Source organism: Mastacembelus armatus, chromosome 1 (assembly GCF_900324485.2).
Source record: "Mastacembelus armatus chromosome 1, fMasArm1.2, whole genome shotgun sequence".
Taxonomy (NCBI): domain Eukaryota; kingdom Metazoa; phylum Chordata; class Actinopteri; order Synbranchiformes; family Mastacembelidae; genus Mastacembelus; species Mastacembelus armatus.
Window position 1 is genome coordinate 16173072 of NC_046633.1, and position 144179 is coordinate 16317250.

At 40.0% G+C, this 144179-nt stretch overlaps 7 protein-coding genes across 12 annotated transcripts; 4 read left to right on the plus strand and 3 right to left on the minus strand.

Moving 5' to 3' along the window:
* Positions 1-4046: 4046 nt before the first annotated feature.
* Positions 4047-21431, minus strand: cabp2a (calcium binding protein 2a). Its single transcript, XM_026303469.1, has 7 exons — positions 21178-21431; positions 20497-20679; positions 6409-6439; positions 5243-5377; positions 4676-4785; positions 4390-4537; positions 4047-4220 (listed from the first exon to the last, which is right to left on the minus strand). The coding sequence occupies exons 1-7, from the start codon at positions 21235-21237 to the stop codon at positions 4195-4197; spliced, it is 693 nt and encodes a 230-aa protein (XP_026159254.1). The 5' UTR covers positions 21238-21431; the 3' UTR covers positions 4047-4194.
* Positions 21432-22622: 1191 nt separating this feature from the next.
* Positions 22623-24936, plus strand: LOC113128108 (basic proline-rich protein-like). The gene is made up of 3 exons (XM_026303170.1): positions 22623-22712; positions 22799-23426; positions 23564-24936. Exons 1-3 carry the CDS (start codon positions 22623-22625, stop codon positions 24934-24936), a joined length of 2091 nt encoding a protein of 696 aa, XP_026158955.1.
* An 811-nt stretch (positions 24937-25747) lies between these two features.
* On the plus strand, positions 25748-45805 carry vwa11 (von Willebrand factor A domain containing 11). 3 transcript variants are annotated; one of them, XM_026302809.1, is made up of 19 exons: positions 25748-25817; positions 25915-25993; positions 37429-37621; positions 38344-38480; positions 38597-38741; positions 38952-39045; positions 39407-39535; positions 40544-40730; positions 41500-41669; positions 41846-41958; positions 42051-42167; positions 42262-42435; positions 42527-42659; positions 42785-42937; positions 43259-43351; positions 43882-44153; positions 44350-44483; positions 44906-45065; positions 45243-45805. In XM_026302809.1, the coding sequence occupies exons 1-19, from the start codon at positions 25772-25774 to the stop codon at positions 45621-45623; spliced, it is 2910 nt and encodes a 969-aa protein (XP_026158594.1). In that variant the 5' UTR covers positions 25748-25771; the 3' UTR covers positions 45624-45805. The 3 variants fall into 3 exon arrangements, with proteins under 3 accessions (XP_026158594.1, XP_026158595.1, XP_026158596.1); XM_026302810.1 differs by having other exon boundaries at positions 37432-37621; XM_026302811.1 differs by having other exon boundaries at positions 25782-25993; positions 37432-37621.
* LOC113127904 (prostaglandin D2 receptor 2) lies at positions 28727-33043 on the minus strand. 2 transcript variants are annotated; one of them, XM_026302813.2, is made up of 3 exons: positions 32906-33043; positions 32682-32713; positions 28727-30413 (listed from the first exon to the last, which is right to left on the minus strand). In XM_026302813.2, the coding sequence occupies exon 3, from the start codon at positions 30404-30406 to the stop codon at positions 29033-29035; it is 1374 nt and encodes a 457-aa protein (XP_026158598.1). In that variant the 5' UTR covers positions 30407-30413; positions 32682-32713; positions 32906-33043; the 3' UTR covers positions 28727-29032. The 2 variants fall into 2 exon arrangements, with proteins under 2 accessions (XP_026158598.1, XP_026158597.1); XM_026302812.2 differs by having other exon boundaries at positions 32678-32713.
* Positions 45806-47012: 1207 nt separating the features above from the next.
* LOC113128171 (uncharacterized) lies at positions 47013-62278 on the minus strand. The gene is made up of 5 exons (XM_033325170.1): positions 61875-62278; positions 54577-54752; positions 54405-54498; positions 47508-47673; positions 47013-47091 (listed from the first exon to the last, which is right to left on the minus strand). The coding sequence occupies exons 1-5, from the start codon at positions 62137-62139 to the stop codon at positions 47013-47015; spliced, it is 780 nt and encodes a 259-aa protein (XP_033181061.1). The 5' UTR covers positions 62140-62278.
* Positions 62279-62437: 159 nt separating this feature from the next.
* LOC113128215 (zinc finger and SCAN domain-containing protein 2) lies at positions 62438-66330 on the plus strand. Of its 3 annotated transcripts, none has more exons than XM_026303373.2 (4): positions 62438-63311; positions 64436-64566; positions 64821-64926; positions 65139-66330. In XM_026303373.2, exons 1-4 carry the CDS (start codon positions 63056-63058, stop codon positions 66296-66298), a joined length of 1653 nt encoding a protein of 550 aa, XP_026159158.1. In that variant the 5' UTR covers positions 62438-63055; the 3' UTR covers positions 66299-66330. The 3 variants fall into 3 exon arrangements, with proteins under 3 accessions (XP_026159158.1, XP_026159159.1, XP_026159157.1); XM_026303374.1 differs by having other exon boundaries at positions 62438-63287; positions 65133-66330; XM_026303372.2 differs by having other exon boundaries at positions 62439-63311; positions 65133-66330.
* A 2614-nt stretch (positions 66331-68944) lies between these two features.
* Positions 68945-74118, plus strand: LOC113128214 (transcription factor Sp2). Its single transcript, XM_026303371.2, has 5 exons — positions 68945-69256; positions 69465-69786; positions 69882-70021; positions 70162-70267; positions 70996-74118. Exons 2-5 carry the CDS (start codon positions 69498-69500, stop codon positions 72219-72221), a joined length of 1761 nt encoding a protein of 586 aa, XP_026159156.1. The 5' UTR covers positions 68945-69256; positions 69465-69497; the 3' UTR covers positions 72222-74118.
* Positions 74119-144179: the final 70061 nt, after the last annotated feature.

The window sequence follows — 144179 nt, forward strand, 5'->3', positions numbered from 1 at the left end:
TTGTTTTCCTGTTCTCTTCAGTAGGTGTCCAAGACAAGAACCATTTTTTCCACTAGATGGAGACACCCAAAGAAAACAAATAAACCCCTTATTCAGGTGCATTTGCCCAAAAACAGTAGATGTCACAAATGGACTCTGAGTGTGACATAAATAAAGTCCATGTATGATTTGTTGATCTACACTGATTCTAAACTGATAGATCAAATGACTATATAAAATTGACTGGAACGGTACAGAAATAAAAAGCTGCCGGTGAAGACAGGGATGGAAGTGCTGAGGTTTTGGATGGTGCCAAAATGAAACGATGCGGAGATGCATCTTGAAGGAAAAGATAAAATATAAAATATACTGCAAATAACGTGGGAAAGGGTATTTACCATGAATTTCTTGTGCTCATAATCTCTGTTTTCTCATTACCTGGTTGATAGATATTTGTAAAAACCTAATTAAGTTACAACGCTAATGTTGCTAGAAGGATTTGCCTCCCTCACCTACACAGTATGTGAGAGATCCAAAAATAATGGAGAATAACGATGTGGTGCCTTCCTGATCTACTGTCACATCACCATCCCTAAATCTAACAATGCTTTCTAAAAATGGTCATGCTTGAGTATCCTGTCACCTTTATACTGTTTTTATAAGTTTTTTTTGGGGGGGAAACATATTGTTGAGAAAGCAGCTCTGACCTCTATTTATCTCAGCTGCAAGACAGAATCAAAGTTTTACAGAGCTGTGAATCAACGACAGGATAAGCAACTACAACAGTAAAAGAGTATATAGTTTTACAAAGAGGATGAGCTTGTCACATTCTTGCCTGAGTCTCCTCCACCATTTGGTCTGGCACTCTCATAGCCCGAAACCCTGCTCATTTCTATCCAGACCGCCTTCGCATTTGCCGGAGAGTGTGTTCTCATTTTTCTCTTGGTAACTGTAGGTGTTCCTTCCATCACCTTCCTCCTTAGGTCCTTTTGAGTAAACTGAATCAAATATTTCACCAAATGCACACAGTATTATTTTTACACAATAATAATTACCTCCTAAATGAATACAGCACACTGAATGAGCACATCCATTTGATGATTGTACAAGCAGCTTGTAGCAGAGTTGTCTGAAAAGTATCAGCAAAAAAAGGATTTTGTTTACATCTATTCCTACCTGATAAGACCTTTGAAGAACTTGCATTATTGCAGAACTCACTACATTATTTACCAGTATAACGTTTTACTATGGAAAATAATTCTATGCAAAAAAGTCACTTCTTTTAAAATGACATCAGAGGTTTTTTCCAATGGTACTCTCAAGCACAGATTATCATACTGATAAAAAAATCTGCAGACTGTTGCAACAGGCACCACCTAGTGTTAGACCTGCTGTTGTTTAAAGAACAAATGATATTCTGATGAAGGTTCACTTCACTGATTTTATGCAAAATGCTCATTTCACTTATCACAAGGAGTACTACTCAGCCTGGGAAACTACTGTAAAATATATTCTGTAGCTCTGTAAAAGTATTGTAATTATTGTCTAGGCTTTGTCTTGAAACTAAAACTTTTAGCTTTAAGAGAAAGCCAAACAAATGCTGAAACAGGGTTTAAAAGAAGTCAGAATTTCAGAGTTAAATGAAAAGCACAATTGAGCTGGATCAGGGGAAATGTGTGACCCAGTATTAAGCCAAGCTTAACATCGGTTTCTCCCATTTTTCCTAACCTCAACCTCTTGTGAGTTTTTCAACATTATGGAAGAGAAATAATAAATCATTAAACAAGGTTTTGCACAAATAATATAGTTACACTATATACAGTAGCTACAGTATGTTGTTTAATGACCTTTTCAGTTTCAGGGTCCATGAACTCTAAATGCACCAGTGATCTTTAGGCTAATTAATATTTACCTCATTAGCAACACGTTAAAGTTAATTAAATCAACTCCTTTGTCACAAAATCGTAAATGAATGTGTTTATCAGTCTAATTCCTTCTTAGCTATTAGTACTTCATATTTTCTTATGTGTTTATGGCTCCTTGGTGCTTGAGCCCCCTCTGCTGTGTGACTGTATTTCTAGCAGTCATTCTGGAGCTTTGAGGCACGCTGCAGGCGTCCTTTGTAGGAAAACATTTCACAGTCTGCTTTTGCTACCACAGTGTTTTTCGCAGAAAATGCTTTTTACACAGTAGATTTCCAGCATCTTCAACAGTGATTAATTACTGGCCTTAGACTGCATGGATCTCTGGCCATAAATATTGAGATTTATTCTTACAGTATACTAAAACTAATTTTTAGGTTTAAAATCCTTCAAAACTCTCTTTTTCTTTAAATAACAGTGCTGACTCTCATGCTGTCACAGAGGCTAAAGGCTTTTGTTGGATTTAATACACAGTAGCTTTCAGACCTAAAATCCTGAGTTTTGTCTGTTTCCTCCAAACACAGGATTCTTTTTCAATCCTGACATAAATGGCTGATATTAAACTATACAGATATACAGGGCTTTAACGTGTGACTACACAAACTAATGTAATGAAAGTGATGTGTTCCTTGACTTTGAGTTTTATATTTGAAATGAAAAAACAGACATCATCAAAACACCTACACTGAAACTGTAGGTTTCTTAGTATAACAGTACAATACATTCTTTTCATAGACATGAAGAGAATGAAAAACACTTCTGGTTGCCCTTTCAGTGTAAATGTACATTGTGGTCACCTTTTTAGTTCATAAATGGCAATGTGATTTGTCTGAACCGTTTTCTTCTGTGCAATATCTGCTGCTTCACATTGTTAATAGACTTACACTCCTTAAAGTCACGCTGTTTTAAGCATAAAGGTAAACATAGTTTCCCACTGTCCCTGGGCCTTCCTTTGCTGAGTGTGACAGCTGTTCCTACCAAAAAAGTGTCCTTTAACTTTACTTTATTATGTAAACTTAAAAGTAAAGTTCAAGTATATTTCCCAAGTATGCTAATAAGTATACCAACATCAATGTATTAGTACATTTTTAAGTGTACCACTTCACTTTTTAGTTTATAAAAGTATGTTTAGGTATCATTTAGGTATAAAACTATTAAACTCTGAGTGCAGAACTAAGAAGTACACAAGTACACAAAAAGTACTAAATACTGAAAGTCTAAAATATATTAATAAAACTTGAATAAACTCAGGAAGTATATTGGCATATTTTTGCAGCAGGGTAAAAAACTTCTGAAAGGCTGTACAATATAAGACAATATGCCTAATGTGTGGAAACTGCACAAAACCAGGAGCCATAGGAAAAAGTGAAGCCGAATAATCTTATAGAAGCCAATTTCAATTTCCGCATCAAAAGAGAATCCAGTTAATATATGGGAAAAAAAGAAATAAATTCTGGTCTGGTCAATAAAAACTACAGTCGATTGTGGAAGTCTTATTTACTTCTTAATTACAATGCATTTTTAAACATCGGACCTGTTGAACACTTACAAATAAAACATTAAATATAATTATATACTTGCATTTAATAAACTTGGACTGTAGACAGATGTTGCATACAAGTGTGGAAATTATTTGCTGATGTTATTAAATCTCTATCAAAAGGATATTAGACATTAAAAATTACAGAATGTGTAAGAATTTGCCTTCATTAGCTGAAATATGTCAAAAGTGCACAGTAACTTCATGTATTTTCTCTATTTTTAGATATGCTACCATAACTTTACAAAATCACAGTCATAAACACCTAAATTCAACTTTGAATACTGAAGATTTTAGATGTGGCATCACTTCAGGTTCACATCATGTAGTGTAGTAAACTGTATATTTAAAGAGTTAGTTTATTACAAACAAAACTCCACATCTTATAGTATCTGTCCATTCAGATTTTTTGGCTTTTATTTTGACCGCACTGCTTTCAAACAAAGCATTTATATCCAGAGGCAGAGGTAGAAATCTCACAGACGACAACCGAAGGGAGGAACATGAGATAAGTGTTTGGATATAATAACTGCTCAGACCATCTGCTTGCTGCGTTATTACTCTGTTATCTCTGATTTAATCTTACATGTTACAAAATTATTGCATCCATACAACACTAGCACACTGAGGGGATTCTCTTGTACTTGAGACATTAAAGAGGTAACACCACTACATTGTTATACATCAAAAATAAGTAACAGTGTGTAGTCTGTCCCATGTTGATTACTGCAGCAGAGTGAGGTTTGTGGAGAGTCAGCGTGACATCATTCGCACAAACTCTGTGGAGAGTCAAGATGTGTTGTTATTAAGGAAAAACATATTTTCACTTTTAGCGGTTCTCTTTTCAAGAATTTTATTTTCCTTTTCCATATGACAGACACATATTTCTTCATTTCCTCTGTTTTTTCCTCCAGCTTCTGTACTGGAGCTAAAATACTAATAACTCACCTTCAAAGTCCACCTGTCCATCCCCATTTAGGTCTACATCTCGCAGGATTTCGTCGATCTCTCTGTGGTTGAGCTGCTCGCCCATCAGCTTCTTCATGGCTTCTCTCAACTCCCCAAGGCTTATCTGACCATCGCCATCAGAGTCAAACTGGGAAAGAAGATTGATGAGGTAAACAGAATTAAGACAAAATACATTAGAGGTGGAGTTCATATAACAGGGGGGTAATTAATGGACCCCAGAGGGCATTATGTCGATGATCTGTTTGACTAAAAAATCATTACAGACCTCTCTGAAGGCATCTCTCAACTCCTTAACGCCAATCATGTCTGCAGTCTCAGCAAGCATCTTGGGACCCATCAGTTCTACAAAGTCCTCAAAGTCCACTCTGCCCCCACCTATAGGGCAAAAAGCAGTTAGTTCAGTATGTTAAGAACTAAAGTGATCCATGACACCTTTTTCTAACACAAGGTTCTTATATGAAAAAGCTCCATCAGTACCAGATAGAATACAACCAAACTACACAATAGCACAATAGCAGTCAGTGTATTGCGTCCATGTGTGCATGTGTGTTATGTAAAACGCTGAATAATACAGCATACATGAAACATGACAAGTTCCCAGTATGTCAGTAATACAGTACTTTACAGTACTTTGCACTGACTTTCAGAAACACTGGTAAGGTATGCGGAAGGTTGGGTCCTGTTCAATAGACATAGATTTAATTTCTAGTCCCTGTCCACAGTCCCTCTGGGTTTGAAAAAAATGACAATGTTTTTTTTTTGTTTTTTTTGTTTTGGCTGCATGCATGGCTCTCTTTATGTTTGTATGCGTGCTGATGTATGCAGGCCTCACAGATCTGCTGGCTGAGTTCGATCAGTTCCATCTCTGTTGGCATGTATCCCATAGTCCTCATGCACTCGCCAAGGTCCTTACAGCTGATGAAGCCATCCCTGTCTTTGTCAAACTCACTGAAGGCCTCACGCAGCTCTGCAGGGAAGGTGTGTACAGTTTGAGGAAAATTAGTCAATGAGTGACAGACAGAGAGACACACTTGAAAAAATTGTAATTTTACACATTGTGTTATTTACATAATTTGATATTTGTCTATGGTTGTGATTGAGGCAGTTAGTCCCTAATAGACTAGCTGTATCTTGTGTGTCTTATGCAAATCTTTCCTCTTTGTATGTGATATTTCCTAAATTGTTTTATAAGCTCCAAGTAACTGCTTTATTATTTTGTTCAGTGCAAATTTTAACCATAATTTCAGAAAATCAGTAAATGAAAATATGCAAATATTAGACTTCAAGTGATAGAAAACAATGTAGAAATCTGAATTAAAATATGGCATTTACATTTGTTTAATGCATTGATGTGAGAAACTTTACAATATTGCTGGTTTTTGTTAATGTCCTGTAATGTTATAGAGAGCAATGATAGTCAGTGAATTACTCATTTACCTGAATTATTATCAAATAAAAAGGATGGGCATCAGCTGGAACAATGTTTTAAAACCTGGCAACCATAAACGTGCTCTAAGAAATGACTTACAATGTTGGTAAAAAGCATTACTACTCCTAATCCCTTTACAACAGCTGGCTCAAGAGAAAGTACCACCCAATTTCTTTAACCAAGCTGTCAGTATTTGTGTATCTCATGTCTGGGTCAAGCGATTTCTTTATTTTACCAAATGTATTGAATTTCTATTCATTCTTTTTCTTCCATAATCAAATCACAAATTACATTCCTGTGAATGTAGAGTGAAAGTGTGAGTCAGACCTGAGCATTGTCAAGAATGGGAAAGTAGAAGAATAATACTTCCTTTGAAAATTAATCCTTCACTTTGAGCTTACACAGTTCTCCTGGTTTACACTGCTGACATTCAAAGAGGGGGCAGAGTCAGGAAAGTCTTTAAGATACAGTAAAGCACAAGTTTTCACAGTCAGACAGGAAGAAGACAGGAACGACTGACGGAGCGAGAGATGGAGTGAGGATTTGGATTAAGCTTTGGATATCTGTACCTTCCATTTCCTCTGGTCGTAGATCTCTGTCCTGCAGGGATGTGGACAGAAGACAGGGCAGAGAAAGTGACAGCCAGTCAAGCAGGTTATTCACATACTTTCAGTCTCTCTTTTTATGTATCTTGCTGTATTTTACACAGACAATCACAATGGCAAAACATACTGGAAACACTCTGCTGCATTATCTTCGACTGCTGCTCCTTTACTCCTTTCTCTGTGAAGCATCTATGTTCCATGTTCATCCAACAGAGATACTATTACAGGACTGTTTGTTTTGTGAGCTGAGTGACCCTAATAAACTTTTTAGTCATTCTCCTACACAGTCTCATGTCAAATCTCATTCTGATCTTGAAACTCTGCTGAGCATATGCTCCAGAGCAAGCACTTGAAATGTATTAAATGCCATCAAATGGAAACTCCTTTTAGCCTTTCTCTCTATTCCCAAACACACACCCAAGGCACAGACATCTACACACACGTAAGGATTTGTACAGTACAGTATGTTGATTAATTCTGAGAAACCAAAGAAGCCACCACAGCTTAACATGTACTTAAGTAATTTGGTGAAAACTAAAATGTAATGGAGTTTTGCAAATAAAAAAAAAAAAAAAGAAAAACCATTATATTCAAAAATAGATGAAAGAAAATGGGACATAATCAGCACACACATACTAAAAACAGTTTGCAGTTGCTGTTGAATTGGTTTCAGCGTGTGCTGGCTTTGACACAAGGTGATGCCAGGATAGATTTGTTTGCAATGTGTTTCGTGAGGCTGTGACATCGGCAGCAGGAATAATACAGGCTGGGATTAGAGGATGCAGGGGAGAGAAACAGGGAGATTACAGTGGTAAATTGTATTACAAATCACGAATGCTTATCAGTTTTTCATTCCCTATCTGCTGCTGATTTTTTTTTTTTCATCTGTGTCTGTATTGCAGTCTGGCCAGCACTTGATTTAATGAACATTAACAAACCTGCGTGAGGTGAAACACACACATACTATTTCAGCAAACTTTTGTGAGGTGGAGACAAGTTTAGCCACAGAGGCAGCAAATATTTTCCTTGTTTGCATTTTTTGCTTTCATTTCCAAACCACTATCATTGTTCACTTAACAGCAGCACTTCGGCAACAAAGACATGTCGACGCCACAGTTTGCTTCAGGAAAGATTCCAGTAATCCTCTCATGCCGCAAAATTTGCTGTCACCAGGGGACAAGGGAACAAACTAGAACCTCTGCTCCAAAAGAAGCATTCAGTCTAAAACTTATTTATAGTTTGCCATTTTAGGGAACTAAGGGGATTATTTGAGGTCTATACCCAGTACAGACTTTCAGTATTATCCTCTCCATAGATCAGTCTGTGATCTTTGTCAATGATTTCCGTCTATTTCACAGTGATCAATGGTAAAAGTTAACTGTGCATGTTTGATGTATCTTAAGTGTTTTGTGCCATCATGCCACCTGATAATAGTGCAACAGTAGATGCAAAGCAGATGGATTTTGGAGATCACCAAGATTATTACAATGCATTAGAGGGGGACCATGAATGTTTCATGGTAATGCGTCCAAGACTATGTTCACATTACAGATTGATAACAAACTGGATCAATTCCAGTTTGTTATCAATGTCCATCTTTTTGTGTTGGTCTTTCACAATCATATTTGTAAGTGACTGTATGCGGTGTCAGTGTGTACAACATTGAGGTGCCACGCATGTACAGACTGAACTGAAATGTGAGCAGAAAAGACTAGAAACAAGGGGAAGCCACTCCCGGAGCAATGTGGAAATAATACAAATTGCCATCATAGCGTTGTAAAGCTCAGTCATTAACATGTTATATTTCATTTGTTTAATCTGTACAAAAAAGTGTAAAATCTAAATGATGTGGTTTGTGAGGTTTTATGTATTTCGTGACCTGGTACAGTTTACTTCCTGGAATCTTCTTGACACTGTGACATTGCCAGGTTATCCGGAAAGTCGTTGTTCCTGGTAAATCCAGCACACAAACCTTCATCGAGCAAGTTAAGCTGCTCCCCTTATGTTAAGTTAAGATAACACGCTCCTGGCTGCAACTTCATATTTGTCATAGTAAAACAGCATAAAAATTCTATAGCTTGTCTCTTCTAGAGGTCAAACAAAAATATTAATGATAGATAAAATACAAAACACTTCTAAGACCTTTCATTACAATGACTAATTCATCAAAAAGATCAGCTATGAACTAAACAGTTTACAGTAACAGAATGCAGTTGTAGCACTAAATCCTGCATTTCTCCTCAGCCCAAGGTCTTCCACTATCTCAGGAGCCTATAGCTCAGTAAAGCGCAAGTGATCAGTGAGCACATCACCACCCTAATGGCTTTTTTCAATTAGTGCTGCTCGCTGCACAGTCAGGAAATTACTCCATTGATCTTTGCCATTGCCACATAAGGCATATAACTGAAATAAGAGGGGTGCATAAGATCGTCAGTATCATTAGAAGGGTTGGATTTATGATCTAAATTACAGCCTGGACAAACTGTGAGGTCATTATCAGTACAATCTGTTATATTGCTAATTATTTTCTTTTTTATTGCACAGGATTCTATATGATCTACAGTTTAATTTCTTTCTTTAAAACACTGATACACCTAACTATTCAGTAACAGAGGTTCTTGTGCAATTGTGCACTTAAATTGTAATGAGGTGTGGCGATATATATGATTGATGGTTGTTGGAACCCAGGGGGTGAACTTCTCATTAGCGGAGAAACGAGGAGGAGGCTGTGATGATGGTACACTAAATGGATGAATGCCTCCTTCACTTCACCTTCCTTTGGACAGTCAGGGGTTTGTTAAAATGGTTGAATAAAGAGATTCATGGGAGATTTTGGCTGTGATAATGCTGTACAGTGTGTGTGCGGGTGTGTGAATGGCATACATACAAGCTGACTCTGAGCGAAGCCCTGTCTGAGGAAGATACAAGCAGGCCCCACTATGTTGTGCAGCATGTTGCAGTTCTTGACCAGAGCGCACAGGGGCTCATCAAACTCCCGCTCGCTTCCTCGCTCATCCTCGTCCTCTGTGTCCACCTCACCTTCACCACCTAGGCCCCCCAGCATTGCAGCAGCCAATGGGGCACCGCTTCGTTCAACAAGTGACACACCCTTGGAGAAGGTTAACCAACTAGATTAGCAAACAGTTACGACTTCACTACCACTACCTGCAATGATGTAGACTATAGGCAACTTTCTATATGTTGCCAATCATAAGCCAAATTTTAAAATTTAGATTTATTGATGTTGTATATTAGAAACAAAATGCATCACAAAATTGAATGATAACATAAAAGTGGTTTACAAACTTAAATGCTCAAATGTCAGGGTTGTGACTACCTTTCACAAATTCTTTAGATATGGACATTCACAAAATATCTAAGCTGAGTTCAAACTCATTTTGATAAATACATTTTTCTCAAGTAAAAACAACTGATTTAATTCTTACCTTCTTCTTTTTACTGTTTTTTTTAGATGTCTTGTTGATGTTTCCCATCACCCTGACCTCTCCTTCCTGTCCTTCCCCCTCCCTTCCCTCTTTGACCCCACACTTCTGTGCTGCTTATTTTCCTCTTTCTCTTCTCTTCTTCTCAACAGTCACATCAAAGTCAAAGGTCCATTCTATATCCACTACAGCAAGGTGAAGGCAAATGTTTCCACTTGCAGCACTACTAAAGGCAGCAACTCCTCTCAGCACACGTACTACAGTCCCAGATCCTATTGGTCCAATAAGAGACAATTAAGGAAATGATGTCGCATTAAATGCTAAACTCCTATAGGCTGTTGGAGGCTTTCATGATGAGCTTTGAGATGTTTGCTGTGTGATATTATAGACTAGCAGCAGGGATGAAGTGGGAGAGCCGGGTCATATCTGGGCTGAAACAACCTGCTGCTGCCAAACTCTGGCTCTGATTGCATGACTCGACCGTTTTCTCTCTCTATCTCCCTCTGCTTCTCTCTCACACAAACACACATTTTCCCCCTGTTTATCTGTCACCCCCTCTCACCATGAGTTATCCGCTGAATTTCGACCAACTTAATCTAATCCATCCCACCCACCTTCCCCTGTCTGCCTCTCAAACATCATGCTTATGATCTTAAAATGACCAGTCTCTCTCTCTGTGTGTGTGAGTGAATGTGACAGAGACCAAGAGAGAGAGAGAAAGGGGGATGGTAGAATTATGGACGTAGAGTTGGCTGCCTGTTTAATCCGTGGCATTTCAGATTAGAGAGAAAGAGTTACGCTGACAGACCATGGGAGTACAGAGTTGAAATGGGAGGAATAGAAGAAGAATATTTTCATTATTCTTTTAAACAAAAAGAAATAGAAAGAGAAGGATGTGACAACATAACCTCAAGAAAGTACTTGTGTAAATGTTGGAAGACCAAAGTGAGGAGGCATATCGTAAATTATAGCAAGAAAGAAAAGGTTTACCTCAGTTCAGTGTCAGGCCGATCAGTGATTTCTCCAAATTCCCAAGTAGAATCCCATCCAACTAACATTTCGGAATAGCAGAGGAATTCTCATTTATTAATTTATCTGTTTATTACGTTTAATGTAAATATGACTTCGTCTACATCATAATGTGGTGTCAGATATATAATTCTAGTATAAAATACTAAATTATTTTCATTTTAATTAGTTGATTTTAATTGAACAGTTATATTTAGTCTCAATTTCTGAAGCATCAAACTTGAAAGTTTGGGGCTAATTATAAAATTAAGAAAAATTTTACATATTTATAATTTCTGTTAATGAAAAATTTGACCGTTTACATTTTCAAAAAAGATAATCTTGCTTTTGTCTGATGATCTGTTCTGGTAGAAAACACTAAATTGCTTTCATTTTCATTTAATTTTTTATTTTTTTTTGCCTAAAGCAGCTACATTTAGTCTAAAACTTTTATATCAGCCTTAATGGACCAAAATAAAACATCAAAATAAGTATAATGATGCAAATGAAACTGTAAAGTAGTCCTATGACATTATAACCCCCCAGAACTCCCAGACAAAGCACAGAGGACTCAGTGGTACTTTAGCTACGGCTCCTCTGCTTATTGAAGCACCTCTTCAGAAATCTGGTCAAATTCACCAGCCGCCCATATGTAAGTGCACATAAGAGTAAATGACTGTAAATATCACAAAAATAACTAGAAATTGGTTTCTGCTTCTCCTTCACTATAATTCCAGAAAAATTGTTCATACTTCCTAACCCTAACCCTGTTTACTAATTGCTTAAAAAATCAGATAACTCTGGCCATAATTTGTGCAGTCTTCCTTGACAGGTTTTTCTCATACATTTTACTCTTTAATCATTTCCATCCTTTCCCCTTTGCTTCTTTCTACTTCTTTATTCCTTTTTTCCCTTTCTTTTCATCCTGAAACTGCCACAGCTACAGTTATTGGTAAATTTGCACAGTTAATTGGTTTACTTAAATGCTTTAACTGGAAATTTTTAAAAGCATGTTCATGCTGCTCATTCTGTATATACAATACTTTCATGTTGTCTGATGAACCATAACTGTATTTGTTAAATTTAGCCCAACCTCATTAGATATTAAGATTATGATCAGTTGTTTTTTGTGTGCATTTGATTTCTCACATCTCATATACAGTTCATATGTTATATATGATGTACGTGTGTGTCTTCCCGACTGTAGTGCGGTGCTGTATGTGAGACAGAGATTAGTGCAGTATGTGTCAGGCCAGCACTGAGCACCTCCAGCCCTAATCCTTCACAGTCAGTTCAGACGAACTAACAGATTTCTTTCTATCTTTCCATATGTCCCCATATCTGCCTATGGAACTACTCTCTTCCCTTTAGCTGTTCATGAATTTAACCCCATTATACTGTCTGTATAGTTCCTACACCACTGTTTTAGTGCAGTGGTGTAGGTGGTGTAGGTGTGTCCTGCTCTTATTCTATAAATAACTGGGCATTTAGACATTATAAACTAACTTTGTTGTAGGTGGTAATTTTGCATGGATAAAGATTAATTCTGGAGTAGCTGCCCTATACTTTACAGTATCAGTATAACACCAGTAGAGTGCAGCAAAGCTCAACTGCAAATGCAAATATGAATTTGTTCTCTACTGTAAAAAAAAAAAATTGTTCTCAACTGTGATACTTAAAAACCACCACTAGATGTCAGCATATTATCTTACTACTGAAGACACCAGTACATCATTTTAGGTGATCTGTGAAGTGTTTTGCATGTTTTTAAACAGCGTAAAAAGAGGAGAGACATCACTGTGGAATTGTGAGTTAAGAAATACTGACAAACACCAGTGACCTGGTTGCTGAATCCGTACCAGAGACAAGGTTCTCCTTCTGACCCTCCAGCCCATCCCCTCAATGGGGACTGAAAATAAAAAAATCCCACAGAGAATCTATTAAATACAGAGGACAAAGACTGATAAGATGACTTACCACAACAGCTATGCATCCACATATCTTGGTTATATAACAGTATGTGCCCTAGCCCACTGATCCAGCTGGATACCCACCAGATTAGTAAATTGAAGCTGCAGTCCTGTAATGGGTTTTTCCTCTGTGTTGCTTTCTATCATATATTTCACAAACAGGCAGCGAATGCTTCAGATTAACTGGTACATTGGCTTTGGGTGGCATTAAGTGAAGATGTTTTGCATAAATGCAAAAAGATACACCAAAAAGTTGACAAGCACTTACTGAAAATCAAAGTGGGAAAAAACAGAAGCACTGACAACATATCACATTCAGCAGCTTTGTGTGAACACAAGGCTTCTCAGTCAGAGCATAAAGCCCAAAACAGAGCAGTTGGGTGAGAATTCAGGCTCCATCCCTCGACAACAGCAAGCACAACAGATGCCTGAAAGACAAGTATAGAAGACAGGCCAACAGAAAATCCAGTGCTAGTGCAGTAAGCAACATGATGGCCATATTCCAAAAGTCGGGATTTTGCATGCAATACTACACTACAGCTTTTGTCAGATCAGGTCAAACATCCATGTGTATTTGCATGCTTACATATGCACGCTGACACACAAACACAAATTTTTGGTTTTAAATCAGTTTATATGAAGTAAATAGGGTGACCTACAAATTGCACTATGCAGATACTCACTTCAGTCAAACACAGTCTAAAAAAATGAAGGCAGTTTTCAATCCTAAAATGGCCCACTGCAAACTGATAAAGGTTGAAGATTCCACTGTCCTCTGATGGTCAACATCAAAGTTACTGCAGGTGTAAAGCTGCACTAATCACTTTTTTTTAATATCGAAAAATGATGCAGTTTAATGTGGAAAGTGCTGAGAATTATCCCATAAGACTGCAGCCCATTGTTTTAGTTTTCATGGCCTGCAACCTCATCAACCTTGTTTCCAGCAACAGGGAAACATTTATCACAAAATATGCACTAAAAGCCCAGTATACACTACACCTGAGTACTTGTGCATCAAACAAAAGACATGCACCAAAACATAATTATGTAGTTTTTGTGCATGAATCCAGTTATTGTCTCATACTGACACTAGCAGGTTGCACTGTTCTCCAGTGAAAGCAGTATGTCCCACCATGGCTGATGGACATAGTGAATGTGTCAATTTAACACCATTTCAGCAAATATGGGTATATGCAAACTGTATGATCCACAGAAAACAGTGAGAGTACAGACATGACAGGGAGTGGAAGGAAAGAAAAAAATGAAAGCTGTGCTTACATATCATCTATTAATACTTGAACTTACTGTAGAGCAAGAGTTCATACAAGGGAAAGTGTTGGTACGTTCAGCAGAGGATTTCAAATTAACCTGACATCATTTCACAGAATAAAACCACATGTAGCTGTTTGGATTGTCCCTCATTCCCTGCTCTCATTCTCGCTCACTTACCAATTTCCAAATGGAGGATAATGCCTTTTGCACATGTCCAGGTTTTGTTTTTGTATTTTCATGTGACCTAGAAGTTAGATATGAGTTTCCTATGAATCCTGGAGTCTTTCGGATTAGATATTTGTTGCAAAAAATAGGATGAAGGGATAGAAACTCACAGAAGGGCTGGAACTGTGTGTTCTTTATCTGTATCTATGAGTATAGGGCACAACTGTTGCTGCTCAGATTGCCCTGGTGGTAATAGTCCATCAGCTAACCCACTTTTAAATCTGTCTACTAAAGCTGCTCTTGTTTTAGTAACATTGTTCTCATTTCTTGTATCAACTACACATTGTTTGCTGTTTAAATCTGTAATTTGTTATGTGATTACTGCAATACAAACTGGTATAAACTAAACCAATATTTTTTCTAAAAAGTTTTCTTTTTTAAAAAGATGAAGATAATTCTTATTCTTCTACCTCTATGAATGTATACTTAGTAATTAATATGTAATTAAAAAATTATCAAAGATTTCACAAATATCATTAGACAAAAATACATTTTTTTGCCACAATATCCTGTCTGTTTTGAAATATCACAATGTAGATTTTACAATCTATCAAGGTACATTATCAATTTGTTATAAAGAATCTTTCATATAATCTAGTGGTTCTCCACATTTCCAGGATCTTGGCAAATTTTTAAATTGCAAGGAGAAAATGCTAAAAATGTGTGAATGAAACAGTTCAATATTCAAGACCTTTCTTTCTCAGACGTTTGCACGCTTCCTACTGTCACAAAACTAAATGCTTATCTTTAGTAGAGTCAGATAACTCTAGAACAAACGAAAGACTACATCCTAAAATGAAACGGATAATCACTTATCCTGAATCCATTTGACTGTGAACTTAAATTCCTGACAAAATTTATTTATAGTTGAAATGATGATGTTCCACTCCTGAACACGCCTGAACAAAATCTTAAGACCAGGGGAAACATTACAAGTATTTGCATTTTATGCGGGTGGATTGTAACCAGGTTGTAAGTATTACTTCAAAATGCTAAAAGAAGAAAAAGGAGCAGGAGAGGTTATTGGGCTGCAGTCAGCATCAGTAAGGGCCTTAATTTGGGTCGAGGATCCTCCAGCTCAGTGCAGGTGAATTTTTTTTGGGTCTACCACTTGACTTTTTTGTCCCATAACCCTCAGAATCTTTTAAGAAATTTAAAATGACTGTCTTACTGCATCCAACCTCTGCAGCGATAGGGTGTTGTAAGAGGCCTTGATTGTGCAGCTCAACAATCCTGTCATGCCTTGACATGACATGAAAACCAGATTTCTGCGCATATTTTAAGGCAATGGTCTTAAACTTTTGATCAGCTGATTAACAGCCTGTTTGCCTGTTTAAACACAGTTTTCAGTAAATTGCCTACTCTCTATTTTTTGGTTCTTGCTTCTGTTTCTTCTTTTGGCATTTTGAAGCACTATTTACAACTTGGTTGAGATCCACCAGCGTGAAATGCGAATACAATGTTTCCCATAGTCTTAAGATTTTTTTCAGGAGTGTATATCTTTAACAGGGGTGAGAGGAGCTTGTTACACAAGTCTACAAAGAGATTACCACAGCTTTTGATTTCCAAAGCCTTTCTTTGGATCATGAGCTTTCATTGTTTTGAGCTAATACTATTATAGCATACATTTAAGACAGGTATAGCTATTTATGGGACTATTCTCCATGTAACAATAGTGTGAGGCGCTTTAGGTACCAACTGAATGCTGAAAATAACTAACACTAACAACCAAAACTGTGTGGATGACTGTAAATAACATCTTGTGCAACAACAGACTTCAAAGACATAACACTCCTTATTCAGACAGGTTTACAGATATGTATCTAACCAGCCTGTGAAAACTCACAAGCAGCCAAACCATTTATAAGGTCTAGATTTGTAAACTGTCAACTGTCAAATTACTTTAAATACTGTTTTTCTACCTTCTGTGACTCAGGAAGTAGAGCAGGCCAATAATTGAAGGGAAAGTGATTTGATACACAGCATTTTAGTCCACATGATGCAATATCCTTGTGCCAGACCTTCTATTGGTATACCTTTTATTGGTTTGTATATACAGTATCTCACAGAAGTGAGTACACCCCTCACATTTTTGTAAATAATTTATTATATCTTTTCATGTGACAACACTGAAGAAATGGCACTTTTCTACAATGTAAAGTAGTGAGTGTACAGCTTGTATAACAGTGTAAATTTGCTGTCCCCTCAAAATAACTCAACACACAGCCATTAAAAATGAAAATGTCCAAATTGGGCCCAATTAGCCATTTTCCCTCCCCGGTGTCATGTGACTCTCAGGTGTGAATGGGAAGCAGGTGTGTTAAATGTGGTGTTATTGCTCTCAGTCTGTCATACTGGTCGCTGGAAGTTCAACATGGCACCTCATGGCAGAGAACTCTCAGAGGATCTGAAAAAAGAACTGTTGCTCTACATAAAGATGGCCTAGGCTATAAGAAGATTGCCAAGACCCAGAAACTGAGCTGCAGCATGGTGGCCAAGACCATAGAGCGGTTTAACAGGACAGGTTCCACTCAGAACAGGCCTCTCCATGGTCGACCAAAGAAGTTGAGTGCACGTGCTCAGCATCATATCCAGAGGTTGTCTTTGGGAAATAGACGTATGAATGCTGCCAGCATTGCTGCAGAGGTTCAAGGGGTGGGGGGTCAGCCTGTCAGTGCTCAGACCATACGCCACACACTGCATCAAATTGGTCTACATGGCTGTCACCCCAGAAGGAAGCCTCTTCTAAAGATGATGCACAAGAAAGCCCGCAAACAGTTTGCTGAAGACAAGCAGACTAAGGACATGGATTACTGGAACCGTGTCCTGTGGTCTGATGAGACCAAGATAAACTCATTTGGTTCAGATGGTGTCAAGCGTGTCTGGCGGCAACCAGGTGAGGAGTACAAAGGAAAGTGTGTCTTGCCTACAGTCAAGCATGGTGGTGGGAGTGTCATGGTCTGGGGCTGCATGAGTGCTGCCGGCACTGGGGAGCTACAGTTCATTGAGGGAACCATGAATGCCAACATGTACTGTGACATACTGAAGCAGAGCATGATCCCCTCCCTTCGGAGACTGGGCCACAGGGCAGTATTCCAGCATGATAACGACCCCAAACACACCTCCAAGATGACCACTGCCTTGCTAAAGAAGCTGAGGGTAAAGGTGATGGACTGGCCAAGCATGTCTCCAGACCTAAACCCTATTGAGCATCTGTGGGGCATCCTCAAACGGAAGGTGGAGGAGTGCAAGGTCTCTAACATCCACCAGCTCTGTGATGTCATCATGGAGGAGTGGAAGAGGATTCCAGTGGCAACCCGTGAAGCTCTGGTGAACTCCATGCCCAAGAGGGTTATGGCAGTGCTGGAAAATAATGGTGGTCACACAAAATATTGACACTTTGGACCCAATTTGGACGTTTTCACTTAGGGGTGTACTCACTTTTGTTGCCAGCGGTTTAGACATTAATGGCTGTGTGTTGAGTTATTTTGAGGGGACAGCAAATTTACACTGTTATACAAGCTGTACACTCACTACTTTACATTGTAGCAAAGTGTCATTTCTTCAGTGTTGTCACATGAAAAGATATAATAAATTATTTACAAAAATGTGAGGGGTGTACTCACTTCTGTGAGACACTGTATATTGTATATGTATATATATTAACCACGTCCCATATAAATAGATCAGTAGGGCTGTACTACACCTACTGGTGTAGGCAATGAGAGCACGTTCAATGGTGATCAGCAGCATTGACCATATAAAGCAAGCTTAGGAGTAGCTAAAGCCATACCTGTTGTTATGAAATTGATTGATAGCAAATTAATGGCCTGGCCCGTCCATCTCATACATACAGTATACGTCCATCTACTATCTTGACATTTTAAAATATATATAAAAATAACAAAATTATCTATTGTTCATGAAACATTGAAATGAAAACGTTCAACGTTGGCAATATTCTGTAGGCTGCAGTGACCTATGTTAGAAACCATTGTTTACTGGTGTTATTAGGTCATAATAATCAATAGCAAGCTGTGCCTGCCTACTGATATTGATGGACCTGGTTTAGAAATTGGATGGAACGAGGGGTCTGGATAAAGCTAGCCAAGACATTTCAGTACCTAACCCTGACCAAGTAGTTTTCATGTTTTAACACAAAGACATATGTAAATCAGGAACATATCTTCTTCATTACGGTAATCAGGACAATGAAGATCTATGAAATGATAGTGACCTACTAAACCTTCCAGGAGGAGAGCAGGGACCTACTAAGCCATATTTATGGTCTGATGAGAAGCCCAAATGGGCCATTAAATAATGGAAAATATTCCATTTGGGTAATGTGCCATAAAAAGTGCTCATCACACTTAAATATATGTTGATTTGCCCACTCACTCATAATTAAACAGTTTCTGTGAATAAACCAACTTCTGTTCATCTTCTGTTAAACTGACCATATTTTTCATCTGATGGTAAGAAATAGACTTGTGACTTGTGTGATCAAACCTGTATAAAACATGTACTAAGCTGCAGGTCACGGCATGAGTCTCAATTAGATGTACTTGATCTTACAAAATTAAAGTCTTAATTGCATTACATTAATTGCAGTTAAGATCTGACTGATAATATCCTGCGCTTCATGTGTATTATTTCTTCTTTGATGCACTTCTACTCAACTTGAGTCTAGTCCTTCCGCTCGTTAAAGCTTTAATCTCCTTTTATTTTGCAATCTCTGTTTCTTGTTGACATTCAACCATTCATCTCTCACCAGTCCTCATCCCAGCCCTCCCTTCCCTTCAGTGCCCCGTCATTCACTCCATCTGTTGCTGAGTGTATATATAATTCATTTGAACAAAGAGAATGGGATGGTTGGGTCTTATAAGATATTGCAAACACAGTAGATGGAGTCATCAACTTTGGTGATCATCCATATATAATTATTGACTTTATACAAAAGCTTAGTCTTTGAAATAGAAACTTCATAGAGATGGTAGAGTTGCAGACTGCATTAATTTCTGTTCTATCCACTTTGGCCATCCTATTTGTTTCTTACTCTGGTATTTTGAGTATACTAAACCTGTTCCCATAGCCACACATAGCCACTATGTGTGAACTATGAGCTGAAGCTCTGACGATCTGCTCGCAACCTAATAATTATGTGCTGAAATCACACTTTGATCACTCTGACTCATTAAGTTATCATCCCTCCCTCTGCTTTTTATCTTTTTGGCATATATGCTGTATTTCACTGTTTTATTCAGCTTTAGTCTACATGTTTTTCTCTGCTTGAGGCTTGTATTTATTAAGTGACTGCCTATTCTGAGCATCAGAAACAGTTTCAGAAATAGCTAATTATAGTATATATTCATGTTTTAATGTGATCTTGACTTGAAATCAAAAAATAATCCTCCTATATGTACTTATGCTTTTTTCCTTGCATGATCACTCTAGGGTCACAGGACTATTGCTATTGTGTTCACACCCCTCAGTTCTTCATTAATAGTTGCTGGCAGTACCTGTGATCTACAAATTGTAGATTATTGTGCCACTGCTCTTAAGTATGTCACTCTGCATTAATGTGTTAAGGGTGTTAAATAAAATTATGGTGTATTCTCATCTCAGCATAAGCTGCTCTCTATGCATTATAAGGAAGAGGAGCATGTAAGAAATGGGTTAATCAGTGGAATAGTTTGAAACATGAAACATAAATACAGTATGAATATAGTATGTGTGTTGCATACATGGTGTCACATCTGAATGTGCAATCACAAACAAAAAACAAAATGAGAGCTAGACCAGACATCAATGCAATGTTCTATGTCATTACCAGATTAAATCTGACTAATGAGACTTTTGTTCACAAACTATCAAAAGTTCTTATTCCCTTAAATGTGCTGTTTTAACTCATTGTAGTGAGTCGCAATCATCCAAAACAATCTAACCACAGTGATTAAAATGTGTCAGCAGAGCACATGTCATCAATGCCACATAGACACAGACATTCATACATTCATTATCTATACCCGCTTATTTCTATTTTAGGGTCACAGGGATCTGCTGGAGCCTAAGAGACAAAGATGCCATTTTTAGAAGTGCTCTTACACAGAGACACCTAGGCTTTAATGCCCTACCTGTCCAAAGACTGAGTCGACGATGGGTCGCAGCTTCCTCCTGTCTCCCTCTCGCAGCCAGAGATCATCAGGGTCCCCCACAGAGGAGGAAAGACTCAGAGTCTTGGCCTTTGGCTTTGGAGGCCTCTTGATACTAGCTGAACTCCATCGCCTGAATGACTCAATCTTCTTCTTTATGGAACCCTGTTGAAACACACAGGGCAAGGTATGTATGTATTTTAAACATGAAGGATAGAACAAAAATCAAAAATGTGGGAGATCAATATCAATGCAATGATTATGAATGAATGGACAGACAAATTAAGTGAAATGCATTTATCTATTTTTTCAATTTAATGAATCAAAATTTCTACAAAAATGTCAGAAAAACATTGAAGTACAAGAAGTTGTATCCCCACACTCAGTGTACTCACACATACCAGACGTGAAGTTGCCCTGTACTTAACCTGCAATGCACCAGCTCATAGAAATTCGTGCACTGGGAGAATTTAGAATAAAAGTTGACCATCAAATAATGACTGATTTATGGAAACTTTTAGTTTTGCTTCCTGGCACATTCATGGCCAGACAGGCCTCAGATGACAAACCCTGAGTGACCACAGTGTAAGAAGCTGAGTTTGCAAGAGGAACAATGACAGGATGAAGGATATAAGTCATATTTTGGCATGGACATCCACTGACCTTCTTCAGTAACTTTCCCTCTGGCACCTCCACAGATGCTACGCTTTTTGCGTCAGTCATCTTTGCAGCCCAGGTTGCATGCACAGGGATGTCCTCTTCCACTGTCTCTCTGTCCTGTCACGCTCTTGTCCACGCTTCCACTTTATCTGTCTCTCTATCATCTGACACTGGTTGATAATCTGAGGCATATCTCCTACTGTTGTTGCTCCTCCTTCTCTTATCCCTCTCTCTTGATCTCTTTCATCCCTCCTCCTGTATCTACAGCCATCATTTATTTTTTTATTTGTTGGCTCATGTCCATCCCGTCTCGTGGTTTCTCCCACTGTCAAAATCACTGTCATATAAATACTAATTTGCACACACATTTTAGCATAGCATGGTGAAAAGTTTAGTCATTTTATAAAACTCTTTCTTACTTAAAATGTTCATTAACATGTGTTTTGCCAGTTTCTCATCTCAACTCAATTTATATAAAACATTTATTTAAAAAAAAAAAAGATAAAAAAAACAATATTTTGACAAAAAGCCAGTTGTGGACATACATTTTGTCTTTTTTTGTTGTGATATTACTTTTTGTCCATTTATGTGGCATCTCCAATAATCCTGTTTCTATTTCCCCCCTCTCTCTGTCTGATCTCATCTGCTCCGATGCTGATGTAAGCCTGTCCTCAATGCTCTGCACTTTGTAGTACTTTCCATTGTTTATTACATTCACCATATGGGCCTGTGCATGTATGAGCACACACATACACCACGCATCCTACATGTGATTGCCAGTGGTGTATGACACTCCTGCTTGGGGTTGAGGACACAATTGTCAATCCTGTGTCTTTCCGTTTCTATAGAAAAATTTGCAACAGCAAATAAGTTTTGCAAGAAGCTAAATTTTGACTGGATTACATTTTCTGTTGATGAGGACATGTTAAATTACATAACAGGATTCAAACACTGACCCTTCTTGCTGTGAAGCAACAGTGCAAACCACTGTTCCACAGTCTTCTGTAAATGGAAACATTTTGTATTAAATTTTATTAGTTATATATATTGATCTAGTCACTTCAGAAACTATTCAAACATTATGTAAAAGTATTAAGAATCAAAAACTGAAATCTCTAACTTTGCAGTGCAGTACTTTGTAGAAGCCCCTATGGCAGCAGTGTAAAGCCATGTCCTTACTGGGTTGGTACCATCTGTTAACTTATCTTATTGGGTCTGGTATGACCAGTAGTATGTGCTGACTAATACTATGACTCCTCTTTGCTTGCTTCCCCTATTATATCATAATTGACACTTATGGCAACAGCAAAGATGCAGAATAACTCAATCAGGTCTCATTACATAAGCATTAGGTACTAAATGATGCATCACGCTATCCAACTGACAAGGACCTAGCCTGTTTTTTCTTTTTTTTACGCCCTGTCTTACCCACGAAGAGGTTTTTTGCCATGCCCTCCCGACACCATAGTCGAGCCCCAGCCATGGACAGTCTGAGGGTGGGAAGTCTATTCATCAACTCCCCCCTTGCCTCTCCCCAAGTTAGCCGGTCTCGTGCACAAGCCCTTACTGGGGAACCCGCCTGGCTATAAAGCCAGTTAGCAGGATAAAACCTGTCTCGCCACAGAGTCGCCGCCGTCATGGAGGGCGAGCCGGGGAGTCTCGGCGCGCTGACGAAGTCGCCCACGCCGAGTCCTCTTTCACACCCCCACAGTCACGACCGCAGTCTCCTTTGCCCTCTCTGCCTCCACAGCGTCCAGTTTCACAGTATTCAGCACTGTGTGAACCTCCAGTGCTGCCTCGCCAGTCAACGTCTCCAGGGGTACTACCAGTTCCGGAGCCGCCCGAGCCACTGGAATGGCCAGCACCACCAGAGCCACTGAAATGGCCGGCACCACCAGAGCCGCTGGAAGGGCCGGAACCTCCAGAATGGCCTGTACCAGCAGAACCATTAGTACCACCTCTGAAGCCACTGTCACCCCAGGACACTGATCTGCAGCCTCCAGAGTTCCCACAGTCTCCTCCACAGCAATCACCAGAGCCCTCACAGCCGTCTCAGCTGCCAGGGCGACCGGGTTGGCTCAAACCACCGGAGCCTCCAGAGTGGTCAGGTTCACCCCGGCACCCACAGCTCGCACCGGGTTCAGACCTGCCACAACTACCTGAGTTCCCGGGACTGTCAGAGTCTCTATCAGCCGGGCTCACAGAGGTCCACAGTCCGCAGCCACCGGGGTCGGAGCCACAGATGCCCCAGGGTCCACGGAGGCTAGCGGCTGTGCCACCGTGTCCCCTGAGTCCAAGATACCCTGAGCTGTCACACCTTCCAGAGCTGCCACAGAACCTTTAGTGCCGCCAGTGCCGCGTTGCCTGTCACTGCCTTTGGTGCCTTCAGTGCCGCCAGTACCACCCCGTCGGTCATCTCCAGAGCCCCTACGGATATCTCAGCATCTGCAACACCCACAAGGTCCACAGCAGCATCCAGTTCCGCCTCGCTGGTTTGTGCTTTCAGTGCCTTCACCGCCTCCTGCATCATCTTGCCGGTCACCACCTCCAGTGCCACCTCGTGTCCCGAAGCAGTCTGAGCCGCCGGAATGGCCAGAACCGCCACAGTGGCCAGAACCTACAGAACCACTGGAGTGGCCTGAACCACCAGGGCCACCACTGGAGCCACAGCCACCCAAGAACTCCAATCCACAACCTGCAGAGTGTCCACAACCTCGAGATCTGCCAGAGTTTCCAGGCCTGTTCGAGCTTCTCCCTGAGTGGATCGAACCACTATTTCCAGAGCTCCCCGAATTCCCAGGTCGGTCTGAGTCTCTCCAGTTCCCTCAGCTTCCAGGTCCGCCACAGCTTCTAGGTCCGCCACCTCACCTCTCAGACTCACCCGAGCTGCCAGGGCTCCCTCAGCAGTCACCCGAGCCACCTGGGCTCCCTCAGCAGTCTCCAGGTGCGGCACAGCTTCCCGAGCTTCCATTTCCATCTCCACCTTCCGAGTCCCCAGAGCCGCCGCAGCGGCAATCACCACGGTCTCCAGGGCCGACGCAGGGGCAGCCACCTCAATTCCTGGAACCGCCGCTGCAGCGGCAGATACCCGATTGGCCGCCGCGGCCGTCCGGACCACAGCCACCGGAGTCCACAGGGCCAGAGTCCCCAGGGCCGTCCGGATCACAGCAGCAGCTGCCTCCTGAGCGTCCTCAGCTACGATGGCCACCGGAGAACCTGAGCCCTCTCGCCCGGCTTCTCAGAGTTTCTGGGCTGCCTCTGCTTCCAGAGTTTCATGGGCTGCCTCCGCTTCACGAGTTCCCCGAGCGGACCCAGCCTCCCACGTTCCCCAAGCGGGCCCAGCTTCCCGAGTTCCCCGAGCGGGCCCAGCTTCCCGAGTTCCCCGAGTTCCCCGAGCGGGCCCAGCTTCCCGAGTTCCCCGAGCGGGCCCAGCTTCCGCCGCTGGAGCCTCCCGAGCCGCAGAAGCGGATGCCGCTGCCGGAGCCTCCCGAGCAGCAGCAGTGGCTGCCGCCGCGGTGGCCCTGGGGAAACTGGTGGCAGCCAACAGTCTCCACAGCCCCATGCCTGCCGCAGAGGCCACCCACCAGAGCGGTCTCGGAACGACGCCCACCGGAGAGGCCGCCCTCCAGAGTGGTCTCGGACCCTCGCCCGCCGGAGAGGCCGCCCGCCAGAGCAGCCTCGGACCTTCGCCCCCTGGAGAGGTCGCCCGCCAGAACAACCTCGACCTCTGATCCCTGTTCTGCCCACCCTCCCGCCGCCTGAGACCCCCGCTGCCCACCCGGTTGGTCTGCCCACGGACGAGTCTTGGGGGCCGTCAGGTGCCGGCCCCTTGAGGGGGGGGTACTGTCAGGATCCTGCCATGGACTTCCTGTAAGGGACTTTTATTTTGTAGGACTGAGCAGGATCTAGTTTGTGTTTATGCATGTTACCATGTTTTGATTATGATTGTTTCCACCTGTGTCTTGTTTTCTCCCCTCAGTTAAATACCCCTCTGTTTCCCTTAGTTCCTTGTCAGGTTGTCTTGTCTTAGTCATTGTCGTTCCAGTCAGAGACATTCTTAGCCTTTTGTTCCAGCCCTGCCTGTATTTTCCCCTGTTTGGATTTTAGCTTTGGAGCTTCTGTTTGATAAGTAGTCTTTTTCTTTATGTGTCTTTTGAGTTTTCCTCTTCGTGTCTTGTGTTGTGCTTTGTTTCCCTTCGAGTCCGTCTGTATGTTCTGTCTGCCTGTGGTGTCCCCAGTGTGTGCGTTACCCAGGCAGTTCCGAGTTTGCGTGTTGTTAAGTGTTTCCCGTTTGAGTCTGCGTCCCCGTGAGCGTGTGTGACCAGACCGTGTTTTGTGTTCCCCTGAGTTTGTGTTTCGTAGTTTAGTGTTCGAGTCCCAGCTTTCATGTTTCGTCGTCTGTTGTTAACCCCTTGTTCTCCTTTGACCCAAGCCTTTGTTTTGTATTGTGATTTCTGTAAATAAAACCTTGCCTGCCATGAGTACCAGTCTCTGTGAGCGTATTTGGTCCTTTAAAATTAAAATCTCGCGGTTTTACATGTTCACTCCCACTTCCCCTAAATGACAAGTCACAGTAAACAAAATTCCATGTTGCTTCATGCACTGCCACAAAGTACTGTCTTCTGGCCACACAACACACAAAGGTATAATCTTCCCTTCTGGTATTTTATAGTCAAATAGGAAGTAACAGCTAAGGGAGTATCAGCTTCTGAAACTTTTTCTAACTGTCTTCATAATCAGACAGCAAAGGACATCTTTCCAGAATTTCTTCACAAAGTGGAAACCAGAATAAATCCTGTTCCTGCTGTGAAGCCTCAGGGTAAGAACAATTCTGACATTTACAAGAAGTTGTTTTATTACTTTATTTAACTTTTGATACTGTATTATAGTGCATTTACATTACAGATAATATAATGGAGGTTATTTTCTTCCAGGAGTATTTGTATCTTACCACAATACCACTGTTTCAAGATATTCCATGAAAGTTCTGCATTGCAATTCATACTTACATAAAAGTATTTTGTGAGACTTTTTTTTTTTTTTTTTTACTAAAATTTTATTCATCAGACTAACAACTACTGCTGTGCAATCAGTAGTGGAGTAAAAAGTAGGAGATTCATTGGTAAAATATGCAGTAGAATGAAAAAGCAGCAAAAGATGAAAACACTCATTGTACACATAATTGTGCTCAGGACTTTACATACCCCTGGCACAATTTAAGAAATGTTGGCCTTTTTTGGAAAATATATCTGAAGATGCAGTAACTGATTCTGCCTTTTTACAATTATGCAATTTCCCTATCTCATTTCCTTATAAAGAAACATTTTCTGTATGATCATTTATAGCTTTTAAAAATGGTCAGTATTTCTTAAATTGTGTGAGGATAAATTTACACAACTCAAAACTATGCAATACTCAGTTTACTCACCATTTCTGATAAGCAGTAAAGTTTTTTTTTTTTGTCATCAAATATATATGTGTGCATACGAGTGTATTTTAGTACATGACATATGACCCAGCCATAATTCTCTACTCAGCATCTGTCAGCTATAGGTTCTACAGCTGTGCATTAAACTCTGATAAACCAATACATATCACCCCTACCTACTCTCATTCTTTCCTCATATCTCATCTGTGCTAACTGTTCTTCATAGCACTTTATATAATCTCCTATATAGTTCTCCTGCTTTTTCTTATCCTTGTCTTTCTGTCTCCTCTGCAGCTGAGCCCATCTAATCTTTACATGACAATATTCCATTTGATGTGGAGAAATGATCTGAATAACAACAAAAGATAGGGTGCCTCTGTCTTTGCACCCTGGATTTTCTGTCCCTTCCATCCACTCATCCTTGCGTCACCAAGTTCCTATTTGAAAATGTTATTTTCTTTAGATCATGTCTTTAAAAAGTGCAAAATATCAAAATACATTTTTTTTTTGACTTGTCAAGTTTTATGCTGAATGCCCTTCCTGACACAACCCTCTTATTTACTCGGCTTGGGACAGACACTAAGACCACATTGGCTTGTGCAACTTCAGTGGCCTCTAATGGCCACTGATCTTCCAAGGCGGTCTATCAAAATACAGTATTTGAATGGTTCAATTCATTATATCATTATTAACTAAAGGTAACACACTAAAAACAATGTTCTAACCTTTGGTCATCCTCATTATGGCTGTAGTGACTGCTGCCCAGTTTTGAGAACAACTGTTCTCATGAAACTGTAACTTTCATGCAGACCCCACATTAACATTCACATGCAATTTAGAATTTCCAGATTATTGCATAAATAAATTAATAAATCTGCAAACATTATGTTTGAGTGACTATGTTACTTTGCTTACGTTCATGGTACAATTATATTAAATAATTATGGTCTAATTTGATATGACGCATTTTATTTTTTGTCTTTTGTTGTAAAAGTGAGGATGACTGTTCATAGAGGCGATATTTAATCTAATGATATAGATAATCTGGGTTTATCAAAAGTTTGAATTTTTATACAGTCCCTAAAAGGAACCTTACTGTATATACAAACATATTGTTTTTCTGTTAGTTTCACTTTTTTAAGTAATTCAGTGAAATGTACACAGATTGGAATTTAATGTGACAACATATATCCTTCCTTTATTCTACCACATTTCTGCTATTCTTCTTCCTATTTCTGATACTTTAAAATCACTATTACTTCATGAGCTCCTGTGTTTACCCCATCAATTCAAAGAGGAAAAGGCATTGCAGTACAGCCAAAAAAACAGTGTGGGGAGAAATCTTTCAACAGAAAGGATGAGAAAAGTGTAATAGTCTCAGTGGGAGAGAGAAAGATACTTTGCTGGTATTGGATGGCTGAGAGGAAGGTTACAATTACAATTATCTCTGTGGTAATCCCACATTACTATGTCCTACATTACACTTCAGCCTGTGTTTGTGTGTCTGTGTGTGCTGAAATCAGACAACTGATGATGATGAGACAGTCAATCAAAATGAATATCAGATATGATCAAATCCAGTCATTGAAAAAGGTGGCCAGACATTAAACTGCAACTGGATTACAGGACCTGAAAAGCATAATCCTACCATATCAGCTCATGTCTGTTTATATAATCAGTGCTCTACTGACCTCCGGTGGCCAGGTTCTGCATAGCATAAATCCAGATCTACAGCAGTGTTAGGGTTTCTGAAGAAACAGCAAGGGCTAGTGAAAAATCTGTTTCAATAAATATAATTTGGTACAGCAGACATTAATTTTCTTCTTTCCTGTCCCAATATAGTTCCCACACCCTCTCACATTTATACTCTGACCACTTGGGGGTTCAGTAAAATAAATGCAGCTCTCCTGGGAGCACATCTTCTGCTTTTTATGCTTACATACTCTTTATAATTAACTGTTAAGGAAAGTAAGTAAGCAGACTTCAGAAAAGGTTTTTCAGTAAATCACATTTACTGAAAATGGACTGAAATGACTGAAAAACATGACCAATCAAATCTATACAAAATATTTCTCATATAAAGGCCAAAGTGATGCAGATAAACAAACAAAAAAAAAAAAAAACCAAAACTTCTGTGTGTAGCAGTAAGTAAAGCTACTTAATGCTGTGCTATTGTCAAGAAAAAGTCAGGGACTCAGCAGTCTGTAAAGTTTACGCTCTGGGCAACACATGTCTGTACAAAATTCCATAATAATCGTCCAAAAGATTAGTCTGGATCAAAGTGGTTGATCAGCCAAATGAAAGATTTAAGTTTTATGAGTGCTTCCATTGAATTACGCCTGCATGCATAATAAAACGTATGTGACAATAAGTCAAGCATTCTGCTAAATCAAAGTTTAAAATCCATTAGTACCAAAGCCTTGTTCCATCTCATCTTTTTGATTCTTGACTGTTATTCTTCGTGAGATCTTCAGAGGACTGAGGCAGTGGGACAGGGGATTGGATTTCTGGTGATTTAGAGTTTGAAAAAGACCCCTTTGGTGACCCTGGTATTGTAAGGCTAACATCTTTACTGCTCTTCCGTCTAATATGAGCTCTTATACTCTTCACTGCCAGTAACCCCCCTCCTTCCTCTACCAGTCCATCAAATACTGCTCCCACACTCTGCCGTATTCTCACACAGAAGTGCGGGCAACTGAAGGCATAAAGAATGGGGTTCAGCACGGGATTCAAGAATGCAACGGTCGTAGCGAGGGGAAGCCCCACTTCCACTATGTGGACAGTGTTCCAGTACTGAGCTGTCACTTCAATCATGCAGAAGATATGATAAGGGGCCCAGCATATTGCAAATGCTGCAATCACAAATGTCACCATTTTGGTGTAGCTCTGAGAAAGCAGGCCCTGGTTGGTTTGATTAAATGTGGTGGGGGACAAAGTACTTGGTGTCAAGTTTGAAGATGGAGTGGAAGGCAAAGTCTTGAGAAAGATATTAGTAATCTTTGTGGTTGTTGGAGTATTTGTACTTCCCGATGCTTCATGTTTATTTGGCTCAATCAGTGCATCAGTAAGTCTGGCAGAGCTCTGCTTCCTCCTCTTGCTCCGATTCCTCAGACTGAAACCTATTTTGGTGTAACTCCCCGCAATCACCAGCAGGGGAATGAGGAATGCTAGCAGCAACTTGGTGATGGCTGTTGCTGCCTGCCTTATTTTACAATCCCTGTCCAGGTTGGCTTGAGAGGATAAAATCAAGGCAAAATTATGATAGCAAAGATACCTCCCATCTTGTTTCCCAGTAACTGAGCGGAACATGGTGTAAGGTAATGTATTAATTGCTGCCCATAGCCAACCCAATACACACACCTTCCATGCTCCAACCACTGACCGATGATTCTGGCTCCACACTGGCAGGACCACCAGAAGTAAGCGGTCCAGTGAAATGGCTGCCAGCAGGAAGGCTGACACAAACATGTTCAAGAAGAAGATGGAAGCCTGTGTTTTGCAGAGTGGTTGGCCAAGTTCCCAGCTGTGGGAATGGTAGAGGTATAAGGTGAACAAAGGGAGTGTCAAGGTGGCAAGGAAGTCAGACATGGCCAGGTTGAGCACCCAGACAGAGGCCACAGTACGACGCTGCAGGCGGAAGCCAATCACCCAGAGGATCAGGGCATTCTCCAAAATTCCCATGCAGGACACCATACCGTGGATGCAAACCACCACCAAATTGGCCTTGGTGTTGTTGTTCAAGCTGTGCTCCCGCATCTTCTGCAGCAAGGGGCAGAAGAGCTCTTCCCCGGTTGTGTTTGACATTAGTGCTCTGAAAGAAATAAAAACAATAAGGCATTAATCACACGTATTATTTCTCACGAGAGTTTCTGTGTTTAAAAACTACTTTACATGCGTTACCTCCTACAGTAGCTTATGTTTTTCACTGCATGTTCATGTCAGTCTACACTGCAAAGAAATTGCGAGAACAATGTAGTACAATAATGATGGCAAGGAGGATGCTGATAATGGTGTGACTAGATTTTCCCTTGATTATAGGCAGTGGATAAACCATCACTACCATTTCGTTTTACTACAATATAGCTAAATTAAACACCATAATGATGATTAAAATTGTGACAATTACACCACTGACAGGTAAAGTGAATAACACTGATTATCTTGTTACAGTGGCACCTGTCAGTGTGTGGGGTAGGCAGCAGGTGAACATTCAGTCCTCAGAGTTAACGTGTTCAAAGCAGGAAAACTGGACAAGTGTAAGGATTTGAGTGACTTTCTGTGCGTTCCCAGTCTGCAGTCATTAATACTGACCAAAAGATGGTTTTGGCAGATGGTCAAAATGTTGTGGCTGATCGGTGTAAATTAGCAACAATACTGACATGACTGTAGATGATAAATTCTCTTAAATGTTATCATTTAGGCTGTGACTCACATATTGCACAATAGTCTCCTTGGCCAAATTTGGGGATTTTCAACTGTACAACCTGCTTTACAGCTTTTAAAGCTGTGCATGACACACTAACAAAACAACAGGCTATACTTGCCTAATTCTTCATCCAGAATTTTTAGCATAAAACACAACTAATCACTGTAGGTGTGCACCCTAGTCTATCAGTACAATAAAAACAATAGTATGGGTGCACTTCCTTTCATTTTTATCTAAAAAAAAAAAATCTTGTCTTGTTCCTTAGATAAAAACATCATGTTGAGGCCTGTAGCTGTGGTCTGACAACATACCAGCTCTTGGGTAACTACACATTTAGTTAAGCAATGCAGTCTAGGAATGCTTGACGACTCCAGGGTAGACCAGTGTGCTGTTTTCAGAACTGAAGTGTTCACTTACATGAAAATTCATGGCTCTACTTAAGATGCCCATTTTGTACATTTGTATATTATTACATAGCCAAACCTTCTTTACCTAAATGTTGTTTTTTCGACCTTATACTTTAATGTAAGAAGTCTGTTCAGTGCTATATCAGCCAGAGCAAAGCATCCCAAGATGTCTCCAAGGAGGGGTGGATGTAAACAAAGTTTACTTGTCACCAACACGTTAGTGTGTGATACAAGGTTATTTTTTTATTATGTCACCTTTAATTATTATGTGATTGATTTTATTGTGTTTTTATTTATTTTTATGTAGTTTTACTCAAATTTAATTGCACAATGTACAGCGCTTTATAAAGAAAGTGGATTGGATAAACTTTAAACAGAACTAGTGTAGTTGATCAATTTTATGTGCTAACAGTACATTATTCTAATGTCAGCAGAGTTAATGAAGCCTAAATATAAACAGTATATGTACAGTGTAGTATAACGGTTTATACTTTAGTAAATCAGTTACGGTTATATGCGGTAGGCTCTGGATTTAAAAATAGCTGATGTGGAGTATCTAGTTACCACTAAAACTGAATAAACATTTGACTATTCCAATGAAGTATATCCCTTACGTATTTACATACAACAATGCTCACATACGTAGTCCCATTACAGTGACTGTCTAGATGAGGTAAAGACTTTAACGTGTCTGCACATGAACACAGAAAATATGTAAAAGTATCCATGACACGACATTCACACGCAAACTGCATATATGGTTGATGCTTTGGTTGCATATAATTTTGAGTTATTACTGCGTTTGTGTGCGTTTGTGTCGTGCCTGGCCACCTCCACTAGTACATATTTTCAGCAGTGTACTTAATGTCAGATTTGACATTTAAATTGTAGATGGCTCTGCATCATTACTTGTGTTCCTCCATATTAGCTGCTCTTAACACTTAGTATATAGACTCAGTTACCAGTTTTGTCAGAACAGCATAAAATGCAAACTTCATAATGACCATAAATTGAATCATGTCTGTAAAATGGTAAAAAAAGATACAACTCTCAATAATGTTCTGTAGCAGAGCATGATAGGAGCAGATAAGGGATAGTATCTAGTATAAGAACACTTTCTTTCCACAATAAAAAACAAAGTTAAAACACATATAACCTTGGTAGCACCTTTTGAAAGGACCCATGTTTTAAAAAGATAGCTGAACTTTCAATGAAACAAAATAGCAAAGAAAGATAGTGTACCTACTGTGGGAGTATCAGGATAACATGCAGCCAAGTCTGCAACAACAACAAAAACCATTAATGACAATGAAAGCTGTTTAATAATCATAATAATCTAGAATTATTTGAAGTAAACCAAATCAAACATTAATAATACTAAAAAAATGAAGATCAAAACAATAAAAGGTCAGTAGATCATCACAGCTCATCATAATACTGAAATCATATTGAAGTTTTGGTAACACTCACCTATATGTTTGATCACATTCAGATAAAAAGGAAAACAAATCTCGAATAACTTCCAGTTCCGTCTTCCTCTTTGTCTTAGCGTCACAGATACTCATTCTTCCAGTTGTGTCACTTTCTACACCTCTTCTGTTTGGAGACACCCAGTGAATCCACACCATGACATACAATACCTCCCTCTGCTCCACCCTATAAGCTGATAGGATTTCTGGTGGATACTAAAGATGGATACAACTTTAACTCTAATTTTAAAATAGGCAGCATTGTGAAATACAAATGCAAATGCATGCAGTTCACATGAAAAACAGAAATGCACAGAAACTCAAAGAGATTGAAATATGTGTGATATCTCTTTGTCCTATGTACCTAGTTCGTACAAGCCCTGTCAAAGCTGGACTTGTGTGAACTGGTTCCCCATTACACATCAAACTGTGCTGTAGTTTTCATGCTGTCACACTGCATGAACAAAGAAGCCTGTATCATTAGGACAACAATCCTGTTCTACTTCCAACTAGAACATGAAAATCATAATTACTTATTTGGCAGCTCACTCTACGAATTAGAGAAAAGTGTGGGAATATGAAAAGCATGTTAAGATTAGTAGTTAGAAATGTCTCTGTCACCATCTGCTGGTGAACACTATTATCAAAAGGTGTCAACACTAAGTATACTCAAAACGCAAAGAACTGTGAATGTTCCATCCATCCATCCATCCATCATCTATAAAGGCTTATTCCTAACCAGGCTCACAGGGATCAGCTGGAGCCTCTCCCAGCACTCTTTGGGTGAAAGGCAGGGGTACACCCTGGACAGGTCACCAGTCCATCCTCCTCCTCCAACACCTCCTCTCCCATGGTTTCCTGGGCACCAAGAAATAACTGGAGTAGAGGAATGGCCACATCCTCTTCAGCACTTCGGAAAAATAACCCCCCTGAATGGTTACTTACTGTATGTACTGCCACCCGCAGCACCTGTGCAGGCACAGGAGAGTGTCTTATGGAACCCTGCAGAATGGTGGCTGGGAGGGGGCTACCGAGAAAATGGCCACTACTGATTAAACTGTCCATCAGTAGGCCCATCCTACACAGTCGTAATAATTTGGGAGTGTGTACGTAGTGGCATAAAGCCCACTGAGAATAAAAAAAATGACCAATGTTTGATGTTTTTCTCCCCACTGGCGGACCTGGAACCGGGCCTTGAGCAACCTAAATGGAGCCCCTGCTCGGGAAAGGGTTGGTGGAGACAAAGTTGGTGTGTGGAGAAGTTGACCCATTACCGCTGCGAGCCCTCGTGTGGCCAAGCTGCAGTCTGGCGACCAGAAGGTCCAGCTGAGATAAGTGTGGAGTTGAGCACTGGACGTGTGCTGCTTGTACTTGGCATGTCCGCTTACACCAGGCATGACCAGGACCAGGCATGACCAGGACAGCAGTAGGGCTGCCCATTTGTGGATGTTTGCATGTGTCATGGCTGCCTTATGAGCAGAAGGGGTTGGCTGGACTACAGAGGAAAGAAGTGCCCTTCAGGGGGAAGTCAACATCTTTATTAGCAACAGCAACCAAACATCTCTCATTGCACGCCTAAATACACAAAAATTCTGTGCCCAGTCAAAACTTAATTGGAACAACAGCCACGACTGCCTTATGAGCAGCAATGGTTGGATGTACCAGAGAGTAAAAAGTGCCCTGCAGAGGAACTTTAGGATCTATATTGGCATCTTTGTTAGCAACAGCAATAGATCATTACTTAAAACACACAGAAATACATACAAACTCCACATCCCTTACAGCTGTGCCGCTTCTGAGTCCACTCAGGGGCAGAGGTGTTGGTCCTGGGATTAGAGAGCGGTGCAGCCAGATGTTTGTGTGGGCCACTGTCTGCCATGTGATGATGCGGGCTGTACACACAGCAATAGGGGATGAAGAGTCATGATAGCACATGCTGTCTTGTTTACTTTTCCGGTGCAGCCAGGAAGAAGGCCTTGGGGACGGTTGATAGCCTGCCTGCTAGTTTTGCTGCTAACATATGGGGTTGAGTGGTACCACCACCTGGACCACTGGAGGCACTTCGCCCCACATGGTGAAGCTGGGTTCTAGGCTTGGGATGGTGGGAAAACCCATCACCTGGTTAATGGGCAAAAAGGTGGAGGACGGGGCCTTTAGCTTTGCAGGCTCCCAAGTCGCAGAAGGCAGACACCTGGCGGTGATGAGAGAGGCCAGACCAATATGTGGCGTGGCACCTGCTTTGGGCTGTGCTGGCAGAAGTGGACATCTGGAAAGGGTTGGGTCAGGACAGGATAGCCACTGTCTATAAGCAACTATGAAAAACTGGAAGCTGTGGCCTTTAAAGCAGGCGATCTCAGAGGTGGAAAGGAAACAGGGTTTTCAATTGGGTGACCTCAGAGGCAGGCATGGACCACTGGAGCTGCTCAAAAAGATGTCTTGGTCATCAACAGCAGACGAGGACTCAGGCGACAGGGGTGAAGACTCAGATGACAAAAGTGAAAACTGATGGCCGTGGCAAGGCAGGCATTTAAGGCTTTGACCAAGCTGCAGAGATTGTGGCCCGGTTTGTAATGCTATTAAGAAATGGGGAACACATGAGGAAAAGAGTACACACAGGGAAACAACTTACTGACAACAAACAAAAAACAACACTAACCCAACATCAAAGTCCAATGCAGTCCCTGAATACAGAGTCCAAGTAGTACCAGAAGGCAGGAAAACCAAAGTCTAAATAAGTAATCCACACAACAGGAAATTCAGATGGGGAAACAAGCAAGGGAGACTACTGCAGACATAAACAGAAGAAGAGGTAACTGAAGACAAGAAAACTGGGGTATAAATACCTAACACCAGGCAAACTAACACTGGAACCTAAGGACACAATTGAAACTAAAAGTAAAACTACCTACATTGAGGAAAGAAACAGGAAGTGAACATGGATCATAACACCGATTGAATGGGAAGTTACTGCTACTGGGCTGCTACAGTAAGGGATTCAGAAGGCATACAGAAGCACTTAGTCTCCAATCTATCTGCAGTATTATGAAATTGATATTTTTTGTCCTAGAAAACAATGTTCTTCTTATGAACATTCCTCTATGCTGAGACATGATTAAACATAAAAACCATAACCTCACTGTATATTTGTAACTTTATGTCTAGCACCAGGCAAAAACTAGTGTGATTTCAGTGCAAATTAGGTAAAATATTTAAGCATCCATATTTAAACTACTAATTTGTTTACTGCATTTTTAAAGAGGGATTTATGATGACGATAGAACAAACAATTATATATATTTGAAACGTTTATATCACAGTATATGCCAATAAATACGCAAGTTAAATCCTCTGGCAGTAAAGATGTTGACAAATAAACTTTGACCTCAAACAAAGAAAAAAAACTCAGCACAGCTCAAAAGCTCAGAGTCCTTATCGTGGCGTTGGTATGGAGTCCTATACATCCTGGATAAAAGTCAGGCTGATAGCAATGAAATAGAAAATACGTTTAATAAGGAAATACTTTACATGAAATCAAAATTCCTATCCAGCATGTTGATATGGGTGCAGATAAAGACATTTTAAACCACAAAAATGGTTCCCTTGTCATTACTTTCCAGTTTTCCATCTCTAACATAAGAGGTGGAAATATATGTCATATCTTAACTTACTCCACCTTTGTCACGCCCTTTGCAAGCTCTAAGTCTCACAGTAAGACTACTTTTGTGGCAAGGTAATTGAAATTTATTATCGTATGACAGTAAAATGGGTAGATTCCTCAAGGTGTGACTGAAATTTTACGCAACATCTAATGGGTTTATGATTATGCTATCCAGATTTTTATGTGGACAAACTCTTGCAGCTAAATTAGATTACAAGTCTGTATGACTGGAAACAAATGATGAGGACAGATTGGTCTCCACCCACTACTACATACAAAGTATTGCTTGTATTCAGCTGTAGAAGGGTGGTGGGGCTGCAGGTTACGCTTCCTTATGAATCACTGGAGACAACACAGCTAAGATACATTAAGGTATGACTGTATTGCAAAGTTCAATTTTATTAATTTAATTGATAAGGTTTCACATTTTTAAATGTTTCTTCTCAAAGAGAATAAATTAACAAATGACTAAGTGTAGATTAACTATTACAGTGTGTTTTTGTAGGGAATGTAATATCTTAAAGATGATTCTCCACTTAACTAGACAAAGGATTTAGAGTAATTTTAGAGTAGTTTCCTTATATGTATTTTAAATATAAATATTTTACATTTTTAAGATTTATATTTTATTTTAATGTTTGTTGCCTTTTGACTACTTGAACACTTCACTGCAAATACTGCTTTGCAAGAGCTGAACCTCATTGTCCTGATGGCTTTCAATTCTCTAGTTAGAAAATCAATTTTAATGAGATCAGCATAAACAGCAAATAAAGGACAAAGCAAAAAGTTCAGCAAAACTTCTGAACATCTGATATTCCATTTTTTGTCATTTAACCAACCTGATAAAATGAATTATTCTTTTCCAGCAGCTTGATCATGACTTCATTGCTGTGCATTGCCCTGCTGGCTTTGGTCTTATCAGGGCCCACTGTTGCCTTTGTACCCAATGGAGGTGATGCATCTACACATGTCAGCATTACAGGAACAGCTGTATTGCAAAAGGTGACAGAGACATGTCGGGCAGTGGCTGAGGCAGCTGGTCATGAGTTCAAGCCCACGGTAAGATCGAAGAAATTAATGTGCACACAGCACAAACTCAAACACAAACTATATGTGTAAACATGCAGAAATACTTCAAATATCTGCAGGAAGCAGTGAAAACATGTAAAGGCACAATACTCAAACAAATGCTCTGTTTATGAGAAATTTATAAAAATTAAGTTTCCATGGAAGACCAAACGAATGTTTTCGGACTATGTGCCTCTATGTGTCTTGTTTAATTGAACCTAGTTCAAGGAAGAGAACAAATCAAATGTACAATGCATAAATGCTCACTTCGTGATTTGTTCCAGGCCATATTTTAAAAAAATAGTTTGGGAAATTGGCTTATATGTCATGTTGGCTACAGCCAGCAGCCGTAAGATTACTATAAAGGCTGGAAATAGATCTAGTAAAATGTTACTGTAAAACAGAAACAATCTCGATGCTGCCCTTTACTTCCAGTCTTTAGGCTAAGATAGGCCCTTGGTAAGTGGATGCTGGCAGTGGGGTCATTAGGTTGTCTTATTAGTTTTCTCATTCAACTCTTGAGAAAAATAAGTCTGGAGAGTTTTTTTTTTGCAAAGAGCATTGATAATTTATCATAAACTTTGTGACTCAGTTCCTAAGACAAGCAGTGTTTTGTGTTCAACAGTGTTTGGTAAAAATACTGTTAATAATATTTACACTTTTATTGTCCTTTAGTGTAACTCTGACCTTCAGCCTTTTATATCTGCCTCTAGGGTTCCTCTCCTGAGGAACTAGTTAAAGCCTGTCTAGGACCCACAGCAACAGGAGAGGTGTCTGGTGCCAAATTTCATTCTGCACTTCAAGAAATCTACATCCAAAATGGACTGGTAGACCGTGACTTTGTTAATAGGTGAGAGAATTAACAAAAGTAAACCCAACTTTCAATTAAAAAGCAGTAAAAAAATATTGTTTGATTGAAAGCTTTAAATATGATGTTATTACTGTACTTGTTTAAAATGGTTTCAGTGCTCCTCATCACTTCAACTCAGAGGCCTTCCTGGAGGGACGTAGCCTGATCATGGAAGGCATGGTGGGCATTAAGGCTAACATTCGTGAGGATAACTTTAAGGCTGCCAGGGAAACACTGGGCAGAGTACTCCACACCCTACAGGTAAGAGAGTAAATAGGTATGAAGAAGCTGAAAACTAAAAATGGCCAAAATATTGGAGCAACAAATATGTAAGCATGTAAAATTCATGAAATCAGGACTAAAAGCATGAAGAAATTTAAATGGTTACTTAACATTGCAGAAATACAAAACACAAAAACTACCTATATGTATGTATAAAAGCAATAATGTGTGTATTTTATGCACTGACAGGACTTCTACAGCCACAGTAACTGGGTGGAGCTGGGATATACGGAACCATACATCAACCTCATACGCCCAGATCTGCCTCTGGAGAACCTTGCAGGTGAGTGTTTGGGTTATTGATACCCATTATTATCTACATAGGGGGGCTATGTATATATTTCTGTATGCTGAGTAAACATAAAGTAGACAATATTCATATAATTATAGGTTGGGCAAAGCTATTAAAGGAGCATATAATAAACCAAAGTGTGTATAGTGTTCGTCTTTATTCCATGGTCATGCAATTTATTATGACTGGCTCTCATATAACTCATAAAGTCATAAAGTTAAAATACCCCAAATCACTCATATCTTTGAACATATACTATAAAATGGCTGATGTAATGCCATGATATTAACTATTACTTTAAATATAATATTAAAATATCTGCATTACCTTTTTTTGCATTTTGCTCGCACAGATGTAAACACAGCCACCTGCAGAGACTGTGCAAGAGGAACATGTCCCAATGCAATTCTTCCCAACATCCTGAAAGAAAAAATACTCACATCAGGCTACATGGGAATCTTCTCTGCTGCCAAGCCTCAAGGTATTACTGACAGTCCTATCTTGAAATCATGTTGGCCATATATATTACATGCAGTTGTTTTTAATTCTGCAGCCTGTACACAGTGCCCTGTCAAGATCCACAGTATACACCTCTCCATTCATTTATCTATACCACCTTTCTTGCACAAGGGGTTCTGGGGTGGGGCTGGAGCCAATCCTAGCTGACACTGAATTAAAGGCAGAGGTATACCCTGGATAGTCCACCCCAGGGCTATCACATGGAGACAAACACTCACATTCACATCTAGGGACTATTTTAGAGTCACCAATTAACCTAACCCCAACCTGCATGTCTTTAGATTGGCTGGAGTACCCGGCCAAAAACCGAAGATAGACGCGGAAAAAACATGCAAACTCTACACAGAAAGGCCCCAGGTTTGATTGGGATTCAAAATACAGACCTTCTTGCTGTGAAGAAACAGCTAACTCCTGCTCCCCTTGGAGGGATTCAATTTCCAATATGTAAATAACATTCTTTATACCTGGAGAGATAACTTCAGAAATACAGCATGATAGAAAAAAGGCTGACAAAAACACAAGGTATTTCACCTACTACAGTTTCTACTAGTATGCTGATTTATGTAAGAGGTCACATTTAGAATTAAGCTATATATTTTTCAATTGTAGGAAATAAATTTGCTTTCTTGACAAGATTAGAAGTTCTATGCAACTGTCATATTTGTCTGTTTAACATAATGTGAGATTGTGATGCAACTAACTGGGATAGAATGGAAATGAGTATTTCCCAAAATGTAGAATGATTCCAATAATATTCAATAGAGAATCTAGATATTATGCTTAATCAATAACTAATATAAGTTTTGAAACTGTCAATTGACATTTGAAATGGCCCAGTATTTTGATGGGTTTTGTATTATTGTATTTGTAAGTACTGAACCACATTCAGCACCTAAGCGCGTAACAAACTTGCTATAAATAGCAGTTTGATGATGTCCTGATTTGTCCTATTCCTTATGTCCTGTGCTAGGTAAATGCAGCCATGGAGGTGGAGCTGACCTGACTAGCACTGCAGTTCCTCGTGGAGGCATCAACAAAGATGAGCGTCGCTCAGACAACGTGGCCCTCCACAATGCTGCTGTGAATGCAGCTAGAGCGGCCAGCCTCCAGCTGCTGGAAGAAATCCGTTCAGCTGCAGGAAACCATGCCTTTCTGCGGTACAACACTGAGAATGAAAAATACAGTACTGTGCAAATTTTTGGCAGTAAAAATACACAGGATGCTTTTAATATAAATTACATAGTTTGCATTTATCAATAAGCTTCATACAAAGTGCAGTGAAGGGAACCAAACATAAATTTAAACAGTATTTGCAGCACTCTCCTTTGCCCTTAAACCAGCAGACGTTCTCTCTGGTTTGACCTGCACACCGTTTCTCCTGGTACTTTGCAGCACCTTGGTGAAGCTGCTGTAGTTCTTCTGTAGACTCAGGCTGTCCCATTGTTTCTGTCTCTTCATGTGATCCCAGACTGACTCCAATTGCTGAGATCAGGGCTCTGTGGGAGTCAGACCATCTTCTGCACTACTCCTAGTTCTTCTTGCCTCTGAAAATAGTTCTTCATGAATTCTATTGGGTTCTTGATGAACTTGTTGTCCTTCTCAATGAACCTAGGATCACTCAGACACCTGATAAGGCTGTGTGATAAGAATCTAAAACAGGGTTCTCTAACTCCAGTCCTTGAGGGCCACTGCCCTGCTTCTTTTCCAACTATCCCTGCCCTTGCACCTTCTGGTTTGGCTGAACACACCTGATCCATGTAATCAGCAGTGCGTAGGGCAGGGACTGTTGGAAAACAAGCAGGACAGTGGCCCTCAAGGACTGAAGTTAAAGAACCTCTAAAGTGTCTAAAATGTCTACACGGTACTGTATATCAAGTGTTTGCAGTCCATGAATGAAAATAAACAATCTCTTTTTCTTTGTCACAGAATGATGGGGATTGCCCGCTCATCTGTCGTGTGTTTTGTTATTGACACCACCGGCAGTATGTCAGATGATATTGATGCAGCCAGGTCAGAAGTTTATAAAATCATTGACAGCAAAAGAGGAACGCAAGATGAGCCATCAGAGTACATTCTGGTCCCCTTCAATGACCCCGGTATAAAGTCCTCTGTCCTATTGGTCATGTTTAGGACACCATTACTGGTGTTAAGACCATTGCCATAACTGCCAATAATGCCACATACTATAACATACTGTATGTATGTAATGTAGGTCCTGTAGGATCAAGAGTGAGTAAAAAATTCACATACATTTTCTGTGTTGTATATGTAGATTTTGGACCTATGATTAGAACAACAGACCCAGATAAGATGAAGAAAGAAATCTCAAAGCTCACAGCAACAGGAGGTGGTGATACCCCTGAAATGTGCCTGTCAGGACTTCAGGTAGCAAATTCATGATATCTTATGATATGATGATTGTAATTTTTCAAGCATCTTATGTATCCCTTAAAGAGTGTGGTTCTTTACATATCCAGCTGGCCCTCACTGGTGCCCCTGCATCCTCCTACATCTATGTGTTCACTGATGCTCCAGCCAAAGATATCGTCCTCAAAGACACAATAGTTGCTCTCATCAGGACCACCAAGTCAACAGTAAATACTGACTGACACTCAATGATGTCCAATGTCCACTTAACATAATTTAGGTGAATTTAATTTTGAGACGTTGGATGCATAATCTCTACAGGTGTCATTCTTCATGACTGGGTCCAGTAGAAGGCGCCGCCGTTCCCTTAGAGCTGCTTCCTTTGAAGACTACAAAGAACTGGCTCTGGCCTCTGGAGGTCAATCCATCCAAGTGCCAAAGACGCAGCTGCCCCAAGCCACACCCATCATTCTTGACACCTCCACTTCAGCTCTGGTAAGACTTTGCGTTTCTGATGCGACTGAAATATACCAGTCCTTTATTGGTTGGACCAAAAATATGCCACTATTGCTCTCCTGTGCCCTAGGTGACAATTCTTCAACGAGCAAGGAACCCTGGGAAACAGGAGACCTTTCCTTTCATATTAGATGAATCTCTTCAAAATATCACCATCTACATCACAGGAACATCCATTACTTTCACACTAACCAACCCTGCCGGTAACATGACATTCACAATACAGTGTTGATTATATTTAAGTCACATGATCCGGGATGTCTGTCTTTGTTACTGACATTACTGTGATACATAGCGATGACAGATAAAACATGCTAAACAATTCCAGGTGTGAGCCAGAGCCACACTGAGGCCAATGGTAAACTGGGGACCATTCAGAGAGTTGGCAACCTGATGAGAATTCGTCTCAATGCTGACAAGCAGACAGGAACCTGGCAGATCAACGTCATCTCCAACCAGCCATACACAGTCAAAGTCACAGGTCAGATAGAGTATATTTGCTAATTACATACACACTTTCTGTACGAAAGCACTGCTGAAACCGTGTCTTCTTGTACACCACCTGATGTGCTGATTGAAACTCTCAGCCAATATTCACACTTATCTCAACTGAGCCATTTGAAATGTTTATCAGTAGCATATTTATTCTCACTGCTTTTTGTCCACACACACTGAAGATTAATCTCTTGTCTAGTGTCAAAAATATTCTTTCTTGTAGTTGTTCACTAACAGATTCTGGTTAGTGCTGTAAACGTTTCAGCAAACATCTGTATTTACTGCAAGTCTGTGCTTATGCTTCCAGGCCAGAGTGTTATTACCTTTATCTATAACTTTGTGAAACCCTTTGAGGGACCTCACCCAGGTTATGCAGTTCTCAGTGGGCGTCCACCAGCAGGTATAGTACATGCAATTAAGCCATTTTACTGTTTCCCAGTAGTACTGTACTGTACAGTACACTAATGTTTTCAGTCTAATTACCCATCCTAAATGGGTCATTAAATGTAATCAAGGCACTTTATGAGTGTTCTGTTTCAGTCGAAATCCTGTTAAGTGATCAGTCACTTACCATAATTTCCCAGCTCCTTTAATTTATTTATACAGTATCTATCCATCTAATATGGTATACTGGGATTAATTAATTGTACATGTGTTATCTACACCTCCTAAAGTGGCAACTATGCTGATTACTCATCGGTATGAAAAATAATTTTTCCTCGTAGTCCAAAAATGTTTGTTTGGTTTTTAAAAAAAAAAAAAATTTCTTATAAACGAGATACATATATATAGATATATATATAGATATATATATCTATATATATATATATACATAACGATATACCTTATGCTCTTCTGTGCCTTAAAAAATAAAATAAAATTTTTTAAAATTTTTCCTTGCTTCTTTGCTTGTCTCCTCTGGAAACCCAGGTCAGCCAGCCAGCCTGATGATCTCAGTTATGGGTTGGCATGGTCCGTCATCACTCAATGTTGCAAAGGTTGGCTTAGTAACTATGTCTGGGCCTGCGACTGTCAGCAACAGTACAATGACTGACATGGGCAATGGAGACATCCTAGTCACCATTGATGTAGTCCCTGAGGGCGAGTTTGTGATTGCTATGAACGGCACAGACAAAGTGTCAAACAGTGAATTTCAGAGGCAGTCTACCACTCAGATGTCTGTCTCCAAAGTGAATATCCAGGTCTGTCTCTTCACTTGCTATTCATATTCTGTGTACTCACTGATGACATAATAGAAGGGGGTAGAAGGGGAATACTTTACACAAAAAAATCCAGTTTATTTTAGAATGACAGATGAAAAAAAAATGTATGTGCAAAGTTTTATTTTATTAAAATTTAATTTTATTTGTTTGCCCTTTTATTCCATTTCTCTTCTAGGCTGTAGTGGACAGCAGTGTGGAGCCAGGAAAAGTCTTCAAACTCCCCTTCAGTGTAATGACCGAGGGCACCGATGGTCAATACAACATCGGCGCTAGAAACGACAAAAACTTCCCCATGAACTACCCAAACAGGTGAAACAAGCTAAAACCTTAACTCTTAAGTGTCCTCATCGACACTGACATGGATACTTCAACATTTTGGAAAATATGGTACTTTCTTATGGACAGTCGTTTGTAGAGAAGAGACTGAGACCGCATCTTTGCATTCAATATAAACCTAGAACTACAGTAGCAGCAAGGTTAGTGTGGCTTTAAATCGTCAAAAGGTATTCATCCTGGCTGTCATAGTGTGGGGCAAAGTTACATGTGGCTTGATTAACAGGTGCAGCTCCACCCACCAATTGCACTGAAGAGTCAAATGAATCATATGTGCTAATACTCCATCCAAAGGCATTACTCAACCCCACACTCATTACAAGTGCTTACCCTGCATCTTGTTATTACAGTTTCCTGTAATTAACCATGACATCAATTTCTCTCTCTTCTCTCAACAGCCTCACCCTGACAACTGGACAATATTCTAATAATACGTTGACTATTACCCCACCTGTGAATACATCGTCAGGCACTGATGTCACTCTGACTTTGGAAGCCAAGTCGCACACTGGTGTCGACTCCAATTACATCGTTCTGAGATTGTCTGTTGTTACTAAGGTAATCAGACATAAAACAAGTAGTTGCAAAGGCTGAAATAAATAATGGCTTTTGAGCACAGCCAAGATGGCTATTATGAATGCACCTCCTAAAAAGTTTAATTCAAGTATCCAAAACGACTATATTTTGCTATGCAGGTATAAATCCCCCACTTTCCTTTTTTTGTTTTCTTTCCAGATTACAGATTTTGTTCGGCCTTTGTGTGACGTGGTCAGCGTTCTGGCTGATGACTGCCCTAAAACTGTGTCTCAATGTAAACCTTTCATGTGGGAGCTCTCGGCCAACATTACTGATGAAAACGGCACTGGGATAGAAAGCGTCTCCCTGCTCCAGGGAAGTGGGACTCTGTCATACACCAGGCTGCCCGCTCCTTTCACCCAAGCACATTACAACGCCTCCTGCTGCTCGCAGATTGTTGAATTTGTAGCAGTAGATAAAGCTGGCAATGTTGGAAAGTGCTATTATTCAATTGCTCCTTCAGGTGGCTCTCCTGCTTTAACTCTCTCGCTGCCAATTTGGTTGTGCCTGCTGGTATCTGCCTTCATATTAAAGCCTTGAGGGGCTTATGTGTTTCAGATATACTTAAATAAAATATGAGCAATTGATGATAGATTAGTAATCTGAATGAAAATATCTGTGATAGAAAGATATTAGGATATGCTGAATATTTTGGTAATATATTTCCAACTTGGTTACTTAACAAAAGGTTGCCCTTTACCTTATACTAAAGTCAACAAAAATAAACTAAAAACTGTATATACAGTGGGTATGGAAAGTATTCAGACCCCTTTAAATTTTTCACTCTTTGTGTCATTGCAGCCATTTGCCAAAATCAAAAAAGTTCATTTTATTTCTCATTAATGTACACTCAGCACCCCATCTTGACAGAAAAAAACAGAAATGTAGAAATTTTTGCAAATTTATTAAAAAAGAAAAACTGAAATATCACATGGTCATAAGTATTCAGACCCTTTGCAGTGACACTCATATTTAACTCACATGCTGTCCATATATATATATATATATATATATATATAACTAGAAAATGCGTGTAAATGCTGAAACCTGAAAGGAGCTGCCCAACAATGCTGAAAAGCATTGCTGAATAAGCTGAAGGCTGACATGCAATGCTGAACAATCCTGGAAGCTGAAGTTAAAACTGGAGTTGGAAGCTTAAGTTGTTTAGCTAAAAAACTATTGAACATTGCTGAAAAGGGTGGAAAGCGAATGATATGATGAAGTAGAAATAAATAGCATTTGAATTGCTAAAGTGTTACACTAATATACAAGAAGACAGGGGGCTTGATACTGTGTCGAGAACTATTGGGTCACCACATTTGCCTGGATTCCCACAGAAACATGCACCTGTTGGTCTTTGAAGGATCATGGGGGAATCCTGAAACACTGAAAGAGTAAAACAGCATAAGAGTGATCATACATAATAAACATAAGGAACAGAAGTCAGAGGGGGGGCTTGACACAGGCACGAGACCCGAACCTGCAAAAACAAGTACCTGCAATGTAGCAAAAAAAAAAAACAAAAAAAAAAACACAAGAATCAATTTATTCAATCAAGAGAGATTTAAAAAAAAAAAAAAAAAAAAAAAGAGCGGGGGGGGGGGGGGGTCATAAGCTCATAAAGGTGCCTGAGCTGACATTTCAGTCACTCAGTTTATGGCAAAAGACAGGTAGGTAAAACAGGACATCACACTGTGTGATTGTAGATGTTTTTAACCAAAAAAGACTGGTGTTAAACCTAAAACAAGTACTCTCCCTGCTCTCAGGAACATTGTTTAAAGGATAAGCAACCATTTATTAATGTCAGATATGCTATTAATAAATTTTAAAAAGACCTGTAGCTCATTTGGTATAGACACTTATTACGAGGGTATTCTTTCTCTCTCTAGACCATACTGTGAAGGTACAGGTATGAACAGTATGTAAGGGCTAGTCATGCTGTCTATCCATTGCCACCTCCACCAGGTGAGGTGGTGGAGTCAGCTGGCTCGGCATCTCTGGTGGCAGCCTGGTCGTCACAACTTTATTAGTTTTACTATTTTTTTAAAATAATTTTTCGATTTTGTGTCACCGGTGACTTGTTCTTCTAATTCCCATTTTATTTCTTTATTTAATTACTTATTGTTTCATACTCACGATTATTTATTTGTATCATATTATATAGCTATGATCTTAATTGTCTTCTCCTTTTTATTATTTTTCCCTCTGTACCTACTCTCTTGGCCTTGTGGTCACCCCCACAGACCGCTCACGGTTTGGTTTGAGTCTCAGCCTCTTTGGGGTACCTACTCAGTTTTGACATTTTTCCGGTTTTGATTCGAATTCCAGACTCTCCGATTCCCCACAGATATTAAGGTCTCTAATTTTATTCGGTTTTGTTTTGAGTTTCTACTCAGTTCACTCATAAGATTCCTCTTAACTTACAGGAGTTCATCTCTGAACTCTTTTAAAGATTCAATCACGTCACTCCTCTCCCTTTCAGCAGATTTCCCGGCCTCTGCACTCACCAAACTGTTCCCTTTAGAGAACGGGGCATTGGTCTTTAACTCAGGGGTCCTACACTCCCCTGTGCACGGTATCGGGTTCAAGCCTGGAAGAAAACGGAGATATTGCGATCCTGGACGAGCCAAGTTTGTTAGGTAAATTCCTTTAACAAAGAGAACCAACTTTGGTTAATTACATAGGAGTTTTACTTGCAAGGAGTAACGCTCATACAGCACCTTGATACAGCATGGGAGTCACTGGCTGGTAGCAGCCAAGCACATCATTTTTAATGTTATGATACAAATAAGATCATGTAAACAGAAAGAGGAGGCAATTTCCCACTGCAAGACATCTGGGTTTCAATACCAAGAGTCTTTATCAAAATGTCATGGTTAGCACAAACAGTTCTCACTGAAAGCAAAAGTTATGGCTACACAACAGGAATAAGGTGGATTAGGTCACTTGAGGGTAAAACATTTTCTTAATTTCTCTAACATTTGGAAAACTAGGAAAATGGAAAAAGTTTAATTTATAGAAAAACTGGCAGAATTGCTACAAAGAATTACTACTGACAAAACAATGGTTTTTAAATAAAGTATCTGAAATTGCACTACTAAAGAAAATTTGGACCAACACTTGCTAAAATAATATATAGATAGCTCAGATCTGGTCCTGCTGATGACATTGTCATCCAGTAGGACGTAGATCCAAAGTAGATCATAACCTGAAGGCTCAGTTGTGTTGCTGGCTACTGATTTCCGAAAGACGGGTGCTGACTCTTTGAATGATGTAAATGGCAGCATATCAAGAGTGGTTACTTGGAAATTTGTACATTTATTAGTTTTTTTCAAATAACAAGACCAAGAGATCAAATCAACCTTACTATGACATAAATATAATCATAACTGTAAAAAAGCAATTCAAACAACATTTTTAGTTAACTAGGTAAAATTCAGTTTTATATAATTACTACAAATTTCAAAAACTGTAGTAACAGAACTTTTGTTGCATTATGCTGAATACTGAAAATGAGTCTATTACCATTTCTAAGAATTATGTATATGTAAAATTAAGGGAAAATGAATTTAAAAAAAGTGTTTATTGCAATTTCTGATTCATCTTAATTACGTTTGTCTATGTGAGAAATTTCTCAGCTTCAAACATCTCAGCTAAAAACAAACAAAACACGACATCTTCATAAAAGAGCATTAAAATTTTAAATTAGTAAATTATAAAGATAATTAAGCATATAATATACATTTTTTCAGAGATATTACAATAGCAAACGATTTCAACATATCTATTGACAACCTAATAAAATTGTAATAGCAATAGAAAAAAAAATCCCCCACATCTTTAGACATATCTTAGCAACATAGCGTTGTTTAGCATGTTTAGACACGGTTTTCATTCACCCAATTCACTCTTTAGCATACAGTGCCATAATAAAAATAGTTTTGAAAGAGAATAGATAGATACTCCTGTCTTTTGTCTTAAGTGACCATTTTCATGTCTGTGTTAAATATGGGAGGTGTGGTTGACTGAGGTTTACCTTTGCATAAAAACTGGAAATGAGGGAAAAACTTACCTAGCAATACACTCCAAAGCTCAAATCGTTTATATATAACTCATCAAAAAAAAAAACTCTGCGGGACAGGATGGCATCCTCTATATCAATCAGACTCGATTTTATGTACATTCATAACATGCTTCTTTACGTGACCTGACTGTGAGAAGTGCTTGGAGCAATATGGGCAGGAATATGGTTTCTCCCCTGTGTGAATATACTTGTGCCTTTTTAGGTTGTTGAAGTCTAAAAATCCCTTTCCACAATATGGGCACCAGTGTCTCTTCTCCCCATTATGCCACCTGAAATGCACATTTAGTTTTACTCTGCTTGCAAACTTTTTTTCACAGAGGTTGCAGTGGAATGGTTTCTCTCCAGTGTGAATCCGTATGTGGGCTTCCACATCTCGCTTTGTGAAGAATCCCTTGTTGCAGATCTGGCAGACAAAAGGTCTTATCCTACTATGCACCATCCTGAGATGTTTGCTAAGACCAAAGCGGTAGACAAAACCCTTCCCACAGTGTTTGCAGACATGAATCCTACCATTGCGGTGTACTCGGTCATGCCGTTTAAAACTCTTAGAGTCTGGGAAGGTCTTTCCACAGAGTGAACATGAGAATGGTCGGTTTCCTGTATGGAGACTGACATGGCTTTCCAGAGCAGCAATGCTGCTGAGGACACGACCGCATGCGCCACACTGATTTTTTAGAAGGTGCTTACCAATGACTAACAAAGGCTGTAATGGTGACACAATAGGTGCTGCTTTAACAGGTATGGGATGGAGAAAAACACTAGGGGGGTAAACCACTGATCTTGGCAATCTTGTCTCTTTCTTTGCTTCTAAGGGTGATGAACTCTTTCCCCCTGCTGAGGATGTTTTACTGGCTGGCATTCTAGGAGGAGTCCAAACAGCTTGAGTTCTTATGTTTTTCATAGCTTCACCGTTTGCCTGGTTCACTGATTCTCTTATTTTAGTGACTGTTTCAACTTTGACTACTTTAGGTAACTTCTTAGCTTCCACCACTCTTACATTTTTTTTAGGACTGGTACTAGCTTGAACTAATCTGGGTTTCTTTGCAGGAGTGGATTCTCCAGCCCTTTTAGAACTGACACTATCAGTAGGCAATTTAGGCCATCTAGCACTTGGAAAACCAGCTTCACTCTTTGATATTTTAGTACTTACACTGTGTACAACTATACTATGCCTCCTAGAGTTGAAAGAATTTGAATCTTTTTCATTCTGTTTAATACTAGGACTGACTTTAGTCAAGGTGGACCTCCTATGACTGCCAGGAACTGATTTATTGGTAGACACTTTAGGGCTTGCAGCATTTTTTCCCCTTGGACTATAGGAAGTAGATTTAGTCCTTTTAGAACTAGCAGCCTCTCTACTTGATCTAGACCTATTAGGACTCATGGAAGTAGATTTAGTCTTTCTAGGACTAGCACCATCTCTAGTTGAACAAGTCCTCTTGGGGCTCACAGAGGCTGATTTTGTCTTTTTATCACTAGCACCATGTCTGTTTGAAGTAACCGTCTGGGGGCTCAGAAAGGTGGACTTTTTAAGGCTACTAGCACCATTGTTACATGAAGTAGACCCTTTAGGACTCACTGATTTAGATTTCTTATTTTTACAGCCTTCACCATCTCTGCTGGAACTAGATCCTCTAGGACCCACAGGAGTGTATTCATTAAAAGCCTTCAACTTTCTAGGAGTGAGAGAAGCTTCACCAACAATTCTCATGGATCTAACATCATTATATTGTCCAGACCTCACAGGATTAGTGGGAGTGGGGTCTTTATTAGTCTTAATTACAGATGGGACCTCTTCAACCATACCTGTTTTATTGGAGCTAACAAGACCAGGTTCACCGATTGTGTTTTTATCATTTGCACTGTCATTCTCCAATCCAATTCCCTTGGCAATGGTGTTTTCTATTTCTCTGCATGGCTCTAGATTTGTTTCAGTTCTAGTTTGCACAGGAGGTTTGGAGTGGCTTTGGGGTTGGGCCCCAAGAGAGTTTTTTTGTAACTTTTTCTTCCTGCTACTGCGGGTCTTTGCATAAGAAGCTCTGGCATTTGTATCAGCAGAGGCCTATCAGAAAACAAAACAAAAACAAATTCAGTAAAGAATACATTGCATGGCTATCACACACAAAAAAGAAACAATCACATTTCTAAACAGAGACAGAAAAGTGTTTGCTACTACATTACCTTCTTTTGAGGTTCATCAATAGGAGACACCGACAACTGTGCCAGGAACTGGGTTTTAGTCAACTGTAAACGAGTGTCAGATATTGCCTGGCATGTGACTGACGTCAGCTGTAAAGGAACAGCAGACTGTTTCTCCTCAGCAGTTGGCTCATTAGAACTGCTGATGACTTGCCAATCCAAATCCAAAGCATGTTCATCAGCTGAAGGCTTGGTCGTGCTTATGGCTACTGCTGATTTCTCAAAGACTGTTGCTGATTGTTTTGATGATATAGATGGCTGCATATAGCTGCTGTTGGGTAACTCTTTCAAACTGATGCATGTGTCAGAGGAGGCTGATGTTTTCTCTTGAATTACATTCGGCTCTTCTGACATAGAGGTATTTGCAGACAAACAAGTGTCTGTGGATAATAGTGATCCATTTGAAAGGAATTTTGAGACTAAAACTGATTCGTTGGTTGACATTGGAAATGGCAGTCTTGTTAACTTGACCACTGCAGAACATTTCTGATTAACAGCCAGTTGCACCACTGGTAACACAGACACTGGAGGTTCCTGAACTAAAGTTTTCAAACCTAAACAGGTTTCTGTAGGTGCATTTGTTGTTTCAGAAGCAGAAGAGGCTTGTTTGGGAGACTCCAATTTGTGTGATGGACTCTCTCTCTTTTGAGGTGATACAACAGTCATTTCATCTGAAACTATGTGTGCATCAGCACAAACATTTAACTTCAGTGATGAAGAACTCAACTTATGTGATGACATGACAGCAGGGGTGGCTTTGGTTGCGGCTGCTGTGGTGGTTGCTGCTGCTGCGGTGGTGGTTGCAGCGGTTGCTGCTGCGGTGGTGGTTGCTGCTGCTGCTGCTGTGGTGGTGGTTGCTGCTGCTGCTGCTGCTGCTGCTGCGGTGGTTGCTGCTGCTGCTGCTGCTGCTGCTGCGGTGGTTGCTGCTGCTGCTGCTGCTGCGGTGGTGGTTGCTGCTGCTGCTGCTGCTGCGGTGGTGGTTGCTGCTGCTGCTGCTGCTGCGGTGGTGGTTGCTGCTGCTGCTGCTGCTGCTGCTGCTGCTGCTGCTGCGGTGGTGGTGGTTGCTGCTGCTGCTGCGGTTGCTGCTGCTGCTGCGGTGGTGGTTGCTGCGGTGGTGGTTGCTGCTGCGGTGGTGGTTGCTACTGCTGCTGCTGCGGTGGTTGCTGCTGCGGTGGTGGTTGCTGCTGCTGCGGTGGTGGTGGTGGTTACTGCTACTGCTGCGGTGGTTGCTGCTGCTGCTGCTGCGGTGGTGGTTGCTGCTGCAGACTCGTGCTTTGCTGTAATTGGCTGTGATTGATGTGTCCCTGATACAGTTGGTGCTGGTCTTGAATTTTTAACTGTTACTTTTCGTTGTGGTAAAGTCCCTGACAGTTGGTTTGCTAAGGTGGTGGACGACTTTGAGACAACATATACTGTTTTCTGAGGGACAGAAATAAAGGAATGGGGTAAGCTTCTAATTGTAGAGCCTGGAGTTAAACTAGCACCCTGAGTGGCAAGAACTGTTGACAAAACAGAGGACAGATGGGATGGAGACAGTACTGCAACTTTCTGAGTCAAAGAGGACACTGATCCTGGCATGAGAACCATTTTACTCTGTACTGTATTACTCTGTGCCCCCATTGTCATCAGAGAATGTGGCTGATGCTGTGGATATGACCCCACACTTGTTTGAATTCCAAGAGCTGATGATGGCAGCTGCAGTGACGATGTAGTAATAGAAGGAGTGACCACGTGCTCTTTGTTTGGTATGACAGCTGTAATGTGGATTTGAGCTTCACTGGGTGAAGTGGCATCTGTAGTCTGAGGAGCAGCACAAAGTGTTTTCACTGTTGATTGTGTTAATGTGGATGGCTCAGCTGCGGGTAGTTTTCCTGCAACTTCATTAGTTAAATAAAGTGGTGTGCGTTGCTCAGTTGGGTTCTCTTCTACATTTTGTAAGCTTTGCACATGGGGAGCACACTTGGCTTGGCGTGGTGCGGTATTTTCAACTGTTGACTGATTCATGGCTTCAACTAGCAGCATTGCATCTTGAAGAGGTACAGACGTGTGGCGTTCCTTTGGCTGAACTGATGATGCTTGCGCTGACTCTGCTGGAGGAGTATTCAATGTTGCAGGTTCCGATAAAACTTTACAAAATGGAGCCTCAATTGCCTTTTTTGGGGATTCAAATGTTTTTTTCTTTTCAGAGAGACATTCTACACTTGAAGATTCTATGGATTCTGGCAAAGAATCAACTTTTCTCTTCTCTCCAAACTTTAACACAATGTTTACTGTCTCCTGATCTAATGGAGCAATAACAGATGAAGTCTTTTTAGGCTTAGCTGGAGATTCATTTGGAGATTGAAGCTGTTTTGCTCTCTTTGGCGGCCGTCCTCTTTTACGGCATACTTGGTGGGAACTAGGAACATTTACTGCCATGCCAATTTTTAGTTTTTCATGTGCAACTTTGCTTCCTGTGGGTGTGTGTTCTGCTCCCTGTTCATCTGTACCATGCACATGTGTATATCGCTGCAGCGGAATGTTGGTTTGTTCACTTACCAATGTTTCACCTTCTGTTTGATATTTTTGAGGAACTTCTGACAGCTGCTCGTTTTCGAGAGATTCAACCTTTGACTGATGCTGAGCAGCAACTAATGGGTAATTATCATATGGTAAGAGTTTGGCCTGTGTCCCTACTTCCGAGATCTTCAGTCCAACTTCAGACTCTTCATCCATGTCTTTTATTGCAGCAAGTGAAATTACTAGTGAAGGTGATTGGTTCAGGAATCCTTGTAAACCACTATACAACTCCAAACATGGTGTTTCCAGGGTCATATGGGTATCTTCATCTTTTTGAGGCAGGGATATCGCTGCAGTTGAACATTCTGGGTTAATGAAAGGTCCTTCACTTTCAGTTCCACAAGTAGTAACCTGTGCAAAACCTAAACACCACAGTGGCAGAAGTGTTTTGGAGCACACATGAGTACTAAGCCTTACAATATTTAGTAGGATGTATTATATTACAATTATGCAATTTTAGTTGGAAAAGTCAACCTCACCAGGTTTCTCATGCAGGATTTGTCCACAGGCCACAGGGGACTCTGCTTTCTCTTTCTTCAAGTCAGACAATGGAGAAGAATCATTGTAAGATTCCTAGAAAGAAGTGACATATTTCACTAGCAATAACATATAAACAAAAGAATATATTTGTCTAGTGAGATAAACACACACCTCCTGTTTGACGTGCATTAATGTCATCTGAGAACTTGCCTCTGTGGGAGTCACATAGTTATGCTCCTGGAAACTGTAATCAGGCACATTGCAGCACAGCTGCTCTTGCTGTGGCAATGATGTGTCTCTTAATGTGTGACGTTTCTCCAACAACATGGTGGAAAGAGTAACAAGGTCTGTAAAGATGGATTAAAAAATTGTAAAAAAAAAATATATGACCAAATTCTGAAATTATCAGTTTTGATAATTATAGTTGCATACTATCCCAAAATGTGATGAGGCTAAAAAGACAAATGCTAATTTACAGAACTAGCTTGCATGACAATCTCTGACAGGTAATTATAGAGTAGAAAGGTTTACATGACAGACTAAAATGATCAGCTGATTTTAAACAATTAAAATGTGTTGACAAAAATCAATAAATAATTTGAATCCCTCTTTTTTAAGCAAAACGTCAAACAGTCCACAGCTTCTCAGTTGTGAGGATCTGTTACTTTCCTTAGACTTGTAGGAATGTACAGATCTCATCAGGTTCAATCCCACCCTCTATTACATGTACTAGTTATTTAGTACAAAGTACCTATACAACTTTGTCAACATTACGTTAACATCACATTGAACTGTGGCTACTTTCCATAGATGCCCAGCCAAGACTCCTCCACAGTCAAAACACAGAATGCTTAATGCCTAGACAAACAGCTAAAGGCTTGAAGGACTCATTTGAGCTGGTTAACATCTCTGTTCATGGGTCAACCATATGCAAAACATTGAACAGACATGATATTCATTGCAGGACACCATGAAGGAAGCCACTGCGCTCCCAAAAAAAAAAAAAAAAAAAAAAACTTGCCGAAGAGTACCTTGGCAATCCGTAAAACTACTGGGGAAATGTCTTGTGGACAGAAAAAAAATGAAGATGCATGCTATGGTGTGAAAAGAGAACTGCATACTCACATGAAAACATCATCCAAAGCAGCGCTCACCAACCCTGGTCCTTCAGAGCTACTATCCTCTTTTTAATTTTTTCCAGATATCTCTGCCCTACCTCCTGCTGAATACCTGGATCAGGTGTGTTCAGCCAATGAAAAACTGGAAGGGCAGGGATAGTTGGAAAACCAGCAGGACGGTAGCTCTCAAGGACCAGGGTTGGTGATCCCTGACCCAAAGAGTGAAATATGTTGGAGGGAGAATCAGGATTTGGGTCTGCTTTGCCAGACCTGGATTGTTTGCTATTGTGTATGGGACAGTGAGTTCCCAAGTTTATCAAAGTATCCTACAGAACAATGTCAGGGTGGCTGTCTGCAAGCTGAAGCTCAAAAGAAGCTGTGTGATGCAGCAGGACAATAAACCTAAACCTGGAAGTAATTCTATTACAAAATGGCTTTAGAGACACAAAATCTACCTTTAGGAGGGGCCAAATCAGAGCCAAAACCTCGACCCAATAGAGATGCTGTGGAATGACCTCAAGAGCCATTTAGAGAAGACATCCTCAGAATTTGAATGACATTAACAGTGTTGTCACGATACCAAAATGACTTTGGCACCAAGACCCACATAAGTACATAATGGGAAACCATAACATGGGAACAACCTAAACCATCAGGAAATGTAATGGGATTATAGATGACAGAAAATTGGAAACTAGCCTGACCAGCCAGGCTAACTCTTTTTCTATTCAATACAAAGAATTAGTCTGGAATCTCTTCAGTTGAGATCATTTTCCAGGGGATAGGCCATTGCAGGCAGAATAAACCAATCAAAAATGAAGAATATGACGTGTGCGGTAGAGACACTAGAAAATTACTGTTTTTGTTTTAAAAAAAAAAAAAAAAAAAAAAAAAAAAAAAAAAAAAAAAGCGAATACATGATATTATCACCAGTTATCACCATATTTTTGAACAGAGTAAACAGCAAAAGCCTGTTGAAAGATTTGCACACTTACACATTGGGAGCATGAAGCCCACCCCATTGCAGATATACGGCTGTGATTGGCCTGGCTCATTTTAGGACCAGAGTAAAACACTCTGTATGGCAGAGGTTCCAGACCCACATTTTTTCGCTAAAAAAAAAAAAAAAAAAAAGAAAAAAATAAAGGAGTGGGTTTGGCCGGCCAGGCTACATGGAAACGCAAAATATATATATACAGTGGTGTGAAAATGTGTTGGCCCCCTTCCCGATTTCTTATTTTATTTGCATGTTTGTCACAAATTTAAATATCAGTCAAAGATAAAACAAGTAAACACATCATGCAGTTTTTAAATGAAGGTTTTTATTATTAATGGAAAACAAAATCCAAAACTACATAGTCCTGTGTGAAAAAGTGTTTGGCCCCTAAACCTAATAACTGGTTGGGCCACCCTTAGCAGAAACAACTGCAATCAAGTGTTAGCGATAACTTGCAATGAGTCTGTTACAGCGCTGTGGAAGAATTTTGGCCACTCATCTTTGCAGAATTGTTGTAATTCAGCCACATTGGAGGGTTTTCAAGCATGAACCGCCTTTTTAAGGTCATGCCACAGCATCTCAATCGGATTCAGGTCAGGACTTTGACTAGGCCACTCCAAAGTCTTCATTTTGTTTTGCTTCAGACATTCAGAGGTGGACTTGCTGGTATGTTTTGGATCATTGTCCTACTGCAGAACCCAAGTTTGCTTCAGCTTGAGGTCACGAACAGATGGCCAGACATTCTTCTTCAGGAGTGTTTGGTAGACAGCAGAATTCATGGTTCCATTTATCACAGCAAGTCTTCCAGGCCCTGAAGCAACAAAACATCCCCAGACCATCACACTACCACCACCATATTGTACTGTTGGTATGATGTTCTTTTTCAGAAATGTGGTGTTACTTTTACGCCAGACGTAATGTGACACACACCTTCCACAAAGTTCAACTTTTGTCTCGTCAGTCCACATAGTATTTTCCCAAAACTCTTGGGTATCATCAAGATGTTTTCTGGCAAAACTGAAACGAGTCTTTATGTTCTTTTTGCTCAGCAGCGGTTTTCGTCTTGGAACTCTGCCATGCAGACCATTTTTGCTCAGTCTTTCTTATAGTGGAGTCATGAACAGTGACCTTAACTGAGTCAAGTGAGGCCTGAAGTTCTTTGAACGTTGTTGTGGGGTCTTTTGTGACCTCTTGGATGAGTCGTTGCTGCGCTCTTGCGGTAATTTTGGTCGGTCAGCCACTCCTAGGAAGGTTCTCCACTGTTCCATGTTTTCGACATTTGTAGATAATGGATCTCACTGTGGTTCGCTGCAGTCCGAAAGCTTTAGAAATGGCTTTATAACCTTTTCCAGACTGATAGATCTCAATTACTTTCTTTCTCATTTGTTTTTGAATTTCTTTGGATCTCAGCATGATGTCTAGCTTTTGAGGATCTTTTAGTCTAATTTACTTTGTCAGGCAGGTCATATTTAAGTGCTTTCTTGATTGCGAACAGGTGTGGCAGTAATCAGGCCTGGGTGTGGCTACAGAAATTGAACTCAGGTGTGATAAACAACAGTTAAGTTATGTTTTAACAGGAGGGGCAAACTTTTTCACATAGGGTCATGTAGTTTTGGATTTTGTTTTCTCTTCATTTAAAAACTGCATGATGTGTTTTCTTGTGTTATCGTTGACTAATATTTAAATTTGTTTGATGATGTGAAACAAAAAGTGACAAATGCAAAAAAATAAGAAATCAGGAAGGGGGCCAACACTTTTTCACACCACTGTGTGTGTGTGTGTGTGTGTGTGTGTGTGTACAGTGGGTACGAAAAGTATTCAGACCCCTTTAAATGTCATTGCAGCTATTTGCCAACATCAAAAAAGTTCATTTTATTTCTCATTAATGTACACTCAGCACCCCATCTTGACAGAAAAAAACCAGAAATGTAGAAATTTTTGCAAATTTATTAAAAAAGAAAAACTGAAATATCACATGGTCATAAGTATTCAGACCCTGTGCTCAGGGTTGAGTAGAAGCACCATTTTGAGCTAGTACAGCCATGAGTCTTCTTGGGAATGATGCAACAAATTTTTCACACCTGAATTTGGGGATCCTCTGCCATTCTTCCTTGCAGATCCTCTCCAGTTCTGTCAGGTTGGATGGTGAACGTTGGTGGACAGCCATTTTCAGGTCTTTCCAGAGATGCTCAATTGGGTTTAGGTCAGGGCTCTGGCTGGGCCAGTCAAGAACGGTCACAGAGTTGTTCCAAAGCCACTCCTTTGTTATTTTAGCTGTGTGCTTGGGGTCATTGTCCTGTTCAAAGGTGAACCTTTGGCCCAGTCTGAGGTCCTGAGCACTCTGGAAGAGGTTTTCTTCCAGGATATCTCTGCACTTGGCCACATTCATCTTTCCTTCAGTTGCAACCAGTCGTCCTGTCCCTGCAGCTGAAAAACACCCCCACAACATGATGCTCCCACCACCATGTTTCACTGTAGGGATTGTATTGGGCAGGTGATGAGCAGTGCCTGGTTTTCTCCACACATACCGCTTAGAATTAACGCCAAAAAGTTCAATCTTGGTCTCATCAGACCAGAGAATCTTATTTCTCATAGTCTGGGAGTCCTTCATGTGTTTTTTGGCAAACTCTATGCAGGCTTTCATGTGTCTTGCACTGAGGAGAGGCTTCCGTTGGGCCACTCTGCCATAAAGCCCCGACTGGTGGAGGTTTACTTTGTGGAACTTTCTCCCATCTCCCTACTGCATCTCTGGAGCTCAGCCACAGTGATCTTTGGGTTCTTCTTTACCTCTCTCACCAAGGCTCTTCTCCCACGATTGCTCAGTTTGGCTGGACGGCCAGGTCTAGGAAGAGTTCTGGTCATCCCAAACTTTTTCCATTTGAGGATTATGGCGGTCACTGTGCTCTTAGGAACCTTGAGTGCTGCAGAAATTCTTTTGTAACCTTGGCCAGATCTGCGCCTTGCCACAATTCTGTCTCTGAGCTCCTTGGGCAGTTCCTTCGACCTCATGATTCTCATTTGCTCTGACATGCACTGTGAGCTGTAAGGTCTTATATAGACAGGTGTGTGCCTTTCCTAATCAAGTCCAATCAGTTTAATTAAACACAGCTGGACTCCAATGAAGGAGCAGAACCATCTCAAGGAGGATCAGAAGAAATGGACAGCATGTGAGTTAAATATGAGTGTCACTGCAAAGGGTCTGAATACTTATGACCGTGTGATATTTCAGTTTTTCTTTTTTAATAAATTTGCAAAAATTTCTACATTTCTGTTTTTTTCTGTCAAGATGGGGTGCTGAGTGTATATTAATGAGAAATAAAATGAACTTTTTTGATTTTGGCAAATGGCTGCAATGACACAAAGAGTGAAAAATTTAAAGGGGTCTGAATACTTTCCGTATATACTGAATACTTTCTGTATATATATATATATATATATATATATTATATATTTTTTTTTATCATGTCAGAGACATGGATAATCTGAAAAGAGGCCATAAAACAACAGGAGTTAATTATGTTAGTTACATTAGTAAGACAAGAACTATTTTATTAGACAGTTGACCCTTAATGTCCCCCAAAAAAGTTCATTTTTCACTAAATAAAATCACACTACTCTGACTTGGCAAATGCTATCTAACACATTTGTCACTCGTCAAATTATTTTTACAAGTCTGCTGGCGAAGTGCTTTGCCATGTTGGCGCTGTTGGTTTGCGTAAGTTTGAAACATCTTAAGATCTTAATTATCGCATTTTCGCCCTGGTGGATCATAACCATTTGGACCATGGCCCAAAAAAAAAAAAAAAAAAAAAAAGAGTGAAGAGCCCCACCATGCTTTTTGATCACTTCAAACATTTGTTTCATCATGCTTAATGTGGCTGTTTCCAGGAAGCTGGTGGGAATGCTGCTCTATGTTCAGGAGTGTACTGTTTGTTGATGATCAGATTACAGATAGTGCCACTATTGCTTCTTCCAACCATTACTATTTTTCTAACAGATACAATTTATTTTATCTGTTTTAATGCAAATATACCAAATCTGAGATTAAAGAGGGTTTATTTCAGGAAAAAGAGCACTCTATTTACCAATTACCAGACCAATTACCTATGAAAATTGCTTAAATTATGTATGGCAAACCTAATGGCTGAATTTCAGGTGTAAGATTTTACAAATCTCTACGATGGCCATGAAGACTACTGTCTAACAACACATGGCCTTCTTTTCTAGCAAACCTGTACATACCAAGTCCCTCAATATAACAACAGAAAGATGGACTATAGTTAATTGGGAAAAAAAAATATGAAATTTAAAATTGCATTGGTGACAATGATCACAAAAACTGCCAACTGACATTTTGTCCATAAAGTGAACACAATTATGCTTGGCTTTGACGATTTTTCAGTGTGGCAGACTGACCTAGAAATTATTCCAAATATCTTAACGATTTGTAACCATTTATAAAAAGTCATACATATCTGAAATCGTAACCTAAACAGTCACACTACATGATCCATTATGACACAGTCACAGCATCATGATCCATATGACATACCGTATTTTACGGACTATAAGGTGGACCGATGTATAAGTAGCTTTTAGCAAAAACGGGCTTCCTGAACAGAAAAAAAACATCTATAAGTCGTTTTGGTGAATACGTAAAATTTCTAATTATACAAATTATTGGCTAAATTAGCCTATGAAGAACGTAGGCCAGAAATAACTTACAACTTTTCCCACTTGTGTTACACTAGGAGTTGTAGTTTAGCATGAACATAAATGTTTACTTTTTCGGCGGTGACATTATCGCCAACTGAGTGTCAAAGAGAATGAATGTAAATATGCACATATACGTCGCAGGACAAGCTATAGGAGTTAAAAAAAAAAACCGAGCGACTTATTGTCGGTAATACAATTTTGGAAATAGCATCTCTTAAAACGTTTAATGCTTTTTTTCACAAATAGATTACCACTTAATTACTCTATCTTATTCAACATCTTCACAATATGTAATTACAGTCTTACACCTTCAACATAAAATTAAAATGACAATAAAGGTACTGTAATTTATTCAAGAAATGATACTATAAAAGTAAACAGCTATAACCTAACCTGTTCCGTTAGCCACGATAGCATAACGTCACTATGGTTTCGCTCAATTTCTGGACTCCACGATTTATGTAAGACTAGTGTAGGCTACCGACAGAACAGCAGACAGGAGCGGCCAGTTGTAGTCCGTATAACAAAAATACACCATAATAACGGCTAAAACGCCACACAGCATGAACAACAGACAAAAATATTGGTTCAAATCATATGTTGTGTAACGTTAGTAGCTAATATGCATCACAACTCACCGCACTGAATGGCCGTGTCACGTTTTTCACAGCCGTCGCTCAACCCTGAAAGGGGCTCGCTGGTATAAACAGTCGGTTGGCTTTTTGAATTCTCAAATTGGAGACATCTTGTTTTTAGATCCTCGTTCTCCTTCTTGATTCTGGAGATTTCTGCCTTCAGCTCGTCGACCATAGTTTCGAAAAGTTTAGTGGTCTCCGCGACAGCACTCTTCAGCATGCTCTCCATTACAGAGGCATACTTCGTCTGAAAATCGTCCGCTGACATTTTTGTATGGTTCACCGAACGTCCGAGTTTGGATAAAAGTTCACTTACGACTATACATTTGCTAAACACAGCGCTGGGAGCTGGTTCAACATGGCTCCTCACGACAAGCAAAAGCTGTCTTTCTCTTTGTGTGACGCACACTGACTGAACTAAAGGAAGGAGTTGTGCAATACATCCGGTGAGCGAGTTTAATAAAAAAAAAATGCGCTATTTAATTTATAACTAACTACATATCTTATTTGTTCAGTCGTATGCATACAATAGACTTCTATTTATGCCAGTAACAAATTACTACCAATTGTCCTATTTTCGTCGTAGTGCATTTCAGTATTAAAAGGCACGTTACGCAGCTAAAATGATCAATATTGTCCCAACTCCCGACCCGTATTTTAAATCTCGGAAGTGCTGTTGTTGAGGCGAATACTGGAGCTCCACGGAAAATAATTTGTAGCGTTAGTGTTAGATTACAGCTCAGTTCTTGAATTGGTTATGCTACGGCATCCATCTTTCACTAAACGAATACTATATAAATGTTAAATACTGCATTTTCGTATTTCCGACAACTTTTAACGTTAACACAACTTGTTCGTAGTCTGTAACGTTAACTCTGAATCTAATGTAGTGTAGCTGGCAGCAGTGGTGCTAGTTGGCTAACGGTGGCATAACAACGAATCTTCATCAACGTTAGGTTAGGTATGGAGCAAGTAACCGCGTGGTAACGTGGACCAACACATTTACGTTTAACGTTAACTACAGTGCATAGTAAAAACCGAATCCATAATCTGACATATCTCGCCGAAAGAATCCGACGTGGTCGTCACTCCGCTACAGGATTTAAAGTTCCTGTGGAAGACTGCCTTCTCACTGCAAATAAAAGAAGACTATATAGAATCAGCGCAAACTATCAAGTGGCAGAATGACAGAGACTATAGTGACGTTCCAGTCCCAACTTTCTGGTGTCATGGAAACGGTCTTCAAGGCTGCCATGTTTGAAATCACCCGGCTGGTGGAAGATAGTTTTTTGGAAGAGGTAACAAGGTGTAGAGAGCAAGTCGAGTCTCTGAAAAGGCGACTGAAGTGGTCGGAGAGCCGAAGAGAAGGAGACAGGAGGGGAAGGTGCAGTGAGTGCGGGAGAGTTGGGTTGTCTGGTGAGGAAAAAAACAAAACCTCAGGCGAGTCATCTAGCTAACGCTATATGCATTATTCAGTCATCATGTAGTCATATGGGTGCATGTCCATAGGTTCATCAACATCTTTATGAATGACATTACCAGGCAACAGGACTATCTCAACTGGTTAAACTCTTTTTACACTCAAGGTGATCCTAGAGAATCTCCAGGTAACAACACTTTAATATCAAATCAAGTTAAGAAAGGTGTTCTGCAATGGCTTGGAATCTGCACCGGTCAGTATTTGTATTGAATCAAATAGCAATGGGTAAGGGGTTGTTTACAGTGACAGTTTCATAGATAAGTCTTCTACAGAGCATCTTACCATCTTTAGGTCATTGATTTGGTTTAACAGTCCACAACTTTACTGTGTGGTTGAGCTTCCCTACACTCATCACCCTTGTTTTAGCAGCAGTGCACAAAAAAGCCAAGTAACAAAATGTATACAGAAAGAGGGTGTAGCAACTAGCAAGTGAACATAACAGTAATAATGCATTCAGCAGCTAATGAGCCAGAGTTTGCAGAGACCACAGTTGTTAATAGGAGAGCAAATATGGGACTCAAATTTGACACAAAAGCAGGATAATTTTCCCAAAGGAATGTTAATGTTGTCCTGTGTCTGCTGGATGTATATAAATAGGTAAGTGATTACTTAGACAATAGCTGTAATATAACGAGAAAATGTGGGCTGACACTCCAGCTTCTTTGCACATCTAAGTTAACTGTAGGTGTGAATTTGAGTGCCTGTCTCTTTGTGTCAGCCTGGTGATAGACTGGCAATCTGTCCAAAGTGTAATTAAGAGGTTTAAATATTTTACAGTGATGCTCCACCAAAATCTCATAATGAGAATGGAGCTCTTCCATTGTAGAGGCAGGTGCTCAGACATGCTAAAAAAGATTAAATTGGAAGCAGTGTATAAAATTTTTAATATTTTGGCAAAAAGTTAATCATTGGGAAATATTGAGCATGCCAATTGTCTGCAAAGTTTCTTTGAATTTGACTGTTTTTTTTTTCTCTGAAAACTCTAAAGCTTATTCATGCCCCATCTGAGCCTCTGTAAGTCCTTGACATGCAAAATAGATAAACTACATTTTCCAGTTAAAAATGTTCTACCCTTCCATTGCAGAGAAAAGTCTCAAACAAGAAAGTCTGCTGCATGAAGAGATGAATAGCTCTCAGGACACAGATCGGGAGACGCTTAATCATGAAGTGGAAGAAGTAAAACCGGAGGCCCAAAATACCCTGAAAGCAACACAGGTAGAGGAATGTTTTATTACATTATCTGAGCTAATCTACATTAGAATTTTAAAAATGTTTTGTGAGTAGTTTGAGTTAGTGACCTTCTTGTCATTGTTTTTTTAAATTTTAAACTGTAAGTTTCTTCTTATAAAAGCAATTGCATTAACTTGAACATGCCTTCTGATCTAACAAGCACACACCTGGCTTCTCTTGTGGTGAGTAAAGATTAACTTCCTGTATTAATCAATGTTTTAATTCTGCTTGTTTTTCAGTGTCCGGGTGTACAAGGTGGAAAGCTGGATAGACTATTTAAAGAGGAAGCACATCAGATCACACCACCGAACGAGTCCCAAGAAAGATGGGGAGTCAGTTTGGATGGTCAGTCTCAGTAATATAAGCATGAATTTTTTTGTACACAGCTTCATTGATTTATTTGCTGGTAAATCAAAGGCATGTATGCATGACAAAAACAACTGGTTCCATTTGTCAGGAAGAATGGAATATTGTTTTAGTGAGGTTTAGGGGCACTAGTGCCTTTTAAACATGTATGATACTCTTCTCTTCTTCTGTTCATTTGTTGACAGAAACAGACACATCAGTTCTGCCAGGGCCCAGTAAACGTTTCAGTGACCAGAAAATCCCAAAGTGCCATGTTAATTGGGAAGCTGGCTTTGAGCAGAGACCAGATCAAGATGGACATTCAGGTGATACATCTGAACCACTTTTTCAGAACAGATATGGCATTGAAGACATGAGCGGTTTTGCCAAAACTAGCTATGGAGACACTAGTATGATAGATGTTGATAATCTGGATGGTTTACAAGGATCACCGTCCCACTTGGGTGAGGATCTGAGTTACATGGGGCAATATGAGGGGGATATGGAAGCACCCGAAGGAGCTGAGCATCAAGATTACCAAACAAACGCCCCTCGGAATAGAAGAGGTGCCACTGGTTCACCTTTAGGCTCACCCTCAAAGACTAACATTGATGTCAGTGGAGAGTTAAACTGTTTATTGATTAATGAGGAAGGATATCTACAGAATCCAAGTGTCTTATATCCTGATCATGTGTCTGGTGAATCTGACGGCCGATTAAGCTTCCGGGGCCAAAACATTTGCACTGACCCCTCTTTAGAGACCACTGAAGACATTTATGGGCCCTCAGATACCTATAGTAATACCTTGAACTTGGGAGAGAGGTTGCAACACCAGATGGGAGGGCGGGGAGGGAGGAAACACACCTGTAACCAGTGTTCTATGACTTTCCCTGATTCTGCCTTGCTAAAAGCTCACAAGCAGTCACACAAAGGTACTGGAGAAGGGCCACCATACTCCTGTATCCAGTGTGGAAAGACCTTCACTCAAGCTTGTAATCTGAAAGTCCATCAGAGGATTCACTCTGGACAGGGACTTCAACTCTGCAGCCATTGTGGTAAAGGTTTCCCTTCCTTTTCTGACCTAAAGATGCACAAATGTGGCCAAACAGTTGACAAACCTTACTGCTGCACTGTATGTGGGAACAAGTTCAGCCGTCTCTGGAATCTGAAGTTACACCGGAGAATTCACACACAAGAAAAACCACACCAGTGCACTATGTGTGATAAGAGTTTTACACGGGCGGACATATTGAAGGTCCACCAGCGTACCCACACAGGGGAAAGACCATACTGCTGCACTGTCTGTGGTCTCAGCTTCAAGCGACTGGATCATCTGAAATCACATCAACGCAAACACATGACAGATCTTTAAAAATTTTGCAAAAAAGTATCAGATCTTTTTTTTTTTTGTTTTTAAGAGATTGAGAAATGAATATTTTCATTATTATTCAGCCATGGGTGTTCTTTATACAAGTCTTAATAACCTTAAGTCTTATTTATATTCATTTATGGATACATATTTTATCACTGAAAAAAAATACTTACTTTGAATAATGTTTTAAAGAGTACCATTACCTTTGTGATTATATTGCAGATTTGAAATAAAAAATGTGTTTCTGCTGGATTTTTTTTAAAATCAAAGGTTCTACCATGTCTGTGAATGTTTTCTATGAATAAAAGTCATGCATTTTGATCTAATTTCCATCATAAATTGTTCTAAATTTGATTTGTTCATTAGACTTGTTAAGTTGATGACCCACCCCTTCTCTGCCTCTGATGGTTAATAGCCTATGTAAAATGGACTTTTATATTAGAATAATGTCATCATAATTTGAATTGGTCCTTGGCATTAGGATAGTACAGTGGTTCTCAAACTTTTTCTGTTGGGCCCCCCTTTGGTGAAGAAAAATTTACAGGCCCCCCAACCCAGGAAAAATAGGTCAAATCTAACTTTTATTGAAAGAAACAATATAACCATTCTTTTCACTTTTCTGTGAATAATTTGTTGTGCAAATTAAAAACAATTATTTACAATGCAAAAAAAAAAAAAAAAAAAGATTTTCAAAAACAAAAGACAGCAGGCTTAATTTGTGGCAGCGCCGGCAAGTTGTGGCATCTGCAGTGGCATTTTCAAGTGCCATTACATGTGCCACAGAATTTTGGCATTTTGCCATAGTTAGCGGCACCCAGTGCCCTTGACATGCCCGTATATCTGTATGTTAGCTCTGATGCCACTCCATTTGTCTGTACATAACACTAAAATAGCTACTGCTGTAATTAAGGTGCCAGTCCAGTTGACATGTATGTGGCCACTGAGCTGCCGGTGTATTGTCTTCACTGTACAAAGTGACATAATCTTTGATATATGCTGGTCACAAGATGTTTTTTGGACTGATGATTGCAATACACACATTAAAACACTAGGGAATAATAATCATAGGCTATAGGCTAATACACAAATTAGTCCTATGTTAACTGAAGTCACATAAAGATAAACATTCATAACTTCACAGCACACAGCAACAGAAAATACAGAAACGTGTAGACTAAAAATTCGAAGATTATAATAAATGACAATTACACTTTCATATGGAAAACAGAGGAAAAACCTAACTTATTGCATTTAATTCATGTGTTGACTGCTGAGAAGACAAGAAAAGCGTAACCTAGTCTCCACTGTCCTCGCTCTCCTGGCATATATAGAAATGTACTGCTTGATCCTTGTCTTATTTTAAGCATCAAACTCTAACCACGCATTGCTATACATTTTTACTACAGCACCACCTACTGGTTAAGAAGTCGAACACCAATCTATTTCTGTATTAGCACTTTCAATCATGTGGCTTCAAATACCGACAATAAAACAAATCACAGAAAACATTACAGCTTATGCCATCTTTAACAGAGTCCAGACGTGAGTGTCACCTTAACAACAATAGGAAAACCATCGGGGAGGCATGGAAATAGGCGACGTAAACAGTTATATTAAGGTTATAAATGTGCCTTTGCATTTTTTATTTAGTTTAAAGGAGGACGACAATAACAGTGTGGCTGCTTACGCAACAAGGGGTGTCAATAAAAATGCCAGTGGCATCTCCGGCTGCCACTTCTGGTGCCGCGAACACTGCGCAAAATACAGCGCTAACTAGTGCACCTCGCGGTACCTCTTAAAATCCTGTGGCATCTGCAGTAGCACCCGCTGCCACTGCCACAGATTGAGCCTGGCCCTGCTGAACAAAAGGAGAAGATTTTTAACAAATAAGGATGAATATTTTAACAGTATCAGTGGCTGCAATGAGCCTGTTATACATTGCACATATTTTTAGAACAAACTCTACAAACTGCAAAAACAAGTGCAAATATGAAAATATAATAATAAAGTGTCACCTTGCTGGATCTGGGTTTTAGTGGTTGCAGTGAGGCTCTTACTGATTTGTACGTCTCTAATATGGGTTCAGGGCACTCAGACTCAAAACAAAAATTTCTTCCTGCTACATGTAAGAGGAAAAAAGCACGTCCCTCCTCCCGGAAAGCCTCTCCGCCCCACAGTTTGACAAGCAATGGGATAGTACACTGATAGCAAATACAGTATGTATTTGGCCAAACACATTGGATATAAAATGGCAGGATTAAGTGTTTCTTTTGACCAATGTCCGTTGTCCCTTTAAGCCTGCAAAACATAATAATCAGTAAGCTAAATGCAACTGATAATTCTGCCGAAGGGGCATAATAAAGTAGCATAAACGTATACATAAATTGGAAACCTAATATGAAAACAGAGGCAGTTCTCTTTTGATGTGAAAAGTAGAAAAAATAATGAAGAAAAATGTTTGGTCTCCGTTTCAACATGACCGATCGATCCTATACTGGAACCACAAGATGTTACACACGTGCTTAAATTCATTTATTTGGAATGAGCTCAGTTCTTGGCGCAGCCTGTTGGTTTCACTTTATTGAAACGCGTTTTGTTATTCACAGCCATCTGCCAAGGCCACCGTATTGCGTAGTTAATGACATCACGTTTAAAAACAAGGACCACAGGCGATTGTTGAGTAGCTAGTTTGGTTGTAAGAGTAACGTACATCAATTTGCTTAGCTAAATGGTTGTTACTTGTGAAAACCTACGCCGAAGAGTATTAACTCACCGTCGTTATGCAAGATTTGTCGACAGGTTGAATCTGTTGATGTTAGATACCATCAGGATGCTACCGTTAAGCTAAGGACTCACCGTTAGCACTAAGCTGTGTAGCTGACAGTTATCGTGTCGGTAAATAACAGGCTGGGTTAGTAATTTAGTTCGTATCTGGTCGCTGGGTTTTACCTGAAATAGGTACAACAAGCGAATTTATAGCTGAATAGAGAATACTTTACGATAATGGCGTGGAACTTCAATAACGTGTTAGCGTTATATAGGAAAACATTTTAAAGTTCACTCTCGCTCTCTGTTCTCTGTCTGTATCTCTGTATCTGTCTCTCTCTCAGTCCCCTGTTCTCTCTCTCAGTTCTGTTTACCTGCACAAAAACACGGAACTCGCTAGCGCGAATTAACGGTTACACACGAGCCGTTGATCATGTCGGACCTGGACACCCTCATTGTCACTTTCCAGACCCAGCTCTCGGCTGTGATGGAGACTCTGGTAAAGACAGCCATGTATGAGGTGACCCGGTTGGTGGAGGGTGGCTTCTTGGAGGAGGTGATGCGCAGGAACCAGGAGGTGGAGTCCCTGAGGATGCAATTGCAGTGGGCAGAAAAGAAAATAAGTGATCAAGAAGGGAGGGAAAAGTGTAATGACGGTGCCCAGGGTGATATGGAACTGTGCACAGACTCTAAAGAAGAAAGGCCCAAAGAACAGAAAGCTGGTAAGAACAACTAGAATAAAGAGATTAAAAATTGTTCACATTTAATGTAACTACAAAAACATGGTGGGCTATATTTTACTATTCATTTTTCACAGCCACCAAGGATAGCAGTGTGAAAACAGAGGGTGCTTCAGTAGAAACGTGGACAGCCAGTTGCAGACAAGAAGCTGTATCAGCATCACCACAGGCAGCGGACAACCCTCGCAGTCCTGCAAGGATGTCACAAGTGGGTCATGTGAGTATCTCAGAAAAGAATGTGACACTGACTATATGCATATCTGCTTTGATGGGAAAATTTAGCACAAAGCGTCCAACTAACAAAACTAAATTAATCTATATTTACAGATTCTCTGTTGTATTTTCTGTGCTCTTCAGGCAGCAGAAGAGGAACATGTGTTGCCAGCCATTGATGTGAAGGAAGAAATAGTTAAGCTGTCTTGTTCTTCTGTGCATTTAGGCGAACGGAGTGCTACTCTTGATGGCGAGTATTGTATTGTGCTTATCTGGGCACGCTATGTTGCATATTACGATTGGAGAGTTTACTTGCATGCATTCACATTCACTGTAATAATGGTCACTGTAAATTTGCACAATCTCTCAAGCTTATTTTGGTATGAGGGTGTGCTGATTTTCACCGTAGTATTGATAGAAGAGACTGCTTTGCTAGTACACCGACTGCTTAGTGAGAGGACAGTCAGTTGTCCTCACATTGCAAATTCATCTAACCCAACAAATGTTCAATGGTGAAAATGGACCTTTTTAAGACTTAGAAGGGCTACCATGTGTTAGTCGTACTTTGAGTGGAATATTTTAAATATGAAGACATATGACGGTGATCCTTATCTTTTCAGCCAGTTGTTCTGCTGTTGCTTGTCTTGTCCACAGTTGCTGAGGAAATTTGGTTTACCAAGGAAAAACTCGTTTTTGTGAATAAATTGTGGTTTCTAGTGATTTTTGCTGTAAGTTTTGTAATAAACAGCTTTAGTTAGTCTTCCCTATTAGACAGGGCACCTGCACTTGATTTTCTAAATTTGATTTTTTAGCCAAGAAATTTTAAGTAAGTTCAATACTAAGACAAGCAGAGTTTGGTCCAAAAATATTGAACTGACTTCATTAGCTGTAATAACCAACAGGCTTTTTTTAATGTTTGTCTCCCTATTGACAAAGCCAGTTGAATCCATAAATATAGCCTCTGTTTCCATTTTCTAGGTGAAGCAGGATCTCAGTCCTGCAGTACTGGTGATATGACGGACACACAACCAAAACAGACTCAAGAAAACAGTGATGAATTATTGAGGAATGTTATTAAACAAGATTCACCAGTAGCTGCTGTATATGTTTTTCCTGGAGATCAAGAGGTCACACACATAGCTACAGATCAGTCTCATAATTCATCTTTGAAATTGGACAGTGGTTTGGCTGGTCTCACTGTCACTATACCTGGATTGCTGCAGAGTCACAGACTTGGAATTGACAAGGACTCTGATCCAGCTAAAACTAGAGGTCCTCTAAAGCATACAGAGCACAAGCTGTCTATCTCTGTCGCAGCAGATGTTCAAGCTCAGGTTATTACCCCAGGAAGAGATCAGATTTCAACCTCTGGATCCCCTAAAGCAATACTGCAAAACAGCAACGCTCTGGGTGTGACAGTAAAGCAGGAGGTTATTGTTGATTCTGAAGGCTGTGAGGAAACCCAGCATACAGAAGAGAAAATGACAAAGACAGGAGTTTCATCTTTCTCATGTTCTGTAAAACAGCATAGAGTGAGTTCAGAAGCACAAAAACAGAATCATATTTCCCATAAACCCACTGTGCAGGAGGTAATGAAGCTGACTTCCAAAGTGGGTACAGGTCTCAGATTGCAGTCTGCTATACAGCACCTCCACCGTCCTATGAGAAAACCCTCTCATACACACTCCAACAGTACCACTACAGCACTGACTGTAGCTCAGTCTCAAGTTGTAAACCTAAATGCAGTCAACAGAGTTCCCTCCACATCTAAAGCCGCCCCATCTCCTCCACTCTTAGTCCAGCGGGCTCAACTGGGAAACAAACAAACTGCAGCACTGAACCGAACTAGTGTGCCGTGGGTCACCATCAAAACCCAACATCAGTCTGCAAACTCGCCTCATTGCCATTCCTTAACCCATCCAGACTCTCACCCTCATGCCAGCCCAAGACACATTCTGCGCTGTGGCCAGTGTGGGAAGTGCTTTCCCCACCCCAGCAACCTGAAGGCCCATGTGCAGACTCATACAGGTGAGCGGCCTTTCTGCTGCTCCCTCTGTGGTCGCAGTTTCACCAAGCTGAGCAACCTCAAGGCCCACAGACGAGTCCACACTGGGGAGAGACCCTACTGCTGCTTGGCTTGTGGAAAACGCTTCACCCAAAAATGTAACCTGAAACGTCACCAGAGGATCCATCTGGATGTGTGACAATGGGCAGTTAGTGATTAAAAAGTGAAGTTTTGTTTTGTGACGTTTGTTTCCTTCAGGTTAAGATGCTACAGTGTTTCCTTCACAGTGTAACATGGTTTCAGCAGTGCAATTCATTAATACGTCTTGTGAACTCATCTCTTGAAGTGACTGTCTAAAGTTCTTCTGTTCATTCCATAAAGGTTCGTCTAGTAACTTCTGAAGGAGCTTTAGAGATATTAAACAGTGAAAAGCTGTGTGTGTGTGTGATATATCAGACACAGGCATAGGTCAACTGCTGCTTTTGATCAATACTTAATTATTTATTCTTTGAATACCCAAATTCTTCAGTTATGTCAATTGTGCAATTCCTGTGCACTTACTAACCATGCACCAAAAGGGCATATGATTATCAAACTGCTAAAAGTAAAATCATAAACGTAAGAACCAATGGTAAATGTTATTAATCAAATTTGTCTTTATAATTACAATAGTCTTAAATTTAAAAGTGTAGCCCCTAAATGTCTGCACAAACAGGTGAGCTCACCCAAAGACTCATGTTTATTATTTGTCAAGCTTTGTAATTCAGAATATAGCCTAATGTATTTTGTTTATGTTTTTTGTTCTTTTTTTTTTGCTCCTTTTTCCATCATTATTTTACCTATATTTATCTACAGCATTTATAAATAGATTGTCAATTTAACATTTTTATTGCAATTTGAAAGCAAGGATTAAAAAAAATGAAAATAATGAAAAATTGGATGGTTAAACAGTAAACCCTGCTCACTGACTGGGCGCTTCATTTTTTATAATTCACATTTTTAAAATTGATTTTACAATATAAACAAATATGGGCATTATTTAATAAATCAACGAAAAAAAATGCCAGGAAATCTGAAAAAATGACACTGGTTGGCTAAACCTGCTCTGAGGGTGAATAATCTTGTGAACTTGAAAAGGTTAATCTTAAACTTAATATCAAAACCGTTATGAAAATTGGGCCCAAGTCACATGATACTAGAAAAAAAATCATTTAGAGGTCAAGATTTTTTTTTTAATGTTTTTGCAGTGACTGAAGGTCCTCTAACATTGCCGTATTGAAATCCTGAAAACTACATCTTTTGAAGAACTGACTAAATGCGAATGACTTAGCATGGGTATTGATGCCACGTGTTAAAAGCTTTTCATTAATAGTCATTCAAAAATAAAATTGTGTTGTAGTACCTTAATTAACCACTTGGTGCCAGCCTTTTAGCTAACAAATATCAGGAATCACTGTATAGACCTCTTGCCTGGCTGCTAATGTATTAATGGAACAGAAAATTATTAGAGTAACAATTCATTGGTATCCTTAGACACTCTTTTAGTTGATCTGTATGTGTGTGTTACATATCTCATGGTCAGCATTAGGTTCGATGTGTTTGTATCTAGAGTTAAGCATCAGAGCAGGACTGTGCAGGTGGCACAACTGATAACATTTAAATCTTGTTTTTAAGGTGAGAAAATAAACTCTCTCTCACCCTTTTTCTGTGTGAGACGGATTAAAGCAGAGTCTGTGTTCTAGATGATATCTTCTCTTTTTGAAGTTTGAACCCAGTAACAAGAGGAGTTATCTGTTATGAGCAATTGAGAAATACATACTTATCAGAATCTGCAGTAAGTATAATTGATAGTGGTGGCTGTGTAAGGGGTTTTTGAAACAAGTTCTCAGTTTAATGTGTGGGAGTGCTCAGAATATGTAAATATTCCTGAATACTGGCCAACATACACCCAGTTGTACCCAGTGTTTCAAATGGGTAAGTGAAAACATGAGCTAAGTTCACGTGTATCCTCAGTTTTCTATGTGGTTGGACCATTGTAATATAAGTATCTTCTGAAGATGTTTAATTACTTTATTAAAATAACTACTCACAAAATACTTTCTATAACCATTTTTTTCATCCTTTTCATATGGTCATATTTTCTGACACTCTTGCTTGGCCTTCAGTGAACAATCATACTAAGGTGGCATTATGGTGAACAAGAGACTTTGTGTAAAAGGTAGGTCTTTTTTGTAAGTCTGCTTTTAATTTGCTTATATCTAAAAACTATTGTACTGTATGCTGGGTAACTGTTCGGTTGGATTTATTTTTTAAATATTCCGACTACATGTTTTAAAAAAACACCATGAAATTGGGCAGTCATGGAAGACAGCCATTGAAAGTGAAAGTGACCTTTGTGGCCAAGTATGGTGACCCATACTCGGAATTTGTGCTCTGCGTTTAACCCATCCCAAAGTGCACACGCACACACCGTGAACACACACACACACCTGGAGCAGTGTTGGAATCTTGTCCAAATTGGCAAGTCTCATTAAATTATCCCTGTCAAACTAAGACACTGTATGAAAAATATTGTAAAATTATACTATTTTATGTTTAGCAAAAAAGCAATGCCCACCCCAGCATTATTACTGTTGTCCTCCCTCTGCAATAATTATTTCTTTTTTTATTTATTATTTATTGAATATCTCAAAACAACAGAATCTCCTAATTTCAGCAAGTGCCCCAAAAAATAAAAACACAATGAAGAGACAAATCCTTGGAGCACCATGGTTACTCTAGGCATAAGGTAGGATGTCAGGTGACATTAGAATAATAAATAATATGGTTTAATGAGAAAGTCTGTGTAGTGAGGATTTTGGTCTGATAGGAAACTGCGTTTTGCTCAGTATTGTTTTTTTAAGCATAGCCAAATATAAATATTTCAAACATAAAAATGAAACCCTAAATGAAATAGACATATGGGCAAAGACAAAAAATAGTAGGCCCTTCCCTTCTCTCCCTCCAAAAAGATTTAATAATTTTGCAGAAAAACATGAATTATAATACTGTCTGACTTTGCTTGCCCCACTCCACCCCTAATTATATTTCTAGTCCCTAAATGACCTAAAGTCCCCCACTCAAATGGGCCTCCATCAAGGCTTGCTTTGGCTTTGAGTTCAGGTGTCCCGCTGTTTTTTTTTAATATGTTTAAAATTGTAGCATGTGTGGCTCAGCGCAGTCTAGTATTTTTTAGCCACTGCCTTTCATTACAGACACAGTTAACAACTCCCTGAGCTGGGAGAGACAAAGGAAAATGAGAAAACAGGCAGACAATAAAGAAAGCAGACAAAAGGTATCAAAGGATTATACCACTTAGAATTAAAAGACAAGAATTACATTTTCTTCACAGTTGTCATTTCAAATTCCTGATATCCCACAAAATTGTCATCCTCTTTACCTATTCTTTTTTTAAAATTTACAGGGCAATCAGTAGCATAAGCAGTGTCTGACTGGGGTTGAATTGACTATTCTTGGTATACTTTAAAATAAGCATCTTATTTCCTCTTCTATGTCAAATCATTCCAATATTTAATTCAGTGCTTAACAGGCTACAGAGTGCAGTGTGGAAGATTTATGCCAAGTGTTGCAAGGCTAGTGTGCGTTATTCATAACACCTTCATATTTCATAAAAACAGCTCAAGCAGAGTGAATTGAACTTTGATGGTGTTCCTCATTCTAACTTTATTCCCATTTGTTATAAGTCCACTAAATCCTTTAAGGAGGGGTGGGGGTGGGGGGTTAAGTCCTTGAGCATCACCTTGTTTTTATTGTGTATGAAAGAATAAGTGCATCTAGGAACTCAGCACTGCTATCGCTTCTCCTAAGATACTATGAACAGGGATTTACATTCACAAACATTTAAAGAATACTCACAGAGAAGTCCTCAGTCAGACCTTCTGCTTTATTAAACTTCTCCGACATGTATCTTAGTGGATGTGAAGTTGATGTTGTTGCTAGGTATGATGCTGTCTTTTCAATGTGATTGGTCAGTCCAGAAGAAGTCCTGTGATTAAAATGGCCAAATGGTATGACTGTGTTGTCAAAGTCTTATGTTAATCATTATAGTGGACTCGGAAGGGATACAATTGTATTGTTATAATGTATGGTAATGGTAACAAGGCCAAATAAGAATTTTTGTTGCTGTGTTGAAGCAGTCTTGATGTCAGTGAATTCACCACATCCACAGACAGTTTGGGATTACATTAATTGGTGACTCTAAATTGCTTGTAGGTGTGAACGTGAGTGCTAGTAATTGTCTCTGTGTGTCAGACCTGTGATAGACTGGTGATATGTCCAGGGTGTACCCTGCCATCCTGTTTGCATACTAACACACCAAACTCTAAGAGTGAACATAGTGAATATTATATCTGCATAACATCTGCATATTAGAATGGGCAGTCCTAAAATTGGGTTAAGGGGGAAACTCCTAGCTAAAAACATTTAGTCCCATTCAGGCCTGCTGGTAACATAAAATACATTTTGACACAAGCAAGCACATCTCTTCTGTACTTAGAGAGTTGTCACTTAACATTGGTTATTTATGAAAAATATTTTATTTCTATTTGTCTTCCCTTTCACGCCCTGCATGTGTGTGTATAGAGAGAGAGGTAAAAAGAGAGGAAGTGAGTCAAGCATACCAGTGGGGCTCATGCTGTTGTTGTCAATGGACAGCCATGCACATCTTTCATCGCTGTGTGTGTGTAATAATAGCTGTGGTGGGCTCTTTCCGCTGCCAGTCTCACAGTTTGATGCTTGTTTGTCCTTCAAGTCTGGCAGAAGCTTCTGAAATCACATAACCTGTCTTGCTGTGTGCAAGTGTACCTATGGTGGACAGACAAAGAAACAGAAAAACCTACTTTTCATACAAAAAGACCCCTTAAAGCCTAATATTGCTACTCTGTTCACATATTGACTAAGAATGTAATAGATCAGTAATTTTGTGCCATATATATCAGATTTATTTGATACTTTACTTTAATAGAACCTATTGGCATGGACCAGAGAAGCAAGGTCAGGCTAGATCTTTGATAAGAAGGCTTTTGAAATTAGTCCGCAGTGTTTTTTGTTAATAAGAGTGTTTTAATTTTGTCCTTGAATATATTATTATTATACATTATTAAGGTAAAATGTATGTTTATTCAATTGTATGAGTGTTCAGATATTACCTGGTACATGGCCAGCTTAATGTATTACATGGGCCTTGGAGCAGCAAAAAATTCACAAACTGTCCAATTACCTCTCTGCATTATTTACATTATTTCCTTCACACAGTGAACTACACATGGCAGCTTAAATGATTTGTCCATAAAACTAGAAATTAATTAACACTGCTAGAATATTAGGTGGCACAATGCATTGTCTGTGAATTGAAGCATTTTCATTAAACACAGTTTAATTTAGTAGAGAGAAGCTATGGTATTTTATATGTTCTTTCTGCAAAGAAAAAAAATTATATATATTGTATGTTATTTCTTTGTTCTATAGGGCCTCATTGCTTTTTTGTGGGACTGGTTAACTTATCCTCTAAAGCTAGACTATTTATTATTTTCATGCCACAAGAGGATCAAGTTACTTTTGCAATTTTAAAAGATGACTTGAGATGATGATCCCACAGACAACGATCACCATACTCTGCAGTCCCCTCACAGTATAAGGTTTTGCAATCTTTCAGCTCATTGTTTTGGTTTTCTAGGCCACATTCTCTGTGTAGCCCAGTCTCACTGCAATCATCAACCTGATTTCTAATAAGACAGCTCTCAAGGCTCAAACTTTCTGTAAACTTGCCCAGCACTGCCACCATGCTTGTTGTTTAAATTCTGAAAAATGTATTTTTTCACAAGACCAAGACAGTGTCATATGATGATGTAACAAATAATGCAGAACCTGTCTTGGTTGGTATTGTACGTGGTATCTATGTGTTGTGAACCTTTTGGTTCCCCAGGCAGGTTGGGTATACAGCTTAATTTCAACAATGCACAGCTGGTAATTCAGCTGTGCATTGGGTAATTTTTCACTAGCGTGGTCATTTGGAACACTAACAATAACAGAACAACTTCAGTCCACCTTTTACTGGTGTCTAAATTTTGAACCATGTGTTTTGGCATATAATTCTTCAAGAAAGAAAACCTCCAGTACTTCAAAGGCTATGCACATTAGCACCACCCCACTTACAGTAAAGCTACATATCATAAACCAGAATTTCTTTAACCTAAAAAACATTTGTATTTCAATATTTCAGCTTCATGCTGCTTCATGCAGTTCTGCCATAAATTTCAACTTTTAGGAGTTAGTTCTGACACTATAGACAAGTCTGTGGATCAATCATGTGGCCATGACGCTGTTTTGTATCTGTTCATTGCTCTTCTTTGCAGTTGCAATTTGTTCATGTTGTCATGGGCACTGTGCATTTGAAAAGTAAAGACAGTTCTTTCTCCATGCTGAATAATTATGCAGTTTCGCTAATCAATCCCTGGCAATTTGGACATTGACTACTTCTTCTCTTTGGAAATCCGTTAATCGTCTCAAATTGCTTTTGAAAAACTCCACCATCCAAACAGCGATTGTGTCTGTCAGTGCTCATTGGCATTCAACCTAATATAACTTGGCTATGTCAGTTTCTTTGTAATTATGAGTTCTTCAAAGTACCTTTTTGTGTTTTTATCGTGTTGTCTACTTGTTGTATTTCATCTATTGATCTTTCTTATCTTTCTCTCTTTCTGTCTTTGTGCAGCCCCTCTTGTTTTATACAACTTAAAAGTTTTCCCACTGTTACCTCTTTGACCCTCTCTCTCCCCTCTCATCTACTCCTCCACATGAGTTTTTTTCACCCACATCACTTAGGAAAACCTTGGTGTGAGCATTCATTGCTCAACTCACAGTAGCGCTCAACATGTTAATCAATACGTTTATTCTCAGTGGGCCGCAACACACTAGTGCACACTTTTCCTGTGGTGCAACATTTTAAGCCAAGCATAGGATTACTCATGTTTTGCTGGTATCAGCAGCACTACGAGGATATAGAACACTGAAAGTGCCACTGTGACTTGTCATTTCCACTAGTTTAGCTGTAGGCACATACCCACCCACACCCCCAAAACACAGTGGCTCCTGTCGCCATCAAGCAGCAGTTTTATTATTCTCTTTAAACACTTTCTCTGTCTCCTTGTCAAGAATCTGAAAGGCCACTTGTGTGTCTGTGTTTACACAGCATCTTGTGATTTGTAAATATATTTACACTCATAGGGAGTAGATTTAATTCTCATCCTTTCTATCCTGTACTTGTGGACTGATTGAATGTGTATGAATATATATGTGTACTGATACATATTTGCTCACTCACCCTGATGGGTCATGTGCGCTACACTGCTGGAATATGGAGTTTTGATGACGCTGTTACAAGTCATCCACTACCTGTATAACCATAGTTACAGTATGTATGTTACATTCCCAGTGGGTGCTGGGCTCTGGTAAGGTTGTGCCTTGTCCTTGTCGCTTGTTTATGATTTTCATAGACAAGATCCCAGTGTGCAACCAGGGGGAGGACCGCGTTGGGTTCGGGGACCTCAGACTAAAACCATTGTGCCTTCACATCAAAAGAAGCCTGCTGAGGTAGTTTGGGTATATGATTAGGATGCCTCCTGGGAGACTTCCATTAGATGTCTTTTGGGTGCATAAAAACAAGTAGGAGGCCCTATGGTAGACCCAGTAGACAATGTAGAGACTTTATATCTAAACCAGCCTAGGAACACTCTGGGGTTCCACAAAAGGAAAATGGAAAATGTTGTTGGGTTGAAGGATGTTTTCAAACAGCTCTTCTATTTGAAAGGCCCGTGTTTTGTTATTCCACCCATCCAGCCAGACCTCCTGTTTATGTGGAATTTTTCACTCTTTCAATTGTATCACCACCCTTATTTTTTTGTTCCTTTCATAATTACTATGATTGCCCATTTATAACACATGTGGATGATATGCACCTACTGGTAGTTGCAGTTTGCCACTAATGAATTATTATGGGCATGATAACAAATTATAATGGCAATTTAATTTGGTGATAACATTTGAAATTGCCACCTACAGTCTACAGTGAGGGTGTGCCTTAAGGTAAATGTTAATATTGGCAGGCTAACAGCAGAGATGATGTTTCTACCAGTTTTGCAATCTTAGTTTAGCAACAGTCTCAGGCCTGAATAAATGAAACTGAAGGATTTTTAGTAGGATTCGTCACACCCACTTTTACTGCTATTTTAGGAAGACATGTCTTCCTGTCTGACTCAGGCTCACACACACGATGCCACAAATCAAAAACAGACTGACATTAGGAGATCAATCAGCCAAGAGACTGCTGCTGAATCACCAAACTGCCATTTGAAAATGTCGTCAGTGGTCCTTGAGCACTGCATGAGAAATATACCAGCTCACACTTCTGAAAAATCATTATTTTGAAGAGAGCGTTGATAGAGATCATTAAAAGTTCACATCGTTGAAACTAAACATGACAAACATGGCCCTTAACAGTTTTGGTGAGAGAAGTGAGAGGAGAACAAAAGAGAAAAGACAGGAGAGTACAGGAGCAATCTACAAAGAAAATCATTCATGTTCCCTGTAGTTGGTCATTAAAAACCCTCCCTGTTGCCTTGTTATTGTGAAATCATAGCGAGGTATTTGCAAAAATATAGAATCATCGGGCATACTGATTACGCTGGATGGTTTGAAAAGAAAGAGAGAATATCTGTACATGAAAAATTACTGTTCCTCATACCTCTGCTTTTCACACCCAAAACTGTTACATTAGACTTTATTTCTAGCAGCACTCAAGGCTTTATTCTCGAAAACCCATTATTTCTTGAGTCTCAGCTTTCACAGGCTCGCTATGAGAAATGCTGTGATTAGGATCGTCATAGTGATACCGATACAGTACATTTGGAAAATGGCTGCATTCACTAGGGGTCAGTGTTGCTCTGTGGAAATGTTTTAAAGCCCCAGCCTCCTGTGCTGTGTGTGCATGTCTGAGTGTCATTTGCAGCAAACCTTGTCAACATAAACTAACATTACCCCACACACATAAACAGAAACATGCTCACTAATCTTGTCTCCAACTCTGATTTCTACAACTATCAAGCAGATGACACATTTTTGTTTATTCTCACTGCCTCCTCTTGCTTTTCTCTTTTCAACTTATTGGTCTTTTTCTGCTTTGTGAAGTGTTCTACCCTCTGGCCACACACACACACACGCACACAGCATAACACAAACACGTGAAATAGCAAAGCAAAGCAAGGGAGGAGAGGCAAGACAGACTGTGAGTGTGGGTGTGAGTGGAGAAGGATGATAGCTATGGTTTATGTTTTCCCCCCTTTTCTCTCTTGGTAAAGTGAGCCACCCAGAGCCAAAGGACACACACACATACACACAGATACACACCTAAACTAAAAGAGAACGGAGAAGAATGAATCCCTACAAGCAGGAAGAGTGGCTGAAGAAATGTCAAACACACACCTCCCTGTGTGTTTTTCTGGTTGTGGGCTGAAAGTCAGGTTAGTTTGTTTTACAGGCTATATATGTGCATGTAGTTTGAAGGATGAGATATTTGTGTGCACATGTCCTTCTGTGTGTGTGTGTGCGTGTGTGTGTGTCTTCAGTGCCAGTCAGGATGTTTTAAACTGCTACAGCAGTTTAGATCATGTTTAAATGATGTTCATCTACTGTCTGATTAAAGTTACTCTATCTTGCCATGTCTCTCTGTCTCTTTCCTTTTTACCAAAACCTATTAAATCACTTGTTGTGGAAGCCAAGAAGGAAAATATTCAAGGCTGCATTTCCTCTCTGTGGCTAAGCCTGCTGCCACTATCTGGACAAACTATTGACAGTCTCCAAGCCAGCAGACACAAGTCTGTCTCTCAATGTACTGAAAGAGTGTGATAGAAGGAGGAAGACAGGGGCTGGAGATGGAGAAAGAGAGACGGATCGGATTAGCTGAGCTGCAGTTCCATTACCTCTCAGCCACACAAGTGTCTGTACACACACAAACACACACACGCCCAGTAGTGTTTGACCTGACAGCAAATTTTCTTTGCAGAACACAAATGAAACAGAGAGGAAGAGGAAGAAAAAAGTCAAATGGTGAGAAAATTGATTGAGCTGCTCCTTTAATTGCATTCTGAATGCTGGTTTTGGAAGCTCTGTAAGTTCTATGAGAATGGAAAGTATCCTGGAATGTCCACTGACGATTCAGTCTTTTGAGTAGCTTAGCAGCATAATATTAAATAACCCCTGCATAAACACTGGAAGGAATAGCTCAATAAATAATTGAAAGGGAATTTATAAATAATTTTCCTTCTTAATCTACTCCAGTGCACTGCCGCCAGGTCCCCGAAGTGATCCTCATCCCTCTGGACAGTAGTTCTGGTTTCCCACCTCATGGGGGTGCTCTAGTTATACCAAAGAAATCACCATGAAGACTAACAAATGAAAAATAAATAAATAAATGGGTTATTCACAAGAAATAGTACATGCTTTTAAGAAATAGGCCCCAACCCTCTATTAAAATCCTGTTTTTGAGAAGACTACTTTTGTTATCGGTGCAGTCTCAGATTTCTGGGGCGTTTTCAGGAAATGAAAGAGGTTTTGTGCTTTCCCTACGACCTGCTTCCAGGTCTATAGATGTCAGAAAAATATCAAGGCAGCAAGATTTAACTTTGGACTTGAGTGTGTATCAATTAGAAAAAAGACAAACAAATTACAATGTTGTACCCATCATGTTTTTTCCAGCTTCCGTTTCTTCACAATTTTCTTGCTTCTTTTATCTTTCCTTTTTTCCCAACTTTCCTTGCTGTCTTCTTTCCTTCATTCCCTCTCTCCTTTATCTGGCACTAGTCTCATACACAATTAACAACTGTTTGCTAATGAGAATGAGTGGGGCTCATTATTCATTATATCATTAACATTTAATTGCTGTGCGCTAATCTTAATAACCATCTCACACAGCTTAATCGGTTGTCACTTTCTGGTGCGACCACAACGTCCGCGTTATTTGACATCAAGTCTCTAATGTGGTCAAGGTTTATGATCAGGTTTATAATGATGAAGGTTTTTAGGTCAAAACTGTGGCATAAACTTGGAAAGCTGCATGGATGTCAGACTGCAGACCACTGATATGGTCTACATGGAGATTCTGAGGTGTCTTTCGTATCATTTCAGCTCTTTTTCATTTTCTCTCATTGTCTCACTCCCTCACTATTTGTCCAGTTTCTTTCTAGATTTCCATCTCTTTCCCTCTTTATCCATCTTTCTGCTTGTGTCTCTCTCTCCTCCTCCATCATCCTCCTCTGACCCACAGTGGTTCTATAAATTTTGTAGTGTCCAAACAGTAAAGGATGCAGGAGTTTCTGTCACTGTGAGTGGCAGTGAGAAATAGCCAAGGCAGGAGAGATCCTCCCTTCATCACTCATCAGCAGAGAAAAGAAAGGAGACTTGGATATGGATGTAAAGGAAGGGAGGGAAAGAGAGGTAGGAAGAGAGAAAGACATGCAGAGAGAGAGAGAGAGAGAGAGAGAGAGAGAGAGAGAGAGAGAGAGAGAGAGAGATGTACGGGGAGGGGTGAGATGGAAAAAGAAGAAAGTGAGTGAGCAGCCACCCAACACAGTCATCAACTGCCTTCCATCCATCATCTGTCTCAGCCCAAAGGCAGCCACTGCTTCATCAGCATCAGCTCTTTGTACATTAAAGGCATGGGTGTGCACATGCACATACACAAGGAGGCGTTATGCATATCTGCTTGCAAAAATGTGTTGGTGTGTATTATATGTGCTTTACTGACCAGCTCCTTTTTCTGTATATACACTTCAATTTCAGTTCAGTAAAAATTATATGAGTAGAGTAAGACTGCAGTCCATGGTCCATATTTCTCTCAGCAGGCATAGTGTTTTGTTCTGCTGTAAATAGCAGTCATTAGAGAGAGAGTCATGAGAAATAGTTGTAATCTCACCAGAATAATCCTGCATATTTGTTTTGTTGGAGCCAATACCAGCACCAGTCTGTGCTGCACTTTTCTTGAGGGCATCTTACATCATGATATGGCTCAGTCTGTAACATGGTGGTTAAAACTAGCTCACATGGCTTGATCTAACTGCAGCCTCTGACTTGTTGAATCTGACTCTGCTGAACAAGGTGACTAGTTTCAGTAGAGAAAATGTGAGACATTGACAGGTCTCAACTGGTTATACAGTATTTTAACCTTGTAAAAGAAGGCAGACAGGGATTGTAATGCACATGTTAATGCCATGAACATTCACTACTGTTAGAACTAGCTTAGTAGTTTACCATGAAGAATTAATCCTGGGAGGGAATGAGCAAGTATCTCAAGCAAGTATCTACCCACTGTAACAGATTATCCCCTAAAATACCCATAATGCATTGTATTGTGGCACTCCCACTCCGTTGATTTAACAAATGCACTTTGGTTAGAAAGACATGATTTTCACAGTCTTGCAGTTTAGTTGGTCTTTTGTGACTGCCATACTTATACTATGAGGTTTATTTTAATTAAAAGTGTGCTGTAATTAAGCATGAGTATTTTCACCATTATTAAGCTGTTCTAAAGAGCATATTTTAAAGATAATATTGGGATGATGTTACGATGAACCAATTTGGAAAGAAACACCCATCCAAGTATGATAAATGTTTTAAAATCATTGTGACATTTCCAGACAAACCATCTTCCACTCATCTTAACCTTTATGTTTCTTTTTATTGCTTTCCCCAGCTCTGCCACCTCTCCAGTTGCCTATGGCACCAAATTGTTAATTGTGCTTTAAGAGCAAGATCTAATTGTGCAAAAACGAAATATGGGCTGGATGAATCATCCCAAGCTTTTAGCTTGTTTATTATTCTGCCAAAACCCATGGTTAATGTTTTTGTTTACCCCAAAATGTAAGTGGCAGTCATTTTAATGATAAATATGAGATTTTATGTGTGTTGGCTTACTTTTATTTATTTATTTTCTTTGTGGCTGGCAGTGACCTCAGATTTTCATTTTCAGTTAGCTTAATAAAGCCTCTCAGTTTTAACAGTGAGAAATCTCTATTTCCTCTACAAACCTCACGGTTGATATTTAGTGTGAATGCCCTTTTGCAAGTCTTTTCTACTTCATCATATTTGCTGCCTGATCCAAACTCTCCTCCGCCCTTTTCAGAGTCAACAAAGCCACACAGCCAAACTTCTCATAACACACTCCATGCTCCATCTCCACCCTCCACCTCCTCCTCTGCTGAGGAAAGGGCAAATGAATGATGCTCACTGTATCGACACAAAACTTCTCCCTCGCTCTCCTCCCTACCCCTCTCCTCCTCCTTTGCTAATGAGCAATGCTAGCTCTATTGACCTACTTGTGGTCTTAAAGGAAATCCAATCACAAACGCCTCAGGTCGCTTTCTTCCCACTTTGGGAGATTAAAAGATTCAATTCTCCCTGCCTATCCACACTCATCATCATCATTTCTCCTTCCTCTCCTTTTGTCTGTCTGCTCCACCACCTGCCCCTCCCCTGAACCTCCCCACCCCACCCAAACTGTCGCTCTCTCCTTTTCCCCGTCCTTACTTCCTAAGTAAGTTTTCAGACTTTACAAACTTGCTCTTTGTCTTTCCCATTCAGACACATAGGAAGAGCAGAATAGAGAGCAGCCGTGCAGATAATTATCAGCAGGAGACAAGGGTGTTATTGGGACACAATAGAGCTGGCGGACAGTGTCTGATCCAGCCGGCTGCAGGGAGACAATGAATCACTGGCTGCAGCACATCTGCAATGTGTACAAATATGCACAGAAGTACACATGCCTGTACACCTAACATCACAAATACTCATAAAAAGACAAATTCAGGTTTCTCTGATATCTATACACTAAATCATGTTCACAAAAGTATCTCCCAACTTCATCAATATATTGGAAAAATTGTCTGCTAACCTCCATTATACTAATCTGTCTCAGCACACACACACAGACACACACACCCACACACACACACCCACAGCAGAGGCCCCATACTGTGCATTAAATGACAGCAGGGTGCAAACTTACTGTTTGCTTTGCCTATTTCCATGGTGTTTGTTTGGATTCATGCATACTGTGCAATAATAGAACACAGTGACCCGGGCGCCAAAGGGGGTCTGCTAACAAACAGATTGCACTGCAAAAACACAGGCTCTCTGTGGGATACATACAATATTCAGATGCTATACACGCAGCGTATAAGCCTGCGTAGGTAGAGTGTGCCTGTACAGACAGGATGAAAGAGTGCTTGATGTCATCAAGTTGCCCATTAAATATTTTGGCTTGTTGAATTAGTTTTGAACCTAGTGACCTTTAAGAAATACCCACTTTGACTGCAGGAGACACAGCAGGTGATTTATTGTTTCATGACGTCTTGATTGGATAGCAGGTGTCCGTTAAAACTGTATCCTGGGTCTGACCAAAGTTAAAAAAATATACCTATGGCAGATTTCAAGCTGATTAAATGACACATTGTAGAAACTGAAGTATCAAGCTGATGTTTTAAGGAGTAGGAGCTGTTGGGCTAGGTGTGGTGTGTTACCTGCTGGATTTCCATCACATAATTCCCAGAAAACCACAACTTGGTGGTGATGTATTTTTTGTGTGGATTGACCAAAACAACCTATAACACACAAATTTAACTTTTTCACCCTGTACCCTGTTCTATGTTAAGTCAGGTTAAACATCTCCTGGATCCAGATTTGTAATGAATGGGCAGATGAGAATAGTGTTAGATTGTGATAAGATTGTGAATAAGAGTCCAGTAATCAAATCGCTGGAATGCAGAAAAATGTCGACATTCTGCTATTTTCAAACTGCAAATATTAGTCCTCAGGTACCTCTGTTGTACAGATATGGGAAGTGCTGGCAAGATGTGGACAAGTTGGAGATTCTCCTATAACCTTAACCTACCAGACACCATTTCAAACACTTCACACTAGTATGAAGGAAACACAGTAAACAGTCCCATGGACATTCCCCTAGCAGTTGTAGCAAACTTCATAACTCGAAGGATGCACTGCTATTGATGAAAATGCACAGTGTGCACCTTGTCATTTCAGAAACTTGCACACACAACCAACAATCTTCTTACATTTTCCAGTATTTCACATATATGCACACAAGCTAAGCCAAAAGCGAGCCTACTCAAACCTAGCTGTGAGGAGAATACTTTTTTGTTTACTCAAAGTAAGATGATTCCTGATTTAAGTTTTTTGCGGAAGTAGCAAGCAGCTCATGCTCTCTGGCCCTTTATTCCCCCAAACACTACAACAGAGAAAACGAATAAAAGGTTTTCATGATCAGTAGTCATAACTGACAAAAATATCAGAAGATGAGCCAGATTGAAAAATACCTAGTAGGTCAGCAGTTATTAATGTTGTCACATTTGTACATAATAAACATAAACAAGAGAGATACAAGTGCTGCAAATAAGCCCAGGCTATGAATGTGATTATATTTATTTTTTCAGTAAATAACATATGACTTTTTAAATGTTTGTAAATGGAAATTTATAACACAATCCCACAGTACTCTTTTTGACAGAGGCACTGTAAAAAGAAGCTTCTAACTTCCAAGTTTTTGGTGAATCAGTGCTGTTACTGAGAGAGAGAAAAAGAGGCACACTTGGGAAATGAGACAAGAAGGGCAGAGCTTATCTGACTTTTCTTATTTGATGCAGTTGTTTAGTTTTTTTCTCCTCCACATTTGTCTGTCTGCTCATGCAAGACAGAGGCAGTAGTGAATGAACTCTTAAACACCAGGCAAATCAAACTAACCCTTTAGCAAGATGAGTAAGACAACAATAATAGACAGGTTATATGGATAAACAAGAAGAAAACGAAGGGACTTTGGGATTTTCAGAATAATTAAGTTTTTATCTTCGGGATACAAGTCTGAACCTGAAAGAATGCAATGAATGTAAATAAATGAGCAACAAACACATCCCTGATTATTCAAAAAAAAAAAAAAAATTGACCTGCATAAAAAAATGATCACATACATCATGTCTTCAGGTAAGAGACTTTCAAAAGCTTAAAAGACAAAGACATGCAGTTATTTTCACTTCAACTAATGATCTGCTCAGGCTTGCACTGGGCTCACTTACTTTTATTGCTGGACTCAAAAAAGTGAATCAATTGCTCATGTCAGCGCAAGGGCTTCATGCTTTTGACAAGAATCTTCCTTTTGGTAAATCAGTGGCTGGAGACAGCAAAACAAATTTGATTTACGTGGAATATCCCATCATGTCTCTGCTTTTTGCCAGGAAAAAAAAAAAAAAATGAAATAACTAAAGTCCTCTTTCCCTGCCTTCTTAATCACCTTCTGTTTTTTTCCCAGACTGATAGATTGTACAGCTTAAGTGCTTTTGTACTCCCCAACTGAACTGGCTGTTCTCAATTGTTGTGTCGTTTTTGGTCTTTTTTTTCCCCTTTTCCTTCCACACACTTGCTTTTGTCTTCAATTTTGTTGTCTAAGTAATCCACTGGCCTCTGCACCCCTGATCTAGGGTAAGTGCAAGAATGATCTTAGTTTAGCGTGTGCAAAACAAGTGGGTGGAGGTGTGGTTCTTTTGGTACCCTTCTATTAAAGGAGACATGATCGTTTGACCGCAGGTTCACACTTGGGAGTTCTATTTTTACTAGTAAACAAAAATCAATATCAGCAAATGCTTTTAATGCGTTTTTGCTGTGGTCTGTGCTATCTTAGGTGTTCTTGTAAGAACTTGAAGGATGTAATTTACGGACACTGTGATTTGAGCATCATGTTTAACAGTCAGAGGTCCACTCTGCTGGTGCCCAGTACAGCTACTTTCCCCATCAAGAACAGCCTAAAATTTCTAAGAAGAACACGTCAGTACCAGCACAGTTTCTGATTCTGATGATTTTTAAACATACTGTGAGTATCCAATTCCACCTAATTACAAGCACCATATACAGTATGTTCTATTATGGTCTGAAAACTGCAAGTACGTAGAGTAAATTGAAATAACTGTCATGTTCCTGGAACCATTTCGACATAATGTGTACTTCATGACTCATTATGCTGCAGGACATTTCTGTTTGAGGAGCGGTAGACTGCATCCATGATGTGCCCATTTAGCTTCATTTTCATGTTCTTATTTGACACTAAGAGATCCCAAAATGATGCACTAATGCTCTGATCCATTCAAGTGGAAGGTTATACTTTGTCATGGATACTGTTTGTGATTTTCATGGACATAGTCTCAAACTGCTGTCTGATCATACAATGTGTCCACTTTGTTGGCTCCAGTATTAAAGTCCAGTGGATTGCACTCACAAATGGATTGGAACAATTTTAGTGGTGCTGATTATGATAATGAGAAAATGTCACAAACCTGCACTCCCTCATGAACAAACAGCATTCATCAGGTACATTTGCACATTTAAGAAAGGTTGGTAAAACTAAAGCGGAACGCTTCATTCAAGCATCAGAAACAAGTAAGAAGTAATTAGAACAAAAATATGAAAATAAGGATGTGGTCAGATGAAACTGGACAGAATTCGTGTAGGATTATTGACGGTGGCATGGCAAGGAGCTTAAAATAAATAGTACAGAGTTAGACCAAAACAAACTAGGAAATAAGATTTTATAAACGTGACAGGAATTTAAGTAAGACAAAGCAGATGAAACCTGTTTCCAAGCCTGAGAAAAGAAAGCAACAGCCTGCTCTCTCTGTGGTTTTTACCTCATGACAGTAGCCAGCAGCTGCAGTTAGTGAACTATGTAAAATGTTAATTTCTGTTCATTCTTGATATAGTTACAAAATTACTCTCCATATCTTTAAACCCCACCTTTGTGAGACTGCAAGCATCAATCATGTCTGGCTCACTAAAACAGGACTCACAAGCACTACTCAGACAAACGCTGTTTACTGAGATAATGAGGTAAGCAAAGGTCTACAACAGTTAAGCAGTCAGATTTGGCAACCAAGTCCAAAGGCACATAAACGGGAAGGAAATTTTAAAAAAGACAAGTAAGTGTCAAAGCACCGGCAGGAAAGAGGCAGGCAGCCGGAATGTTATGACTGGGATGAGTGGAAATACAAGTGGGCAGGGAGAGCATGGAAACAACATGGTGACAGCATCATAATAAAACCACTGCCATTAATGTGGTTAAAATTAAAGCAGCCAAACTCTATGTATTGGAGTAAATATAGAGGGATATAAACTATGGGTTCCTAACTAAGTGCACTGAGCCATGGACCATTCTAAGTCCCATTCACCTGTTAAAAAATTGCCAATTGTATGGTCAAAGCGATAAACAAAATAATGCATCAATAAATAGAATCCAGTAATATAAACTACACCAGTGTATTTTTACTTTTGGTACTTCAAGTATATTTGGCTGCTAATCATTTTTACTTTTACTTATGTAAAATTTTACATGCAGAACTTTACTTGTAATGGAGTATTATTTCACTGTGGTATTTCTATGTATACTTAAGTAAAGGATCTCCGTATTTCTTTTACCTCTGTGTGTGTGACAGATTACATGCTATCTTGCTGCAGGGTGGACTATAGGAGTCACCTAGATTTGTTTAGATTAGAAGAGGCTCAGCTGAGGTCAGGGCTCTTGGAGTACTGTGTGTGCAGTCACCAAAGATGACTAAATCCCTCCAGATTTTAGGTTTGCCTGATTGGTAAACCATAATGTCATAATATCTCGTTTGCTTTTATTGACAAGTAATTAGTAAAGTAATGTAATTTATGTCTAATGAGTAATGCACTGTTTTTAAGTAACTTGGCCAATACTGGATATGCTATGAAAACTAGTGTGATCTAAAGTTGTTGTGATCAAACACAGACGACATAGTGTTTCCACACCTCCCTTATAACACAAGATTCTCCTGTCTTGATAAGTGTTCTGTCCTGTATGTAATCAAGAGTTTTGAGCCACAGCTCACAGCGAGTCCAGTACAAACACCAGTTCTACAGCATAAGCCAAAGTGAGAGCATCCATCCATCTCTAACATGTAAATGGAGGATTCCAGAATTTGGGATCTAGCTCAGCCCTTCAGTTTTATGAATAACGAGAAAAAAGAAAATATGTCTGGCACTGTATTTACTACTGTACTGCCGAGTTTAACATCTAATGTCACACTCTAAAGACCATCATCTAGATCCAGATTTTAAAAAAAAAGTTATTAAAAAAAAGGAAAACAATTTAATACTAAGCAAACTGAATAGAAACTTTCTTATGAATGTTCACTTCTTGTTGATACTTGTTGATACCCAGTTTTATTAGTACGTAAAATTGCATTTTGTTTATATGGATAAAAAGTTAACAATCCCCAGAGACTAAAGTACTAAAAAGTTATTTTTTATTGTCATTGTGAGACTGAAGCTATTTGGCTCTTGTGTGCCATGTAGCAGCAGGAAGTGTCAGTGTATGTGTGAACAGCCTGAAAGTCATGTACAGAATTTCTGTAAAAAAAAAAGTTGTTGAGTGGGGAAAGTGCCAGACAAGACAGATAATTTTGCAGGCTACTGTAGAAACATATCTACAGATGATATATTTATTGCCTCTTAAAAACACTCCATCATTTGTAATGTACAGCCAGATTCTCAGGCAACGGGTGAAATCTCTTTGTGTGAGAAAAGCATACATTTTACTTTGCAGGTTTTGAATGAAAACGACAGGTGGTGACATGAGACTTTTCATTCTGTGTGAAAAATCCTATAATACAGATTTTTGCCAGGCACCATGTAAATGAAACTCAGACAATATTTCACATGGTAGAAGATTCACTGTGGAGTATGGGCCCAATGCATCTAGAGAGAGACAGAGAGGAAAGGAGAACAGAGACAGAGGAAAACAGTGAGAGAACAGGGGGGTTCTCAGATGCAGGTGTATTTATAGCTGGAAAAAGAGAGTCTCACCCACCTACACATACTGGGAGGCTATCCTAGTCCTGATGTTAAATAATGCAACTGCTTTGAGATCTGAGGGACTCCTATTAAATTAAGCCTGCTTGTGTGTGTGTGTGTGTGTCTGTATGCACATATCATTGGAAGACCCTGATCCGCCAGCTCGCTGCTTTGTAACAGCATTTAAATCTTTGTTAATAGGCTTGTGCATGCATGTGTGTGCAGCTTTGTGTGTTTCTGACAGAAGTCATTACATCCATGTTTACATTTTTATCAGCTATTTTTCTGCCTTGCATTTGCAAGAGTGTGCGTTTGCAATCGTGTGTAATTATTTGTTCCTCTTTATGTGCCTCTCCTCTATGTGTTTATACTAGAAAAGTATTTTTGAAGTGTTGTGCCACCAAACTTGTGAGGCCTCTTGTGCCCAATTAGGCAGCTTGTCTGAGCGGCCGTCGTCACATGGCTCCCTCTCTTGGCATCCCTCTTCCCCTTCATCACTCCATCCCACCGTCCCTTCATCTGGCCACTCTGCAGTCTGAGAATAAGGAACGAAACTAAATGAATGTCAGTCTTGTGGCATCACAGTAAAATGTATGGTCCCTCTTAAAATGGGCCTTGGGTTATTGGCATGCAGACTATCAGGTGTTAGACATCAAATGGCTAACCAAAACCAAAACCTAAAATGCAACACACAGGGCCAACCGCACACACACACATGCCCACTTTTCACTTTTCATTCTTTGCCCAGAGAATGACAGAAGGACGAGAAGAGTTGATTGATGGCGATACAACAGAAAGAGAGACAAGGAAGAGAGGAGTCAGATTCTCTGTTTACCTCCTTAACTAGTGAGTAGATCTGTCTCAAGGAGAGGGGGTGACACTGATAGCACTGACAGTCCCTGCCAGCTGGCGCGCGCACACACACACACGTTTCTGTTTCTCATGCAACTTATGTTCATTTCCTGGAGACTTACCCTAACCTTAACCATAATCACTACTTGTGTATCCCTAACTCTAACCTTAATCTAACTCTAACCTTTCACTAACCTTACACCACAAGTCATCACCATAAAATTTTGTGATTTACATATCATATGGACTAGCATCTGGTCCTCATAAGGAAAGCGAAGTCTCCACAATGTGAGTGTGAAAGCAATGATTTGGTTCCCACAATGTGACTAATACCAGGTGCGCACACACTCCCAGGTTGCATTGAGACATTATGTGACCTTGGTAGGGGCAGCAAAATGTACAGCCCTATCATTTTGCTTCCGCACACACACACACACACACACACACACACACACACGCACACTCACACACACAAGCCATCTGCTCTCATCTACATGGTATTCTATGTTGTTACTGACCTGTTATGAATTAAGCATGTTTGTGTGTGTGTCGTGGTTAAAAGGGACAGGGAGAGTATACAACTCTGTGGGCTTCATTTTTTCTTTTTGGCTGCAGAAATAAACAACTTTTGCAAATGTGTGTGTGTGTGTGTATGTGTGTGTGCCTAAGCCACCTAACAGTCTAAAGAGCTAATTATGGCTGCGGTGTGAAGCAGAATGTGATGCAAAGACATTTCTATAATTACAGTTGTTTAAGGTGTTTGTTAGATTTATTCTTTCAGGTACATAACATTTACATCTTTATATAGCTTCAAATACACGCTGTTGACTGGGTATCAGCCTGCGTGAAATAAGCGAGAGAGAAAGAAAGAGGTGGAGAAAGAGTGTGTGATGAGTTTTCTGCCAAACAGATGTTCATCAGCATTTCAGAGTGTTCCTGTGAAGCCATTAGACTACATTACCAAGAACACACTAATTACGTAGGTGCACAGGGAACCGAGGGCAACACACATAAACACACTCGCAGAAAAACACTGTCACTGTTACAAAAAACGCTAGGACACACCCAGGGAAAAAAAACAAACAATTTTAGCAACCAACCAAACCAAAAAACACCAGCTACCTACAGCAACTGAGCACACCCCAGTGAAATATCACTAAAATGTTAAATTACACAGCATTGTGCCATCTTACAATAATTGGATTATTCTTAAGTTGAAGAAAAATAAAACTTTTTTTCTCCACCCCTTTGCAGAGAACATTAGTATTTGCAGACACGGAACACGTTATGGTCTCAGCGTCTGGACTACAGCTTTCTCAGCTTTGACCTGTGTTATGATTAATGCAACATGGCCCCACATGGTGGAAAACAAAACAAACAAAACAAAGCAAAGCAAAGCAAAGCAAAGCAAAACAAACAAAAATCACTTTGTTACATTGTTATGTTAGAGGTAAGCAGTTCAGGAAGGTAATGGTATATTTTTCAAAATACTCAATATTAATTAAACCTGCCTGGAAAAAAAATAGATTTGGTGTGACTTATGCTTTCATGGATTTTGTTTCTGGCTTTAATTTAAAATTTTGTCATTTGCCAAAGGACAGAGGAGCAACATAAAGAGATTTCAGACTTTTCAGTTTGTGTTTGGTTTAGAAGTGGATAGACATCTGTTTATAAGTTAATTCAAATAGGAAAATTTTGACTCAGTTTGACACAAGACAGTTTTTTATTTTTCCAATGTATCTGTGTTAGTGTCCACTAAGATAGCACACACACACTGATGCACAGTTTAGTAAACTGCACTGACTTCCATTTATTCCCAGCGGCTTAGCCTGACCTTAACTATAACCCCAATTAAGACAAAAGCTGTCTTACACTGTGCTGAGTGTAAACGCAGTGAAATCACATTTGGGACACAGATCATGTCTGTGGTTTGACAAGCCATCCGTGGTCAAATGGTGTAAAGTTTTCAATGTGCGTTGTGACAGAAAAACATACATTAGTTTTCACAGGATGGGAGTGAAAAAGGGTGTGTGAAGGTCTGTTGTCCCCCTCTATGATCTGACTGAAAACAGAGACACAGTTTTGGATTCTTTCATACTCACTCTATCTAACCAGCTCCCTTTCTTTCCTCTCCACTACTTACCTATTTTCTGCCATGCCTGCTCCCCTCCCTTTTCCTCTCAGTTTCTCACCACTGATGCACTGACCTCCTCCTTTCCTCTTTTTTCTTCTTTCCCTGTCTTGCCCAGCATCTGTCTAATTCAGTGGCTGGGCCTGTGGTTAGCAGCAGTATGGTTTTTATGATCACCCTCTGAGTACGCAGTGACCTTGGACATTATTCACACACAATGGATGGAGCTGTCCACACCAAGGAGCACTGCAACTGCTCTGGGCTGTTGCAAGTGTGTTCTTGTGCATGTGTGTGTGCGTGTGTGTGGTGGTGGTGGTGGTGGAAGGGGGGTCAGTCAGAGAGAGAGAGTGGGAAGGAGACAGAAAGAGTGAATGTACCAGTTTAAAATGTGAGCAGAGGAGAAGGAAAGCATTGTTCCATTTGTGGTAGGCTGATAAATGTAAAAGTGTGTGTGTGTGTGTGTGTGTGAGAGAGAGAGGAGGGGTGGTGGGTGGGGTGGGGTGGGGGTGGAGTCAGTCAGAGAGAGAGAGAGAGAGTGGGAAGGAGACAGAAAGAGTGAATGTACCAGTTTAAAATTTGAGCAGAGGAGAAGGAAAGCATTGTTCCATTTGTGGTAGGCTGATAAATGAAAAAGTGTGTGCATCATTTTCGCTTTATGAAAAATGTGCAGCAATAACTTGTTAAAATAAAGTACATGTTTCAATGAAAGATTTTTTTTTTTGCCATCAGCATCAGCCTTGTCCCCCCAAACTTTTGTTCTGGGTCTGTTTTTCTGTTTCTGTTTAAAGTACCTTGAGATGACTGTATTGTGATTTGGTGCTCTACAAATAAACTGAAGTGAAAACTAAAATTTTCATGATTTGTCTCCTCAGGTCCAAATAAGCGGTGAGGCAGTCTTCACCTGTACTTGAAAAATTTACAAACTTTTTTGAGTGAAGTGTCCCAGTGTTTTTTTTTTTTTTTTTTTTTTAAGTGCTGTTAAATGTGCTGCAGCTGTGCTGGAAACTGATGGTGCCAGTGCACTGTTCCCTGGTGGTTTGTTTGGCTGCTAGTCAATCAAGCCAAGGTGCAGGACATGACTTGTGTTTCTGTTTGTCTGTTAGATAAAGAGCCATTTGCATGAAAGCCAATGAGGGGTTGTTGTTTAAAGTCTGTCGCTCTTGCCTTCTAGGACACTCTTCTTTGTCTCTTAGGCTGCAAACACTTTTTACATTTCCAGCCTTCTCTTCATTTGAATGTCCCTCTGTGCAATGGCAGTGGTAATGCAGGGGCATTCGGCAAAAACAGTATAGGATTGCCTAACAAAAAAAAAAACAAAACAAAACAAAACAAAAAAACACATAACAAAATTAAAAAGGTGATTCAGGCTGCACATCCACTGCAGTACAAAGTGTTATCATTTACACCAACTGTCTGAGTATTACAACCTGCTGAGCAGTGTTTTGGCATCTGCTGGATTGTATTTCATTATCTCAGTGGGACTTTAACCAACACATGTTTGATTTTGGATAGGGACCTTTTTCGCACATGTATCTCTCTTGTTATTTCTATATCTACATATAGGCTATCAAATAAAGACTAATAATGGCCAAATACAAAGTATAACAAAAAATTTGTGGTTTTAGGCTCAAATTTAAATATGATCCATCAGCTTGCGATAGAATTGAAGCTAATCCCTACTGCCAGGTTGCACAATCTTAGAAGAGTATATGCTATGTGGACTGCAGAGCACATTAGGAATACAAAGATACAATGGAATTTTATCTAAAAAGAATTTGGTGTGTACATTAAGACTAGGATAGGCACAGGTATTAGAATCTATGGAATAGGCAATAAGATTGACAACCACAGCCACACAACATAAAGTATATCCACAGTATATCCATCTGCCATCAGGGATTATTTATTGCTCACTGGAGCTAGACATTTTCTTCTTAGATCAATAATTATGATGATAACAGTACATATCATTTTTTCCAGAATAACTGCACTATGAAACTTATTGGTGCTTTTCTAATTTTGTATATCCACCGACAGAGTTGCTTGTACACCTCAGTGCATAAACACACATACTCCACCACATCCACACACATACCTTTCTAGTCATAACACCAATCAGTCAGCTGTCAGAGGTGGAGAGGGTTTATGGCAGCTTTATGGGAGGTGAAGCAGCACTCGGTAGTCCATTTCATTGCCCATATAAATGACTCATCTTTGTGTATGTGTGTGTATGTGATGTTGGTGGTGGTAGTGGTCGGGGGTGCATGCATGTGTTTGACATGCTGAGTGAGTATGTGGCATACTTCTGAGCATTCTTGTGTGTGAAATGCTTTTCACATAGCCATGCACAGCTCTGCATTTCACTCTTTGTGTGTGTGTGTGTGTGTATGTGTGTAAGGTGTAAGCATGCTTTCGTAACTGTGCACTGTGAGGGCACATAACTGTTCCGTTGGGAAGCAGAGTAGAAGTGAACTGTGAGTCTGTCACTGCACCATTTGAGGCGTAAGATACTGAACAGGAGTTAGAGAAACAGAGAGCCGGGCAGAGGGGAAGAAGGGGCGCAGAAGAGGGTTGTTAAATAGAAATAAGAAAGAAAAGTGGCAAAAGAAAAAATGAGAAAGAATGAAACAACCAAAGTAAGTAATTATTAGTAGTCATTATTATGTCTTTTTTTCTCTTGCTGCAGCAGAGCATTTTGTAAATTATGCCATCTTCCCCCTCAGCTGGTCAAGTTCGCACCCTCACAAACTGTCTCCTCTTGATGAGCCTTCTTTGAAATGAGGCCTGAGGACACCAGGTTCTGAAAGGACACCACAGGCTGTGAAGAATCAGCAAATACATTAAAATGGTGTGTTTTGCCGCACCACACTGCCTTTCCATCCTCCTTATTTGTTGTTTTTTAGCTTGACAGCCAAACCCACTACAAGTATGGATCCATCACTCATTCATTGTAGTGATCTGATTTTCCTAATCAGGTTAAGTTATTCTCTGTGTTTGTCTGAAGTTTAAATGTGCAGACGAGCCCTTCTCAACTGGCTTATTGCAGTGGTCACATTGGTGTACAGCTCCTCAGAAACCCAGCAGTTGCCGATGTTCCCAACTTTTCCGTGGCCTTCCTCAGGCTACACTGAGCAAATGCTGTAGTTGATGATCAATTGCAAAGCATTGTACTGTGGGATTTTTATTAAAAAACTGAAAAATGCCACTTTTGACACTGCATTTTTCATGCTGTTTTGGGAATTTCTTGGGGCACCATGGAGTGCACAAACCTTCCATTTATAACTCAGCGGCTCATATTACAGTAAATGGCAGAAGGTGAATGTAGTGCACCAGGTACCAAAATAAGTAGTGAGACTGGACAAAGTGTATGAGAAAGAGATGAATGGTCACAGTGAGACAGTAATTAGAGCATCTGTACTTCAGGTAATGTGACATGGTTATTAAATATATCAAATATGATCTTAAAATATGATTGGTTTGCGATAGTGTATAACCATAGATAAATTAGTATATATGAGTGGAACCTGGAAATGTATCTTTCCTTTTACTGTCTTCATTTCAGCAATAGAGTGGGAGATATTTTATCTCTTTGACAACAGAGTTTATCTTTTTTCTTTGTTGACAAAACACAATAAAAGCTGGTCTTCATTCCAGCCGAATAAACCAGTGACCAGCATTTGACTTTAGCCATGGGACATTTTGTTTGGCAGGGTTTTACAGCTGCATGCACTTTGATTGCTTGAGTTTGTCTGGACAATTCTTTTTCCTACTCAATTTTCTACTTAATTTGGAATAACATAGCTTTATAAAACTGGCTACAGTACTGTCCTGCCAAACTTGTAATCACAATGTGAATCACTATTGGTAAAATAATATTGTATAATCAAATTTGAATGGTTGAATGAAGAGGTTTTTATCATTCAGCTGATAAATGTATCGGATCTCATTTCAGCACTGGGATCTGTCCACTGTTTGATGTGTTGAAGGATGGTTTGCCTGCCTCTACATTGATTAGACATTTTATGATATTATTTATAAACATATTATTTACTGTGGCAGCACAGTGGATTGGTGGTCAGCACTGTTGCATCACAGCAAGAAGGTTCCTGGTTCAAAACCCATCAGAGACCTTTCTTTGTGGAGTTTGCGTGTTCTCCTTGTGCTTGCGTGGGTTTACTCCAGTTCTGTCTCATTGGTGCGCAGCCCTCTGGGCTATCACTATGGGTCATATCCCCTCTTCATGCCTGCACACTGAAGAGAAATTCATTTACGCCCACCCGGGGTGGGACTCCCTCGCCTGAACCGAGTGTCAACACGTCCGCAGCTCCCATATACAAGGCGGCGGGTCGGGCGAGCTCCTCCCTTTTCTTTTCTTCAGCCTAAGCACTGAGAACAAGATCTTCGAATTACATGACTTCAACAGACTGCAGTGTCACCAGAATCTGCAGCAAGTGTGGTACCGGCTACATTTTCGGGGACAACCTGCACCCCCGCTGCGTGGGCTGCATGGGAGCAGAACAGACAGAGCCCTCACCCCAAGGGTGAACTGCGCGTTCTGCAAGTGGCTGCCCCTCGGGGCACTCCGCCAGAGAGCGGATTTTTTCATTCTTGCTGCCGAAGAGAGCTGGCAGACTGAGGAGAGGCCTCCTCCTTCTGCTCTGCCCTCTGCTCCCACGGTTTCCCCCTTCTCTCTCTCCCTGCTGAGGAAACACACAGCTGGGATAACGAGCTCGAACCCATCCTGGAATTAGCCTTGGACCCAGAGTCAGACGACTCTGCCTCCTTCCTATGCAGGAAAGGATGCCACTTACCGGACATCTCCCTGCTCCACCCCCTCCCCTCTGGGGAGCCGGTGCAAATGTCTGCCGCTAACATGCTAGCTGAGCGGCCTATGCTGGCCTCTTTTACGCCTCTGCCGGCCATGGCTCAGCTATTACAAGAGCTCCTGGGCATTATCATGATGGCGGCTAACAGGTGTAAGCTCCCTGTCCCTTCTGAGCTGGTTCAACCGCTTCAGTATGTCCACTTCTGCCAGTACAACCCATGGCAGGCACCATGTCATGTACCTGTTTGGCCTCGATCACCTACCATTTCCGCTTACCTCTCCATGGCAGCATCGGAGCCAGCCAAGCTAAAAGCTTCGGTGTTGACCTTCTCCCCCATCACCCCACAGTAGGTGGTTTTCCCACGGTCCCGGTGATGGAACAGAGCCTGGCCTCTTTGTTCGGAGCAAAGTGCCATGGGCTGGGCGGCGCTGCCCCCCTGGATCCAAAGGACGTACCTACTACTAAGCTAGCGGACAGGTCCCATCAGTGCGCCTTCCAGACCGCCCCTGCAGCTAATAACATCGCTGGCTCACTCCCTGTCCGAGTTCGCGGCGGGCGCCAAGGCCCTCCCACATGATTGCGCTATTCTGGCCCTCTGCACCCCCATTGCTGTGGGAGCGGCCATGTGGCAGACAATGGTGCACCGGAATATTTGGTTGCATGTCTCTCCCATCCCAGAGACGGTGAGGAAGGATTTGTTGGAGGATCCCATTAGCCGCGACGACTTATTTGGACCACACTTCCAGGAGCTGGTTAAGGAGCTCTAGAGTAGAGTATCGCTTTGACCCATGAAATTCTCTTCAGTGCACAGGCACGAAAAGGGTATATGACACATAGCAATAGGCAAGAGGGCTGCGCCCAATTCACAGAATCTTGGGTCACGATACGTAACCAACGGTACTCCGATTTCCTCCCACAGTCCAAAAACATGTATGTCAGGTTGATTGGTGACTCTAAATTGCCCATAGAAGTGAGTGTGAGGTTGTTTGTCTCTATGTGGCCCTGTGATGGACTGGGGACCTGTCCAGGGTGTACTCCTGCCTTTCACCCAAAGAGAGCTGGGATAGTCTTCAGCAGATACCCGTGACTCTAAATAGGAATAAGTGGTTATAGATAATGGATGGGTGGATGGATGTAGTGTATGTGTGACTATAGCAACTCTTCTGTGTTATTTTTAGGCAAGAAGGTGCTCAACACCGACAGTATTAAACTTCATTCATTGTTGCCACTTTAAGTTAATCTTGACTGGGCCTCATATTTATACTGTAATATCTGGAGAACAAATGCAGCAAAAAAAAAAGATATGAATTGAAAACAAACAAAAAAAAAGAAGAAGAAGGTTGGGTTAAGTGCTGAAATAATTTTTATGAAGGTTATGAATATATGCTGACCCCTAAAGTGCACTTTGAATTGCAATGCCCCTTCTGGCATTTTACTGGAGTACTAACCCCAGGACAAACTTTACAGTCACACCTGCTTTAGTAAAACTGTAATTGTACAAGTCTTGCTATGTTATTTATCTCCAACACAATCGAACACTTGGATTGTGTATTGTGTGTGGTAATGAACACTGCTTCCTTGAAGTGTTGCTAGTAGTATTTTAGACTAGATATAGATTTGTTAAAAATACATTCTTCTCTTTAGAGGCTGGTTATGGAGGAATTACAACAATTCTCAATTTGTGTTTCACTGCAGTGCAAATAAAGGAGTATTTTTTAACGTGTTAGGATATGTAATGCATGCATAGAAAGGAGAGGCTCTATTTGAAGACACCATCCCCATAGATTTGCATTTGCATGTGGTGGGTGAGTTGGGTTGGGGGCTGCAGCATAAATATAAGCTCAAACAAGAATATCTGGTAAAATATGAGACATGGGCCTTTGAGCATCTCATCTTCAGTGTGCAAAAACAAAGAGGACACAACACATGAAAACAAAAAACTCCTTTCACTCAGGCAACTCCCGCTTAAATGTTTCTGATACCACTAAACCGGAAACACATTCATGCTTTTATTTCAGTTGTAAACATCTTCCTGGGCTAAATTAGTACAATGCATATATATATATATTTGCTTTAAAATTAAAAACTGTTCTTCATGGTTTCTGCCAGCTGCTAGGTCAGTCAAACATTTTATTTTTTAAAATTCTAGACATTAATGTTAAAAAGGCAGAAGTCTATTTAAGTTACTACCCTTAATAGCCTCACAATGGGAAAATTCCACTACCACCCAAAGTGCACACACACCCAGAGCAGTGGGCAGCCAGTGCTGCGGCACAGTCGGGGGGTCCAGTGTGTTGCTCAAGGGTCTCACCTCAATTGTGGTATTGAAGGTAGACAGGGCGCTATTCACTCCATCCCACCGACAATTCCTGCCAAACCTGAGACTCGAACCTGCAATTTTCAGGTTACAAATCCGACTCCCCATCCATTAGGCCACATGTTACATGTCCACTGTAGAACTGTATTTTCCTGTTTTAGTCAGTTCTCTATCCAGACCTTAACTTTACACTTGCTGGCTAGTGGCCACCACATGTCTCATTAGAAAGAAATGGTGTAAAGTTGTGTCAACTGATCAGTGATGTTTCTACCCTATTAAAAGTGCAGAAGAAGAAGCTAGTGAGGTCCAAACCAAAGTTGACCCCTGTGGGGAGAGAATCAGGACACAGAGAGAGGTCTGCTTTTTACCTTTTAAGCTCCAAGAGCAAATACAACATGAGGTCGCTGTGGTTGATTGGTCAGAAGGAATCTCCAAGACAACCAGGTATAGCAAGGAAATTACAAAGCCTGTACTGGTTGCTTTTGCAAAGCATCGTGGGAGCGGAAAGGCAGAGACGTATGAAGGGAAAGACAGAAACAGTGCCCCCATGGAGACTTTGATGAAGTAGGAGTAAAGGCATTTTCTTTGTCTAACTTTTTGCCCCCTAAATGATTCCCTGGGTGGGCTCTGGAGTGTTACAGTCAGATCTAAACTAAACTAAAATCAAGAAAAACCCCACTTACTCAGCCGAGATGTAACGTAATAGGTGAGCTGCAGAACCCACCGTGTTAATGGTACTTTCCAATCTAGACAGATGTTGAAGAAAGGACCTTCACACACACATTCATAGCCTCTATTAGTATTAGTATTGCATGCTCAAAGTGTATTTAGTCACCAGTATGCATATATGCCCTATAAGATATCTGACTGGATCTTCCAATCCCGATTGCTCACAGTGAACATGGTTTCTAATACTGCCAGCTTTATAGCATGGCTCAGTGTGAACTGAATTAGTCTTGATCCACTCCTGTTCCCCTGTAGCCATGGAGATTTAAATCCCAAAAAGATGTGAGATGAAAAAAATGTCAAATGGCAACAATTTGTAGTTGTTCCCACCTAGAGCATATTACCACCTGTGGCCCAGCAAGACTTTTTGTCTTTCTCTTTTTTTTTTCCTCTTTCTTCCCATTTGGTTTTACACTTGTGTTCTACCATCATCTACATGTTTGTGGATATTTTCTAATTTGTCCTTAAAGTTACCATACTTAAGATTCTCATGAAATAGTATTTATGGTCTGCATATTTTTTTAGCAATAGTCTCCAGTAACTGGATTCATCTATGCAATGGATTCCAGTCACACACACCAGGGATTGTGACTTTGCCAATACCATGTCAGACATTGTCTTTTCTTTATTGCAGCAATAGGATGCAATGAATCCTCTGAGCCCGTGGTTTACTTGTGTTAACAGACATGTGTTATCCCTACACTATGTTACAGGTATAAGCTTCTTAAAGAGTGCTTGCTGTAGTGTTAAACCACACCTGCTGTTACCACTCTAGTCTCAGCAACAACAGAAATATGAAGTATTGCAACATTAATATGAGTTAAATCAGTGGAATGAGGAGTAAAATGAAGCAGTGAAAACTGTAACTGAAATAATATTTAGAAATACAAAAACAGATGCAGATAAATAGATGCAACATGCAATTGTTTACAAATTAAAAAAGAAAAATAATTAGTGGACATTTTTAATTAGTCAAAATTAACATAATGAAGCCACAGGTGCTCCTAATAAATCACTGGCTGCTCATCTAGCCTTTGCTTCATTTATCCATCATGGCACCTGCTCCATCTCTTCCTCATCTGCTTGTCTATCTTCTTCTTGTTCTCAGTAAAGAGTCTCCTGTTTTTCCTTTATTCTTGAGCTGTTTTATCATATTCATTTATTCACTCAGATCTATCATTCCTGGCATGCTCCGAGGAGCTCAGCTGGAGAGGAGCAGCAGCCATTTTCTCCAACGAGCCATCGCCATGCCAACAGTGAGGTAATTTAGTCTATCTTCATGGACGCTGCAGCAACTGCTCCACCTGGACCAAGTCTGGTGTGTGTGTGTGTGTGTGTGTGTGTGTACTTGTATGGTTGCACATATTGAGGACCAGAGTTTTATACCAGGAAAGTGAGGCCACATTGTTCAGTTCTCACTTTCTGAAAAACGTCAAAAAAGCAGTTTGAGGGTAAGACTGTGTTTACAGTTTAAGGTAGGAATCAGGGTTAGGGTTAGACATTTGGTTAAGGTTAGGGTAAGGACTAGGGAATGAGTTACTTCATTGAGTGTCCTCACACAGATAGGTCTACAAATAGCTGTGTGCATGTGTCTGTGAATTATTAGATCCTGCAAGAGATAATTGTAATTTGACAAATATTAACATCTGCTCATAAACAGAGGCCAGGTCAGACCATCTTACTACACAGTTTGTTATCGCTGAAGGAGTTTTGTTTGTGTGTGTGTGTCTGTGGCCTGATATTTAGATTAGGAATTATGAGGAAGACACAGCGGCCAGTCTGTGTGGGGAGATGTGATTATACAATGAGATATGAATTCAGTGCATCCATCCCTTACATGAGCAGATGAACTGCTATGTAGATGCTGCCAGCTGCCTGTGGAGATGAGCCTCCAGTGCTGAGCTTTGGGTTGTCTTGTTTTTTTATGTTTTGCTTTCATGGAAGTAATTTTATTACCTTTCTCCTATATACACAGAATCAAAAATCACCTTGAGCATAATTTTGTATTGCACATTCATAGCTTCAGTAAAAGGGAAATAAGATAGGATATCAATTACTTTATGCCTATCCTTGTGGTTTTCCAAGAAGACATGAAACACAATACATTTAATAGAACTGTGAGGAGTGGAAGAGGGCAATGTATTGGAAAGGCAGACGTTGCGATATTATCATATTTATATGCAAAGCACGTGCCCAGCCTTCTTGTCTAGGTGCTGAATCCAAAAGTTGTTCTGTGATTTCCGTTTCCCAAAGACTCAACAAACAATTCCATAAAATACTATATTTTGAGTCCAAACTGACTCTTCATTAATTACTAAGGTTTAGTTTGGGCTCAAAAATCTGTACCTTTTTTAAATGTGAAAAAATAAGCAAATCATGTAGTGTTCAGCATGTAAGTAAGTATGGGTAATTTTCCATGTTATCGAAAAAGGTACAAGAAGGTTCTGAGTTTGAATCTCAGTTTGAATCTCATTTAACCCTTAGGCCTTTGTCTATTGAGTTGCCTGCTTTCCCTTTGTTTGTGTGTGTTTTGTGTCTGGTGTTGCTAAAAGTTATCGGTCAATAGGACATCATCGTTTTAATTTGTTATTCAGCCATAAACCTTGATTTGTTACGGCTGATCACTACATTCAGCGGAGAAAGTATTTGGCCACATTTAAGCTGTTAATTGAAACACATTCCAGACCCAATGTAAATTAAAGATTTTCTCAATCATGTTTTCACTGATAAGACTGAATAAAAATTACTGACATCTTTAACAGCCGTTATACCTAAAGTCAATAAGTAATATTTAATTAAAACATTGAATGATTGATTTCTACCTAGATATAAAATATTTTATATTAACAATTTGAGACATACTGTATAAAATTCATGACATTATTACTGTTACTGCCCTAAGGGTACATAAGACATTTTATCTCTTGTGGCTTCAGCCTTAAAATAGAACCAGCTAATGATGGCTATGTTGGTGGGCCTGCAGGCAGCCGATGGAGCGAGTTCAAGCAGCCAGTTAGAGGACATGTCATGCATTTGTGTGTATGTGTTCGTGCACGTTTGTCTCTCTGCATATGCAGGTGTTTTTGCGTAACTATGATACACCTATTTTTGATCCTGTCATCCTTTCCCAAAGCCCCCCAGAAGCCTCCCTAAAGGGTGGTGGGTTAAACATACAGTGAGAAAACACGCTATGAAGTGCACACACTTGCAGAAGACTTTTTCTAACAGAGCAAACAGCTCTCTTCAAATCCCTTCAACTTTGTGTGTATATGTGCGCACACTGGCACATGTGATCTCTACCATATAACAGGCAACCACCAACCCTCCCCACTGTTTATGCTGTGTTGTTACAAACATAAGCCCAACAATGACTGAACTCAGTTGGAAGCCCAACAGAGATAGAGTTAATGCATGTTTCTGCCTCTTACTGTTTGTCTTTTAAACTTTGTCTGCTCTGTCCAGTCCAGATTCTACCTGCAGATGCTGACCACACTCATTCCTTAGTTCTCTAACAGAGGGAAGCAAAAATAAGGAATGGCAAGAAGAAAGTTCTTGTTAGCTAACCCACGTGTAAACCCAGCAAACCTTGCTTTTTCTGTGAACCCTTAGAGACCAAGCTACCAGGTATGGTATATATATATATATATATGTATATATATAATGTGTTCTCTTTCTTTCTCATTATACTCTCATGTTTGATTATTTACTCTACTGGCCAAAATGATTTCAAAATTTTTTCAAAAATTTTTGTACACACAGCATTCAATTCTGCTGATACTGAAACACTGATACATGCCAGAGAAGATGAATTTTTAGGGCTAGCTGCTCTGTGATGTGAATAACCTAAAAGAAACATTCCAACAGCAAAATGGAGACCTTCCTGTGTGCTCAGTTGACTTGTGATCCTTAATGGGCAGGCAGTCAGAACTTCTAAAGCAAAGCAGAAACAGTCTGTAAGACAGGAACAAAGGCCAGAACACTCAAGTAACACAAACACAGCAGTGAATTCTTCTCTAATGACTGATTAGAAAGCAGCAGGAGAGTAAGGTGATGTGTCAGGTAAGACAACGGAAACAACTAATGAAGGAGGTAAGGTGGCAAAACCACAGAGCTGACTAACCTTGCACAGCGGAACGGACAAACTGGGGATTCAGCTTGCAAACCAGAACACTGAAAAGTACTTTGAGCCTTGACAGGCAGATTGACAGCAATGGAGTTGAGCAAAGTACATTTATATCTTCAGCTATAGGCCTGGGCAAAAAGGACTCTGACATTATATTTCTTTTGGGAAACAGAAGGGGCAAATAGCAATGAATGCACCAGAAGTGGAGGGGACAGGTGGATCTGGTTCCTTTTGTTCCTCTTATTCTCTCAAGGGAAGTCTACCATTTAGCTTATTGTGTCTCTGTCATGGTTTTCTGTTTCCTGTTGGTCTCTTATTTTGGTGTTCTGGTTTCCTGTGTTCCTTAGATTAGTTATAGGTAGCTTTGTGTCTCGTTAGTTCATTAGTTTCACCTTTTTGTCATTAGTCTTGGTTTTTGAATGTACTGTATATGTATACCCCCTGTGTTTCTTTGTTCTCTGTTAGAGCATTAAATAACGTTTGTGGACTTATGTTCAAGGAGTGTGTTTTTTTTAGTTTTTGTTTTGTGTCTGGCCCACTGAGTGGTGGAGATATGTGTTACCTGCCTGCCCGCCGAGTGGCGGGGATATTATGTATCTTGCCCGAGCCTGGTCGATCCAGGCTTAATAAAGTTTGTGTCCTGCACTTGAGTCCTCTCCTCTCCTCCTTCACCACCACCACCAATTCTCAACAGAATGCTCCAACCACAAATGGACCCAGCGGACGGCGAGGGGAGGACGCCGGAGGAGAGAATGAGCGTGGGTCTCCTTCGGCTGTTTGTCAGTTTCCTGCAATCCTCCAAGGATTACCAGGAAATCATGGACTTGTGCTTCGCCACCCTCCTCGGTACGTGACAAGGGGAAGGGCAGCTGTGATGGCTTCCCTCTTCTCCAACCTGCACGCCATACTGAGGACGTGCCTGACATCCCAGCTTCCCCTCTACAAGGCAAGGCAGTGGTGCATAGTCTCCCTCGAACCCATGACGAGAATGCCAGAACCCAGCTACCCAGCCTGTCCCAGTCCCTCTGAGTTGCGGTGAAGGCGCCCACGCAGAGCTCCAGCCTGTTCCATTCCCTCGACATCGTGTCAAAGTCCAGTCACCAGTTGCAGTGTCAGAGTCCAGGGCTGCAGAGCCAGAGTCCAGTGCTGTGGAGCCAGAACCAGAGCCAGAGTCAAGCACTGAGAAGCTAGAACCAGACCCAGAGCCAGAGTCCAGCGCTGCGGAGTCAGAGTCCAGAGCTGCGGAACCTCAGCCAGAGTCAGCGTCCAGTACTGCGAAGCCAGAACCAGAGTCAGAGTCCAGCGCTGTGGAGCCAGAACCAGAGTCAGAGTCCAGCGCTGTGGAGCTAGAGTCCAGCGCTGCGGAGCCAGAACCAGAGCCAGAGTCCAGTGCTGCGAAACCAGAGCCAGAGCCAGAGCCTAAATCCAGCGCCACCTGAAACCACGACTCTGTCCCGTCAGGACCATGATGGTGGCTTATGTTGCCTTGTGTGGGTCCTTAAAGAGGATCCCAGGACTTGGACTTGGACTTGAAAAAAGTACTTGAATTCCAGTATGACTTTCCCGACAACAGTCTTATTGTCTAGATATGACACAACTCTAGGACCACATGTCCAAGTGTCCGAGACCTGAAGTTCTGATTTTGTTTGTTCATAAATTTGAGAAAAGATCATTTAGACCACTTGGACAGAAAAAAAATCAAATCTGGACCACTTTCAGCATGTTATGAGAACCCACACTTGTCTCATTCCAAATCATCATTGCACATCATCCCAACAACATATTAGTATATATAGCTGCTCATCTGTCCTTCCCTTTTGTCATACTTTTTGTTGTGATGCCACCTTAGAATTTTAGCTGAACTCAGCTTCCTGCCTCCTCAGTTTTTACCTCATGCTTTAGCTGGTTGGTGCCCACTCCCTTTAGAATTATTTGCCTTTCTGACAGATTTTCATCTTAGCTACCTTGCCTCTGCTTCCTGCTTGTGAGTTCTCATTGCTATACCAGAGCCATTATAGGAGAAAGTAGAAGGTGATTCCTGCACCCTTGTAATTGGGACCTGACTGCGTCAAAGTTGCTCCATATCAGCTCCACAAACCTAACAGCAATTGATGAAGTTCTCAAGTCAGTTATTGATTTATGGATAAGCTGTGGTTCATGATGCGTAGTAGTGGCAGAAATAACACTATACAGACATTCTGATGAGGACTTCTTTGGATCAGTATCCAATATCTTTTCACTTTCAATTTCCTGACTGACACCTTGACATTAACTTCCAGAAATTATTATACTATGTTATTAGACCTGTCCCGGGTGTACCTCTGCCTTTCGACTGAAGAGAGCTGGGATAGGCTCCAGCAGATTCCCGTGAACCTTACTAGGAATAAGCAGGTATAACTAATGGATGGATGGATGGATATTATGTTATTATTAGTTGAACCCATTCTTCCTCCTTTTCATGCACTATGTCCTGTTCCACTGGCTGCCACACAACCCCAGAGCACATTGTCTGTTTGCAGAGGTGGGTTTATGGTAGGGATTTTATTTTTCCACTTGAGTGATCAACAAATATGCAATTCAACAAATTACCTATGGCAATGTCTATTCACTTACATATATTTTATGCAGCTCTACTGTTTGCTGAATTTGGATCAGTCCAACTTACCAACTCTGCAATATCTTATTTAAATATGAACATCAACAGTTAAGACTTAATTTGTCTTCTGTGCCAACATTCAAATGTTTGTTTTCTCTTGTGTTTCCAGCAACTATGCCAAATCACATGAATCATACATGCTCATTACTTAATAATTTTAATATTATGCATATTTATTTTATGCCATATTTGTTGAGCTACTTCTTAAATGTTTCTCTAAGGCTTCCACTACTTCAACTCATCCTTGGCCTGCGCCGACTCACCTTTCTGCTCCACCATAATTCCTGTCACCATTGCCACAGTAACTGCATGGATCAGGGGGACAGCAGCTGTCACATGTAATTGAAAAGAGAGTTACATCCTGTGTGTGTATTTGTGTGTAGTGTGTGTGTGGTTATGTGAGTTTGTTAAAGCACCACCAAGCAAATCTTCTCTGATTTTAACGCCACTTTCTCCCTGCTCCGTTTTCTTCCCCACTCTCCTCAGCTACCATGTCCTTTCTTCTTTCATCCCTCCATCCTCCATCAGTCACGGATACAGTATCTCCTCTCCAACTTCACCTCTTGCCTGTTTGTACCCTTACTGTTTCAAGTCCAGCGTGGCTCTTCCTCCCCCAGTCTCTTTCCCTCTGTTTGCTTTGCTTCCACTTATATCATCCTGGTCTTGCTCTATTGTTTGATTCATTTTGGTTTCTCTCTCCTCTATTAATGAATCCTTCTATTTCTCCATCCTTCCTTGCAGTTTCTCTGTTCCTCTCATGTCCTGACTTCAGCTTGCCTTTCTTTTTCTGTTGTCCCCTCTCTCTATGATAGTTGGTCATTTTACAGTTATTCCTTCTTACCTCCCTTCCTCCCTCTTGCCATGCCTTCTTTCCTAGCTGCTGTGATATGATAACCCCCCTGTCATAGACTCCCAGCGTCTGTGTCGTCTGGCATGACAGATAGCACCTTTAGCCTTGGGCTGGGGGCCTTCTGACAGATGGACTAAGCTCACCAGCTACAGCCAATCCCTGCTGTCAAAACACATGCACACACACACACACACATATAAAGGAGGTATATAACAGTAGAGTATATATCACCTTTGCTGTTACTCCAATTCCCTACACACCCCTCTAGGTGTGCCCATAGTGCCAATTTGGGTGATTTAATTGGTGGATTTAGTGTCTCGATCAAGGTGAAAGGCTGTCTGAGAAACAATTTAAAGGTCTGTCAGATGAGAGTGAAGCAAGGGTGGAAGGGGAACAGGTGAGAGTTTTCATAATGACAATAGCGTTTACCTTTGTTTGGATCAGAGAAACAAAGTAGGGGAGGTGGAAAACGTGAGGAATAAAGAGAAAAGTAGAGTTAGGCAGAGTTATATAAAAAACAAAAGTGGAAGACAAACAGTCAACAAGACAGAGAGAGGGACAGCTGAGAAAAAAGAAAATCAGATTTGTATTAATCCGCCCCCCCTGTCTCTCGCTTTGCCTTTTTTGTGGCAGCCAAATAAAATCAGGCACTCGCTCTGTCTGATGGAAGAGGCTAGATGAGGGACGGAGCTCGAGGATTACATGCCGAAAATGAAGGATTTGTTCACAACAACAACTTGTCAATCGCTTTAAAGTCAAGATATTGACTTGCACAGAGGCTGTGAGAGCGCTCTCACCTTATTTCAGCCTTTGAGAGACAGCAGCCTCTCTGCATCCATCAATAAAAATAACACAAATAGATTTATCAAATGTGTGTCCTCAGATGGACCAGAGACAAAAATATACCTTGTTTTTTCAGACTTTTCAAACAATAAGTTAGGTGAGGTTCTGCCTTAAGCACAATAAGAAGAAACCAGAGGTTGGACTCAAACTGTTCATGAAGCATTGTTGTCCTGTATAATTTCATCATTGTGATTAGATGGTCTAATGCAGGCACCACAGCGTGGCAGCTGACTGACAGCTGTCATTTACTTGTTAAAGCAACTGCACACACGCATAGAGCTTTGTGTTGAGAAAGTCGAAGCAATTCGCTTCTTGTTCTCCACTTGATTAAAACCAGTGAAATTTCTATTCTCACAATTTTTTGTAAATAAATGGAAACAATGAAAAATAAACGATAATACAAAATATTTTTTCATTGTATGTATGGAAACTGCAATTTAGGCCTCTGTGTGTGTTGTCCATGATGGCGATTTGTTCTGCATATATTTTCCTCCTGCCTTTGCTGTCATTGCTATAGGAGACATCAGAGCATTAACAACATGAAAATACTTTGATGCTGCAGTATAGAACAAGATATAGTTAACAATATTTATGCAAAATATAAAAATGTATTGATTTATACTGCAGATTTTTTCAGTTTTCTCAACAGAATTTCCTTAGCTCTTCCCCAGTGTGAACATACATTAATACTGTAGCACTGTCTTGAAGTCTGTCATATCCCCTACAGCCAGGTCCAGTTTTCCCCCTCACACTAACTCCTCACTTGTTGACACTTCTTTTGTCACCTTCTTGGTATATGTACTGGATCTCTTCCTCTCAACTCCTTGCCTGTCTATCATGTTTTCTTAGCCACAGTGTCCCAGCCATACCTGGCTGTTTCTGTTCTCCCTGTCTGTATTCTGCTTCAGATTACTCACCTGTTTCTGGACTTTGCCTTTGTTTGTTCCCTGGGACTTCACTTTGAATTACTTACTCCGACCTCCATATGTTCCTTTGCTTTGCCTCCTGTCCTCCCAGTCTATTTTTGTGCACCTGGACTGTGCGTAAGCATATTTTCTGGTTTATTAAGGTACACTCGCTGCATCTGCCAGCCTGTCTACCTGTTTTGCTTGTGTTTAAGTCAGTTCACTTTGCTGCTTCTTTTATGAAACGTGACAGTTACATCTATCCTGCACAGTTGGGCTGATGGCAAATGACCAAATTGTCAAAACTCACAGAAAAGAGTAGTCCTGTAACCTCAACACTGTTTGGAATCATGACAAGAAGTATAACTATGAGTTGCACAGGGTGTCCTTAAGTCAGACATGGGGGTAGACCATGCTAACAATATTGGCACCTCATGCTGTGTAGTCACTGGAACAAAAGATCACGCCTTCTGGAGAACACTAATGAATAAAAATTAATGACATCTAATGTCCTGGGCACTGTCTCCATAGAGAAATAAATTAAACTTAAAAGTCTTATTTTTGGTGAAAAGATTGTTTTTTTTGTCACAGGACACAGAGACAGCTGCAGATAATCATACTTTTTTCAAAAATGACTTTTATCTTTATTATGACTTCAAATGCACGGTCCATTCATCTCAGCTGACAACACCAGTGACCAATTATTCTTATTTCTTTTCTTCCTCTTTCTTGTTTACAGTTAATCATTTTTTAAAAAAAAATTGTTTTGGTTTTCTGCCACTTATTCTTTCATATCCTTAATTTTTTTGTCAAATTTTTTCTGCTCTGATCATTCTCATTTGCCGTTTCCATCTCAGTCTAATTTCACCTCCATCTAGTCATTCTCCTTATACTTTCTCATCCTCATGCACCTCCCCGGTGCACATTCACTCACTGTGTTTCTTCTCTGCTACGTCCCGAAGACAAGTGGCAGTTCATCAAATACCCTGGCAAAAGTAGGGAATTAATCTTAGCCCCTTATCCTTTTTGCCAAGAGTGAACGAGAGAGCAGGGAGGAGGGTTATAAGAGAAAAGGAGTGAAACATCCTTCAGCTTTTAATTCTATGAATTGGATTAATGCAGAACTGTGTGGGAGGCAGCAGTCGTGCATGTACTGTGAGCATGTCTGTGCAAGTGCACGTGTGTGTAGGGAGGAATGTGTTTGCATCATGTCAGACCAGCCGTCGTTTAATATCAACCACTCTTCCTGAGTTTTACCTCTCCCCTTTTCTCCTCCTTCTAATCCTTCCTCCTCTCTTCATCACCCATCTAGTATTTGGCCTGTCTTCAAACAGCTGCGGGCCCCGATGAAATTAGACTGAGTGCAGTGTAATGAAGAGCATGCCAGGGAGAGCTATGATATTAAATGTCACACACACACGCACACACACGCACACACACAAAGAGCTACATAACAACACAGGCAGGATTCATGAAAGTTTTGGGAGGATGATAAAAGCTTGTTTGTCTGTTCACCGTGTTCCACCAAATAGAAACACAATGACTGTACAAGAGAGGCTGCTCTCCCAAATAGTCGCTCCATTAAACTGATTGACTACAAGAATCCAGGTGAAAGCCCCATTCCAGTATTGATTTTCCCACTTAAACCCACATCAAATCCAAATCACTAGTTTAATTAAAGTCAAGGTTGATGAAAATGAACACCTGTAGGCAGGTTCATCAAAAATTCTGAAGCACTGGAATAACTAAACCATGATTGGCACAAAATATCACTAGACTTAGTATAAATGGTTGAATTCTGACAATAAGCTGATTTCTGACTGGAATGCATCTCAAAGTACTTAATTAAATGGATGCTGTATGATCCAGGACATCACTTGTATTACAAAACAACAGTGGCTCCAAAAGGGAGGGGAAGACAAAGAAAAAAGCTGGCACAGATGGGGGAGAAAAAGTAATGCAACATGTTGGAAAGGGGTAGAAATTGCTCAATGAGGAAGAAACTCAGAAAGATGAGAAGCCAGCTTAGAGAAAGATAAATGGAGAGGACAGTGAAGCAAGCAGACAGACACGCAGAAGGAAATTTTAGGTAGATGGAAATGATTGGAAGGGAAAGCAGAAGGGAGAGACATGGCAAAGATGGATAGAGAGCAAAAGCAGAGGTTGGCTTAAAGGTTAGATGGAGAGAGACGAGTGAAAGCATAAAAGAGAGGGGTAGAAGAGATGACAGAGGGAGGGAGCAAGGGGCAGAGGCAGAATAAAAGAGAAAGAGTGAGGGAGAGAGTGATGGATGGATAGATGATGGTGAAATGGAAAGGTGGGCTTAGTGGTGATGGATGAAGCCACAGCCTGCAGACCCTGTACATCTCCCTAGGTCCCCTTGAAGCTCAGTATGTGTGTGTGTGCATGTGTGATTAGTGAAAAGCATGTCTATGTACAGTACACAGTGTGTACTCTATGTGCATGCACAGATATCTCACACTTGTGTAGTGATTAAAAGTAGAATAACACAAAAAGGGGGATCTGTGTGTTTATGTTTGTGTGTGTGTGTGTGTGTGTGTGTGTGTGTGTGTACCAGAGAGAGAGAGAGAGACAGCCTTGATGCAGTGTGAGGTGGTCAGTGCACAGTAAAGGTCATTTGGTCTAAGTGGTCTCTTTACAACCTTCCATATTGTAGTTGGGCTGCCTGTCTCTCTGTGACAGGTCCATGAGGTGTGGAAGTCAAATGCCACTGGGGTCACTGCTGAAGCCACTAAATGGAGATCCTCTGGGTCCTACAATTACACTCACGCTCATGACATCTACACTCTCCTGTACATGTTTAAGGAGCTAGAGCGACATAACTGGGATAGCTGGGAGACTCTGAAGGGGCTGCTATTACCAGCAAGGTGAAAAGTCAGGGGGTTACCAAAGTTTTTTCAAACCATTCCTAAGACACATGAATGTTTTTACATCTAATTGTCATCTAGAACGTTTCATTCAAAACAGCAAATGTGAGCTACAAGGACAAAGAGAAGTCATCAGGATTCAACAACTAGGTACTGTACATAGGCTGTACAACATTTCATTGAAATCCATTCAGTAGTTGAGATATTGCAGTGTGGGCCAAAGGGGCGGACCGACCCTCATCCTCAGAGCCACTTCATCAGTGTGGCAAAAAAAAAAAAGAGGCTCCAAATAAACCTACAGCATTTTACTTGTTTACCTTGGTTTTATTTGGACTAAATAGTACAGTAGCTTATTTTTGTGATTGAAATATGAAATGCTCAAATGTAAAAGTAAAAATAATGATAGAAACAAACCACATTAAACCAAACAAGGCAATGTCACTCAAATTAAGGTGGTTTTTAAAACACCATTTAGAGGAACAGCTCTGTCACTGTACTGAGGATCAAGGACCCAAATGCATATACTCAGGCCAGCAGCTACAGTTACTGCTAGTGACTTTCAATGAAAGCTGAAATTGGTAAAGCTCCTAATTCAACCTTGTCATGTAGAAGGTGTGCTTATATTCAATTAAACTACAACATCAAATATGCAAATATAGGAAAGATAAATTGATTGTAATTGTAATTGTCAGATTACATTTTCTGTCAATAAGTACTTTGGACCAAGCATACATTAATTTTCTTGTGTTTGCATTCCCACGAAGAATGCTGAAGTGACATAAATCAGGTGGAATTTTTTGTTTCAATTAGGCCCGTCAACATTTCTATGGATTTCTTTCACTGCTGAGGTTTAAATGAAGCCTGGACTTCAGTGTTGGACTATTTGTTAGACAGTATATAGTAGCTAGCACATTTTTCTTCAACTGTCAGTGCTGCATTATATACATTTGCAAGATATCCTCATATATTGCTAATGTATGTATTTGGCAAATGATAGATACAGTGTTGATTCTGAAGAAATAAATGTTCACCAGTAAAATAATTGTTTTCCACCAATATAACATCCACTTGTAATGACATTTAAACTTTGTCGCAGCACTGGATAATATGGAATGGTTGTGGTCTGCTTTAATCCTGTCCGCAGAGAGTGTGGGAAACCCTGAACATAATCCAAGCCAATAATTATTTTCTCTACAAAATCTCACAGAAATGGAGGTCCCTGAGGAATTTGGAATGTGACTGAAGGAAGGGACAGACAGGCAGAATGTGACACGGTGGCACTGTTCAACATTTTGGAAAATAGGCACAGAAACTTTTCAAGAGTTACATGAGAAACTTGACAAGATTCTTAGCAGTGTCTTCATGAAGCTAAAAAATAGTCCAGCACATAACACCCTGCAGAACCAAAAACCATGCTTTAACACTTTTTGTGAAGCCATTACCAAATACCACAGCATGTTGTCAAAATGAGGTCATGTCTGTGTTTTAACATTTATCATTTATCAAGCTGTCACTATAGTACAGTACAGGAATGAACAAAATATTAAATATTACTGAATGCAATGGTACTAATGACCATAATTAATAAGTAATTAATAAAAGCATCTCAAAGCACAATTCAAGCGAACCATACATCTAGACTCAATGAATGAATGGAATGAAAAAAAGTGTGGCATGGAAGTGTGTGTGTGTGTGTGTGTGTGTGTGTGAGAGATGGAGTGACTTGAGTGTGACTTGAGTGTAGAGTCACAGATCTTGAAATATGTGTGTTGACAGTATAATTCACAACATAATACTTTGTGACCAAGAGAGTGCAAGCAGGGAAACAAGTGTAAAACAGAGCAGACACAAGTCAGCCAAAGAGACATAGGGTGTTAGAAGAGGAGAGACCAGAGGACGAGGAATAGGAGACAGAAGGCTCTGAAATAATAAAAAAAAAATAATTAAAAGATTGTATCATTGTACAAGTGTATCATGTGTTTTTTCAACCTCTGTGTGTCTAGGTTGAGCCATTGATGTTCCTTCTTAACTGGAAATTAATAAAAAAAAAATCAAAGTAAAAGACTACTTATATATTTTTGCACTCTCATAATTATGCTTTTTTACTGCCTCCACCTCATCAGCTCACTGTAAGAATATATCCTTTCAGCTTTAAACATTAACTTCCAACTATTTGACGTCTGCAGGAAGATGCTGCACGTTTTACCTAACTATGGTAGGAAGTGTGTCGTTTTATGCTGCAGTCTGCTGGGGAGGCAGCATAAAGCAGAAGGATGCAAGGCAGCTTGGACAAACTGGTACAAAAAGCTGGACTGGACTCCCTGGAGGCTGTGGTAGAGCGATGCACACAGAACAAGGGAGAGACCATCCTGGAATACACTGACCACCCCCTTCACTATATCCTGATGGACCAGCAGCTGCAGTGGAAGACTCACCTCACTGAGCTGACTGAACGATACAGGAGATCCTTCATCCACACTGCCATCAGGCGCTACAACAGCTGAGCCAATGGCAGATGATGACTGACTACTGACTATTTTCACTTTTGACTTACTAATTATCTACAAGACTACCTGAATTTCCCTTTGAGGATGAATAATGTTTATCTTATCTTATCTTGTATTATTTTATAATCTCTTTTAGTATCTCATAATCTCTATTAAACAATGTTGCTGTCTGGACATATATATTTTTTCATAATTGCTGTCAGCAGTCATGTCAGTGGCCAGTTGAGGTGCCCCACCTCCTCTTTAGTGTTCATCATAGCCCAGAAGGTGACACCGCTAAAGCTCCAGTCCAGCAAATATCCAGAAATCCTGCTGCAGGTCTGTTCAACACTTTACTGATGGAAATGTCTGTGTAGCTTCATCAGTTTATCTAAACATGACAAGCTGGACTTCCACAAAAGGCACTAATCACCAGATAATCATTTAGCTGATTCCATAACAAAAAAATTCAGATCACTTTCTTCTAACTCATTTAGACCCATGACTAATTAAATAATGACTATATACCTTCGTGCATCTTTAAACATATGACTCTACATGACAGTCTTAGAAAGATGTATAAAGCAACTATTGTAATTTAAACTCCCCAAGGCCCTAATATCAATACAGCTGTCAGAATCTAGTGTTAGAAGAAAATAACAGAGGTGACAGAAGCACAAGAGTTGAAAGAAAAAGGGATTGGAAAAAGTTACAGATAGTAGAGTAAAAGGATGAAAAATTAGTAGGTGGGTTCGTTAAATGAATGTGATTACATACATTGGAGCAGGTGCCGAATTATGGGGTCAGCTTGAAGGATTCAAAGACAGAAGCAGAGGGTAGGCAGAAAAGATCGAGGATAAAGACAGAAAACAAAGAGAGTAGCTTGCCTCTTGTCTAGCTTACTGAGTGTAGACAGCTGATAGAGATTAATGTGCTGAGTGGGTGGGCGGAGGGGAGAGAGAGGTCCAGACTGGCAGTGCGTGAGCTGGATGCATGATTGATGGCGGGAGCAACTCAGGGCAGGGGACGACGAAAGAAGGCGAGAGAAGGGGTAGTTAGGGGCAAGAGGAAGAGTCGAGAAGTTCAGTGCCATGAGTGTGGTCTACAGTGAGACAGTAGATTGATGAGGGCTGAGATGAAGGGATGGCAAGATGGAGTGAGAGCAGTTGAATGAGGGGGAGGGTCAAAGATTGATGGCAAGGTGCAGAGAGGTAAAGTGGGCTGTGAAAGAAAGACATGAGTGAGATAGAGGGATCACCGATCAACGTCACAGTCGAATTGAAACTCAGCGTGCTGAAACTTGCTGCTACGTGCATGCTGGAATTTGCATTCATTCCACATAGTCTGGAAGCAGCGCTAACACCACACCTACTTCATTAAATTTCACAATTCCTCTCATATTAAAGTTAGTGAAGTATAAATTGTGTATATGAGTGACACACACCTCAACCAAACACACAGACACATGCATACTATTACCCCTACCGCGAAGTAATGAGCTCTGCCACTACCTTGTACACACCTATCGCAGTCCTGCAGCTGTATATCTCCATTGCCACGTTATGTCCATTCTCTTATCTGCTGACCTGTCACCTCTATTACCCCTAACTACTTCTCTGCTCTTGGTCTTTTCTGCCCTTCCGTCTTTGCTTTTTCCAACTTCTCATCTTCTTTACTTTTATTCTTTTCTCTACTCTTTATCTCAGTTTCAGCCTTCTCTCTGCCATTTTTCTAACTTAATATTCATTCCCCAAAATCACCTTAGACTGAAATTGAAGAATTCATTGCTGCATTTTGTAAATTCCCAAGACTAAAATGTTTGAGAGTTTGACTTTAAACTAGAAAGTAAGAAACAAACTTTTTATCATTTCTGAAAATACCGATATAGTGCAATGTAATATTTAAAGACAGGTGCATTGCACATATTATCTCATATTATTGTGTAACAAATGTCATATGAAGTTACTGAAAAAAAAACCTCAAACTTTCAATGCTGAATTATTTATTGAAACATCTCTCATTATTAACACAACCAAACAGCACAGACAGGTCAACAGACTGCATGATTCATATGCTGCCTCTAGAAGGTCAAATGTAGCTGAAAATCTAATGGATTTGTGTCACACTGAATGGATCAGAACAGAACTGAGCCTTAGGAATAAGCTACAGCTGGGAGGAGGTGTTTTTTTTTTCTATATTAGAAACAACATAATGTTCATTTATATTAGAATGTGTTGTTAAATATTTTTGTTTGCTTTCTTGGATGTTACTAGCACAAATACTGGAAGCAGGGAGAAACAGCCAGTCAGGGTGTGTCCAGTGTACTATCATGTTATATCATGTGTTTAATCCGTTGAAATAGTAAAATTCACAATTTGTGATTTTAAGGCATGCTAACACTATGATAAACTCTAACCAACGACTCTCTGTGTTCATTTACCACATAAGTCTTAATTGTCGATCAGTATTTCATATTAAATGTTTTTGACCTAAATATGTTTGGGACTCAACAGATAGAATTATTTTCCCCAGCTGCTTAACCAAAAAAGATCTGAGCATCATTTGAGAAGGAAATGCTTTCTTTTACATAGTTTTATTCTGAGGATGAGATGAGGCATATTTCTCTTTCTTTACAATGTATTTTGAGTTTTCTGATACTCTCCTGCCATTTTTTTTGTAATAAAATATTATACAATGGTGAACAAGATTCCAGAAGTAATATGAACTATAGAGAGAAAGCAGACATACTATGTGAGCTATTGTGAATATTACCAGTCCAGCTGAGCCAGCTGCAGGAGTGGCTGCAATGCTCTCTGCGTGTCTACACAGGAAACAGTGCATTGAGTTGTAGGTCACTCATGTTTTGTAATTGTCCACAGTCATAAAAATACACTCCAAGTCAAGGTTTTGCCAAGTTTTCAACTAACAAAAGCATGTGGTGCCATTCAATTGTATTGTTCACTGCTGTTATATAGCTGAAACCTACCAGTAGTTTTATATATTTTGTGGCTCAGTGGGCCACTCTCTCACAAAGTCATGCCTGAAATAAAATAGTAGAGTGATTTTGACAGCTTTCATTTTAGGAGAAAATGTACAGATTAGAGTGGATAGGCTAAACATGTAATCAAAATGCCTGGATTTGCCTGCCTCTGGACTTTACTTTACAGTGTAGATTATTTATCATTATAGGCTTTTCCTCGTAAATCTATTGCCTCACTGACTACTGCTGTACATGACTTATAAAGTGTCCTGATTATGATTTATTCTAGTGTCAATCAGATGACCCTCTGTAGAAGCATTAGGTATTCAGTATGAACAGTATTTTTTCCTACAGTGTAAGGGGGGAATTACAACCCCAGTTCCAAAAAAGTTGGGATGCTGTGTAAAATCGGCAGAATGCAATGATTTGCAAACCTCATAAACTTAGATTGTATTCACAGTAGAACATAGAAAACATATCAAATGTTTAAACTGAGAAAAAAAAGGACATTTTGAAATTGATGGCAACAAAAGGCTGGAAAAGTAAGTGGTACTAACAAGGAAGAGCTGGAAGAACATATTGAAACTAATTAGGTTAATTGGCAACAGGTCAGTAACGTCATTGGGTATAAAAAGAGCATCTTAGAGAGTCAGAGTCACTCAGGAGTAAAGATGGGCAGAGGTTCACCAATGTGAAAAGCTGCATCTACAAATTTCAGAATAATGTTCCTCAATGTAAAAGACTAAATATATCATAATCTACAGTATATAATTAAAAGATTCCAAGAATCTGGGGAAAACTCCGTGTGCAGGGACATCCAAAAATGCAAGTTAAAACTCTACAATGAAAAGAAGAAGCCATACATGAACACATATGCCGTCTTCTCTGGGACAAAGCTCATATAAAATGGTTTGTAGCAAAGTGAAAAACTGTTCTGTGGTCAAATAAATCAAAATTCAACATTCTTTTGACCAACCATGGGAGCCACATCCTCCAGACTAAAGAGGAGAGGTATCTTCTGGCTTGTTATTGCCATTTAGTTCAAAAGCCTGCACATCTGGAAAGACACCATCAGTGCTGAAAGATATATCCAGGTTTTAAAGCAGCATGTGCTCCCATCCAGATAACGTCTTTTTCAAGGAAGGTCTTGCATATTTCAATAGGACAAACCTCATACTGCATCTATGACAACAGCATGGCTTCATAGTAGAAGAATCCGGGTGCTGAATTGGCCTGCCTGCAGTCCAGACCTTTCACCATAGAAGATGGTGCATCTTGAAACACAAAACATGACAAAGATGACCCAGGACTGTTGAGCAGTTAGAATCCTATATTGGACAACTCTCCCAAAACTCCAGCAACTGGTTTGCTCAGTTCCCAGACATTTACAGACTGTTGTTAAAATAAGAGGGGATGCCACACTGTGGTAAACATGGGCCTGTCCCAACTGTTTTGAGACGTGTTCCTGCCATCAATTTCAGAATTACCGTAATTTTTTCTTAAATTGGTACATTTTCTCAGTTTAAATTATTACATTCTGTTTAAATGTATATTTTACAGTGTCCAAACTTTTTTGGAATTGGGGTTGTAGAGGTCAGTAACAGTCTTTTAAAGACGGAAAATATTCATTCCTTCCCTGTAGTGCCATGCAAACCTAGGTGACTGTTTAACTTATCTATGTCTAAAAAACAGCCCTGTTTATATAGCACTTCCTAAACAGTTACAAAGTGCATAACGATAACAGCAAAACAATAAAAATGCTAATTTAAATGCAGTTACCATGAAATTTAAAAGTAGAATAGAATAAGAAGAACATTGCAACAATAAGAGCATAGTTAATAATGTATATAAAGTAGTTTATGAAAAGTTTATGGAGTAGTATATAACTATCTGATAAAGGTGAGTTTTAAGAAGTAATTCACAAGATGTTATAGAAGTAGTTCACCTGATGTACTCACACACAAAGTTCCAAAGCCCAGAGGCTTGTACTGAAAAGGCCCGGTCACATTGGGTAATGAAGAGCATGGTTGGAACAACAAGGAGACTCCTGCCTAAGGCTCTCAGGCTGCACTGCACTATGCCTCATAAGGGATTATCACATTAACAATAGTCTGTGACTACAGGTGTGACCATGCAAAATTTTAAAGCTATAAGAAAATTTCTAAAATAAATTCTAAAGCTCACAGGGAGCCAGTGCAAACATGCTTTCTATTGATCTTTTTCCCTAAAAGCCAAAATGAAGAACTGTATTTTCCCAAATGTGAAATTATTTCTTCAACATTGTGATGGTTAAAGCAGTATGACAAATATTTAATGGAGTAAAATTAAGCTACAAATATTTGTTGTAATAAAACTGAGTCTGATTGTCAGTTATTACCACAAATGTTTGCAGCTAAATTTTTACTGTATTAATAATGCTATTGCAGGTAGGCAGCAGCACCTCTTCTCCCAAACATTTAATGTCCAAAGCTTTTATTGTTTTTTCATTTTCAGAAAATTATTTCTCAGGTATGAAGTAAAAATGAACAGATCTGAATGGAATAAAATTGGTAATGACTAGGATTTCAGGGACCAAGATGAGAGGAAAAAATAAATTGGTCTGAGGAAAGAGGAGAAGGCATGATTCTTCTCTGTCATTGCCAATTTTTTGCATACTATTACTAATAATACCCAGACTTTTCCCCAAAAATTGAGATTAGTTAAACTCATTGTCACCTGGACTTTATGTTCCTATGCATCAACAGTTGGTTTCAGCTGCAAGAAAAACTGTTAGCTGCAGGATCCCAATGAGCAGCCACCTCAGATGACGAGGCTTCAGAAAATGATTATTCTTAAAATAAAATGCAAAGGAGCAGCTGATTATAATACACACTGTGAAACTGCAGAAAAATATTATATATTTTATTTATTTTATATAATACTTTTTTAAAAATCTAAATAATGATCGGTTCATTAGAAAATGAAGTGCTCAGAAGCTAAATATGTGTGTTTGCAGAGACGGCTAAGCTGCTTGCCCTGACATTTGTTAATGCTGTTGTTAGTTAAACAGTTAAATTTACTATATGATATGGATAAAGACAGCCATTTAATATTTAGACTTATTTGCTGTTCACAGAGTAGCAGTGTGTCTGTGTCTGCTGTGTGCCTGGGAAATAAAGAGAAATAAAGAAAAGAAAGCAAAATAGAAAGACAAGTAAAGGGTTGCCTTGCAGATAGTGAAAGAAATGTACAAGGGAAACTGACAACAAAAAGGTTATTTTCAGCTTCTGACTTCTCTCTATATCTTATTCAAGTAGATTATTTTTTATAATTTTATAATTGTTAGGTAAATTCTTTTAACAAATAGACTCAGAGGATGAACTCCGGTAAGATTATATAGAAGTTTTACTTGCAAGGAGTAACAGTCACACAGCACCTTGGTACAGTATGAGGATCACTGGCTGCTTGCAGCCTAACACATCAGTTTTCATGGTAACACAAAAGGGAGGTGATTTCACACAGAAAGACATCTGGGCCCTTATCAAATAGTCAAGGTTAGAGCAAACTGTGCTCACTGAGAGCAACAATTATATTTCCACAATGCACAATAGGCCCCATTCAGAAGTGTTTCAGTTATACTAAAGTAAGGTGGATCAGGTCACAGGAGGGTAAACATTTTAATTTCTCTAACAATAATATACAATATTTTTTCTAATGACGTTAACTGCCAAAATAAAAAAAAAAACAGGAAAAAGAACAACTTCAGAAAGGTAATCCACAATTTTAGTGTTCATTTATATGTGAATATGAAGGCTTCTTTTATTGTGTTTTCATGTTTTTGAGTTGTAAATGTAAGATACTGTCAGCTGACTATTGAGCCTGGGACAATGTTCTATTTCATCCATACTGACCACCAGTGGTGGTGCTTGAAGCACTTGATGATCATCCTTGTGCATGAGTATTAATAAAATCTATAGTGGCGTTCCCTGCTCGACCCGACTCTTTAAACAGCGTTTCCTTGAAATTGTTGCGTAATGCTTGAATCCCTGTGCTGTAGGATCTGTTTTCAGCCCCTCCAACCTGAGGATGGGCATGATTTGTGTCCCTCCTGTCTTGGAGTGGACCATATCAGGGAAGTTCTATCTGAGAACACATGTACCAACTGCAGTATTTTGCCTCGGTCCATACGGGCAGCCCTCTTGGCCGCATTTGAACAGCCTACTGACTGGTTGGCAGATGGGCAGTCGAGCCAGTTGCTGGCAGGCCAGGCTGCGGGCCTACAGCGTTCCGCTACAGCGGGGGCATCTATTCCAACCAAGCAAACAAGGAAGGAGAGCTCTGGGAAATTGTCTGCTAGGGTGGACCATCTCACTACGGAGTTGGCCCAGATGAGAGCCCTCCTCCAGACCATTCAGACGGCTGGTGACCGTGGGACCACTGTCTGTGAAGAAGATGCCATCTCATTGGCGGCATCTGATATTAATTTTTACGATGGTCCGGTAGATGTGAACTCTAGGACATCGAAATCGGGCTCCCATACCTCCACCTGCTCTCAGGGTGGCGGGCATGAATCTGCGGCTTCAGCTATCTGTACAGCTCTTGCCCGTTTGCAGCTGAACATTCCACAGGTGCAATCAGCTACTTCCAGCACCTTCTTTAGGTGGCAAGATGCCACGTCCTCCTTTGCTGTCCCCCCTTCGGTGGAATATGTGAATGAACTACAGGCCTGTTGGGCAGACACTAAGGCATTTTCACGGCCTACATCAGATGGACAGACTTTGGCGTCAATGCAGGACACTCCAAAATTTGGATTGGGCCATATGCCGGCAGATGAACTGGCTATTGCCTCTCTGATTGTGGCCCCAGATGAGGCTCTGAGGACTAACGCCAGGTGCCTATGGCTGCAATGTCGTATTACAGATGATCTGCTATGCAAGGCATATGATGCAGGGGCACATATGGGTCGTATTGGGAATTCCCTTTCCCATTTGCTTTTGGGTCTCTCAGCCTCACTGGAGACTTCCTCTCTCCACACTGGGCCATTCACGCTCGACGTCAGATATGGCTGGCACAGTCGCCCCTGACGGAGGCTTGTAAAAAGACTCTGAGGAGCATTCTCGTAATTCCAGGGGAACATTTTGGTGCTGCTGCGCTCGAGGCTCTGGAACGTACAGCCCAGGCTACGCGGACAAGGCAACAGCTGGCTGGTCTTCACAGGTGGACCCGTCTTCATACTGGCAATAGTGTGGTCATGACTACTCACCGGGGATACTCCATTTAGGCTGACCCCTTTGTGGAACCTCAGCAACCAGTGGTCAGAGCAGCCCATAATCGACGAGACCAGGTCAGCTCAGACATCGCGCCTTTCTTGGGCAATACCACCTGCTCAGCGTCCTCCCAGGCCCGAAACTGAAACGATCGGGCCAGTAGTCGGTTGTTTTATCCCAAAACAACTCAGTTACTCGGCCATTCACACCCCAGACCCCTGGGTGCTGTCTACCTTGTTTCAGGGATATCACCTACAATTCCGACGCCGGCCCCCTATTTCTGGCCAGTTCAGGATGACTATTATCCACGATCCAGCAAAGGCACTGAGTCAGGAAATTTTTGCCCTGCTGGCCAAGGGTGCTATAGTGTCTGTGGACCCTCTGATAGATCCAGGGGGCTTTTATTCAACATATTTTCTTGTACCAAAGAAGACAGACGATCTACACCCGATTTTAGACCTGAGAGTGTGTTTTTAAAGGTGATATCTTTCCACATGTTGAGCACCAAGGAGGTACTGCAGGCGATTGGTTCACTCCCATTGACCTGAAGGATGCCTACTTTCACATGCCAATTGCACCTCACCATTGGCGATTCCTCCGATTTGCTTTTCAGGGGAGACACTTCCAATTCAGGGTCCTTCCATTCGGACTGTCTCTGTTCCACAAGGACTGGCTGATTTGTGCACTGACCCGCGACCAGGCCCTTTGGGATACACAGACTCTGCTCGACTATATAGGCCATTTAAGCCTGCAGGTGAACCTTGACAATAGCAACCTGATTCCATCACAGGAAGCGACCTTTATTGGAATTGCTCTGAACACCATCACTATGGCAGCTTACCCCTCACCTCAATGTGTCAGCAAAATTCTGGAAATGATCCCTGCATTCATGGTACAATCATTACACATGGTAGGATGTTGCCCACTGGAATTGGTCTCTGTGCGGTTGGCCCTATAGCACTTCCTCCTAGATCTGCAAGGCAGGCATGTCTTGGTGCAGTCCGACAACACCTCTGTGGTCTATGATATCAACCACCTGGGAGGGACCAGATCAATGAAGCTGATGCTTTGGACTCAAGAGCTGGTGACTTGGGCAGCTTCTCACTTTCTCACTCTGAGAGCAGTTCACATTCTGGGGACACAGAACTGGGTAGCAGATTTCCTATCCCATCAGACGCCAGGGAGAATGGAAACTCCACCCAGAAGTGGTGGAGTACATTTGGGATGTTTGCGGCAGAGCAGAGGTGGACCTCTTTGCCTCAAGAGAAACAGCACACTGCCCTCTCTGGTTTTCCCTGACAGACAGTGGCAGCCCTTTGGGCCAGGACACACTAGCACACAACTGGCACAAGATTCTCCTTTATGTCTTCCTGCCGCAGTCACTAATATTCCCAACACTCCTGAGAGTCCTTTAGGAGGGACACAGACTGCTCTTGGTGGCTCCTTTCTGGCTGAGGAGGACTTGGTTTCCACTGGTGTGCAGGCACTGCTGTGGCACGCCAAAGCGCCTCCCCTTCAGTAGGGATCTCCTATCCCAGCTGCGGGGTTGGATACTACATCCCAACCCCAATTGCCTCCAGCTCTGGGTTTGGCCACTGCAGGGCCTGGCACTTCCTTCTCAGAGTACCTTGGGGTAGTAGGTCATACAATAAGTAATGCCCGAGCACCATCCACACATCTGTTGTATGCCAACAAGTGGAAGCTTTTTGATAAGTGGTGTCGGGGCAAGGGACTGAATCCTGTACGCTGCCCGGTCTCATCTGTCCTAGCGTTTTTACAAGAACTCCTTAATCAGGGACATTCTCCATCTACTCTGAAAGTCCCGTCGCTGCATTTTCCCGCTGGCATGATGAAGTGGATGGTGGTACCATTGGTCGTAGCAAGCACATCTCCTTGTTCTTGCAAGGTGCCCGATGACTGCACCCACCTAGGCGCCCTATAGCACTGACATGGGATCTCTCACTGGTGCTTAATAGCCTGCGGGCCCCTCCATTTGAGCCCTGATTTGCCAAGACAGTGGTTCAGAGCCTTTTGAAAAATTAACTTGGCCAATATACAGTAGTTTTGTAATACAGGAGTGGGATGTCTTTAGTTATGTCATTGATTTTTCAGGCATTCTAGACAAAAATACTGGATTTTCTTTGGAAACAATTAAATAACCTACTGCAACAAATACTACACTCCTCAAAACTTGAATAATACAGGGCCCATTGCACCAATGTAAGATTTAACAGTGGTTCTAAGGATTTTAACCTGGTACCAGCACTCTGAGTACTGTTGGCTATAACATAGAAGTCTGTCGTGCTCAGTGATGTTACAGACACAATAACGTTTACCATGGTGTTTCCAGTGTGAACCTGCTCTGTGAAGCGGGCGCCAATTCTGGTAGACACATCAAACCTTCTTTTGACTGCACCTATGGATATGTCATCTGGGAATAACTGGCAACCTGATTGAGCTGCAGGTACTCATGCTACCAGTAGTGACTAGGACACAAAACCTGAAAAAAATCAGTCAGGAAGGTCAAGGAGAGAGCATTTGTCTGTGGCTACTACATGCAAAGCCATTACCTTTTTGAGGTGGGGTTTTTGGGGGTTGTCTTGCTTTTGCCTCTTCATTTGCACCAAAGCAAACTGATTCACAGTCACTTGTGCTTCCTAAATGAGCAGACTGATATTCCTGAACTTTAATGGGCCTGGTGATGATTAAGTGTTCTCTTAATTTTTTTGAGTACTTGATAAATAAGGGACCAGTCAAAAGAAAATAAATAGTGTAATAAAGCAGCTGTACCCTTCATTTACCAACTGATAAATGCCGACTTTAGTATGGCGAATTTAGTATGTTACTCTTAAATAAAAATAAATATTTGAATACATACTTTTTGTCAACAAAATCACTGTTTCACGAACAATTTGCCTGCCTCGGACTGTGGTCATAATTACCTGCACTTACAGGATATTTTACAGATGACTGCAGTTCCCCACATTTGTATGAGCAAGGGAAAACTGTCCTTATAAATGCCTTTAGAAGAAGCCTGCCCCCTCTACATCATGCTAATTACCAAGTGGTTTAAAATTGAATGAGTTCATTTCTTTGTGAAATTACTTACACACTTCATTTAAAAGCTGGAATGTAATTTTATTTATCAGTGTCTGTTCACCTGCATGACAGACTTTCAGGACCTAGTTTGTATGTCTGCTATTGTTGTATCTTGTTGTTTACTCTCTTTTTGCTGTCCTGTTGTCCAGGTCTGCCCTGCAAAAGACATTTTTAATCTCAATGAAACCTTGCCTGATTATATCAAATAAAATGAATAAATAAAAATGCTTAAGTCGCATACTGGCCAATAGTATTATGAAAGATGGTGCTGTACTTCAGAGTGAGATTGGGCCTTTAACTCCAAGTAACCCTTCTTCTTGTGTTTGTTCTCCGATCTGCCCCTTTTATTATTTTCCATCATTATTTTTCCATATGCTACTTCCACAAAGCATCCCATCACACTCACACTTCCTCTGCTCTTTATGCTTTCATCAATCCCGCTCACAGTTCTGCATTCTTTTCTCTTTAGCCTTTTCTGCATACATCCATATCCTTTCATTTCCATTGCCTCCTACTTTTTCTCGTTCATCTGCCCCTTCATTTCTCTACATTTCACGTTATCCCCAACTCCCTCTGCACTTGTGTGTGTGTGGCAGCTGCGTGCTTGTGGTTATTTTTCAGGCAGCAGCCCAGAAGATTGGACTGTCATAATCTATGGTCCTGAGTTATAAGTGTTTCAAACCCAAACCTGGGGACAGGACCATTTTTCCTCTCTTCCTCTTCTCCACCTCCAGCTCCTCCCTTTCACTTTCCCTCCCTCAGTTTTGTCCCTCTTCTCCCATCATCTCTCACTCTTCCACCCATTCCTTGTCACTATGCATTGCCATCCATTTTCTGCACTGACTGCAATTCAAACGCTTGTTATTGATCACTAGCCATGGATTCAAGTCCTCTCTTGTGGGCTAAATTTGGAGTTTACCATTAGTAATATTTCAGCATTTGGTTGAACGGAATGTTGTATGAAGATTTTAATGGTGAACCATTCTGAAGACCAAAACATTCACCCATATCCAAAGTAATTTTGACTATTTATCAAAAGCTATGGTGATCATAGCATGTTTGGGCTAACCTCTGTTCCACTAGCTGCAACTCCAAGGAGTCTCTTATTCAGCACTTCTTTCATCTGTCTTTCTAAAATAAACTAAGCATGTCCCTGCGGCTTATAAACCAGCATGTATAAATTATTAGGAGAAAAAAAAACATTTCCCATGAAGATTTACATTGTGACTTGATTTTGTCCATATTCAAGAAACTCAACAATGCCTCATTTTTCACCTGTCTAAAACTTTTATGAGCATTTTACTATTTCATTCTGTCCTGCTGTTGTTACAGAAGCCTAGCGCCTTGAATCTTAGCACCTTGACTTGCTGACTGACTTGCCTTTTCTGCCAAGCTGTGACCTTACACGGTATATGGGAAATAGTTTTTGATAAATGCTGCTAAAATATGAATGAAATTAGAGCCTTTTTAAAAATAAAAAACACTGCCATTCTTATGTAAACATAGAAAGGCAGCTACACATGACATTTTGAGAAGATTGTGTTAGGATTAGTAGTTATTAGCATTGTTATGAGTGCTAATGTTATTTTGAATTAGGTATTCTTATGGATAAAGCAGAACCAAGATGTTCCTCTTACTATTAACTTCTGCTCTCTGTTCAGCTGCATCACAGAGAGTGTATTACTGCAGAGCTACAGCCTTTAGAAGTAAAATAATAGGAGAGATGGAAAACACTTAGCTATTACAGAAAATCAGTGTGTACATGGAAAGAAAAATAGAGAAAGAGTTGATGAGGTGAACTATTTCTCTCTTTTCAACATTTTCCAGTTTTTGTCCCCTGAATCACCTTCATCCTTACCTGAACCCCTAAAGCACACACAACAAGGTAGAGAGTTTTCAACTCATTTAACGTGATCAGTTCATTAGAAAGATGAAGCACATTCCCTCTAATGGTCACATGAGCAGCAACAAGGGAGAGCAGATTGCCTCCCTCGCTTGGTAAATAATTAGACTGAAGGGAAAAAGGTAAGGGACACAGAGAGGGAGGGTAAGAGGGGGAGGTGTATGGGGGAGAGGGGTGCAGGAAAGGGAAAACATGGGAAAACAATCTTTCCAGTCCATGGGGATGTGCAAGGGAACGTGGCGATGGCATGGAGACAGCTGGTATGTGTGTGCATGTGTGTGTGTGTGTGTGTGTGCGCGCGTGTGGCACTGAAATTGCCCAAACACTAGGTAAGTGCATAGTTTAAACTTCCTCTCTCTTCCTCCATTCACTCAGGTACATCAAGGTCATTCTTTACAAAGAAAAAAAAAAAAAAAACACTTGTTGGATAGGAAAGGAATAGAAAAGTTTAAAAGCATCCCTCTCGCCTTTTTTTCTGTTTATTCTCTCAAGGGCTTTTTCTCTGTCTCCATTATTGAGTAGAGAATTTAAAGCTCTATTACCCCTTTGTCATTATTTACATAAGCTCAGGCTGTGTCTTTGCCAGGAGATATTGGCAAAGCAGAAACTATTTAGACCTCAGGCAGGGAAGAGAGAGAGAAAGAAATCGAAATTCTTAAGGATTCAATTTTGGGAGTTTACTCTGGCTACTCATATTGAGGGAGATAGCCATAAAGATAGAGCACAGCTCAGGGAACAAAACAGTTTTTCGCAGAAAATGGGAAGCAAAAACAGGAGTAAGATAATAGGAGGAATCAGGAATCGGGAGACCTGGGGAGCATCGCACATACACACAATCATTTTTCCCTGCTGTCTTTTTGTCTCCTTCCTGCTGTCTCAGTCTTTCGGCTATCAAACCCCGACTGACAGTGATAACGGTGGAATGTCATAACACCACAGCACATGGATAACCAAACCAAAAAACACTCATCTTACACAAATCAAAACAAACAGCAGATTGGATTGAACTGTGTTTTTCTGAAATATGAGCTTTAGTATCTCCTGTTTTGAAGTCTTCTTTTGATGTGTAAATTGCCTCAAAGACACTTTATTCCATCTTATTAATCAAATTTAGAAATGTCAGCAGCAATAAAGGGAAGAACTAGGAAAAAGTGTTTTTCAGAACTTTTAAGTTTTCAATCAGGGACCTAAGAAAGTGATTTTTTTTTCTAAGTCCTTATATGATCTTTCTTGCCAGAGTAAGAGATGATATCAGCTAATCTCAAGCACTAATCCCTCCACCTTCATAACAAAACTGCATTGTGCTTGAAAAAAATCCTGCCGGCCACGACTTACCTAGACAATAAAGCAGCGCTGAAGATCCAAATGGGAGTGGGGGGGTCACAAAGACATCGAGCAAAGAATGAACAGATAAAAGAGGGACACATTTATGAAAGGTTAGCAGAGGTTTATGAGATTTGGGAGCCACATTTGTTGGGAGAAAGAATATGATTTACTTTATCAGTGGCAAACAAGATGTTAGTTATGAAATAAAGCATTGTTTTGCTTTGTTATGAGGGCAAGGACAATCTTAGACACAAGCACTTCTTACATTGGTCTGTGTCCCTCACCTTCTTTTTTCCATTACCTGTTAAATTGCTTTTATTTTTGTGTGCCCCCCATTGCCACATTCCATTCAGGGATACTGCTCGGTCCTGCTTTTAATTTTAAAAGCAAAGATTTTAAAAGTGTTTTTATGAAGCAGACCAAACAATGTGTCTGTGAAAATAAATTAGGTGTGTGTAAGTTTTTATTCAAAATATATACACCAGAATTGCCTGTGAGGTCATCTCTAATGGTTCTCTCCTACACCCACATTGCATACCCTTCTCACTGTAACAGATTCAGTGCACCCTTATGGTAGTGTAATTAAACTATCATTGATCTCCTCAATCCTGGAAGCTATTCTGCTTAGTTGCTGGTCTGTCCATTGTCTTCCACAACACAAGGACGAGAGGAGCTGGAGATTGAATGGCCACACCTCTGACTGATATACATCCTGGACCATAGCAGCCTTGAGCGTCATTACACGAGTAAACAAATAATGAATGTCTTACATATTAACTTAATATTATTGTGTGTGTCAAGTAAATAAGTAGACTGATTCCAAGGACAGTCCTTGGAATCAGTCTACTTATTTACTTATTTACCCATATTGAATCTGCAAGCCGCAAACATTTGGCTGCACCCTCTCAGTCATGTTTCTCCAGTCACATTTCAGACAATGGTGAAGTTCAACTTTTGTGGCAACAGTTTGGTAGACCTTTCACTTCACTTTAACATGACATGTTCTTGCACAAAGCCAAAAAATAGTTTTCTAGTCTAATGTACAGCCCGCCTCAGACACATCTAACACCTTTAGGATAAATTCAAGTGTAACTGTGAGGTGGGCATTAATGCCACCCATCAGCACTGGACCACACTAATGTTCTTATGACTGACAGGTGAAGCCAGCCACAAGTGACTCTTCAGGGCCTTCTATATCGTGTGGACTGTGAGCAGGTACATGTTGCAGCATGTGTTGGCTTTGGGATGTTTTGACAGCTCCCCATTTTCCTCAGCATACAAGAGAAAATAAGAGAGTCGGACATGGCCTCAGACCAAGAGGGATTTCTCCAAGGAGATCTGAGAGTCATCATCTACAGGACAATGAAACTCTTGGTCTGAAGAAAGATTAGAGACACATGATTTTTGGTATCTGTGCTAGTGCAGGTTTTGAACTGGCTTGATTTGAATACCTTGGGTAACTGATGTGTTCTTGAACTAGAAGCCTGAGTAATTATTGTACTTCAGAGTTTTATTTATGACTTCACGTTTCTGATATCTCTTTTACCTACAAGTCTGTGCGTTCACACTCTGGATTTCATATATATATTATAGACAGTAGTTGGCAATAGCTGGACTCTATTGGATCTGTTGTTCTTGGGGTGTGCTAGGTAAAGCATGTAATTTACATACTTTGTTTGTTCAGTCTTTCTCCAGTACATATACTGTTTTATTTAAGGCCTGTTTTTTAAATAAAGTTTTCTCAACAATTTACTTAAAGTGTTGGCTGTTCAAATAACAAGTCAAATGTATGCTATGTTGAATGTCAATGGAGAGATTAATTTTTTTCCATGTCTGTCAGTGTGCTTTAATAATATGCCAAACCATGCTGTATATTACCTATACTGTGCAGCTTTTCATAAGCAAACGAGAACCTGTTGACCTACAATATTACAATTGCTTAGACGCAATTAATGAGAATATCAGTGCACTGTCTGGTGAAGAGCATCACAACTGACCTTTAATATAAAATGTATCTATTTATCTACTCAGTTTATACAGTGTGTCTTTTATATAGAAAAATCAAAATAGTAGCCATGCAATTGCTTCCACACAATTAATTCCTACTTGGATGATAAAAGCAAGCGTAACAGAAGATATTCAGTATTAATGTTAGTAATTTAGAATTTCACTCTTAACACTAATGTCAGTCGATGTTACTTTAGTTTTCAGTGGGTGGCCGGCTTCTCATTTACCACTGCTGGCCTCTCAGTGTCCAAATCAGTTGCCGGCCTCAATTTCCCAGTAGTCTGAAATTTGGCACCTTCCCTGCATCATACTATTAATGATTTGACACCAGTTCCTAAAAACCTTTGGACAAATATGTCCATAAATTAAGACAAACAGGAAACATTTTTACTACATTACGCAACTGGATGACCCTGACGAGAACTTTACAAAACTGAATATTCAGGTTTTTGTTAATAAATATACCAAATTTCAGTTGATTTTTAACTGAAAAATTCAATAAAAACTGATCTAGTGAATCAAATGCATTATTTCGGCATTGCTGAATATGGGAGTTTACATTCAGGGACATTCATGTGTGCAGGCAAGCAAGAGACACGATCCTTCCTCTCACATTACTGTTGTCTGTATATAGTCTATCAGTCTTCCTGTCTTTCTTTTCCACAGTCCTTTTCTTTTCCAATAACTCAACAAGACAAACAACAAAACCAGTCCTGCTTGTATAACAGAAACATATCCATTGTCTCTCTCATTATGCCACTCTCTCAGGCTGTCTCTGTGTCGGCCAGAGGTTGAATAAGAAAAAAAAATGCTACAGACGCTGATGGTAGCATAATATTGGAGCTGGCAGAAAATAAAGTGGAACAAAACTCTGGTTTGAAAGGGGGCCCAAGAAACAGAAGCGCTTGTCATTTAGCCTGTGTGCGAATTCGCCTGGTTGGGTACATTGTTTTTGTGTGTGTGGAGTCACAGAAATAGAAAATGCTGACCTGTGTGCTCATTACTTTGCTTTGTCTCCTACCAGTAGGATCAAGCCTTACTGACAAGGAGTTTCCACACATTTCGCCCTTTTGCTCCCACATTCACCTGCAAAACATGCTGACAGACAGAAAAAAACAGGAACTTTCTGATAAAAAAAATAACATACCAGGACAAAAAATCATCAACGTCAGCATGACCATGCAGACAAAATAATATGCATCTTGGCAGTAGCAGCTTGAATGAATGACAGGAGGTCCAAGGACCACACAAATACACTTTTGCCTTAGAATCTCCATGTTTATATTATTATTCACTCCAAATTTATCCTTGCGAAAAGCAGTACAACAGTAAGAGTTGAGAAGACTCCATTGCCTGAGTAAAAATGTACTACAGTTCCCCTACAGCTCTGCGGAGCCTTTTTGAGGCAAGTCAAAACAGAGCTGGTGAATATAGATCCATAGCATTTAGTGAAGCCAAATATTTCCCTCAGGAGCTGGTGGAGGCCAAAAATGGAGCAATAAAACGACTGAGTATTACCCAGAAACACGAGTTCAGATGAATGTTGGTCAGTATAAATATATAACGGGTAACAGGTCAATTAGAATTATAATATATACTGTTGTATATTATATATACTATACTAATATACTATACCATATATGGTGTTGTATTACCAGTTTGTCCTCCTTTCCTAAAATGGCCAGAAAGTCAATGTTGCTTTACGCAGCGCTTACCAACCCTGGTCCTTGAGAGCTAATATCCTGTTTGTTTTCCAGATATTCCTGCCCTATCCCCTGCTGAATACCTGGATCAGGTGTGTTCAGCCACTCAGAAACTGGAAGGGCAGGGACAGTTGGAAAATCAGCAGGGTGGTAGGTCTTGAGGACCAGGGTTGGTGACTCATGCTAAACATTTGTGTTTCTAGGTCCATAATATAATCTTGATATATTAGAAGGAAGAAATTGTTTCTTCATTTCAGTTTCTTTCATAACAAACATAATTATTTCTTGTTTAATTTTCTTTATAAATACTAGCTTATGTGACCAGTAATTTTAGAAAAGTTTCAATAGATTGAAATCCAAAGTGCAAATTAGCTGCATATTCTGAGATCACAGCTCCGTCTCTCATTCTCATCCTGGCTTAATCATCTAATCACCTTTTACAGCTGAAAATGTTAGAGAAGTTTCAGCTGATATATAATGTGGCAGAACGCAGTGGTGTTGATTTAACACAAATCTCAACGCAGCTGTTGAGGATGGCATGCATTCGCATGTCTGTGTGTCTGTTTAGTGCCCCAGCATGCATGTGTGTGTTTAAAAGGCATGGAAACTAGCCAAGTGAGTCACAGTGTTAAAAGCTTGTACACATTTGGCAGCTGGTGCTGGCAGGTAATCCAGTCGTGAAGAATGCACTGTGTGCCAGGAAGAGTTGCTTCGAATAAAAATTTGAATAAAGAAGAAGAAAGTGGGAAAAGCGGTGAGTGACGGGTGTTTCTCCAGGTTGGTGGAATTGTTATGTTAATCTGTATACAATGCTGTAACATGTTAAATGATGTAACATAACACTATCTATAACTGCATGGTAAAAACGAGAAGTTTTGCAATACTAAGGGCACAATATCATGGTAAAAACAAAGTATAATTGTATTGTACTGTATTATCTGCTAATTACCCTGATACTTTGTGTAACTTATTAAAACTAAGTCCTGCTGCAAATATGGCCAAATGGTCACCTGCAGTTTTGCAACAAAAATATTTCCTGTGGTCCCTAAAGCATTTTCCCCATAGACTGCCATTGACAAATAAACTGTAACAGTATTTATGAGACAACTGGAACTGCAAACATGAGCAAATATTTTGCTTTGTACTACGCATATTTAATTCCTTGAAATTTCATAAACAAGTAATTGGCATCATCCCAGTATAAAATCGACTGGCCGTTAGCTGCACAATGTGAAATATCCTAAGGCTAGAAAACGGTTGGGCTTAAATGTTCAGTTAACATTTCAATTGAAATCAATAAGTGTAATTTTGGAATCAAGTTTCTATTGTATATCCATGGGCAACAAACACAATTTTGACCTGTTGATGAAACGCCAAAATTATTATAATTCATCTTGTGGGAGCAATAGTGCTATGCCAGGTTTCATGGCATCACATCAAGTAGTTGTTGATATTTTAGTCCAGATCAGTGGGGTGGACTAAAACAAAGGACCTTGTCATCCATCAAATCATGTACACGGATGGCAAGTTTTTATGCCTTAAATCCTGGTCTACACAACATAAGCCAATACAAGATTATTATATATAATTAGTAAACCCTGTTTTTGTTGCCTTCACTCGTCATGTCTGATGAGCCTCGGATTAATCCGAGGAGCATGATGCAAATGCAGACTGTGTGCTATAAATATCATTTTCACCTGATTTCACCCCAGCTGAAATAATGGGAAACTTTCAGGCAATGTTTCAGGCAGTCAACATCATCTCCATCATTAATGTAACACCAATTGATAGCGAATACAATGCAAAAACTGTATTTAAAGGGACTTTTACATACTGTCATGGCTCACTGAAAAGAGTTCTGGTGGTTAGTTGTGCCTGTGGATCCTACATAATACCTGTAATCTTAGAAATGACACATTTGTTCCTCTATTTCTTGCTTTTAGCAGTTTTCTACACATTTATTTTACTGATCAAGGCTTGTTATACTTAATCATCGTGTCAAACTAAATGGGTGCATTAAGTCAACTGCTCTCTTGATGGGCAATAGTTAACAGATACTGGTTATAGAAATGGTGGCTCACAGTCTCTTTTACCTACTGAAACATAAAAATGTATAAAGTCGCTATTGCATTATAACTAAACTCTTTCAATCTCTGTCAGTATTCAATGTGCAGAATCTTTTACATGTGCACTTACACATTTCCTTTTTGTGCTTTTGCAGCCTAATGCAGTTGATTTCTATTGGTAATGTTTTGTGTTGATTTTTTTTTGTGAGCTTGCCCTGAGTGAGAGAGAGAGACACAAAATAAAAATATGGTAGCAGAGACTCAAAGGTGGTAGACTGGTCTGAGAAGAGACTCTAGATGTCTGCGGTGTCCTTTGGAGAAAATGGCATTATTTATATTAGAGCCATTTCAAACTGTCTTCATCCTAAGTTAACCGTTTGCTAACCCCGGGCCCAGGGGTGGACCGAAAACTGTATTTGGGCTGTATTTCTAGATGTATTACCAACGATCGTCAGACAAATTTGAATAAAGTCTGACAAACTATATATCTAAGAAAGCAGAAAGTCTTACCATTCAAATGGTATAAAGGATTGAATTATCACAGTGACTACAGTTTCTTAATGTTTAACAAGAGTACAAATACTGGTGAAACGCCATTTCTTACCTTTGCTCGTGTGTACAAATCCACACATGTACTGAAACAGCAAGTGCTGCATATCATTTTTTTTCGTTAGAATCCAGGAAACATAGTGCATCCATGTTTTTAGTCCAAAAGACGTATTGTCCCTGAGTAAATTCATAAAACCATTGTCCTCCTCATGAAAAGTTATAATCTGGTTCGTTTTACTACACATAGCAAGCTTCTGTGAAGCACATGAGCCCTCAATCAAACATGTTTGTTACGTTTTACAGCTTAAGTAAGTATGAAAACCAATGGGAGTCGCAACTCAGAACAAAACCCACCCAGAGGTAGAGAACAACTTCTAATGACAGTAAAATCAATCAGTCCCATTGTTTGTCAATGATGACTGACGTATGTTGTAGCCAGTGAAAAGCCCTTTTCAACAATGTGTCATACTGTATTGTGGCCGAAGGGGAGGGGGGATTTAAATGGCCCACACGGCTACAGTACCGTTTCCATGACAACGCTGGGCATGCAGCGGGCGCAGGTATGGGGGGAAGGGCAGTCATATTTCATATTTTACAGCGTGAAATAATAAACTAACGAGGCAAACTTTTTGATTTTAACTTTCTCTAATTCCTTAGAAAAACAATGTATAGAAAAATGAAAAAGTCAAACTAATTAAACTGTGAAAATTTAAGGAAGAGGAGGTCAAGTACATAATTGTCAATTGTTCTGAATACATTTCTCTACCTTCTGTTATTCATCATAAACCTCATTCACCTCTTCACACAAGGCAGCCCTTTTATTTCATTTGTTTAAAGTTAAACTAGTTTTGGTGCACATTTCTTGTTTTGAGGAACTTTTAAAAAGTGTCAGTTGCTACCATGTCTGACAAGCTTCATCTTCCTAGAGGATCAGAATAAGGAGCAAAAAATTCCGCTTTGTGAATTAGGTGGTTATCCACTGTAGGAACTCTTTAATACTTCTTAAAATGCTGTTTCAGGGGACTTTTTTTTAGCTCCTACTTGGAGTAGGTACATTTCAATGAAAAAATAAATTTAAAAAACTGATTCCCTAAAACTGTTCATTCCATATCTCCCCAAAAGGCCATTTCATCCTGCTAAACCTCACATTGTACTTTCTTTAGAAAACAGTGGAAATATTACCACCTCTGTTAAAGGTGCTGTCTTTAAATTGGAATAAGAATAAATTTTTACCTAAGTGTACAAAAGAAGGAATGTTTTTTGTTAATTGGACAAAAGTACTTTTGTTTAAGGACAGTTTCTAAAGTTAAAGTTAAAATGTTGTATAATTCCTGCTCAGCTCGAAGCAGTAGACAGACACAGGTAGTGTCTCGCTGACAAACAAAGTGGCAATTTAGCAGCTAAAGAGCCTGATATTTCCTTCAGAAGCTGTTAGAAGAAAAACAAAACTTAAAATAATGGATATTAGACGTATATTCATCAGGTGGTGACTCCAAATGCATGAAAATTTTGTTCTGTACCTGCTGGATATGTAAATAACTATCAACTCCAGCGGTGATGCTGTGTCAATACTGTGTTCATAACCTGATCCCCTGATACCCCCGACTGTCCAAAAAATTAGTTACTGCAGGTTTAATTGGGTGGTTACATTATGAAAATTTCAAAACGTACAGGCTCACCAGTATTTTTCACAGTGTGTGCATGTAATTAAATGATTAACACTATTCACTTTTTTGGATACATTACTCCTCTGAAATGAAACTGAGTTCGACAACCACGTATTTCCTAGAAAGGAAAAAGATCTTTCAGACATGCCTCTTTCTGTTTTTTTTGTATCTACATTCAAAATGTAATGGGTGAAACATTTTAGTTCATTTAAGTAAAGACAGAAAAATAGATACAACCCTAAATGAATGAGATACAGTATGTGTGCTTTAATATGTTGGTTACCTTCTTGGTGAATACATTCTCTCCTTTTCCTCCATTCATTTTAACAGCACCCACAAGAACAGATTATGTTATTGATGTTGTAAACATGACTAAATACTGTATCTGCAAATGTATTTGGCAAAATGTGCTCAAAAACACCAGGTCACCATGGACCTTGGCCCCTGTGCCCAACAGGGCATCTCTCCCTGACTAACTGACTGAGGTCCTGGCCACAAACGGATTAAAGATAGCCTTGAATTGTATATTATTATTATTATTTTATTGTGCACATATATGCACACGCACAATCTGACTTTTTTGTCATGATATTGTACTCATATTTGTCACACATAAATATTCCTTGTTTGTCTAATAACAAAAATACAGCAATAATGACAGGCTGTGCTAGCAAGTGACATGTTAAAGGTGACCTTTTATGGCTGTGGAAATTACGAAATGAGCAAAGGAAGAAATGACAATATGGACAATATGGAGCAAGTCCACATTAGGATGAGGTTGGAGTGGATGAATTGGTCAGAAAACACAGAAAATCAAATATCTTATTTCAATGTGAAATGTTGATCCTTCCAAAAGCTTAACCATGTGGTGAAAAAGACTTCACATTGTCATTCAATCGAACCTGATTTTATAAAATATTATTATTATTAAAAATAGTGCAGCTCTCCTGTTAGACATTATAGGAAAAACTGTAGTCATTGCTTTTCTTACCAAAATTCATTATGCTCATGTAAAATGGTTCCATATTTATGTTATTTGTAAACAATATGTTCTAACTTGGTATGTGTGTAACAGGTTTGGATGAACCGATTCCTGGCCTGGTATTAAAGCAATCTGCCACAGTGCCATGTGTTACAGACTGGAACAGTATCTATAAGATCAACTCCGCTATCCAGAAAGAGAAACACAGGCTCTGCTACATATTGCTTTTGTAATAGTCTATCATCAGTTAAGTTTTTTATCTGGAAGCTGATTGTGATCTCACAGAAATAGGATATATTCAACACAACAGCAGATATTTTATACATGGGAATTTGAAAATCATGATACAGAAATATTTTCTTTTCAATTCAGCCTTAAATGAACCGCATCATGTTTTTCTTCTTTCCACTGTCTCACACAAACAGCTTTTCTTTATTTGTATTACACAAGATCAAAATGAAACACATATGGGAGAACTCCAGTCCTGAAAGTTCTCTACACAGCCAAATGATAAATCTTTCTTACTGTGGATTTTAGATAAAGAAAGGTACCTTAATTCAGTTGCTATTCATTACTTTTAAACTGTAGTCTTCCGTGTTAAACCTCATTGCGTGTTATATTACACTTCCGATGATTTACTTGCTGTCAGGAAGATAATCAATTTGATTATTGATGTAGGAAATAGAGATGACTTGTTTTTTTTTTTTTTAAATTTTGGTTCTGACAAATGAGTATGAAAACTGCAGGGCCAATGGGAGTGAGAGGTTTGTATAAAACTATGAGTTAGTTTTTCATCTTTATTATTTTTTACGCTGAAGGAAGGCAGGCAGGCATGGTAGGTAGATACACACATGTATATATGAACCACTACCACTACTACCCTGTTCATAGTAAAGTGGAAGGTAAGATTAAAACCAACATCAGATGTGAATCTAAATAAGCTAAATAAAGTGTAGTCTCAAATAACAAAAAGTGTAGCCAGGAGTAAAGGAGAGCTGAAAAATGCGGGATTTAAAAAACAATTTTTTAAAAATTTTGGACACTTTGTATTGATGGCCTAAAGGAAGGAGGTCAATCTTTTTGTGGGCGATCAGGACAGTTTAAAGTCCTAAGAGTGTTGGACACAGAACTTGGACAAAAACTAATATGCAAATTCAGAATAAGACTTATTAAAACAAGTCAACATTGTGCTGGATACAGAATGAACAATACATGCTCAGGGGTCAGTGCACTGTAAAACTGAACAGGTGCAAACTTTACATGCACACATAGTCACACACTGTTTCCTATTGTTCAGAGCCTTGTCAGAGAAACTGTGAAGCCATCACCTTAGGATCAAACTTAAAATCTCTTCTCAAAACTCACTAGTACAGACAGGAGGTTTCATGCTAGCAATCTACCATTTGCTGTTAGTTTCACATAGTGTATGTAGTGTTATTGTTTCTCACCCTGTTCTTTCTAATCTAATCAGAGTAAAAGCAATTATTTAGTAGGAATGGATGCTATGGCTCCCGTCCACGATGCTGTTTGCTGTTTACTGCTGCTCCAATACAGAGCAGCTCATTGAGATGCTGTCCATGGTGCTGATTCTGACCGGTCCTCCCTTACTGCTGGACTGTCATTCACATGAGAAAATACTTCTAATTATTCAGTCACTGTCTGCACACTGTGTCCATATCTGCACACTGAGCAGCAGTCTCTGGATGAAACTGCGATCTCCATACTATTCTATATATTAGGGTGTTTGTCTTCAGTAGAGCTTGTATCTACAGTGATTAAGTATGAATGTTGCACAGTTGTTGCTGCTTGTTTGTTGCCAATATTGAGTCCAGGAAGTCAGTTTCCCAGCTTGCTGTGCTTGGTAGTAGTTTCATTGTCAGCTGTGTGTGCTATATAATGAATAATAATAAACCTGGGCACTGGAAGAACGATAATCTGCCAAAGGAGTCTCTTTGCATGGGGCCAATATAATTTTCTGACAACAATTGCTTTGCTTTAGTAAATATCATTCATGGTACCTGAAAGTTGAATTCTAATGGTGTTGAGGATGTAATGAATTTTAATCTAATGCCACAAGTATACCAAGTCTTCACTATATTGTAGATCTACTACATGGCTTGGCACAAAACAGTTCCAAGTTCCTATTGACTTCGGTGCCCTCTAAGAATTTACTCTAGTGCATCATAACTCTAAAGAAGTTCAGAACTTTTGTGTTTAGTTCTAATTAGCAAGTGTTAACTTCATTATATTAAATTCAAATTGAATCCCTTGCCAATATTATACCTGCTAAACCAGAATGTTAGCTCTGTCATTGTCAGCATATTAATTGCTGATGTTAGCATTTAGCTCAAAGCAGTGCTGTGCCTATTGTACAGCCTCACAGAACAGTTAGAATGGCCATGGTAATATTGCAGTGTGGATTTATATATTTCTTTGTTGAACTTAAATAAACTGTGACTCTCCAGTTATTAGTTTAGTGTACTTCAGTTACAGTGTATATTCTGATTTAAAAAAAAAATCTATGTAACTTCATCTATTTTCATCTTCTATTTGATCACTGATGATTTATTCTGCTGTGTCCCTCATGTCCTGAAGTCTTAATCATATCCAGAAGGTAAACTTTGATTGTGACAAAGTATAAGATTTTTATTACTGTTCATGCAGGTGTATACATACAAGCACAAAACCATACTCCCAGCACACAGAAACATTGGACATGCAAACACATACACACACAGTGATCGGATTCACTTTTTTAATTAGAGTCAGAGCTGTCTCTTTCCCACTCCTCCTCTTTGTTTTGTCTCACGCGGCCTCCAGTTGCTACTCATGGCAATCTGTTCATTGTGCCATGATATTAGGTGATTAAAAATCACCATATTGGAAGATGAGGAGAAGGGATTGAAAAGGCAAAAAAGAGAAAGAAATGCTGTGGTTGCTTCACCCGCACCTAAAGAGAATACTGAATGTGCTAGATGCATAAATCCTGCCATTGATATTCTAAGCAGCTGATGGTGAAAAACCCTCTTTAAAATAAAGAAAACAAATA

Excerpts from the sequence above, each read along its gene's own strand:
- cabp2a (XM_026303469.1), bottom strand. The coding sequence starts at position 21,237 with ATGACTGACGCAAAAAGCGTAGCATCTGTGGAGGTGCCAGAGGGAAAG. Across the intron at positions 5,378-6,408 it reads ACGACCAGAGGAAATGGAAG|AGCTGCGTGAGGCCTTCAGT; the intron begins GTACAGATATCC and ends CCTTCCCTGCAG. Across the intron at positions 4,221-4,389 it reads TGGACAGGTGGACTTTGAAG|AGTTTGTGCGAATGATGTCA; the intron begins GTGAGTTATTAG and ends GACTCTCCACAG.
- LOC113128214 (XM_026303371.2), top strand. The coding sequence starts at position 69,498 with ATGTCGGACCTGGACACCCTCATTGTCACTTTCCAGACCCAGCTCTCG. Across the intron at positions 69,787-69,881 it reads GCCCAAAGAACAGAAAGCTG|CCACCAAGGATAGCAGTGTG; the intron begins GTAAGAACAACT and ends CATTTTTCACAG. Across the intron at positions 70,268-70,995 it reads ACGGAGTGCTACTCTTGATG|GTGAAGCAGGATCTCAGTCC; the intron begins GCGAGTATTGTA and ends TCCATTTTCTAG.
- vwa11 (XM_026302809.1), top strand. The coding sequence starts at position 25,772 with ATGCACTGCCACAAAGTACTGTCTTCTGGCCACACAACACACAAAG. Across the intron at positions 42,168-42,261 it reads TCAGGACCACCAAGTCAACA|GTGTCATTCTTCATGACTGG; the intron begins GTAAATACTGAC and ends TAATCTCTACAG. Across the intron at positions 42,938-43,258 it reads ATACACAGTCAAAGTCACAG|GCCAGAGTGTTATTACCTTT; the intron begins GTCAGATAGAGT and ends TTATGCTTCCAG.
- LOC113128215 (XM_026303372.2), top strand. The coding sequence starts at position 63,056 with ATGACAGAGACTATAGTGACGTTCCAGTCCCAACTTTCTGGTGTCATG. Across the intron at positions 63,312-64,435 it reads GGAAAAAAACAAAACCTCAG|AGAAAAGTCTCAAACAAGAA; the intron begins GCGAGTCATCTA and ends CTTCCATTGCAG. Across the intron at positions 64,927-65,132 it reads ATGGGGAGTCAGTTTGGATG|AAACAGACACATCAGTTCTG; the intron begins GTCAGTCTCAGT and ends ATTTGTTGACAG.
- LOC113127904 (XM_026302813.2), bottom strand. The coding sequence starts at position 30,406 with ATGTCAAACACAACCGGGGAAGAGCTCTTCTGCCCCTTGCTGCAGAAG.
- LOC113128171 (XM_033325170.1), bottom strand. The coding sequence starts at position 62,139 with ATGTCAGCGGACGATTTTCAGACGAAGTATGCCTCTGTAATGGAGAGC. Across the intron at positions 54,753-61,874 it reads TGACACGGCCATTCAGTGCG|ACCTTGTTACTCTTTCCACC; the intron begins GTGAGTTGTGAT and ends CCATCTTTACAG. Across the intron at positions 47,674-54,404 it reads AATCCTGCATGAGAAACCTG|GCTTGAACCCGATACCGTGC; the intron begins GTGAGGTTGACT and ends GTTTTCTTCCAG.
- LOC113128108 (XM_026303170.1), top strand. The coding sequence starts at position 22,623 with ATGCCCTCCCGACACCATAGTCGAGCCCCAGCCATGGACAGTCTGAGG. Across the intron at positions 22,713-22,798 it reads CCCCCCTTGCCTCTCCCCAA|AGTCGCCGCCGTCATGGAGG; the intron begins GTTAGCCGGTCT and ends GTCTCGCCACAG. Across the intron at positions 23,427-23,563 it reads GGAGCCACAGATGCCCCAGG|TGCCGCCAGTACCACCCCGT; the intron begins GTCCACGGAGGC and ends TGGTGCCTTCAG.